The sequence below is a fragment of the Panthera leo genome, chromosome D3, assembly GCF_018350215.1.
Source record: "Panthera leo isolate Ple1 chromosome D3, P.leo_Ple1_pat1.1, whole genome shotgun sequence".
NCBI classification, from domain to species: Eukaryota; Metazoa; Chordata; class Mammalia; order Carnivora; family Felidae; genus Panthera; species Panthera leo.
In genome coordinates, this window is record NC_056690.1 from 52,350,601 (window position 1) to 52,494,779 (window position 144,179).

The window sequence follows — 144,179 nt, forward strand, 5'->3', positions numbered from 1 at the left end:
TTGCTTTGGTTTTCTTCAATATTACTTTGGCTATTCAGGGTCTTTTGTGTTTCCATACGAATTTTAGGATTGCTAGTTCTAGCTTTGAGAAGAATGCTGGTGCAATTTTGACTGGGATTGCATTGAATGTGTAGATTGCTTTGGGTAGTATTGACATTTTAACAATGTTTATTCTTCCAATCCATGAGCATGGAAAGTTTTCCCATTTCTTTGTATCTTCTTCAATTTCCTTCATAAGCTTTCTATAGTTTTCAGCATACAGATCTTTTACATCTTTGGTTAGATTTATTCCTAGGTATTTTATGATTCTGGGTGCAATTGTGAATCGGATCAGTTTCTTTACTTGTCTTTCTGTTGCTTCATTATTAGTGTATAAAATGCAACTGATTTCTGTACATTGATTTTGTATTTGCGACTTTCCTGAATTCATGTATCAGTTCTAGCAGACTGTTGGTGGAGTCTATCGGTTTTTCCATGTATAATATTGTGTCATCTACAAAAAGTGAAATAATCCAGTGAAGAAATGGGCAGAAAACATGAATAGACACTTTTCTAAAGCAGACATCCAGATGGCCAATAGGCACATGAAAAGATGCTCAACACCACTCCTCATCAGGGAAATACAAATCAAAACCACACTGAGATATCACCTCACACCAGTCAGAGTGGCTAAAATGAACAAATCAGGAGACTATAGATGCTGGTGAGGATGTGGAGAACCGGGAACCTTCTTGCACTGTTGGTGGGAATGCAACCTGGTAGAGCCACTCTGGAAAACAGTGTGGAGGTTCCTCAAAAAAATTAAAAATAGATCTACCCTATGACCCAGCAATAGCACTGCTAGGAATTTACCCAAGGGATACAGGAGAGCTGATGCATAGGGGCACTTGTACCCGAATGTTTATAGCAGCACTTTCAGCAATAGCCAAACTATGGAAAAAGCCTAAATGTCCATCAACTGATGAATGGATAAAGAAATTGTGGTTTATATACACAATGGAATACTACTTGGCAATGAGAAAGAATGAAATATGGCCTTTTGTAGCAACGTGGATAGAACTGGAGAATGTTATGCTAAGTGAAATAAGTCATACAAAGAAAGACAGATACCATATGTTTTCACTCTTATGTGGATCCTGAGAAACTTAACAGAAGAGCATGGAGGAGGGGAAGGAAAAAAATGTTGGAGAGGGAGGGAGGCAAACCATAAGAGACTCTTAAAAACAGAATAAACTGAGGGTTGATGGGGGTGGGAGGGAGGGGAAAGTGGGTGATAGGCATTGAGGAGGGCACCTGTTGGGATGAGCACTGGGTTTTGTATGGAAACCAAATTTCATATTTTTTAAAAAAGGCACAGATTAAAAGAAAAAAAAGTGAAAATTGATTTAAAGCCTTTGACTAATGACCCCATCTTCTTCCCTTACACTTACTGCTTTTTCCTCCTCCCTTTTTAGGTTAGAAACAAAACTTGCTAGAGGAAGAAGTGCTCTATATCTGAGTACACAAGGTATACAAATCATATCTAATCCTGGTCTGATGGTCCTTAATTCAGGATAATTTTGTTTCATTAACAAGCTGCAAATTCAATTAAACTTTCCCCTCTTTATAGGTGTGGTATTAAAAATAAGGATACTTTGTAAATTCTAAGTTATTAGAAACATGAACAAAATCAAGCAGTTCTTTCTAAGGCCTCAGACATTAATTAAATTCACCAGCCATTGACTAAGCTCTTTACTGTTTATAAAAGTAAGATTTATTTTGCCTGCAATATATGCCAGGTACTTTTTAAAGTGTGTAAGTGTATTTATCCAATTATTAACTCTACTTCTCAAATGAGAAAACTGGAACACATAGAGATAAGTTGTACAAGTTCCTAATACTACTAAGAGGCAGAATCAATAACTGAATATAGTAATTTGTCTTTAAAGCCATGCCATTAAACACCATTCTATCCTGTATATCTAATGATCTGTATCTCCATTTGAAATCAGTAGGAAGTACCCAAATGTTATTTCAAATAAGACACAATGATGAACCACAGAATGAATATCCATGCATTCATTCACATATTTATGTATTATTATTCTCACATATTGAAGACATGGGTTTTTAGAGTTTTTCCAAATCTACACAGTGACTTTTAACCAAAGAAAATAAGAACTTACCAAAACCCTTATACCAACTTATACCATAAATTGCATCTGCTGAAGTGGAGAGTTAGAATATATCAGCATTTTTTTTCATTCATCTGATATGTCCCCACCCCTTACATTCAGAATCATCTACTTTCTAGTTTAATTCTGTATATATAAGTATTACAGAAACATAATCTGTGGGATTTCCACAGAAACCTTTACACACCATGTTTAGAATTCCCCAAAGTTATATTTTCCATCCTTTGTATTTTCTAAGAGAAAAATAGGTTTTAATATCACAAAATAAAAAAGTATTTATCTTACTGTATGTACAATCAATGCATGCATTTATTGTTCTCTATAAAAGCACTCATTTGAAACCAAATACAATGCAGTTTTCAAACATTCAAAACTATATTTAAACAACATATTACTAAAGCCTTTTCAATAAAATGTGTGTTGAAAAAAAATAAAAGCTAGTTACCAGAACCCAGAAGTTACTTCATTCCTGTGAAAAATCCCCCTTTATATGGATGCAAAATAAAACTGGTTTTTCCAGAATAACCACTCATGCAAGAAAAGAAAAAAAGAGGCCAGCAAAAAATTTAAAATAATGATAAACAGAAGAATTTACAAAAAATAAAAAATATGCCCACTTATGTTTTAAATTGATGCTTAAGTTGCTTTGCATTTTCTAAATGCTACAGGATATCTTGATTAAAATTTACTCTCCAGAATGTGTTCTGGAAACTCAAGGATAATAAAGCTTTATTTAGTATTAAGATTTGTACTTCTCAGAATAATTTAAAAAAAAAACAAAAATGAAACAGCCCCTAAAAGAGCTTACTGTCTACTTGAATTTATGCTAAGCCATTAATTTATTCTGGTACTTGATAAAGGATGCACCATATAAAATCTTCTTGTCATTACTTCTTATCACTCTTTGTCATTTTCCTAGAAAATATCTCATTTGGAATAGCACACTAACGTTTAATTCTACCAAATCTTATATGTGAGGAAAAGTCAGTCATAAACATTTTTTAGTAATCTATTCTCTCCAATTTTTGCATATGTTTTTCTTCTTTTCCTTTTGTTTTCTCTTATATCTAACCAAAGTTGTGCTATCCACAAAGTTATATGTTCTCTCTTGAAATATTAGTATTTACCTAAGGTGCCACTTGGAGGTTCAGTTCCAAACTTTCACTATTTCTAAAGATAAACTTAATCATCTTAATAATTGTAATGGTAAGATAAATGGGAAGCCTAAGAATCCAATTTAATAATTATTTAAAATTATAAACTTATAAGTTTTCTCAAAAACCAGAGCAATGATACCCATAGCGTTAGGTGAAACCCATCTGCTATTATTAGTTATTGAATATGTTTGTTATTTACTGATAAGAAAGTTTAATACACTGTAGTTCTGAAATTCTATAGTTCAACTCCTAAAAAATACAAGTATTTTACTTTGTACCAGCTTCCCCTCTCTGTTTCATTTCTAGAATTTAATCTTTCACAAATGAAATATTCGGAATTTGATATATAAAGGTATTATTGTTTCTTTTTGCCACACTAAGCAAAAAGTGTTATATTTAATATATGAAGACAATACAAAATTAAAAAGTAGTGTTTTTGTTGTGTTTGGCACTATTTAATTTTCATCAAAATAAAAACACATTGGATTTTTCTGTAAGTACAATTTTGAATCTAGTTACTGGAGGATTAAAAAGGCAGCAATTAATTCGTCCAATTTTAAAGCTTCGGAAAGACATGTGAGAAATTTCGCTGGGTACTTTGTTATATTTGGGTCTTGAAGGACCACTATGATACATATGTAAAGGAAAAAACTGAGCTCTTTTTAAAAATTTTTTTTTTTTAACGTTTATTTATTTTTGAGACAGAGAGAGACAAAGCATGAATGGGGGAGGGTCAGAGAGAGGGAGACACAGAATCTGAAACAGGCTCCAGGCTCTGAGCTGTCAGCACGGAGCCCGACGCGGGGCTCAAACTCACGGACCGCGAGATCATGACTTGAGCCGAAGTCAGCCACTTAACCGACTGAGCCACCCAGGCGCCCCAAAACTGAGCTCTTAAACCAAGAGCAGTAACAAAAGTATGTGACACAGATAGGGTCTAGTTTGAGAAAAGAATACACACACACACACACACACACACACACACACACACAAACACACACACATATACTATTAACAAGATTTGACTGTTAAATGTAATGTGAGAAGGAAAAGCAAGTTACAAAAATGACTCCCATTTCTTTCTTTTAGGCGAGTTGGAATATTACAGTATCACCAATTTAAAAAGAAGACAAAACTGGGAAAAAAGCAGTTGAGGTAAAGATGATCAGGAAGCATTTTGGCATCCTAAATTTGAAGGGCCAACTGGCAATAGTGTATACAGGAAACAAACACTTAGAGATAGAAGACTTTAATTATTAAGAACATGGACATTGGGGTAGAATTGGGTTAAACTTCTATGTCTTTTTTATACTTCTGTGACCTTGGGCAGATTTTTCAATCATTTAGGACCTTAGTTTCATCATCTGTAAAATACAGGTACTGATTATACATCCCTTAAGGAGTTGTTCTCCAGAAAAAATGAGATAATCCACATAAAGCACTTCATTCAGTATCTTTACCTAGTAAGTGCTTAATGATCATTACCTAAGGAAGCTACCATGAGGAGTATGAAATTGAAATACACATTTTGGAAATTTAACAAAGAAATTGCAGACATAACCATGAAGTCAGATGAGATAATCTACAGAAAATGCATAAAATAAGAAATGGAGGTGAGTTTCACCTTAAAAAATAATTAAGTTTAATTCAGAATTCAGCCAATAAGATAATTAAAAGGAGACTCTTCTAGAGTCTTCTAGATAAACACTCCGGTTAACTTTTCCCAAACTAATATATAAGTTTAATTCATCAAACAGATTGCAAAAGTTTATCTGAATGATAAACAGTTGAAATATAAGTCTATCTTGAAAAAGAGAAAATTAGGAGGGACTTGGCTGTCAAATGTTAATGTAAAATACAAAGCTTCAAAGAAAAGGATTGGTACTTACATGAGAATAGACAGACCTATCAAAAGAAAGCCAGAAAATCAGATCCTTTCAAATCAGTGGGAAAAATAGCTCAAGGAAAATGAGTTGAATATTTGAATCAAAATCAAATCAAATTAAGTCTTTATGGCAACATACACACCCCATGCATGCATACACACACACACACACACACACACACACACACGCACGCACACACACACAGCTAATTTCTATACAGCTAACAGAATTATTATTCTTTTTTTAAATGTTTAATTATTTTTGAGAGAGCACAAGCAGGGGAGGGAGAAGATAGAGGCCAACAGAGGATCAGGCTCTGCGCTGACAGCAGTAAGCCTGAGCCCCATGTGGGGGTCCAAACTCAGGAACTGTGAGATCATGCCCTAAGCCAGAGTCTGATGCTCAACCGACTGAGCCACTGGGGTGCCCCAGCATTATTATTTTTAAAGAAATAATAAAAAGGTAGAATACCAGTAACCATTGGAAGTTTGTTTTGAGAGATCTCTTTCAGTAAGAAATTATTTCAAAGGAAGAAACCATAAAGGAAAATACAAATAAATTTGACCTCATAAACATTTTAGAAACTCTAAGGACAGAACTGAAGTAGAAATATTGTAAATAAGTGACCAAGTGTCAGTTGTTTAATATACATATTACCTATACGTGATCAGTGAGAAAAGTATTTTAAGAAGACAAAGGACACAAAGAAGCAATTCATCATATAAATGCATTAGAAATAAATGTTAGCAAAAATGGAAACTTCGTCCGGATAAATTTTTATCTCTGACTAAAACAGTGTTGGGTTTTCAAAAAATGGCCACAAGCAGTAGTAGCATATTGCTACCCTGACGTGATACGTGAACTGGTACTGTTACTGTGGGGGCCAATGGTGACATCCTATGTAAATTTTGAAGTGTTTTTCCAGCAATTAACATTTAAGAAATTATCTTAAACAAATAATGACAGACCCATGAAATAAATGTTTTAACCATACTCAAATGATTGTCTGACACGACTGTCTGATGCATCTCCCTCAAACCCTGCCCCCAAACAAAACACAACAAAAATAAAAACATGTTCCTCTAAAAAAAAAATGATTTGACTGCCAGCTCTATCCACTCCAGAAGTAGGAAAGATTGACCTAAAGAGAAGGTCATTCCCGTGCAAGTGAGTGGTTCAAAAATGAGTATTTTTACTCATTTTTTACTCTATAAGATACCTGGGAAAATTTGCAGAGGTTTCCTGGAAAACTTTTACATCTGCCAATAGAGACCATATAAGAGGTTGTATTTTTTCTTCTTCCTCTTATGTTGTCATCTTTTATTGTAAATCCTGAAATAAGAGTATTCCCACCACAACAAACCTGAGGGTAAAGAGAACATCAAAAATAGCAGAGACAAGGAAATGAAGGAATCAGGGGATATGTAGGGCCCGGCTGGGGGCTAAATAGCCATCTTTAAAATCATCACTACTTCTAGATTTCCTAAAAATGTTTTTATTGTGTAAATAAAAGATCCCATTGGTTGTAGCCCAAAGTTTCCTAATTGAATCTATAGTTCACATGTTGGGAGCTATAATCTAGTGTTTGAAGCTAAATTGCCATTGTTAGAATTATAATCCAAAAGAGTACAGTTTCACTGGACATTATAAAATTTGGATGATTGTTCAGCAAGTCCTCTTCCACCCTTCCCACATTAGGTGGGGCGTACTATTCTACCTCTGGCCTAGTAACTAGTTCTGGCCAGTGGCATGTGTTATCAGCTGTGATCTCAAGCAACAATATGTTTCTCTTTGCTTTCTTGAGCTTTTGCAAGCACCATGAGGACATGCCATGGTATCCTGTGATCCCAGGAAAATGAAAGTCATGTGAAGCAGATATAGACCAAGTTTACTGAAACTCGATCTAGAGCAGCCGGTCCTCAACCACAATACAGACATGTAAGTGAGAAATGCTCATTACGTTTCATGCTAGATTCTTGAGGTGTTTGTTATGAAACATTTGTCTTTAGCTGACTGAGATAACATGAACTCTGTTGGTTGTAGAATAATGCCACAAAATTAAAAGACAATGATGGAAATCACTCTGAGATCAACAGTATAATTTTGGGATTAGTGTGCAAAATGCAACTGGATGTGCTATTCTGAGGACCAAATATACCTCTATTAGTTACTGAAAAAACCTAAAAATTCCCCTGTAATACTGAGATTTAAAACAAATTTTGACACCATCTCCACAAATTCTTCAGAAACGAGCCTTTTTGGACAACGTGGACCATGATGTTAGACAATCATTGACCTGGGGGCCTTTGGTCCAAATTCTACAGGCACTCAGCTCCTGATATGATACTGGACATGTAAAGTTTTTGGAACATGTTACCAACACAAACACACAAAAAATGGAAAATTTCAACATTTACTATTGTATAGCCTGAAGGACAGAGAAACATTTTTAGAACACATTATAGAAACAAAGGTGGATAATATACTTCAAATGCAGAGAAATGCCATCAGCTATGTAAGGTTCAGCAGGCTGTGCCATTGACATTTTTCATGGACACAAAACCACGAGAGACCCCATTGATCACTGACCTAGAAGGGACACTCAGAAGGACAAAGCATTGTTAAGATTCATATGAGGAGTAAAATGTTCAGATTCAGCAATTTGTACAAACACCCGTTCCCCTTCCGGCAGGAGGTTGTGCGTGGCTTGCAATTTTGAGCCAAGATGGAAGAGGAAGAGGAAAATTGAATAAAGTAGAATGAATTAAGTTGATCTGTGTAAAAAAGAGCTAAGCCACAAATATCTGGGGGGAGACACAAGAGAATTTCCTCAGTCTTCTCTCTACATGATTTGATGGAGATTAGAATGAAAGTGAGGGACAAGTGAAGAGGGACAAGGCATCTTTTCCCTTACGTTTTAAAAAGCTCTTCTGTGTATTACGAATTTACTCTCCCCTTGGTATTGCAGGAAAATTTACTTTATTCTCTATTATTTTTGATGCTGAGTTGCTATTTGTTTTATTTTGATGTTAGAAATACATGCATATTGGGTTTCATAGAGACTATTTTTTAATAAACTATTTCATATTTTGCATTGTAATGTATAATTTCATTTAATGAACAAGATGGGTTAAAATACCACCAGGGTGGTGAAAGCAGGATTTGCTATACATAAGTAAGGTCATCATTAATTTGCAAAGGAGAACATAGGAAATTTCCTTACCTCTATTTCCTTTCCAGTTCAATTTTCATTCTGAATCAGATGAACTTTTGAAATCCATATTTTATCCTTATTCACTCATTTCATTCTAGATTTATCTTCCACACTTTCATATTTTTTAGTTAGTATAGAAATAAATTTAGAACAAATAGTTACAACTGCAATTCGCCTAAGATGTTTGTCATAGACATATGAAGGAAGAAAGAGGCAGACCTAAAAATTATGTTGAAAATACTTCACGGAAAAAAATTAGAAGTGAAATAATGTGTTATACTTTATAAAAGCCTTTCTCATAATGATGGCCTAGAAATGCTGATCAGGACACTGGTGGTTCTTAAATGTTGAACTCAGAGGAAGTAAACACAAAATATTTTCCTTTAAGCTATTGAATTGTAATAAAAAATTCTGAGATCTAGTGCTGTATCTGTTAATATATAATATGTACATAAATCATCATGTCAGAAATTAATGTTGCAAATAATAAGATATAAGAGAAAGACACGGCCCAGATTGAGCTGAGAAGCCAAAGCGATGGGGATGGGAGGACCAGTAGAGGAATCCAGCAATGCAGACAGCAATGAAGGGCCCCCCTCAGAACTCGTAGGTCAAAGTATGGCCTACTTAGAACGTTAATAAATTTTTTTTATCATTTTCTTAAAGAAAAAACGTGGAAGGATAGAAATTTGAGAAACTCCAGTTATTTGTTGATGAAGCTAAAACACAGTTATGTTGTTAATTAAATAATTTGCAGAATGGAGTGAGAATCAGGTCAACAAACTGTAACACTGACTGTTACAGAGAAAGGAAGATCTTTAGTCTGAACAACAGCATGAAAATCCTTGGTTCCAGATTAAACACACACACACACACACACACACACACACACACACACACACACACACTTTTTTAAAAAGCCATATACACTTGTTTAAATTCAAAAAAAGCTTTTTGATTTAGTTTTTGCTCTGTCTTGGCATCTTCTGTCCTTGATCCTAAGAGAGTTATCTCCTGAACTCTGGTCCATCATACTTTATAACTCTGCAAGTATTTATTCCAAGGAATTGTAATTAAATTACCCAGAAATGTAGCCAAGTTTCTTGTCCTCGTTATTACCTGATTTTTCTGTCCATCTGCAGTTCTGCTGGAAGATTTCATTCAGCCACATTTTTATCCAGTCACATAAATAATTCTCTTTAGATATTAGCTTAACTAAAGTCCACTTGCAATTATCAATAATTCTTTCTCAGGAAAATAGGATTAATCTATGCATAGTATTTTCTTGGTAGAATTGGTGCTTATTATAGAAAATTTAAAAAGAGTTGTCGTGATAAGTTATTGAAACTAGACTAGATTGACACTGAAAAAATCATACTGAAAACCAGATGATTCTAAAAGGCATTTTTATTCAGTTATATAATGCTACATCATTTCATTCTATATAAATTCAAAGAATAATTGAATACATGTTACTATTCCATTGAATGTACTAAAATTAAACTTAAGGAAATGTGAGGTGTAAAATGTTATAGATATTTTAGACATTGTTCCCCAAACTACCTGTGTATGGTATACATCTGTAACATAACTAACATACACAATGATACAAAAATCATGAAATTATTCATTTGGTTTTGCTTCAGTATGCACACCAAACAGTGCTAATTATAAAGGTGCATCGGTACAGGGGCACCTGGGTGGTTCATCCGGATAAACATCTGACTTCAGCTCAGATCATGATCTCAAGGTTCATGGGTTTGAGCCCCGTGTGGGGCACTGTGCTGAGAGCTCGGAGCCCGGGGCCTGCTTCAGATTCTGTGTCCCCCTCTCTCTCTGCCCCTCCCTGACTTGTGCTCTATCTCTCCCTCAAAAACAAATAGAACATTAAAAATAAAAAAAAAACTGTGTTGGTACAGATATCAATCACAGAAGATATAAAACTTCTTTGGTTCAGATTTTCAAAAAATTATTGAAATTTTGGGAATGTGTGATGAATCTATACTTCTCAACTTTTAAGCATTCAGTTTGTGGAAAATACTTATTACAGATCATAGTTTCAATGATATATATGGATTAGTTTTCTATATTCTATGGCCAGACACTGAAATCTTAAGATTATTCAAAGATATTCAGAGATTACCTGGGTGGCTCAGTCACTTAAGTGTCAGACACCTTGATTTCACAGCTCAGGTCATGATCTCAGGGTTTGTGAGATCGAGCCTCACATGGGGCTCTGCACTGACAGCATGGACCATGCTTAAGATTCTCTCTCCCTCTGTCTTTCTGCCTACCTCCTGCTTGTGTGTACACTCTCTCTCTCTCTCAAAATAAATAAATAAAACATTAAAAAAGATATTCACAAATGCATAATTCATAAAGCAAAAAAAAGTAAGACTGAAAATCCTTAAAGGCAGGGACAATAATCTCATTTAGGCATTATTCTTCCATGCACAACACAACAGCCAACACAGATAAGCACTTACTTGTGATAGGTGAAAAAATAGAATGTAATAGAAATGGAATCATGCATTCACTCAATACACACATATAAACATGACTGGAAAACAAATCAAAGCTTACTGGTTTTTACTCATGAAAGAGCATACATATCTATGCCCATACTAGTTTTGGACACCTATCTTTGGTATTTCCAATACCTGACTGTAAAGACAATATTATCACTAGTGGAAAATATGGATGTTAAATGGGGGAGGGGAAGGAAAAAAAAAGTGGTTAGAGTGGGAGAGAGCCAAAGCATAAGAGACTCTTAAAAGCTAAGAACAAACAGTGGGTTGATGGGGGGTGGGAGGGAGGGGAGGGTGGGTGATGGTTATTGAGGAGGGCACCTTTTGGGATGAGCACTGGGTGTTGTATGGAAACCAATTTGACAATAAATTTCATATATTGAAAAAAAAAGATAAAGCATTAGTTAAGAATACTACTTAAACGTTATTTTTAAACAACTAATTTAAAATAAAATTTGTTTTTTAAAACCATAAACAGTAATACACTCAGTAATTTAAATTTCAAATCTAAAATTCTATGTGTTCTACATATTTCATTGGCATACATTTAAAATGCAAAACTGCATAAAACCAGTACATTACAAGGGATATTGGAACATGAATCTAATAAATTCTTAGGCACACCACGTTTTATTGAATCTTTTCCTATATGAGATGCATTTATTTTTTTAATCCAATAACCATAGTACCTAATAATGTAATTCTAATTTTTTACTCGAGAACAGACTTTCCACAAATAATCTGAGTTTCTTACTATGACAAAAGTGTATGTCAAAGTTTTAGGATATCTTCACATATCATAATTTTGAAACAAAGTATGAGTTATATTTTGGGGATAATTTTTTTTCTGATTCCATTTAATTGCATAATTGGAATAAATCTTAAAAAATGAGTGGACATTTAAGAAAACTATATATAGCAACATTTAAATGCAGTAAAATGTGTAAAAATGTGTATTATGGCATTGATTGTTTCAGAAACAACACAGAGTTCTTTCTGATCCTGGCTTGTTTGAAACTCATTTGATCATGATTTTCCTGAGGCAATTTATAAGAGTGGTTTCACTTGCAGGCCTGTGAACAAATTATAATTCTGACTTTGTAAATCTTTGGGATAAATTTTCTCTGCATCTATTCTGGGGTTACCTCCTCACTCAATGATAACAGGAAATAATTAGCTTCACTCCACAAGCTTACACGAAAGAATTAATATATTTTATGCTTAAGTGGAAAAAATCAAAGGGATAAGTTATGAAAAATATACTCACTTAAATTATGCATCTAGAAACTAAAGTTTAGATGTAGAAATTGGTGATATGTCAAGGTTTTTACATATTTAATGTTTTTTTTTTCATTTTTATTTTTGAGAGAGAGTATGAGCGGGTGAGGGGCAGAAAGAGGGGGACAGAGGATCTGAAGTGGCCTCTGCACTGACAGCGGTGAGCCCGTGAGATCATGACCTAAGTCGAAGTTGGACACTCAACTGACTGAACCACCCACGCACCCCAAAGTTTTTACAGATTTAAAATCATTTATTGAAAACTTATTGCATTTATTATAAGACAGTTGTACAAATTAGATGCTGTTACTAGTCTGATGATCTGGGAAAATTGGTAAATCATTGCACGCTATACACTTTGCCGTTTTAAAGGGGGAAAAAATGACGGTGGCGCAAGTGATGGGACCAAAATACAATGGATGTGTTTTTAAATATGGCACCAATTACTCAAAATATTTATGTTTGCTAATTCTTACTAGATAATTTGGTCTTCTTAAAGAGGTTTTTAAATGTTTGTTCACTTATTTTGAAAAGAGAGACAGAGCGTGAGTGAGGGAGGGGCAGGGAGTGAGGGAGACACAGAATCCAAAGCAGGTCACAGGCTCTGAGCTGTCCGTGCAGAGCTACGCGGGGCTCGAATTCATGAACTGTGAGATCATGACCTGAGCTGAAGTCGGATGCTTAACCAACTGAGCCACCCAGGCACCACATCAGAAAAAAGACTATCGTTTTCCATTCTGCCTTCTTCATTTCTTTTTCCCCTCACCTTGCTGGCCTGGCATTACATCTACCAAATCAACCACTGGCAGTTAACCCTTGCCTCAGACTTTGTTTTAAGGAAGTGTAGGGTAAGACCATAGATTGCATATGAAATTACTTATGCTATTTATATCGGGAAAAGTACAATTAAATTGACCATAGTAAATAATGCATTCATATGGGATTTTCTTTAGAAATATTATCCTAAATGCACAGACTTTGATTTCCAATCAGACTTACTAGTTCAATATAACAAAAATTATCCAAAGTATTATGTCAAAAACATTCAAAGAAACTGAAATCTTGTGTCTGTATGTGTAAATAATATACATTTGTATTAATAAAATGTGATCAATAAAAGAGAGTATATATTTTATAAGGAACAAAGAAAATAGTGGGAAAAACTTACCTCAGTGGTTACAAGTAGATTCAATTTTTAAAGATTTCCTATATTACACACTTCGCAGCAACCAGAATGTAGTTCCATGATATATTAGAGGTGTGCTGAAATGAGAAGTATATCTGCCAATTGTTGATATTCTCATATACTCTGACAATGAATTCCTTCAACTTTTATTAAAAAAGTTTAGCCCATGGTATCATTCACAAAGATGACATCACACCATATCATACACTTTTTTTCCAGATTTTCCAATCATTATTTTCAATTTGTTGAATTTTAGATAGAATCATTTCACAAATGAAACAATTAGATCCAGAAGAAAATTTTACTTGGGAGTACTTAGTTTGTTGGAGTTTTCTTTTTTTTCTCAGAAGCCCTCATAAGATATGACATTACATATTAGCCAACGAATTCCATTCATTTAAAATTTCAAACGGAAACTAAATGCAGCCAATAATAATCCACATTTTATAAAATTAAATTAAAATATTAACTTTATTATTTGACTAGCAAGACTGTTGATAATTTGAAGTTTCTTTAAAAAAATTTTTTTTACATTTATTTATTTTTGAGAGACAGAGAGACAGAGCACAAATGAGGAGGGGCAGAGAGAGAAGGAGACAGAATACAAAGCAGGCTCCAGGCTCTGAGCTGTCAGCACAGAGCCCGAGGCAGGGCTCAAACCCACAAACCATGAGACCATGACCTGAGCCGTAGTTGGACGCTCAACCAACTGAGCCACCCAGATGCCCCGATAATTTGAAGTTTTAATCAAGGCTATTTAAACTATTAATGTTAACTCTATCATAACATATAGTTAAGTGTAGTATCCTCTAGGTAAATGATATACCTTAATAAATTATCTTCTTATTTTGAGAAGAAATCTCTAGAGAAAGAAATTAAAATAAGTTGTTTATTGCATACCACCATCATTCATCAATGTAAAGCCCATCATATTTTATTCTGTGTGTTTTTCTTTCTTTCTAAGTACCTATGTCCCTTCTCCTTCATTACAGTTGGGAGGTATCACAGAAATCATATCTTCCAACAACCTCATTTCAGAGAGGAGGAATCAAAAGTACAGAGACTGACATGGTCAACATCACATGCTAGTGTTGTAGATTTGGAAGTAAAACTCAAGTCACCTGAGCTGGTGTTCCTTCTATAAGTGATGTGGGAAGGTGTGGTGGCCCAGTGTTAGAGCAGGGAAATATTTTTTCACCAACATTCTTGTAACTCCTCTAGCCTCATAGTTTTCATTTGTAATATTAAGAAAGCTAAATTAGATACAATTCCCTTTCAACCTTAAAATTATATGAAACGGGAAATGACTCTGTATTACTAAGAGTTAGAGTGACGAAGGAAAAATATCAAAATTCATTTTATTTGTTTTCATTTGTTTCTTTTCTACAATGCTGATCACTTCCAATTGTCCACAAGGGTAGTCCCTTTCTAAATTGTCTAGGTAGTGACATCCAAATCAACCAACTAAATTTTTTTCCAGTAGATCATGTAAGAATAGTCTTATTATTACTTTTCAGGTCATAAGCACAAAGTCAATTATCAGTGATTTAGTGAACTGCAAAACAAAAACAAAAACAAAATTTACTATGAATCTCTTTTATCTTTAGTTTATGCATATGAGATGACATATTTGCATAAAAATCTGAAGAGTAAATCTCAATATTAACATTTAATTGGATACTCATAATTAAAATTTTAATCCTGTAGAGTAATTAAATTTTCTTCTGAAATAATTCTCAATTGATTCTTTCTGTGACCACATTGAGAAAATGCTTAGAAAGTATTAAATATTTAAAAAATTAAGTGCTAGGGGCTCCTGGGTGGTTCAGTCAGTTGAGCATCCGACTTTGGCTCAGGTCATGATCTCACAGCTAGTGAGTTCGAGCCCTGCATCAGGCTCTGTGCTGACAGCTCAGAGCCTGGAGCCTGCTTCTGCTTCTGTGTCTCCCTCTCTCTCTGCCCCTAACCCACTCGCATTCTGTCTCTGTCTCTCTCAAAAATAAATAAACATTAAAAAATTTTTTTAAATAAATAAAAAATTAAGTGTTTCTCCAAGGTTTGTCACTTTCTTATTTATTGGCTTTGCAGAGCTTAAGAGATGCACATTGCTTTAATTATTTGTTTTGCTTTCCACATAAATGCGAAGCATTAAAAATGTCTCCCAAACAACATGAAAAAAAAAAGAGATGATGTGATGGTTAATTTTATGTGTCAACTTGACTGGGTCACAGGATGCCCAGATAACTGGTCAAACATTATTCTGGGTGTGTCTGTAAAGGTGTTTTTGGATGCGAGTAATATTTTAATCAGTAGAATGACTAAAGCAGATTGCCCTCCCAAATGTGTGCTGTCATCATCCAATCAGCTGAAGGCCTAAATAGAACAAAAAAGCTAACCCTTCTGTGAGTAACATTTTCTGTCTGACTGCTTTGACCTAGGACATAGGTATTTTCCTGCCTTCAAACTTGGGATATAAACAACAGCTCTTCTTGAATCTTGAGTCTGATCACTTTCAGACTGAAACTTACACCACTGGCTCTCCTGAGCCTCCAGGTCCCACCTGCAGACCTTGGAACATCTCAGCCTCCGTAATATGTATTCAGAGATCTTGAGACGTCTCAGCCTCCATAATATGTAATACGAACATACATTCATACTCATATCAATCATATACATCTATATTCATGGTGGTTGAATATGAATTGATTCTGTATTGATTTTGTTTCTCTAAAGATCAATACAGATGGTATATCTAAGTCTTCTTGCATTTGTTAATCTTGTTATCTTTCTATATAGAGGAAAGCAAAAAAGATGGCTTAGTAAATCAAATAAAATCTTTAAGGAAGATCACTGCTCATGACTTCAGGAAGATACGAAGAGAAATGGGAAATTGAAAAGAAGAGTGTAATTTAAGAAATAAAGGACTAGGACTCAGAAAATCAGACTTGGAGTCACAGCTCTGGGGACTTGGCCAAAACTATACCCTATCAGCATCTCTTTTTATTCACTGAAGAGTATGGGATCAGTTCATCCATCTTACGCACATCATTAATTCATTTACTTATTTATTCAAGAAAGGAGATGAATGTGCATTTTAAACCCAAGTTGCCATGTAAAAGTAATGTCCGCATTGACAGAACTAAATAATGATAATGCTAATAAAAATAATTAAAGAAGTAGAAAGGAATATGAAAATCTGACTTTTCCATAAATGTGGAATGAGTACATGTATAGATCAAAGGGACAAGTGTAGGGAGAAGCCATATAAAAGTGTTAATTCTCTATACTTTTCAGAAAGAGCATTGTGAAATTGGCTTACCCTGAGATTTGAATATTGAAAGAGACCTTGCAAATTCATAAATATTTAAGTTGTGACTATGAAATCAATTATGATTTTTTCAATATCTTGATATTTTAAAAAGCTTATTTAACATCTGATGATGGCTAGTTACTGGCAGTAAATGGACTCTTCACCTCAGTCTAGATCTTTCCTGTCATTAGATGTCACTGACTTCCTTATCACAATATACATCTGAAGAAACTGGTAACAAAATACCTTCCTTAATAAATTAGCCCAGTAGTGGTAAAAGTCACCAAAAAGAATAAAGAAACACAGTTGCACCCAAGCCAAAGAGTAAAGCTTCCAAAAATAGAAATCATGACAGTTATTTAAGAGTGAACAAAGAAATAGCACTGCCAGTAGGAAAGTATAAAAGAACTTTTTTAAAAGAAAACATGGACCTAAAATGCTAAGTGAGACAGGACAATAGGAAGATGTGTACTATTTATTTGAATAGAAAATGATAAAAAGGGTTTGCAAATACATTTCTCATCTTGGTCTCTATTTTTAAAATGTCACATTTATCCTGTAAGAAAGCATAAAAGAAACCAGTGTGATTAGAAGGAAATGAGAAGAGAACCAATATTTATTGAACACCTTTCCCGTAATAAATGGTGACATATTTTATTCTTTTTAATCCTCCCGACAGTCTCACAGTAGATCAATATTTTATGGACACGAAAAGTGAGTCTATATAACTTGTCTCATCGCAGTGCTCTTTGTAAAAAAAATGTAGCCGGATTAAAATCCAGATACTCTTTACTCTGAAAGTTCCACTTTGGTGTCAAGTAAGTCTATGAAAGGAAAATCAAGTATTGCTTGCAAAAATAGCTAGACTCTTAGTTCACCGGGCACAATAAGCACATTATAGCCTTGAAGTTGTCACTGTTTTTTGATTGAAAAACCACAAGATATCATTTCATCAAAATGTATAGACACAAACAAACAAAATCTTGAAAAAAATTGATACACAAATTCTAATAAAGAAAAGCAAACCCGAAATCAGGGAGTCATTTTAAAATAGTTTAAAGATCTGTCAAAGTCAATGTGGAATTATCAGGTTTACAAAATTTATGGAGTGAGGTTAGTGATGTAGTTTAGATATATTTAGCAATAAGCAGAGTAAAGGGGTAAGGTCCACGACTTCTAGCAGTTCAGAATTTTGCTGAAGCACCTGTTTGAATTACCCATATCGATGTGTGGAATGACTCATTTAGCTTTATAAATTATTTTAGTAATGCATTTGTAGAATCATTAAAAATCCAAAAGGGTCACTTATGAGCTTCATGAATTTACTTCACTTACTGAATTTTATGACAGAAATTACATTCTATAATAGTATTGGGGGTTTTAAAGATTCATGGAATTATCAGTACTGGTCCCTTGAGGAGAATGTCAGTGGTCTAGTATAAATGAAATGTCACTGTTTAGGACTCGTGGCCTGAACCCTCAGTCAATAGCAAGGAAAGCAGCCAGATTGCTTTCCTAAGATAGGAGCCCGACATTATGGTGCTGCATAAGAGACCATTTAGATGATGAACAATAGCTAGAAAAACTATCAGGAAGAACCAGACCCATTCATTTAGCCTTACAGATATTTGTGAGTTTGCACTTAATATTGGGTACAATTTTTGAATATTACTTCTTTTCAGAGAACACCTAACAGAGGATCTGCTAATATGTACCAGGAATGTTATTTATATTATGTCATTTAGTTTCCATGGCAATCCTATCAGACAGGTATTAATTTTATTGTCATTGCTATTTAAAGGTAAGTAAACAGAGGTTCAGAGAGGTGAAGTACTTTACTGAAAATCACACGAGTTAAGAAATGCCAAAGCCTAGATTTGAATGCCTCTATATGTTCTTTCCTTCTGTTGTGCAGTCAGTATCTGTCATAGCAGGCCATGTGAAGAAGAAAGAGAAGGAGGAAAGGGGAAGAAAAGAGGTGTAAAGATAAAAGTTGAAATGGCAAATATTTATTTTTATTAATCTTGAAAGCTGTGGAGAATATGAACATAAAATTACTAACATCCATTGATTCCTGATACAGATACATTTATAAAAACATGCATTTTTGTTTTTATATTAGATAGTAAGTCAGGATGAATCCTAATTTCTGATGTGCTGTGTAATGACATTACAGAAATGATTAGAAAAAAAATGGGGTAACACCTATTTACATGGCATGCCTCCTGACTTTTTGAGGGTGACATAAATAAAATATGGACATTTTCTTAGAAGAGAATTTTTATTATCATTCAGAGATACAATGTCATATATTTGTAAAGGATTATCAAACACTATCCTGGTAATCAGGAAATTTGATGACCCCAAGATGATAGTTTAAAGAGATCCACTTTGCATTTTGAATTCATGAAAATTCATTTATTTATCCAACAATAATTTATTTGGTTTTCTACTAAATGCTAGGTAATGTGCTGGCATAAGAATTTTAGAAAAGACTTTCTTAGTGTCTATTGGGTAAAAAAAAGTCATAATGCATTTTCAGTAACACAGAATACACTAAAAAAATGTAAGATGAGCACAGAATCTAATCTTGGATGGGTAGTAATAATAATGAAACTTCATGAAGAAGCTGATATCTATACCTTGATGCTAACACAGAATACACTAAAAAAATGTAAGATGAGCACAGAATCTAATCTTGGATGGGTAGTAATAATAATGAAACTTCATGAAGAAGCTGATATCTATACCTTGATGCATTAGTTACATACTGGTTGGAAGCCTACTATGGACCAGACACTATTCTAAGAACTAGCAATAAATTAGTGAACAAGTTAACTTTTAAATCCATATCACTATCACAACATCCATATAAAGATGATGAAAGGAATTAATGAAATAAGAATAGAAATCAGCAAAATGGAAACTAAGCATTAATGAGGATAATGAACCAATACCTGGTTCTGTGAAAAGATTGATAAGTTAGAAAAGACTTGTTAAGACTGACCAAGGGTGGGGGGGGGCGGTGAAGGTGGAAAAATGCACTATGAAAAAGGAGAGATATCTATAGATACAATATTACAAAAATAATATAATAATATTATAAATATATATACATGCCCAAAACTGCAAAAATCTAAATAAAATGGATAAATTTCAATAAGGAATTTCCATTCCTTTTTGTAGTGGACCTTTATTATTCATTTTGGCTGAATAGCATCTGAATTCCCTTCCCTTTGTTCAAGATAGTCTTTACCTTATTGGTAGAAAGGCAATGGAGAGATATTCAAGTAAGACGAAAACAACATGTGCAAAGGCCCAGAGAGAGGCAAGAGACAATTACTGTTCAGAGCACTGTTCAGAGAGCATAAATAGCGTGTCTGGAGAACTGAAAGGAGAAACAGGTCCCAAATCATCAAGATTATTGTAAGCTATTTAAAGATTTTAGATTTTTTTCCTGGCATCAACAGAGAGTCACTCTCTGTTTGGGGAAATTGGATGATCATGGTGATACTGATGATCTTGATAACTTCTAACATTGTTTTAGTACTTTTTACATGCCAAGAATAGGGTACTTAGTGCTTTATGTGAACTATCTCAATTAAATCTCATAGGAACTCAGTAAGATCAATATTCCTATTATGTGAATTTTAAAAGTAAAGAAATAGGTTAGCAAATTTAAAAAGTTCAAGAAAAGAATATATAAGAAAAACAAAAACAAAAACAAAAACAAAAAAACCCAACCAGCTTCTTTCAAAAAACCTGAATGACATTTGGGTTCAAATACTAGATTAGATGTCTCTGGAATATATAACATACATAAAGAAGAGAGGGATTCTGCATCCAATGCTTAGTACTAGATGAAGCTTCAGCATCTCAAGTCTGCTTATTCTCAGTTGTGGCAGGTGACCAACAGACAGTGAGAGTGCACAAGTTTGGATTTATTACTGGAAATATATAAGACAGTCAGGGGGATCCATGAGATACGTGGGGGAGGAATTGCACAGGAAGTATTAGAAAGTATGGATTTTCAATAAAACACCAGACACCATGGAAGAATTACTTGAGACTGTGGCCCCTGCATTTTTAGTGACACTGGTCTGCACTGTTTCTGTTTGATTCTCTCTAGCAGTGCAAAGCAACCTGAGTTAAGAGCAAAGAAGGCAACACACATAGGTTGATTCAGCTGTACGTTTTGTGTTTGGTTAAGTGTTCAAGAAAATGAAATAGCTTTGTGAATCAATTACCTTTCTTTCTTCTACAGATTCTACTGAAGACCAAATTATAAATGGTTAGAAGGCGCCAGGAGGAGACTTGACCTTTCATCCCTAACAAAAAAGGAAAATAAGGTACCAATTCTACAGATGGTAGATCAGCATCATCCTGGTAAAAAAAGTAGAGGTAATTAGACTTACACATGGACATTCATCATTTGCACTTAGCATGTCTTAACATTCCTTCACAGTTTTTTTGATTTAGAATTTTTTTTTGGTAAGAGAAAAAGTATTCTAAAGTCTGAAAAATTCTTCTATAATCCCTTAATACCTACATACCTACCATCTTAGCTAATGCATGATTTAAATGGAATTAAAATATTCTAAAAAAAAAACCTTACGAATTTGGACTGAAGATCACGTATTTATGGATAACACAGTCTGTTTATTAGGCAACATAATTATGTTTAGGATGTTAGTGAATCTCTTAACTCTAGGACTTTAGGTAGACAAAAAAAACCCAAACAAACTGTGATTCACAAAATTCTAGCTAGCATGCTAAATTAATCAATCTATGACAGCATTGCCCATTGTTAATAAATATAACAAACACATTGTGATAGTCTATATGTGAAACTATTTTATAAACTAACGTTTCTTCTGAGCATTCAACATTCAAATGCACCCTTAAAATAAAAAATCTCTTGTATCTAACTCAAACTTGGTAGTCACCACTTGTGAAACTGAAATCTTATTTTTCAAAAAACATTCCAACCATTATTAAATGCAAAAAAAATGTTCACATGTAAACAGCATTTAAATGAATAAAATGGTCAATATTTGTTTTATGTCAAATAAAAATAATAGCTATTATTTTGCCAGTTTCTATATTTGGTTTGCTCCATTACCCAAGAAGAAGTTATTGAATGTTTATTCGACTAGGAACTAAAAGTAGAAGATCATAATCATCAGACTAAACTATCAAACTCAGCATTGAAAAATGAGTGCAGTCATATAAAACTGCTTTTATCTGTCTTCTTTTCTGTAAAAGTACAGAGGAATCATTTAGCGAAACAATGCTAAATTATATAAGCATTCAAATCATTTTAAAAATAGCTATTAAAGTTGTTAAAACTGCAGAGAAGCAGTTATCTGTTGATCCAAGTTATATGGTTTAGTACTTCTTACCAACCTAAGTGAATATGGAAACAAGATGCTGTATACATGACAATTATTAAAAGGAGAATTAATGAAATCACCTTCCCTCACTCTTTATCTACATACCACTCTTTACAAAGCAAGTACGTATAATTTTTCTCCCATATGTTAATTTTTGTTAATATAGTCAGACCTTAAAGTAGTTCATTACTTTGAAAATTTAAAAATATATGTCTATTTCCCTATTACCTTTCAGAAACAGGGCCTTTTTTGTCTGTCTCCCTCTGTATAATGACAAATATTCACAGGCTTAGTATTATATTTGTATTCATATCCCAACGCTCCTATGTAAACAAATCCATAACATGACGCAGATAGAGTGGCCAGGACAATCAGGGTCCACCCATTCTACTGATGAGTTAAACCTGAGCTGTTTTTGGTTTATGTTACTTTTTTTAGCTGGGGGCAGTGACCCTATAAATTGCTAACTCTCCTTGGAGTTTCCTTTAGTGTTTGCCTCCTCTAGTACTTACTCAAAACTGAAGTCAGTTACTGAATCATAGAGCAATAGAATCTGAGATGTAGAACTGTTGAGGCCTCCTCTAATGTTCTAAAGGGCGGCTCCCAAAACTATATGTGCATGTCCTAAATTTGTACCTGTGGATATTACCTTATGTGGCAAAAGAGAGGTTTATGATAAGGCTCTGGAGGGGAGGATCTTATCGGGGATCATCTAGAGGGGCCATAAATCATAAGTGTCCTTATAAGAGAGAGGCAGAAGTTCTGAGACAGACTACAGAGGACAAGGCCATGTGAAGTGGAGGCTGAGGGTGGAGTGATAGGACTGCCGATCGCTGAATGTTGAGGACTACCAACAGCCACCAGCAGCTGAGAGAGAGGCATAGGGTGTCTCTTCCCCAAGAAACTCTAGAGAAAATGAAGCAGCTGACACCTTGATTTCAGACTTCTGTCCTCTAGAACTGGAAGAAATCAGTTTCTTCTTTTAAGCTACCAATTTTGTGGTAATTTATTACAGCAACTACATGAAACAAATACACCATCTATTGCAGTCTTGTGTATCTTCAAGGGAGGGATTTTTTTGACAAATGGATGTCCAGTTTCCCCTTGCTGGTTCAAGTATAAGCTGACCTCTAGTAACGAAAGAGGATTTTCTAGTACTGCCTGGCTTAATCATCAGCATAGTCTTTTCACCAAGCTGAAATCTGCTTCCTGACTGTCCCTCTACAGACCCACTACAATTTACAGGTGACACATTAGTTCTCTGTTATAACATAGATCAACTCTCTTCTTATAAAAAATCCCTTTGCAGATCTGAAGACAGTATTAATCCCCTTTTAATCTTCCTTGCATAACCTGCAATGCTACCTATTTCCCATAATCTAGCTAAAAGCTGTCCTGTGAACCTCTCTCAATGGTCTTCTCTGGACTTCTTTCCCTGAGAGTGAAGGATACTTAATTGTGAACCTGTACGCCCCATGATACTTGACACATGAAGACACATGCAAACATGAGAATACAATATCTTGAAGTATCTGGAGGTTGCAGTGTGTGAAAATGGAGGCAAAGCAATGTTTCTAAGAATAAGAAGGAGCAGAAAGAGAGATACAAATAGAAATATATAGGTAGGGAGACCATGATAGAAATAAAAAGAGTGAGAAAGACATAACACAGCCAGTAGACCCATCAATCTCTCATTTGTGCAGAATCACTGGGTCATAATGAATAGGAATAGGGAAAACTAGAAGTGGGAAAAGATTTCCTAAGGAAAGATTGTTAGGGAGCTTTGGATAATACTAATAAATAATCATTAAAAGTTTACCAAGTACAAATCAAGCATTGTGCAAAAAACTGTAAATATAATATCTCCGTTATCATTATAGTAACTTGAAGTGAAATTTGATTTTATTATATCAAATTAAGGATTAAGAAACTATTTGAAATTATTATTACAAATTAAAAATGAAGAAAGAGATTTAAATTATTCACTGAAATCATGCTCCCTATAAATTGTGAAGCTGGCATCTGAACCCAACATTCTCTGGTTGCTAAGATGACTTCTTAAGCATTCCAGTAATGCTGCCTCCCAATCCAAATAACCATGAATCATACTATTATTACTACTGAACTGTCTTTATTACTATTTCTTCCTCCTTAAACTCTCTTTCTATCCCCATGCCTTCTCTTCTTTGAACACCAGACTAAGGTCTGCAAACTTAACTTGAAAGCTAGAAAAGAGTCCTTGAAATGTGAAATCAGAGGACTGGAACCATCAGACCAAAACTAACATTGAGCGCAATATATGAAACAAGATATGTAACCTATTTATGTGTATCTGTAGCATATCTGAAAAATATTTCCAGAAAAAACCACAGCACAATCTTGCCACACATAATTGTGTGACGTATATCTGGAAATAGATGTTTTATTAATACTGTGGTTTTCCTTACCTTAAAGCCGCATTCACTGCTATTTTCTTTGTAACCTCTTTCATTTAAATAAGATACAGGGTCTATTTTCTATATCTTTGTTTAGAGGCTACAGATATTATTACCCTTAATTACTTCCCTATGTGGCTTTAAATTGAAATTACCTCTATAATTACTTTCCCCTGAAATTTCTATGGTGAAATTCTGCAAGTAAATGTTGATGGCTTCTAAATGAAGACATTTGGTCTGTGCTGTAATCATCAAGCAGGTAAAAGATTTTATTTAGTTTTGGAAAGTTTAAACATTTCGAGTAGTCCTGTCATCTCTTTTTACTCATTTATTTATGATTCAAGAAATTAATCCTAACAAAGTCTTTGATTCTGTGTAGTATGATGCTATCACAGCAACTCTGTTGGTTTTTAATAATTGATATAAAGTTTTAAATGAAGTGTTTAATTGTGTTTGCAGATAGTTTCCTGAGCCATAAATAGCCAACTGGCGAAATCTTTTTTTATTATCATTGACATTAGGTAATCAACTTGTGCATTTTCATTGAAATGAGATCCAAGGAGCTTGGTGCCAGCAAGGTCATCACAACTCAAAAAGAACAGGAGAACATTTCAGGTCACCATGAGTCACAGAGGGCAAATAGAACTTTGCATATATCCTTACCATAGCAATGTATCCAATAATTATTTTCCCTAGAATCAGTTTCAATTCAAAACACTGCACTGATCTCTGCATGGAAATCTAATTATTCTTCCCACTCATAAAAATAGGCTACTCTTGCTATTTCTCTTGTCGCTTTCAGTTCATGCACATGAAAATAGAATTTAAATAACTGCAATGCCATTTGTTAAATGATGTCCTAGAAGAATTAGTTTTTCTTTAAAAAGTGAATACTGCAAAGTTCTCTGTACCCATTTTACTACCTAAGGAAGTTATTTGCCATTTGCTGAATCAGAGATGAGCTTTATAAAATACATAATATTTTTATTTTAATTATTACTGCATGAGTCACAGTTTTCATAAAAATCTGCCTTTAGTTTTAGCAGAATTGGCAAAGCTATATATTTTTAAATGACTGAATTTTCATTTAGAATCCTATTATTTTTACTAAAAGATGAGTGTATTATTCATCAAATAGAAAACAGAAATTTTCATATGAAGATATGTGGATTATTTTAAAAACACTGTCTCATTATTTAACATTATTTGAGATAAAGAATTAAAAGAATATATTTCAGTAGGAAGAATTAGATGATAAAATGGAGGCAGTGGTGAAGTTATGGTGCTTTGCTCTTGAATTGTCAAGACAAAAAAATTGCAAAACTTAAAGACTTTATGGGCTTATACAGAAAGCTAAAGCCTGTGCTTCTAAAATACAACAAATGTGAAACTATTTACAGAACATGATTATCTCTAATTTTATGAAAACTTCACCCTGGAAAATGGGCCCAACTTATATTTTACTTTCCAAGCACAAACTCTGGACCATGAATATTTCATAATGTTTGACTCTGGGACCATCGAAGCTATGGATTCTCATTTGTTCTGAATGTATTCAGAGTACTCACCTAGTACTAGAAGTATTGATGCTCTAAAGTGTTAAATATTATAAAGCAATGTGATTCCATATAAATATACCGGGATGATTTTCCTAGTGCTACTAGATATAGAGATCCTTTACTCATGCTTTACAAATAATAATAATAAGTGCTTATGTGACAAATTTTTACAAAACAATGGTGAAATTTTATGTTACACAGCATCAGGTCTTTCAATAGACACAGAGTTAATATGGTGATCATAGTATGTGGACTCTTCAGCATGTAATGATAAAAGAGTACTCAAGTCCTAGACTGGGCCTTGTCTGATCTATCCCAATCTACTGTCTTCTCTAGACTGAAATGGTTTACATGGAGACTGACATGTATTCCAACATAATGAAACAAATTTTAGTAAGCAGAATGGGAAGAATAATGAACTAATTTTATATTTATTAAAATATGCTTTGAACTTTATGAAATACTATTATAAATAAAAGTAAACTATGAACATATCAGGAGATCAGGTGATTTATCAATTGAGGAAATGATCTTAGTCTCAATGTTTAATTTTAAAAGATAAAATTATACAAATTTACACAATTTACTTAGAAGGCTTAGACACATTGAACATGCATGACTACATTACTAAATTAAGATAAATAATAGACATTACTTTGAAAAAAATAGTTTTTATATAGATAAACATCTCTATGCAGTCTGTAAGTAGTCTGCAACCGGGAATCACAATGAAACACAACTAGTTAAAACTCCTTAATGAATTCTAATTATAAATAACTATACTCCACAAATGGAAATGCATAGAAAGAATATGTTTTTGTCATGGACTATGGATAAGATCATAACTTTCTATTCTAATCTACTTGTAATATAAATTATTGCTAAATTGATGAAAGTGTCATATTAGCCTTCTATATATTTGGTGATATTTTTAAAAAATGTTGACTTATTTATTTTGAGAGAGAGAGAGAGAGAGAGCATGAGCAGGGAAGGGGCAGAGAGAAAGGGAGAGAGAGAATCCCAAACAGGCTCTGCTCTGTCAGTGAAGCCTGACACAGGGCTTGATCTCATGAACAGTGAGATCAGGACCTGAGCCAAAATCAAGAGTTGGATGCTTAACAGACTGAGCCACCTAGGCATCACTCAGAGATATTTTGTAACAATTCTTATTCTTCCCTTTCTTATGAATGGTAGGCTACCATAATATTCTATGAAATCACGTTTTTCCTCTGAGAAGTGTTTAACATCTGCATGGTTAGCTACATTTGGACTATTTTGAAGACCAGGTAAAATGTGATAGGTGATTTACAAATCAGAACATAAATTACAGCTTTAGAGAAACATATCATACCTTTTCTTCTTTGAAATTTATGTCCAATAATTCAAACCATTTTAACAATACTTATTGAGCAAATGTACTTTTCAGGAGTGTGAGATCCTAATGATTCATAGGAAATGATCATTGACCATCTTTTCATATGGCCCTTAGTTGTAGGAATTTTTGCCTCTGAGAGGACTGGGGCACAGATTATTCCACCATAACATCAAATTAAGAGTAGAATCAGGCTCAGCATAAGACATATAATTTCATCTACCACCCAGAAAGGCGAATGTTGTACTTATTAACTTCTTAACTGCGTCTACATTAACAGTCTAGAAGGCAACATCATTTGCATATATTTTCATTATAACATATGAAATAAAATAATGCAAAAAAAAAAGAAATAAAATTGACTAAAAAATCTTAATTCTTAGGCAATGTCAGGTTTTCCTCTGCAGTTAAATGCTTATAAGAATACCAAAGGGGAAATAATAAGCAATATTGCCATCCAATGGTGAAATTGTAACATTTAAAGTATATTAAAAATAAAGATAAAGATAGGAATATAGGACCATATCTCAAAATTACTAGAAATATCTTTCTTTTGACTACCTGCGTTTTCTGGGAAATATAAAGGGAATATCTGCATGGTATTAATATAGTAAGTGCTAATCTAAAATAAGAATTCAAGGCACCTGGGTGGTTCAGTTGGTTAAGTTTTCGACTTTGGCTCAGGTCATGATCTTATGGTTCATGAGTTTAAGCCCCACTTTGGGCTCTGTGCTAGGCTCAGCTCAGAGACTGGAGACTGCTTCAGATTCTGTGTCTCTCTCTCTCTTTGGCCCTCTCCTGCTCACACACACACACACACACACACACACACACTCTCTCTCTCTCTCTCTCTCTTTCCATCTCTCTCTCTCTGTCTCAAAAATAAATAAACATTTAAAAATGTTTTTTAAATAAAATAAAATAAGAAAAATTCACTAAGGGTGAGTTTTCACCTCTTTCCAACAAAGAACAAGAGAAGTTCCACTTCCTATCATTTAATTATCAAAGAGGTAGGAGAATAGAGTTTGAAAAACTTATTAATATCATTATTTTTATTCTTTATTTTACATTATGCTTAGCAAATATTTTCCTTTCACAGTCAGTTAAAGATATTCCTGAAATTTGTCCCCTCTTAAAAGACTTCAGAACTAATCTTTCTCTCTCCCAAACCCCCAGACACATTTGCCTACACTGTTGTTTATAATTGTTTGATTTACTTTAGAATCATTGACATATTTGTTGACACACAGCTTTAATTGGGAAAAGGACAATGTCTTAATGGCTAAGAGACCAACTGTAAATAATTGTTGAATATAGAATTGTCTTAACTTTGAATGTCTCTGGATTTATAAATTTGCATGTTCATACTGAAATAGCTGTATTTCACCAGTGATGTGCATTTTATCTCATTTGTAAAATTCAAAGAGCCACTTCAAATTTCCCAATATGTGGACATTTTTGCTAAGTTAAATGGCAAGAGGAGATTACAGTAACTAAAATTGGATTGTTATAACTGATAAATAATAAAGTGCTTGTAAAATACCTATTATTATGCCTATTATATGGAATGTACTCAATAAATAGTAGTTGGCAAAATTGTGCTGTTGCTGGTAATGACAATGATTATTCAAGCTGCTTTGGCTGGATTTTATTAATCTGATATCCCAGATATGTACATTTATAAAGAAGAAGAAGTATATTTTTATATCTCAGAGTTTAATACTACAGTAATCAACTTATATACGTATTATTATTATTAAATTACATAGTATTCATTCAATTATTCAAGAAATATTTAAAATGCATCCATTTTCTAGCTGCTAGCTGTGTTAGGTATTAGAAATGGAGGAGTAAAGCAGATAGATGTAGTCTCTGCCCAAATGAAAATAGTATCATGAATAAATGGATATTGAACAAGTAATGACAACTACGTTAAGTGCTATGAACATGGTCATTAGGTAGCAATAGGAGAAGGTCCTCCCTACAGTGAGACACTCAAAGAACATCATCTGAAGGAAGCTAAGGCCCAAGGATGAGTAGTAGTTAACTAGGTGACAGTTGGGCAAGGAAAGGGGAGTTGCAGGAAGAAGAAACTGCTGAAAAGACAGTTTGGAGGTGAGATGAATCTGGAACTTTTGAGGCATTAAGAGCTTCATTTCATTTAAGAGAGACAGAATGCAAAGTAGAATTGGAAACCTAAGCAGGATCTTTTGAACTATGTCAAGGATATTCGACTTACCTTAAAGGTTAGAAGTACTAGGCAGCACATGAATGCAAGAAAAATAAGTAAACATATTGCTTTGAGTGGGAGAAGTGTTTTTATCCATGGGTGACAAGTGTCTGTGTAGATAATCACAAAGAATCTACAAAAAAATCTCCTAGAATTAATACATGAATCAAGATGGATGGCAGAATTCAAGGTCAACTTACAAAAGTCAATCATATTCCTATACACAAAATTTATGTGGAAAGGCTAAGAAACCAAAGAGTCAACATTTTAAATAAGCACATTGGTGAAGGATTCACATTACCCAATTTCAAGGCCTATTAATATAGCTATAATAAGTCTGTTGAAACTGGACTCCCAAGTTTTGCTTTAAAGATAACCCCATTCATACTCTTCATTGGTGTGTTTCAGGTTGGTTGATCTCACTCCTGTTTCAGCAAAATGCCTTGCGATTATGTGCACAACCACACACACTGTGTTAAGTGTGATTCCCAAGAAGCCAACCCTGAGTCAAGGTCTTGTAAGTTATTTACTATGGAGGACTATCATGGAGGTTGTTAAATGGGTGGGGAAAATAAGACACAAAGAAGTAGCTCAGTCAAAGTCCTGAGGATGGTACCTTCAGAATGTTCCTGCCGTTAGGCCACAGATTGCCCCTACAGAAACCAGTGAGCTGGGCTTTTTCCCAGTTTCTCAGTTGGCTTCAAAGAGAATTTGGCTGGCACCCAATGCAAACTCTTGTTATTTCTTTTGCAATTGATTTGAAGCTTAGCGAATATCAGTTTTCCTCAAACATCTATGAGCATAGTGGAGATATTTAGAAATCAACTCAAAAGAGCAGAAGGTAGAGCCAAAAGACAGAAAGAAGCAATCCTATGAATGCGTAACCCTGAATGCAGCTTTGCCTAAAGCCAGATTCTTCCTTAATGCTTCAATTACTCCAAGTTAGTCAGACTGATATATTCTTTTCTTACCTTCTTTTTCTTTGTTCAAGCCAGTTGAATTGGGGTTTTGGTCATTCACAAAATAGTGAAAACTGATACAGGGACAAAAAGAATTCTTCTAAAAGGAAGTGATTCCAGAAAAGCATTTTAAAGGATATACGGGAGTTAACTGAATAGTTTGTTCTGACTTTTACAGGTTTCGAAGAGTGTATTAAAGAATTGCAGAACGTTGAAGAGGTATAACCATATCAGACTTACCATGATGAATTCAAGTATTTAATTTTATTAATGTTTTAGTGTTTTATTCATTTTTTGAAAGAGAGAGTGTAAGTGGGAGAGGGGCAGAGAGAGATGAGGACAGAGGATCCGATGCAGGCTCTGTGTTGACAGGGTGATGCTATCAAGCCTGATGTGGGGCTTGAACTCACGACCTGAGCTGAAGTCAGAAGCTCAACGAACTGAGCAAACCCAGATATCCCTATTTTAATGTTTAAAACAGAGAAATTCATGAAGAAAATCTTGTATATATCCATTTATCCATCTGCCAAAATTACTAGGTGTTACTATTTTGTCAATATAAGTTATCAGATAGATTTCAAATACACTTCATTCCACTTTGCAGTCAAATACTCAACCCTCCCTCCCCCCAAACAATCACTACCATAAATGTATGTACATTTCCCATTCATGAGTTTATATTACTATGTGCCACAAAGTATGTGTGTGTGTATATGTATATATATATATATATATATATATATATATATATACAGAAAGGACACATAAGAACAAAAACGGTATATATAAATATAATAAAATTATCTTGTTTTATGCTACATTTCAATTAATATATTTTCATATACTCATTTATTTAATATGAAATTCCATAGAATCTCATCATACTACCTATCTCTAACTTATTTATATTTTACAAATATATCTTTTAAATCCCTTTATCTTCAAACATTATGCATTATTTTACTAAGTATATCACTTATAATCAGTGAAAAGCTGAGTTCTTAAAAATCCAATCTAAGTCTTTTTATTCTAACAGGAGAAGTAAGTTTTATTTTTAAAAATTTAAATAGGTTGCTGATATATTAAAGTTTATTATGCCATTTTATTTTGGAATTTACTCTTACAACATTTTGTTTCTTTTTTTCTTCTTTCCTGACTGCTTTTTGGTTAGGTTTTCTTTATTTACTTTCCTCTACCCAGTAAGCTTCTATTTCTATTTCTATTATTCTAGTAAATTATATCTAAGTGGTAACATTTCTATCTCTTTCCTCCTCACTGAAAAACAAGCACTATAGGACATAAAGTATAGTCTTAGGAAATGTATTCTCATACAGATAGGGCATTTAAAATATTCCTACTCTGGGACACCTGGATGGCTCAATCAGTTGAGCGTCCAACTCTTCTTGATTTCGGCTCAGGTCATGATCCCAGGATTGTGGATAAAGCCTCGCATAGCTTTCTGTGCTGAGGCTGGAGCCTGCTTAAGATTCTCTCTCTCTCTTCCTCCACCCTTATCCTCAATTGCATTCTCTCTCTCTCTCTCTCTCTCTCAAAATAAATAAACAAACAAATAATAAATGAATAAATATTCATGCCCTGCTTGCATAAGAAAGTCATCTCTCTTCTTTACATTGACTTTTATAAGAGGGACCAGGAACCTAAATAGGAAAACAGTTGCTAATATTATGTGCGTGTCTTGGGTGTGTGGATGTAGGATAGACTCCCACATATGGAGTAACAGGTTCAAAAGAAATATGTTAAAGGTGATTAAATTTCCAAAAGACTTTTCATGACTGAAATAGTGGACACATTGGGAATATTCTCCAGTATCAACTCAGATGATCATTCTAGCTTAGCTTCTGAAGTTCCACATGGGAAAAAAAATCTTCATCTTCTTCCCATGCTTTCTTTTAGCATAAAGAGACAGAATTAGATCCATACAAGAAGCTTAGAGGGGCACCTGGGTGGCTCAGTTGGTTAAGCGTCCGACTTCAGCTCAGGTCATGATCTCACAGTTCATGAGTTTGAGCCCCGTGTAGGGCTCTGCACGGACAGCTCAGAGCCTGTGACCTGCTTCAGATTCTGTGTCTCCCTCACTCTCTGCCCCTCCCTCACTTATGCTCTGTTTCTCTCTCTATCTCTCTCTGTCTCAAAAATAAATGAACATTAAAAAATATTTAAAAGAAAAGAAAAGAAGCCTAGAAAGCCTGTGTGGGAATAATATGGTGAAGGGTTATTATCACAGATTTTGGAAATAGATCTAGTTACAATGAGGATCATCCTCTTAAGAAAGGTAAGCTCTCACCTGTTTGCCCCCAAATGACAAAGATATGTATAAATTGTGTGTTTTAAAATACAAATATAAGGTTCTAGAGGACTCTTTACCACTGTCACAGCTTTGTGGGTTTCTAACATATAGTGCTTGTGGGCTTCCGTGAACTTATTTTACCACTGAATGCTGTATGTAGAAGAGTCACACTCTCAAGTATTATGCAGGTGCCTGAATAATAGGCATCTTAATTCTACTTGGCATCAGTTAGTGTGTTTTATGACGTAGATTGTGCTTCCGTCTCAGTCATCCTGCAACCCATGTTTGCTGTTTGCTGGAAACACTGTGCCTTAGAAATATGAGGTTTTCATGGCTTTTAAAAGAGCAAAGGGAGGAGAGAACTGGCAGAACGGAAAAGTGCACTCTGATCAGATTTTAATGCATGTGCATTTGTTTCTTTGTTTGTTAGGCATTTTATCAAATGCAGAGAGGGCAAGAGGGGTTCTATGTTGTCCAGTAGAGATAGGTCATAATTCTGGGGGGAAACTATTGAAAAAGTCTAGCTTTGTCTGAAATGTTGACACAAGGAGCCCAGACATGAATGAGGCCAGAAAGAAAATATCACAGGGATCTTGACTGGGTCAATTAAAGTTTGCCTTTCACTGAGCATTCCTAGGGGCATTTAACAATGGCAAGAGTTAGGAGCACAGACCATCGTGGAAGTTTGTGGAAGGGGTCACAGTGATCATTGCCTTCTCCTGAATTATGTGCCAAAGAATGAGGGAGGAAAGAACACTCATTCTCCCACAAAGACAAAAGAGTTCCGTTTGAATCATTTAATTCTTAAACCCTCATTTGAAATCTTTCTAGGGCTTTTTTTTAACAATATAATTTGTAAATAGCCAACATATGGAAACAACTTCAGTTTCCATCAATAGAAAAGTAAATAAGGAAGATGTGGTACACACACACACACACACACACACACACACACACACACAGTGAAATATTATGCAGCCATAAAAAGAATGAGATTATGCCATTTGAGACAACATGGATGGACCTAGAAGGTATTGTGCTAAGTGAGATAAGTCAGGCTGAGAAAGACAAATACCCCATGATTTCACTCATATGTGGAATCTGAAAACACAAAACAAAATAAATGTTTAAACCAACGACGAGCAGAATCGGACCTATAAATACAGAGAACAAACTGATGGTTGTCAGATGGGAAGAGGAAGGAGGTTGGGCAAAATGAATAAAGGGGAATGGTATATATTAACTTCTAGTTGTGGAATGAATAAGTCATAGGAATAAAAGTCACAGCATAAGTAATATAGTCAATGATACTGTAATGGTGATGAATGGGGACATAAGCTATACTTATGAACATAGCATAAGGTATAAACTTATTGTATCCTTGTATTGTACAACCAAAACCAATGTAACATTGTGTGTCAACTATACTCATATATATATATATATATATATATATATATATATATATGTGTGTGTGTGTGTGTATAATATGTATTAGAATTAATTCATTCAATGACTATTTATTGAGTGCTTACTATGTGCTAAGCACTTTTTTAAAAAATGTTTATTTTTGAGAGAGAGAGAGAGAGAGAGCGCATGTGGGGGAAGGGCAAAGAGAGGGAGACAGAAGATCTGAAGCAGGGTCCACACCAACAGCAGACAGCCTGATGTGGGGCTTGAACACATGAACCACGAGATCATGACCTGAGCCGAAGTCAGGTGCTCAACTGACTGATACACCCAGCTGCCCCTGTGCTAGGCACTTTTATAAGTGCTTGAGATATATCAGTTAAAATAATTAAAAAGAGAAAAAGCTGTACCTATGTAGAACTGATATTCTAGTCGTCAGATAGTAAAAATATATTAAAAAACTAAGAAATTATCAGCCAAAACATGATGAATAAGAAAAGCACATTGCTTGTTATAAGCTGGCACATGTTGAGAAATATAACATGGTCAAGATGAGGAGATGAGTTGCAGTTTTAAGGTTGGTCAGAGTAGGCCTTAATGAGTTCAAAAAACTTTGAAGAATATAGGGAATGAGGAAAATAATAGGCCTACAAATAGCATTCCAGAAAGAGGGAATGAGAACAAGGTCCTGAGCAGTAACATGTTGTGTGTATCAATAAACAACAAGAAGGCCATGCATGCTTGAAGTCAAGTGAGTTAAAGGGACAAATACGAAAAGATGAAGTCTTAAAAGTGATGGGGACCACATGATACAGGGCTCGGTAGGCCTTTGTATGTACTTTGGTTTTTGCTCTGAGTAAAATAGAAATTGTTGGAAGATTTTCAATATATCTTTTGAATAAATAAAACATGTTTAAAAGTCCTTAGACACCCCATTCTATTAATGTTTTAATAAGACACAATTCAGTTTGCTTTTATAAGGCTGGAATATACAAAGAGAAGCTTAAACCATTTTCTATTCAATGTCAGTTCCTTCTTCTGAATAATTAATGTTTTTCAGAGTTCATGCCTAGTGAATGGTTGAGTCTTTATTCCACTCTTGCTTTAGACTCTTTCCAACTTCTGCCTAAGGTAAACTGGCATTTGAGGAGGGATCCTCCATTCTTGAATGTGCATTCAAGCACAGAAGGTACTCCATTCTCTCTTACAGAAGAGGATTCTTATTGACACTAAATTCGCCTTTTGGTAACTGAAATGGATACTTTTCTTTTAAACAGAATATAATATTGAAGTTTGTTTTTAGTAGATGAGCAATTCCATTTTCTATCACTGTGCCATTTAGAGTCTCACTGACATTAAGGTATTAGAAAATATCACTGAAATCTTGTACATGACATGGTAGGATCACTGACCCAACATGTTTTCTCTATCCTCTCCTTGTTCCCAACTACTTTTTTTCCCATTAGACCACACACACACACACACACACACACACACACACACACCCTCAATGTTGGGAATATATAGAAAGCTACTGGCTATTTTTTCATCCCTTTCCATGCCATCAAATCAATCCTTTTATTTATTTGAATGATTGTTCAGTGAAGAGCATGAATCCAAAGATGGTAGGTGGATCTTCCCACTACTGCTGAATTCAGACATACACACTGATGTAACTGTCATCCCAGTATTACCTGGTCATACTCATGATGTTGGAACACACTAATTATTTCCAGATTTTATATAAATAATTTTCTCCTATCAACCTAGAAATCTGGCTTATCTTGCTCTTTAATTCAGGCTGGTGTAAGGCACTCTTATCTGGATGGTACTTGAAATTAAGAGTGTGACATACATTCTCCCACCAGAAGCCAAAACCAATATATTCTGCACTTCTGGAAAATGTTGACGTCAATGATTTGTCTCTAGTCTAATGTCACTGAGAAGACTTCTACTGAATCTGATCAAATCTAACATAAACTGTATAGATGTGATTCATGCTGACTAACGTTGAAGTATACTTATAGTCAATGATAGGACAATAAACCTTGAAATAAATCATGTAGATAATAGAGGCTTAGTGAAGAAATGCAAATTGGCATTAAAATGTACTGATGCATCAGTTACAAATGTAGTAACAACTTCTTAAAGTTATGACAAATTTGATCCCTGGGAATAATATCAATCTATTTAAAGTAGATTCACTTATTTATAAGTAGAATGCACAGGTAATGAAATAGCTAGATTACATAATATCCTGACCACACTTTAATATGAGTTTGAGACTCAATTTTCTCTAAGATTCTTATAATAAATAATTTTACTAATGCCTCTTATTTTGCCCTTTGTTAAGCAATCTATACCCTCTTGGCATTTTCATAATAAGGTAAAGTAAAGTGTTCTATTTTTAAAAGGCATTGTTTTGGTTTTGAGAATATAGAAAATGTCAGAAAAGTAATTATAAAGTATAAAGAAAGAGTTGAGTTCCTGATAACATCAGGAAAAAAATAACTAGTGTGATTTTAAGTTACCCAGAATTTTTGCATTGACAAATTAAAATGTCGATCAAGCATTTGAAAACAAAAATAGGAATAGTAACTACAATCTTCAAGAATATCTACTCCTGAAAAACTAACAATGGTCATAAGTTGTCAGTTTGTTACAGAGTAAAATATTGCTACCACGAAGTTAACTTATTTTTCTTGCTTCTAAAAATTATTTTTCAATGTGGGGCCAAAAAAAGAAAAAACCCTCAACACTTCACAGCCTAAAGACATACTGTTTGAAATTACCTCGTGGGAAAAAAAAGGAACTGCAAAGGTGTTCTCTGAACCGATTTTGATCTCTGCAAGGATATGAACTATAATGATCAGAGGGCATTCTAAAATGCTTCAAAAATGGTTAAATCAAGGAATAACTCAGCCTGGACACCCTTTATCTTTTTAAGATTGAATGCTAGTGAGCAAGCCACAGCAATAATAGTATTCGAAGTATAAAGATGAGATATTAAGTAACTGGATGTTCTTTCAGCATAGTGTTAAGCTATTGTACATTCTTCAAGGTTTAACACACAACCCATGCCTATAGACAGCTGTACCTTCATATGATATAATTAGAAAATATCAAATGTGTCTCAATTGAATAAGGTCTATAGTTCCATATCGAATAAAAGCTATAGTTCTGAAAGACAGTATGGTCTATTTTCTAAGTAAAACAAAGAGCTCTAAATATTATTGCAAATATGTATCCTAATTTGTTGGATTTTTACGATCATTTTTGCATGAGAAACAGAAATAATGTATTATGCACCATTTAACTTTTTAAATGTAAAAGACAGAATAACATCCTACAAAGAGAATGTTTGCAATTAAAAAAAAATATAGATAGTGCACTCTACATTGAAGGGTTCAGAAAACTTTGTTATCCACATATATTTGCCACATATTTTACAAGTCCATTACTTGCAAAAGTCCATTACTTTTCTTCACATATGAAAATTCTGGATAAACCCATATATAAGAGATATATTTTAATAGTTAGAATAAATTTAATTTTCCTGTTTAAGGATTTGGTATGTACTCATCAATAAATCTTTGTGATGTTACCTTTTTGTTACAAATAATTGCTTTGAATAGCCATTATCTAAGTTGACCCCCTACATTTCCAGTATAGTTGGTTAGTTAGTATTACCATTTATATCTACCTTTCCTCAAAAGTGATTGGAGCTTTGTCACATGAGAATAAAAGTCAAAATGGCAGGAATACATTGACAGTGTTTTAACCAAGGTAGACAGCAAGTACTGGAAATATTCATTGACCCTTTAACTAAGTATGTTCTTTGCAAATTTTTATCACTTTTATTTTTTTTAAAGTTTATTTCTTTATTTTGAGAGAGAGAGAGCGTACACATGTGTGCAAACAGGGCAGGAGCAGAGAGGGAGGGAGGAAGACAGAATGCCAAGCAGGCTCTGCGTTGTCAGCACGGAGCCCAACACAGGGCTCGATCCCACAAACTGAGATCAGGACCTGAGATGAAATCAAGAATTGGATGCTCAACTGACTGAGCCACCCAGGAGCACCATCATTTTGCTTTGCTTAAAGCAGAGGATCATCCTAAACACTTGTCTTAAAAACAAGACATTGATTCTACTCACATGCTGTGAGCTATGTGCTCTTGAAAAAAAAAAAGCAAAAACTCTCATTGTTTTGTTTTGTTTTTTTGCCTCATTTTCCTCATCGGGGAAAAAGGACACTGAGCTAGCTAGATGATTTCTAAAATCGATTTAGTCTCTAAAGTGCAATGTAATAAATTCAAATACACTTACTATTCTCTTCAGTACATATTTATCCTCTAGCTGAAAAAATAAGTATATCCCAGTTTTGAATTCTACATACATTTCTGTATATCAAAAATGTGGACAATCAGAAACAACCTAGACAAAGAAAAAAATTGGAACTGTTAGATAATAGGTAACCCTAAAATAACTTGAAAAGTGTTTGGCATTTTAGAAACTATGGAATTATCATCATCTTCATCATCATCATTATTTTATTCTCAGAATTAATTGAGCATGTCACATGTTCCAGATCTCATGCTAAGATGTTTGAAGCTCTATTTTATTATTGTCTAAAAAAAGAGATTTACTACAGTCTGAAGTGTATTTATATTTTTACATTTTTAGAATATATTTGAACTAAAGTTATACCATACTAATTACATTTTAAAATTCACATTTTAACATTTTATTACTAGATATTTATGACATCTCTGGTCACATTATTACATTTTATTTATTTTCACACTAATTAAACTCTTCACAGTAAACATAATATAAATAATATTATTTGTGATTGATTTTACACACAGTCATTTAGGCCTGGTGGCTTTTAAGCATTCCTGAGAAGATTTATAAATGAAGATACCAATGAAAAAAGCAATTGGTAAATATTAATAATGTATAGAGATTTGTGAAATATTATATAGCCGTTCTTTGCCATAATTTTTGAAATTACTCTGAATTTTCTTCACCACTGCTGTCAGCACAGTGCAAATCTGCATTACTTCATATCTGTGTTTTATTAATATTCTTTTAAGTCTTCTGCCTCTGATTCTTTCCACTTCATTTCATTCAGAAAAATGTGTAGAAAAACTATACAAAATACCATACCATAGCTCCCTAATACTGAGGAGACTATGTTGTTGTTTCTCCACTTAATTAAAGGTTTCAGTTTTTTCACTAGTCTGTATAGGTCCCTCTTCTGCATCAATGTCTCAGCAGAAAGCATCTTTTAGAAAAGGCATGCTAACCATCCGTTTTCAGACTGCGAGTCCCCACCTTACCCTTCTCTAGCCAACAATCACTTATCTACAAATGGATCTACCTCAAACCCCACCTGTTGCATTAAGCCATTTCTGCAGTTTCAGATGAACTGTACCAAATGCTAATCTCTAAACTTTCATAGAACATCAAGTCATATATTATTACTTACCCATCCCTATATGTTGTCTATTTATAGCTCTAATATCCTAATTGACACATTTAGGGCCTGAAGACCCTTATAATAAGCATCTTCATATTTGAATTTGATCCTTGAATTTAGGATACAGGTTTTTAGCTTCAGGACCATGTGGGATAAAGGCTTAGGGCTATTTATTGGGATGAAGGCTTAGGGCAGAATCCTGCAATGTCTTACAGTCCAGCACCTGAATACTTCTGTCTCGCCACTCACCATACCACCCTCACCCTGCAGACACCAGCCCAAGGGATCCTTTCTCACACCGTTTTCCATCCCCATCAAGGTTTGCACATATGCTGTCACTTCGGCCTTTGTGTTCTTCTTTTTTTTATTATTATTTTTTAATGTTCATTTATTTTTTAGAGAGAGAGAGACAGAGTGTGAGCAGGGGAAGGAATCCAAAGCAGGCTCCAGGCTCTGAGCTATTAGTACAGAGCCCTATGTGGGGCTCCAACTCTCAGACCTTGAAATTAGGACCTGAGCTGAAGTGGGAGGTGTAACAAACTGAGCCACCCAGGCGCCCCTGCCTGGTGTATTCTTGCTCCTCCTTTGTCTTGTTAACATCTATTCAATACTCAGATATCAATTCAGTATCCTTTAGCTGAAAGCTTTCACTCATAACACCAGGCATGTCTTCTTTGTAGCTACCAACATGCTTGGAATTTCATATATACGTGTTTATTTGTCTTTCTTTGCTATCCAATTAGAAAACATCCATCTGATATCTCAGGCAAAGAATAGTGCCTGGAACGTAGTAGGCATTCAATACATAGTTTTAAACTAAGCCATAAATCTTCTAAAAGTCATGGTATCTAGAAATATGACAGCTATAATATCCTACATGGAAAACTCCCCAACAAGGGACATGCATCCCTATTTGACTGGTCCACGGTGCTTTACTCTTTACTTAATTTTCTTCACTAGATGAGACTATCATTAATAAAGTCAATTCTTTAAAAAAACGGAAAATAAAAGGGGCTAGCTCTAAATTCTTACTATACATCCAAAATAATTTTTATTACACAGTAACAAAGAATCTACTATGAGCCTAGATTTCCTCAACTTTAAAAGCATCATAAAAAAATAAAAATTAGGGCTCTTGGGTGGCTTAGTCAGTTGAGCATCTGACTTTGGCTCAGGTCATGACCTCATGGTTCATGAATTCAAGCCCCGCGTTGGGCTCTGTTCTGACAGCTCAGAGCCTGGAGCCTGCCTCAGATTCTGTGTTACCCTCTCTCTCTCTCTCTGCCTCTCTCTCTCTCTCTCTCTCCTTCAAAAATAAATGAACATTTAAAAAATTAAAAGCAAACATGGAGTGGCTGGGTGGCTCAGTCGGTTGGGCGTAGGACTTCAGCTCAGGTCATGATCTCACAGTTTGTGGATTTGAACCCCGCATCAGGCTCTGTGCTGACAGCTCAGAGCCTGGAGCCTGCTTCAGATTCTGTGTCTCCCTCTCTCTCTGCCCTTCCCCCGCTCACACTCTATCTATCTCTGTCTCTCAAAAATAAATAAACGTTAAAAAATAAATAAAAATTAAAAAATTAAAATCATATCAACTATATAAACCAAGTTCATATATACTTATGTAAAAATAAATAAAATATAAATGTAAACAAATATTTATATATTAAGTATATCATATGTATTTTATACAGTATAGATAATACATATACTATATATTTAACAGTATAAATGTAAAATGTTATCAGATAAATTATGCTAAAGTGACACAAAGCATTGTCCTAATTATATCCATGAAATCTTAAATAGTCTTTTGGAATTATCATTAGCTGAGAAGAATGTCAAAATTAATCTTCTTTAAAGCAAATTCTGCTGTGTAGTAAAAGGTATTATAGTGAGTTTCTGATGTGCTCAGTACTAAAACAGAAACTGATATGGCACCAGGCTAAACACTAAGACAGCAGAGATTTTTAAAATCCATTAGATTGTAATGTCATTGACAGGAGGGAACAGGTATTTTATTCCCCTTGTAACCCTCTGTCTTTCACTATATAGGACAGGATTTTGCACAGAGTGAATGGTCAATAACTTATTGTCGTGGTGACTGCTAGATAATGAGTCATGAAGAATAGCTAAATTAGACTCGGGAAAAATCCACAAAGCTGAAACAATCATGTGTGTTGCAATGAACATCAAGAGACTAGTCAAAGGATGGCAGTGACAGAATAAGATTTGTACACCTGGTAAAAGTGTTGCTGAGCAGCTATTCAAGAAGTAACAGACTGACTTAATGTGATGTTAAGTGCGAATTCAGGAATATAAAGTAGAAAACTCATGATCTGTTATCACAGATTTCAAAGCAATAATTACAGCTAGAAGAAAAGAAATCCCACTAGGTACCTCCGAAATTACACCGTCAGAGGACTTTGTTATCTTCACCTTTGTACTCGTATGTTTTAAATAACATTTTTAGAGAGTTACGTTGAATACTTCTTGTAGAGCAGCTATTACAGGAAGTATTTATATAGCCAAGTAAACGTGGAATCCAGATATGTTTTCCGTCAAAATCAAGCAGCATAGTAATTGTGTTTGTATCTTTCAAACCCAAGTGGTGTTTTTCATTTTAATCCCCTAGGCATTTCATGGTATATGTATATGCTTAACAATAATGTCATCACTCCATGTGAAATGGCAATGATTTGAAAATATTAATATGTTCTTGGTATATTACTTAAGGTGATCTTTAAATGTATCTGTGTCTCTTTAGGCAATCCTGGACAGAAAACTGTAAAGGAATCTAATTTGGGGGTTGCCATTCCGTAAACCTGGAACTCAGTCAAGCAGTCATGCCCAATTGAACCTGGTGGAGATGTATGGCAGGGGAAAAGCCCTAAGTTATAGATGCTTCTATTAGCCAGCTAGGGAAGTCTCTCAGCCAGACTAGATAGTAAGTTCTACCATCCAGATAGCTTTAGCCTTACATGTAGGAAAGCAAGCAGTGCCCAGAGGAAAGAAATGGGGTTGAAAGGGGTGGAGGAGGCTGTGTGATCTCATAGTGGCTCCTTTCCCTGTTCAGTTAGAGGACACAGCGGGGGTGGATGTGGAAGGAAAGGGGAGGGCACCAATTCACTTACTTGGTTCATCCTGGCAAAACCTGAGTGTCCTAAAGAAAATATATCTGATTAAATTAAGTTGAAGTTATCAGAAATAATTGAATTTTTTTCCGCTATCAAACAGGTAGGAGCTAATGAGGAAGACCAGAAAATTTTTCATAACATAAAGCTACTATAGTACTGTCCATATCTGAACATTACAGTTGGACTCCTACCTTCTCCCTTTAACCTGAAATTCATTTGATATATGCTATCATTCTATACAGAATAGAGAAAGACTTGTAAAAATATGTGTTTCCAGGTTAACTGGGTTATGAAGAAATAAAGAAGATAACCAGAAGTATCTTTACAAAGTGTTGACATTCCAGAAAAAAAAACAAAACAAAGCAGAATAAACAAAACCAAAACATTTCCCACAACATTGGTATCAAACAAAATGAATAAATAAAATGACTGATTACTGAACAATTTTTCCAATTTTTTCTTTTATATGTATGTTTTCATATTCTAAAAGGAATTCATAATTATAGTTTAAAAATTTGGAAAATTGAGACAGTAGTAAAAATGGAATTAAAAGTATCCATAATACCAACACAGCTATAATCATCATAAACACATTTTTGCATCACTTTATAGTAGTTTCCAATATATATTTAGGATCATATTGCATACATACTTATAGATTATTTTTATAATCTTAAAATTAACCATTATTAAAATTATGCAATAACATTTTTTAAATGCATAACAATATGTTCTTTGCATGTAGCAGGATTTATTTATATACTCTCATAATTTAGACATAATATTCCATTCTATGGCTGTTATATTCAGTGAGGGCATTATCTGTCTGGCAAAATACATACCCTTATTTCTATAAATTTATTTTTTCCCAAATATTCATGAACAAAAAAGTTGAGAAAATATTAAATTGCAAAATTTTGTGTAGGTCAACATTGTAAATTTATATTCCCTTTATCTTGCTTACCAACCATCCTCTTTCGACTCACTTCTCACCTCCTATTCAACTGTAAACTTGATAATTTTTTAATCCACGTGTCAATGGGCAGTTCTCTCTGTGCTACCACACTTGACTCAAAATGAATCTTCCCCAAATTGTATTAAAACATTCTGTGCCTACTCTTCCTCCCTATGACATAGACATCTTGACTCCTCAGATGCTCTAAACTTACGAAAATCTGCAGAGTCACTTGAGTCGATGGGATTGTAGCATGGGTACAGCAATTGGTAGTTAGGACATTTGTTTAGGTATTCTGAGCCTTTCCCCATGTCTACTAATGTTCATTATATGGTTACACATAATCTACCTTTGCATCAATTAATAATGTGTGTCCTTCTATTTTCAGCCATATTTCACAAATTAAATCGTTAGAATCATATTATAACTTACGGAGCATTCCTTTTGATTGTTAATTAACTTGAGCACTTAGAATATCAAACTTCTCCACTGTTAAATTGAAAGATTGTCCTATGGTTCTCACATGATGGCTAGTAATGTAACTAAATGAAGGTATTTGACAGGGAGAGGAGATTTCTAATTTCTAATGACTTCCAGCTCAGGATGAGAAAATATGGCTCTGTTTGGCATGCTTTATTATTTGTGTGTTGGAGTCGTGTGATCAAACAAGCAGCCAATCTCTTGGTATTAAGATGAATTGTTGAGAGCTAGTTGTGTGTATTTTGCTGTATATTTAATGTGGTGTGGTCAAATATGCCAAATCAGTTATTATTTACTGTTAATACACTAAATACTATCTTCTGTTCATGCTTCTTCTTGACGTTATGTTACCATCATTAAATGTAAGACCATCTGATGGGGTTTGGTTTTGAGTACACCACAATTAGAAATCCCACTTGATACAGGATCTGCACAGAGCTAATACTGTGCTGAAAATCAATATTACAAATTTCAGTTGTAATTCCTTCGTGGTTTCTATAATATTTAGTGAGGATTTATTCTAAAATGAATAAAGACTATTTTGGGTAAGTAGAGAGCAGAGGGAAAGAGCAATCAAATGGCAGACTAAATGAAACTCAATTGTAATAAACAAATGCTGAATACAATCATTCCACTCAAGTTTACTTTCTTTTTCTTTGTGTTTATCAAAATGCATATTGCAGTCAGTAAACCAACAATTACTTAAAATAATTTATTATAAATAGTCATAGGAAAGCCAAGCTCTTCGGATAGCTTTCTGACATACTGGAGTAGCAAAAGTGCAAAAAAATACACTATAAACCAGAACAAGCTGAGAGTTGAAAGCCTCCTGCCTTATTTCTTTTTTCCATAGGCATTTTGCATTTAAGCAGTTAGAAATTTTTAAGTAGATCAGAGTATTAGATTTCTTAAGCATTACAACTTATTTTGAGAAAAGCTATTTATTGAATACCTATGACATGCTAGACACCGACCAACCAAAGTAATGAAACTCATGTTCTTTTGCTATATAAAATTAAAATCTCTACATATTTGCATTCTAGTACTTGAAAAAGTCTTGGATATTTTTATGATTATTTTATGGATTCAAATCTGGCATCTCTACTAAATTCAATTGCAATGAACTTAGTTTTTTGAGCAAGAACTATAAGGAAATAATTATGCTGTTGAAAGGAATATGATAAAAAATGATCTCTTCCCTATTTCTCTACATTTTGAGAAATTATTAATAAAGCATCATATAGTTAAGATAAATGGGAGCTCTTAATTCAAGTAAAGATCCTCTTTCATAAATAAATGCTTTGAAGTAGTTTTGAATGATGTCATGTAAAATGGAGAACATTTTGAAGGGCAATGTGGAGGAGAGGATGAGAGCTTTCCGGGTAGATTGCACACGAAGCAGCATGTTGTTTGATTTTATCTATTTATCTGTATATCTATAAATCTACATATGCATGTAGCTCTACTATTGAGTTAAAGAGAGAAATAAATCTGATATTAGAGGGAACTATAGGGAATATTCCATGACATTGACAAGAGTTGATAATTTCACATATATTTAGGTAGAAAATAGATTGTTATAGTATGCTTTGGAACAGAATGATAATATGGGGGGTATTATAATCTAGGAGTGTAGTGTGGCTCTCCATAAATTTGATCATGATATTTATTAATGAAAGTATTTTACTTTAAATCCCTTATATAAGCCCTTTTCATAAATAATCCCCTTATTTCTGAAAAAGTTATTTTACGAAATGCTACCTATTCTATCTACAAAGCACTCTGATATTTTCTATTCTGTTCACTTACACTGCATAAATGTTAGTCTGCCTTCGTTACATCTATTTCATAATGTGTCTCTGGAGTTTGAAAAATATTGCCGTAGCAATAGCAACTATTGTTGATATATAGGAAAGATTAACTTGAAGAGAAGCTAACCTAGGAAGATTAGCTATGGAATAATAAAGACCTGAATTAGATTGTGGTGCACTTTAATGTTACGAGGGAAATCATGAAATACAAGAGAAAATATAAACATTAGGGAAGATATTAACGTCTAAAACACCAGAGATAGTTAATAGAAATAAATGGATTTGCTTGTGTGTGTGTGTGTGTGTGTGTGTGTGAGTGCACGCACGTGTGTCTATTTGTCTGTCTCTCCCATCTGTCTCTCTCGTCAGAATATAGGTTTCACTGAGGTAGAGACTTTATGATTCTTGTTCACTGCTGTGTCCCCAATCACTACAAAGCTATCAGGTATATAGTTAGTGCAGAAATAATATTTGTTGAATGAACAAAACAACCAAGTAAGATAACTAAAATATTAAAATAGCAAACATCAGCCTAAAAATTCTCTTTACATTCATCAAGTCAAAGCGTTTTATATGGTTTTTTTTTCTGTTTTATGTGTTCTTCTATGAAAAACTTTATAACATATTGATTTCATTCTACTAAATAAAAGCAGAATTCATTATCAACTGTGATGACAATATGATATTTGAAAAATACAAGCTCTTTTGTGATGACATAATTAACCTCAGAGACTCCACATGTGATCATACAGGATAATCAAGGGATTGTCTTGAGAAAAATAAAATATATTTATAAAGAGGCAGAAACATTATCTTATTTATTTTACTATCCTCCAAACCCAGCAATGTGACTGTCACACAATAAGGACTAAATAAATACTTCAAATATGCAAGACTAATCTTTTACTTACTTGTTTTCTTATCGAACATATCATATATGTCTATTGCAGAGGATTAAAAACACAAATTAACAAAAAGAGTAAAACAAGTATCACTTTACAGCCAGAGATAACTGCTAATACTTGTGTATCTATGTTTACATATATGCATACACACACAATACACATACACATGCAAGTGTATTTTAGTTTTATTTATTTTTAAAAACACAGAACCATTATTGCGCATATTTTATAACCTTGTTTAAAGTTGCTTAACCTCATCAACATTATCCATTTCATGGGGTTATTATGGGGAGAAAATGAGAAAAATGCATGTATGGCACTTAATACGGTGCCTAGCACATAAAAAGAAATCAACAAATGTTAACAACTACCATTGAAATCCTACTGTTTTATAATCTATTTCATATTCACTTAACAATATATAATAAACACTTTCGTGCCATTAAATATTATTCTACAATGTTATTTTAATAGCTTCAGCATATTCCATTATATACGATTGTATTTTCACCCATCCTATTTTCTTGGACATTTAGATTGTCCCTTTCACTATTAAATCCTTGCTTCGAAGAACACCCTAATAGATACATATTTGCATACATGAAGCTTATTTGCTTAAAATATAGTTTCAGATTTTTAAAAAAATTATTTATTTATTTTGAGAGAGAGAGAGAGAGAGAATCAGCAGAGGAGGGGCAGAGAGAGAAGGGGACAGAGCATCCAAAGCTGGCTCAATGCCAACAGCAGAGAGCCCAATGGGGGCTTGAACTCATGAACCTTAAGATAATGACTTGGGCCGAAGTCAGATGCTTAAGGGACTAAGCCACCTGGGCACTCCAAGATTTTTTTAATTTAAAAAAGAAGTTATACACACAGCTTTAAAAGACATATGGTATTGCAGTCTTATGTTGTTACTAAAAATTACTAATAATAGAAATATAAGTAATATTTTTATTATAAAATAGCAAGCTTATGTCTTATTTCTGCTGTTCTCAGTTCTTAGTTCTTAAAACCATAGGCAATTATGTTTATACCTATTGGTACCATATTCTAAATAATTTTTCCTTCTCATTCTCTCTCTGTCTCTCTCACTCTCTCTCTTTTTTTTTTTTTTTACTAGGAATCAATTGACTTCCTAGAAGGGAAACTAAGAAATCTCCCTTCAGCACATTTCTTACCATCATTTTTGATAAACCAATATTTAGTGTTTTCAATGTAACTTTTATTCACAATGGAGCCCCATGAAGTACATAAAGATGTATTTCTTCTTTACAATATTTTTTAATATTCTCTGGAGTTTATGTATGCCTAATTGCATCATTTTTTTTGTTTCCATAGATCACTTGCCAATTATTTTCCAAACTCTCTGGCAAAGTTGAAATTTTATTTTTAAACTTCAGTTATCGCCTGCTTTATTTTCTACTCAGAAACATTTTCTGGGGCACCTGGGTGGCTCAGTCAGTTGAGCCACTCACTTAGGTTCCACTCATGAACTCACAGTTGCTGGGTTCCAGCCTCTCAACTGGGCCCGGTATCTTCCAGTACTGACATTGTATGTTATTTATTTTCATTTTTTTTTAAAGTTTATTTATTTTGAGAGAGAGAGAGAGAGCATGTGTGTGAAAGAAAATGGGGAGAGGCAGAGAGAGAATCCCAAAGAGTCTCCACATTCAGCATGGAGCACAACTTGGGGCTCAATATCACAACCTCAAGACCATGACCTGAACCAAGAGCAAGAATTGGACGCTTAACCTACTAAGCCACCCAGGCTCCCCTGACATAGTAGTGCTTTAATCTTTCCAAATAAACCTCCCAATTTCCGTTTGGATGAAAGAGCACAGGTAAGGAAGATTTATATAGCAAGAGGCATCTTGACATCCACCGTAAAGTTTTTAACCAGTCCACCATTTATCAGCCCCTGCTGTCCCTCTCCTTCACGGGTACCTGTGATGTCAGCTTCATGAGACGTCATTCACATCTCTGGAGGAAACTGAGTTCGCTTTTATTGCCTTATTCTTCCACAAGCTTCTACTACCTTCAATATCCTAGGTTTTTCTTTTTTTTTTTTTTTTTCTTTTTCTTTTTCTTTTTATTTTTTTTTATTTTTTAATATATGAAATTTACTGTCAAATTGGTTTCCATACAACACCCAGTGCTCATCCCAAAAGGTGCCCTCCTCAATACCCATCACCCACCCTGCCCTCCCTCCCACCCCCCATCAACCCTCAGTTTGTTCTCAGTTTTTAACAGTCTCTTATGCTTTGGCTCTCTCCCACTCTAACCTCTTTTTTTTTTTTTTTCCTTCCCCTCCCCCATGGGTTTCTGTTATGTTTCTCAGGATCCACATAAGAGTGAAACCATATGGTATCTGTCTTTCTCTGTATGGCTTATTTCACTTAGCATCACACTCTCCAGTTCCATCCATGTTGCTACAAAAGGCCATATTTCATTTTTTCTCATTGCCACGTAGTATTCCATTGTGTATATAAACCACAATTTCTTTATCCATTCATCAGTTGATGGACATTTAGGCTCTTTCCATAATTTGGCTATTGTTGAGAGTGCCGCTATAAACATTGGGGTACAGGTGCCCCTATGCATCAGTACTCCTGTATCCCTTGGATAAATTCCTAGCAGTGCTATTGCTGGGTCATAGGGTAGGTCTATTTTTAATTTTCTGAGGAACCTCCACACTGCTTTCCAGAGCGGCTGCACCAATTTGCATTCCCACCAACAGTGCAAGAGGGTTCCTGTTTCTCCACATCCTCTCCAGCATCTATAGTCTCCTGATTTGTTCATTTTGGCCACTCTGACTGGCGTGAGGTGGTATCTGAGTGTGGTTTTGATTTGTATTTCCCTGATAAGGAGCGACGTTGAACATCTTTTCATGTGCCTGTTGGCCATCCGGATGTCTTCTTTAGAGAAGTGTCTATTCATGTGTTCTCCCCATTTCTTCACTGGGTTATTTGTTTTTCGGGTGTGGAGTTTGATGAGCTCTTTATAGATTTTGGATACTAGCCCTTTGTCCGATGTGTCATTTGCAAATATCTTTTCCCATTCCGTTGGTTGCCTTTTAGTTTTGTTGGTTGTTTCCTTTGCTGTGCAGAAGCTTTTTATCTTCATAAGGTCCCAGTAATTCACTTTTGCTTTTAATTCCCTTGCCTTTGGGGATGTGCCAAGTAAGAGATTGCTACGGCTGAGGTCAGAGAGGTCTTTTCCTGCTTTCTCCTCTAAGGTTTTGATGGTTTCCTGTCTCACATTCAGGTCCTTTATCCATTTTGAGTTTATTTTTGTGAATGGTGTGAGAAAGTGGTCTAGTTTCAACCTTCTGCATGTTGCTGTCCAGTTCTCCCAGCACCATTTGTTAAAGAGACTGTCTTTTTTCCATTGGATGTTCTTTCCTGCTTTGTCAAAGATGAGTTGGCCATACGTTTGTGGGTCTAGTTCTGGGGTTTCTATTCTATTCCATTGGTCTATGTGTCTGTTTTTATGCCAATACCATGCTGTCTTGATGATGACAGCTTTGTAGTAGAGGCTAAAGTCTGGGATTGTGATGCCTCCTGCTTTGGTCTCCTTCTTCAAAATTACTTTGGCTATTCGGGGCCTTTTGTGGTTCCATATGAATTTTAGGATTGCTTGTTCTAGTTTCGAGAAGAATGCTGGTGCAATTTTGATTGGGATTGCATTGAATGTGTAGATAGCTTTGGGTAGTATTGACATTTTGACAATATTTATTCTTCCAATCCATGAGCAGGGAATGTCTTTCCATTTCTTTATATCTTCTTCAATTACCTGCATAAGCTTTCTATAGTTTTCAGCATACAGATCTTTTACATCTTTGGTTAGATTTATTCCTAGGTATTTTATGCTTCTTGGTGCAATTGTGAATGGGATCAGTTTCTTCATTTGTCTTTCTGTTGCTTCATTGTTAGTGTATAAGAATGCAACTGATTTCTGCACATTGATTTTGTATCCTGCAACTTTGCTGAATTCATGTATCAGTTCTAGCAGACTTTTGGTGGAGTCTATCGGATTTTCCATGTATAATATCATGTCATCTGCAAAAAGCGAAAGCTTGACTTCATCTTTGCCAATTTTGATGCCTTTGATTTCCTTTTGTTGTCTGATTGCTGATGCTAGAACTTCCAGCACTATATTAAATAGCAGCGGTGACAGTGGGCATTTCCTGATCTCAGGGAAAAAGCTCTCAGTTTTTCCCCGTTGAGGATGATGTTAGCTGTGGGCTTTTCATAAATGGCCTTTATGATCTTTAAGTATGTTCCTTCTATCCCGACTTTCTCAAGGGTTTTTATTAAGAAAGGGTGCTGGATTTTGTCAAAGGCCTTTTCTGCATCGATTGACAGGATCATATGGTTCTTCTCTTTTTTGTTGTTAATGTGATGTATCACGTTGATCGATTTGCGAATGCTGAACCAGCCCTGCATCCCAGGAATGAATCCCACTTGATCATGGTGAATAATTCTTTTTATATGCTGTTGAATTCGATTTGCTAGTATCTTATTAAGAATTTTTGCATCCATATTCATCAGGGATATTGGCCTGTAGTTCTCTTTTTTTACTGGGTCTCTGTCTGGTTTAGGAATCAAAGTAATACTGGCTTCATAGAATGAGTCTGGAAGTTTTCCTTCCCTTTCTATTTCTTGGAATAGCTTGAGAAGGATAGGTATTATCTCTGCTTTAAATGTCTGGTAGAACTCCCCTGGGAAGCCATTTGGTCCTGGACTCTTATTTGTTGGGAGATTTTTGATAACCGATTCAATTTCTTCGCTGGTTATGGGTCTGTTCAAGCTTTCTATTTCCTCCTGATTGAGTTTTGGAAGAGTGTGGGTGTTTAGAAATTTGTCCATTTCTTCCAGGTTGTCCAATTTGCTGGCATATAATTTTTCATAGTATTCCCTGATAATTGTTTGTATCTCTGAGGGATTGGTTGTAATCATTCCATTTTCATTCATGATTTTATCTATTTGGGTCATCTCCCTTTTCTTTTTGAGAAGCCTGGCTAGAGGTTTGTCAATTTTGTTTATTTTTTCAAAAAACCAACTCTTGGTTTCGTTGATCTGCTCTACAGTTTTTTTAGATTCTATATTGTTTATTTCTGCTCTGATCTTTATGATTTCTCTTCTTCTGCTGGGTTTAGGCTGCCTTTGCTGTTCTGCTTCTATTTCCTTTAGGTGTGCTGTTAGATTTTGTATTTGGGATTTTTCTTGTTTCTTGAGATAGGCCTGGATTGCAATGTATTTTCCTCTCAGGACTGCCTTCGCTGCATCCCAAAGCGTTTGGATTGTTGTATTTTCATTTTCGTTTGTTTCCATATATGTTTTAATTTCTTCTCTAATTGCCTGGTTGACCCACTCATTCGTTAGTAGGGTGTTCTTTAACCTCCATGCTTTTGGAGGTTTTCCAGACTTTTTCCTGTGGTTGATTTCAAGCTTCATAGCATTGTGGTCTGAAAGTATGCATGGTATAATTTCAATTCTTGTAAACTTATGAAGGGCTGTTTTGTGACCCAGTATATGATCTATCTTGGAGAATGTTCCATGTGCACTCGAGAAGAAAGTATATTCTGTTGCTTTGGGATGCAGAGTTCTAAATATATCTGTCAAGTCCATCTGATCCAATGTATCATTCAGGGCCCTTGTTTCTTTATTGACTGTGTGTCTAGATGATCTATCCATTTCTGTAAGTGGGGTGTTAAAGTCCCCTGCAATGACCACATTCTTATCAATAAGGTTGCTTATGTTTATGAGTAATTGTTTTATATATCTGGGGGCTCGGGTATTTGGCGCATAGACATTTATAATAGTTAGCTCTTCCTGGTGGATAGACCCTGTGATTATTATATAATGCCCTTCTTCATCTCTTGTTACAGCCTTTAATTTAAAGTCTAGTTTGTCTGATATAAGTATGGCTACTCCAGCTTTCTTTTGGCTTCCAGGAGCATGATAAATAGTTCTCCATCCCCTCACTCTCAATCTAAAGGTGTCCTCAGATCTAAAATGAGTCTCTTGTAGACAGCAAATAGATGGGTCTTGTTTTTTTATCCATTCTGATACCCTATGTCTTTTAGTTGGCGCATTTAATCCATTTACATTCAGTGTTATTATAGAAAGATATGGGTTTAGAGTCATTGTGATGTCTGTATGTTTTATGCTTGTAGTGATGTCTCTGGTACTTTGTCTCACAGGATCCCCCTTAGGATCTCTTGTAGGGCTGGTTTCGTGGTGACAAATTCCTTCAGTTTTTGTTTGTTTGGGAAGACCTTTATCTCTCCTTCTATTCTAAATGACAGACTTGCTGGATAAAGGATTCTCGGCTGCATATTTTTTCTGTTTAGCACACTGTAGATATCGTGCCAAGCCTTTCTGGCCTGCCAAGTTTCAAAGGAGAGATCAGTCACGAGTCTTATAGGTCTCCCTTTATATGTGAGGGCACGTTTATCCCTTGCTGCTTTCAGAATTTTCTCTTTATCCTTGTATTTTGCCAGTTTCACTATGATATGTCGTGCAGAAGATCGATTCAAGTTACGTCTGAAGGGAGTTCTCTGTGCCTCTTGGATTTCAATGCCTTTTTCCTTCCCCAGTTCAGGGAAGTTCTCAGCTATAATTTGTTCAAGTACCCCTTCAGCACCCTTCCCTCTCTCTTCCTCCTCTGGGATACCAATTATGCGTATATTATTTTTTTTTAGTGTATCACTTAGTTCTCTAATTTTCCCCTCATACTCCTGGATTTTTTTATCTCTCTTTCTTTCAGCTTCCTCTTTCTCCATAACTTTATCTTCTAGTTCACCTATTCTCTCCTCTGCCTCTTCAAGCCGAGCCATCGTGGATTCCATTTTGTTTTGCAATTCGTTTAAAGCGTTTTTCAACTCCTCGTGACTGTTCCTTAGTCCCTCGATCTTTGTGGCAAGAGATTCTCTGCTGTCCTGTATACTGTTTTCAAGCCCAGCGATTAATTTTATGACTATTATTCTAAATTCACTTTCTGTTATATTATTTAAATCCTTTTTGATCAGTTCATTAGCTGTTGTTATTTCCTGGAGATTCTTCTGAGGGGAATTCTTCCGTTTGGTCATTTTGGAGAGTCCCTGGCGTGGTGAGGACCTGCAGTGCACTTCCCCTGTGCTGTGGTGTATAACTGGAGTTAGTGGGCGGGGCCGCAGTCCGACCTGATGTCTGCCCCCAGCCCACTGCTGGGGCCACAGTCAGACTGGTGTGTGCCTTCTCTTCCCCTCTCCTAGGGGCGGGATTCACTGTGGGGTGGCGTGTCCCGTCTGGGCTACTTGCACACTGCCAGGCTTGTGTTGCTGGGGATCTGGCGTATTAGCTGGGGTGGGTAGGCAAGGTGCACGGGGGCTGGAGGGGCAGGCTTAGCTTGCTTCTCCTTAGGTGATCCACTTCAGGAGGAGCCCTGTGGCAGCGGGAGGGAGTCAGATCCGCTGCCGGAGGTTTGGCTCCGCAGAAGCACAGAGTTGGGTGTTTGCGCGGAGCGAGCAAGTTCCCTGGCAGGAACTGGTTCCCTTTGGGATTTTGGCTGGGGGATGGGCGGGGGAGATGGCGCTGGTGAGCGCCTTTGTTCCCCGCCAAGCTGAGCTCTGCCGTCCGGGGGCTCAGCAGCTCTCCCTCCCTTTGTCCTCCAGCCTTCCCGCTTTCCGAGCGGAGCTGTTAACTTCTGACCTCCCAGACGCTATGTCGCGCTTGCTGTCGGAACACAGTCCGTCCGGCCCCTCCGCTTTTGCCAGCCAGACTCGGGGGCTCTGCTTGGCCGGCGAGCCGCCCCTCCGCCCCGGCTCCCTCCCGCCAGTCCGTGGAGCGCGCACCGCCTCGCCGCCCTTCCTACCCTCTTCCGTGGGCCTCTGGTCTGCGCTTGACTCCGGAGACTCCCTTCTGCTAATCCTCTGGCGGTTTTCTGGGTTCTTTAGGCAGGTGTAGGTGGAATCTAAGTGATCGGCAGGACGCGCTGTGAGCCCCGCGTCCTCCTACGCCGCCATCTCGGCAAACACCTATCCTAGGTTTTTCTTACCACTTGGATTAAGTGCCAGGTTTTCTTTGCCATTTTGGATGTTGACCCCAAGACATTCCATTTTCACATATAATTACCTGCATGCAGGACATGTAAGGTAATCACTACTTAAAACAAGTTTCTCTGCCTTGCAAGAAATGCACTAAGGACTTGAGAAATGGCATTAAGCGCTCCCCAGACAAGCCAATGGGATGTGAATTCCATGAAAGATGAAGGTGATGCTGTTCATTTTCATAATGACTTCAATACCACATGCAATGCCCTGGGCATAAATACACACACCATGCCTATAGCACAAGTAGAATACTTAGAAGAATGCACGACCAGCATCATTTTCAGAGGAGGTGAGTAAATAAGATCATTCCATAATACGACATTTTTTCCCTGGTATTACATTTCTATGCATGTAAGGTTGCAACCTTCAAAAGAATGTCCACAGGAAAGCATGGTTGCCTGCAGTTCTAAAATGTACAAACACTTTAGGGCTATTAAGAATTGGATTCCAGTGAAATGAACTGAAGGGAAACCCACAAAGTTTCCACTTCATATCCTGCTTAACTTCAGTTATTTTTCCCAACTGGTGTAAAAACTGCCTTGAACTTCCAAATATTTTCTCCTGAGAGTTAGAAGTTCTTGCACTTACAGTGTAAGAAAACTCACTCAAATACCATCTAGAAAGAAAACAGAACAAAAATAAGTACCCACAGAGATAAGGACCAAAATCTTCCAGTAGCCTAAAGATGATGTATGAGTTTACATAATGACTTATTTATTTATTTCAATTTTGAAAAAAAAATGTTATTTACCTTGCTTCACCTACAAGCTCACCTACAAGCTTTGAACAGACCACGTGTTTATCCCAAAATATTTATTAGTTTGCCACATGAACTGTTCTTTTTGGGGATAAAATAATCTGATAGATCTTACATTCTAGTAAGCAGATAAAAACAAACAGCATAAGGTACTAGTAATCCTGTGAAGAAAATAAAACATGATGACGTAGCAGAGACTTAGAGAGCTAATGTAGATTGGATGGTCAAAGAAAGTCTCCTATCGGTGTCTGGGTGGCTCAGTCAGTTAAGCGTCCAACTCTTTATTTCGGTTCAGGTCATGATCTCCCGGTTCATGAGATCGAGCCACGTATTGGGCTCTGCACTGACAGTGTGGAGCCTGCTTGGGATTCTCTTTCTCCCTTTCTCCTTGTTTACCCCTCTCAAAATTAAAAAAAAAAAAAAAGGAAAGGAAAGTCCCTTGAGAAAGTGACATTTGAGCTGAAATTTGAATGATGAAGAGAAGCCTAGGTGTAAAAATCTTCATGATCAGAAACGCAAAGAAGGAGACCAGGTAGCATAAGGTGTGTGTGTCTGTTGGGAGAAGAGGTGTAAATGAGCAGAGGATGTTAGAGCAGAAAATAAAATGCAACTACCAAAGAAAGAAAGAAATCAAGAGAGATGACAGACTGGGATGGAATAGGGCAGGAACCAAAGAGAATCAGTGAAAATATGTGGTCATAGAGAATCTGTGAAAAGGATTTATGTTTATTTATTTATTTTTGTGTTCCTTGCTTTTTCTATTTTTACTTTGTTAAATCCGATTATTTTTGTAATCGCCTGTTCTATAACCACTTTGCAGCAATTTTATGTGCAAGGTCCTGTGTGGATTTATTCTAATTTGACCAGATTGTACTGGGAAGACTGCAAAATGCTGCGAGATCCCAGAACCAGTTTTATCCCTCCTGTGGGCATTGGCCAACATGACAATTCTTAAGCTTCAGTCACACCTATTTTTTCCCCTTTCTGCCTCCCAAGTCCCTCAGCTGTAGGAATTACAATCCTTGTCTGTTTCGACCTGCAAATCCTTTCTAATTTTTTGCTGGCTTTGTGCTCAGGAGAGGATGTAACACTGCTATACCCTCCTATTACAAGAGAGGTTACAGGAGAATGATATACTCCAGAGGACAAATGCACAAACCAAGAAAACAGAGTCCTTGTATATGGATCCTGAGTCTAATCAAATTTTGGTACTATCCGTCCCTAACCTTTTCTCTGATGACTGAATTTTGCACAGGTTAACCCGCTGTTCCCTGGCCTTTTTTTTTATGTCTTTGCTTTCTGCAGCATAATTACTGACTTTTTCAGATCTTTATTTGGACATAATTACATTTTTTAATCATTTCTATGTGATTTTAAAAAGTATACTTGTTTATTCTACACATCTTAAAAGAACCACTTGTTACTGAAGTGGCCAGTATGTTCTGGAAAATTACAGAGTTTTTATATTCATCACTTAAATTTCCCAATATGTAATTGGATAACATGTTCTGTACCCCACACACCCCAAGTGAAAGGGGGGCAGTGGTTGACATTTCATTTATCAGGTGTTATCTTCTGTTATTAAACAGAGTAGAATAAAATTCCTTCTCTTTGCATTTAACCTCAGTACTTTATATCTTTTTTAAAGCAGTCTTAATTAAATCTAAGAATCCTCTGCAAGTTAAGTGAATGAAAGGCTTCCTTGTTCCATACAAATACTTACTCATTAAAAGTGAAAAAAATAAGATGATAAAATTTTCTCAGTGATATTTATTTTTTATAAAACAACAAATTAGAATTCTGCAGATATAATGTCTCATTTAACATTCTGTCTATTTAGAAAAATTCAATATTGTCATTAATTGTATTTGACAGTTGAAAAAATAGTCCTCTGAGACAGTGTATATTAAGACACTGCTAAGTTTCATATCTATGAATTTTCATTAGATTTTCTTACTGTTACATTTAAATAATAATTTCATGGTGGCAATAATGATAATAGAAAAGGAATAAAATTTGAGGAACATAAAATTATAAATAAAACTTCATACATAAAACTGCATATATTTCATTTCACATACATATTTATGATAAATAGCTATTTTCTCAAAGTATTAAATTTTTCTCAAGATAGGCAAAGTTAAATTGCGTTAAAATGTTAATAGAATCACAGTTGTCTATTACAAAATGCTACATTTTACAATAAAATGTCCAATGACTTAAATGGATTCAAAGATAGTCATTGAGTAAAATCCAAATAACTTGCAACTTCTTGTTTTTATTAGATATACTCCACAGTTTCTAGAACATGGAAATTTTTTTTTAATTTTAATATTTATTTATTTTTGTGAGAGAGAGAGAGACAGATACAGAGACAGAGCACGAGTGGAGGAGGGGCAGAGAGAGAGGGAGACACAGAATCCAAAGCAGGCTCCAGGCTCGGAGCTGTCAGCACATACCCTGATGGGGGGCTTGAACTCACGAACCATGATATCATGACCTGAGTTGAAGTTGGATGCATGACTGATTGAGCTACCCAGGTGCCCCTATAACACGGAAATATCTTTAAAAGATTATGCTTAGAACTCTGATATTATCACATATTGTCAAACTTAATCATTTCCCCAAATGAAAATTATATCAGCAACTCCCACTTTTCAGATTTTCAATACCACTTTTTAAAAAAGATATAAAATAAGATAACAGAGGGGACTAAACCTAGGCTTTATTTCTGCTGAAAGAAGGATGAATTTGGGCAATTAACATGTAAATAAAGAATAGATATGATGAAATTATAATTCAAAAATTCCCTCTTAGTAAGCCCCTAGCATAGCAATGTTTTTAATCAAAACATATAATAGAAAGTCCCATTTTCTTCTTCCCCATACATTTACCCTCTTTTATAAAAATACAGTCTCCATAGTTACTTCTTGATATTCTGCACAGCCAATCCATCATAGTACATTGCAAAGCATCCTGTGCATTTACAACGATGTAACTTAAGTGTCTATAAAAAAGGAATATTTTTATTCATCTTTCAAGATATTATAATTCCTTATACTTAACTATGTCATGAAGACTAAAATGGAGCATTCAAATATGCTAACGAAAGGTTTGACTTCTTAATAACCTTAATAATAAAATCTCTTGCCTCACAAATATCCAAGGTTTGCCAAATTTCTGAAAGCATAGGGAGATTTTCTGGAATGGTGCATGAGAACTCACTGGCATCAGCATGCCAGATTTTTTCTCTCTTTGGAGAGTGATGGAGTCTACAGGCTGGGATTATACTTGGGCAAGTTATGCCATGAACCATGACCCTTTGCAAGATGTCTTTTTTCTTTCCCTTTTTTAATTTTTTAAAATGTTTTTTTAATTCATTTTTGAGAGACAGAAAGATACAGCACACTAAGGGGGGTGGGTGTAGAGAGAGAGAGGGAGACACAGAATCTGAAGCAGGCTGCAGGCTCTGAGCTGTCAGCACAGAGCCCGACGTGGGGCTCGAACCCACGAATCGTGAGATCATGATGTGAGCCGAATTTGGATGCTTAACTGACTGAGCCACCCAGGCACCCCAAGATGTATTTTTTTCTATCATCAGTGTGGAAAATATATCATACAACAGCTCGGGCGACTTTGTTGAAGTTCTCTGATGCAGCTATGCTGTGCTTAAAGATTCTATGCAATAAATCTCTTATTACATGATTATAAATCCATCATTAATTAATGGGTTACTAAGGTATGAGATTAATTTACTGAAATTAAGAAGTATTTTTTCCCCAACATTCCAAATACGGTAGAGGAAGAGTTCTGACTAGATGTCAGAGAGGCCCTGGGATCACAGAGTGAATGTGAGAATGTATCTATAGAAGTTGTATTGCATGGTATGGGTGACACCCTCTTCCATTTTCATGTTTTGCCAAATGTGATGACTTCACAGCATCTCAGGAATCGAGTTGCCAAAATATTTGAAAACTCCCTACTTTAGGCAGAAGGACAGGGGACAGCGTAGGTAAAAGTACATTGGAAAATTTAATATATGATAAATGAAATTTATTGTATTGTGATCTGTTTCATTATTAGCAGAGGATAAAACATGGTCTTGCCCAGAGGTAGTACAGGGATCCTCTATCTTTTGGTAGCTAGGGTAGCTAACTATGGAACTATGGAACTAAGGAGACAAGGAAAAATTCTTTCATTTCTTCAAGCCACTGCTGGAGATTAGAGCAGCCAAGGTTTTCTCAAGTCAGCAATGAGACATTTGCCCCAATCAGATGTGATTCTGTCATTAGATATGACAGAAAAGTAGAAAGAGTGGAGAAAAAAGTCAAACAAAAGTCAAACAACACAAAGCTCAGACACATAACAAACTGCCAGTTCAACACTTAAGGATCTACTTCTCATCCTCCCTCATAATTTCTCTCACCGAGTGTCTCTGGTTCAGTAAATTGTAGTTTGTATAGTGCTCTGGGGATTTATTAAACGGCTCTGATGAACATTACCTCAGAAACAGACCCTCACGAAATCAATTCTATGATACCTCAGTATTAATTAAATCCTTCATTTCTTCAAAATTGCAGATCTTGCCACCCACTCAAGTGCTTTCAGAAGAATATGGATATGGCTTAAATCAACGTCAGGGTTTGCATTCTGAGCCCTAAATCTAGAATTCAACCCTAAACTGTCTGCAAACCACTTAGCATTATATGTGGTCTTAGGACGTAACAATACTGACAGAATGATTGACCCGCAGTTTTTCAACATAGTAAAGCAGTAAAAGCATAGATCCAATAGACAGATCTTAAATTTTCACATCAGTCTCTGCATATATAAAATAACCATCTCATTGAAGCCCTCCGTGCTCTGGAATTTAGGAGCACTTTGTTAAAGAAAATGTTTTTTGTTTAGTTTCCATCAAAATTAGGGACTTCTATTGTAAAACGTATACCAAAACCACATTCCTATACAGACGAGAGAATGGAGGAAGATATTTGAAAATATTCCTTATATAACTGAGATAAGACTCCCAGTTGCCCTCCTTGCTTATGTTGTGACAAAATCAGACACGGATCTGCCAGATTCCTATTCTTTGCCTCATAAACGACTAGCAGAACTATTTACACATGCTGACCAATCTGGACAAAATATCAGGCTTTACAAAATTTAGTCTTACCTCTCTTCCACCTGGCCCCTGATCATTCTACCACCCTCAACCTGTGCCAAGATAAAGCCCCTCCTTTAGGTAGCCTCCTGAGAATTGATTGGCTCCAGGAGAAACATTTCCTGATCATCTGTCCCACTCTTTTATAGCTGGCTCTTTCCAGACTTGTTTATTCCTTTCTAAAGAACATTCCTTTCTACCCAAACTTTGAGTTCCCCTCCCCTCATTGCAATGATCCCCTTCTTCTTATTACACTAATTCTTTCAAATAAAGTCTGCTACCTAAGTTTAGATTTGTTTTAATTTGATAAAACATACATCAGATCATATTACACCATTGCTCAAAATTCTCCCATGGCTCCCATTCATGGGGATGAATGAATTAATAATAATAATAATAATGAATAATATAATGGAATATTAGTCATCCCAAAGAATGACATCTTGCCATTTGCAATGACATGGATGGAACTAGAGTGTATTATGCTAAGCAAAACCAATCAGTCAGAGAAAGACAAATATCATATGATTTCACTCATATGTGGAATTTAAGAAACAAGTCAGATGAACATAGGGAACGAGGGGTAAAAGAGAGGAAGGGAAACCATAAAAGACCCTTAATTGTAGAAGACAAACCAAGGGTTGCTGGAGGGAGGTGGGTGGAGGATGAACTAAATGGATGATGGGTATCAAGGAGGGCACTTGCGATGAAGACTGGATTCAGCATAATCACTAAATTCTACTCCAAAAACCAATATTAGACAATATATTAACTAACTAGAATTTAAATAAAATTTGAAACAATAAAGAAAAAAGAAAAACATTATGGTTTCCAGGATTGAAGGCCATCTTGGGGATGGCTTTTTTTAAGCCCAAGGATCCCCCACATTAACATGCAATACACCCAAAAGAAGTAAAGTTGAGCCCACTGCATTTGACACACAATTAAAGAGGCCAGGTCATCCAACCAAGACCCTATGTGAGCTCTGGATACTTTTCTTCCACCATCACAAACAAATGTACTCAGGGAAACAAAACAATTCATAAATGCCAACAAAACTAAACTAAACTAAACTAAACAAACAAAAGTCAAGGATCATTCACCTGAACCTGTGATCTTTGAACCAGTCTATACATCCCTAACCCCATGCTTCCCAAATTTCCAACAGACATATAGACACAAGTAGTATCAGATTCTCAAATTCCTCAAGCACTCTTTCATAAAATGGCTCTGCCTTAGAATAGCTTATAGTCTAGATATCGGGTTAGTTTTCTTTTCCTCTTCAGCTTCACCCCACCAACAACAAATTATCACAAATCTTATTGCAGTGCTTTGTCCTGGGGCTTAAGGTCCCCTAGGGTGTCAAGTAGTCATTGTAATAATTGACACTAGTGAGAATTCCTAATCAAGGATCCATAAACTCTATCTTTAGCCCAAGATTTTGGAGACAATTTGTAGAAAATGCATACGATAAAAAATATCAAAAATTATTTTATTGGGTTAAAGAAGGTGGCTTTAGGTGAAAGAATAGCAGATAAAATCAAAACTTATTTAATGAGCTCATTAAATTCTTTCAAATACACTTTTATAAAATTGAGAAAGGGTCTGAATCTAAGGACCAGATAACACATATTCTTGCAAACCAAATGGTTTCAAATTCTTTGCTTCCCAAACATTGAAGGTAGGAGACTTATGGTTCTACCAAGATAGAGCACTTCTATTTCTTCCAGGTTCTCTTACTGAAAAATAAAAAAAAACTCTGGAAATCATACATCAAACAAGCATAGGAAGCCCCTGGAAGGTGAAGAGTAGATGGACTGCTTAAGGTCCTCGGAACCTGAGCTGACACCTGTGAGTCCCTGGGGTTTCCTCATTGCTTCCTGTATGTGTTAGACAGGGCACCGCAGAAGCTTCCAGCCTAGCACTACCACCAGGCCCAGACCAAAAAAGCTCCAAGGAAAACCTATTCCTATTTCCCCCTGTCAGAGGAATAGGAAAAGGGTAGACTTACAGCAAAACATTTCTAGCAATACTCACCTTACCCCATTAATGGAAAACCCCACCACCACAATCATGCTTTCAGTTGGGCAATGCAGGGAGTTGATTTTCCACCCCCATCTCTGACTCCTTACCCCACCTCTCCCACAGATTTTGGGAGAGGCAGAGCACAAAGCTGAACTTCCATCTTCTCTCTGACAGAAACAGGCAGTGCTCAGAGTTTCATCCCAGGGTATATCAGTGGCATCCATCAGCAGAAGAAACAAAACTTGCTAAGATGGCACAAGTAAGGCTGCTAGTCACCAATATGCTTCACCATGTCCCCAGTGTCAGCAGGTATGGTGGAGCCTCCAACTCTACCTGGTGTTCATGAGACTGAGCAAGGTGCTACAAGCTGGTGCTAGTATGCACTCCCTCTCCTGCCACCCTGATGTCAGTGAGGGCCATGAGGGCAATGGGCCTCCATATCCCCCTGGCATTACCTAGGTGGAGGAGGCAGGAGATGAGACTGAGTGGCACCGTGCTTTTACCTTCCCTCTCACCTGATGTCAACAGACCCCAGCCCTTCCTGTTCATCCCATAGCAACAAAGCAATAAGAGTTTCCTGTTTGCTTATACTTACCTGTCACTTCGAGGATCAGTTGATCTTGAGCCACTCCCAGGAAACAATGAGATGGTACAGGTCAGAGAGAGGACCTAAATTTCCAAGCCACCCTTCTGCAACAAGGCAGCATGAGTCAGTGAGCTGAACATACATGCCCATCCAGATATTATGCTACACTTTAAAGTGGGACCACATTGTGAAAAAAAGGATTGAGTAGAATCTAGCCTCATAATATAATGTCAAAAACCCCCTGGAAACAATGGAAAAATCACTCCTCAACCCAAGAACCAGGAAAATCACAACACGAATGAGAAAAGATGGTCAACAGAGGCTAACATCAGTATGAATCAGATGTTGAAATTAACTGACAAGGATTTTAAAGCACCCATCATTAAAATGTTTCAACAAGCAATTAAAAATTCTCTGGAAACAAAGGTATTGAAGAAAAATCTAATCTAGCTGTCAGCTGATAAATTATTAAAATTAATTGTTTATGTTAGATCATTATATGATTTTGGCATGTAGATCATTATATGATTTTTGGATGGAGTTCAAATAATTAAGTTACACTTCTATAATAAAATTTCTTCCATTCCCATTTATTTGTTTATGTGAACAGATTTTCTCAGAGCTTACACATTTGGGAAAAAGGACTAGAATTGTTGCAAAACCATTTCTCATTTATGCATTGAAAAATGTTTATTCTCATATAATTAAAGTAATAGGAGGAAAGCCTCTTACATCTTATTAGAAGGTCAAATCCCAGAAATATTTATTGCTTATGTTTAATAACCATTTATCAAACTTTGTAATATATTGTATTGTTTTGATCAGTTGTATACTAATATAGTTTGTAATGAAAATTCAAACCAAAATAACATAGAGGCATAGAGATTATTTCAATGTTCAACATACTGTTATAAAAAAGTATGATAGAGTTAAAAGATAAATTAATTTCAAATTTACTAATATTATATATTACTTTGACATCAAGTTTAAAAAATATGAAGAAAAGGATAACTTTTCAAAAATTTTAGAAGAACATGGGCATAAATTTCATGAGCACTGGCCCTTACTTCGTGAAAGAAAAGGGAAGGCTTAGAAACTGTTACACACAGGAAACATGGGCATGATGGGTGCATCTTGTGTCCACCTACCTCATGGAGGGAAGGAAATAAGGAAGAAAGAAATACACAGGAAGGGAGCAAGGAAGGAAAATAATTTCAAATCATGTATATAGTGTGAAACAGGTGCCAAGCGTTATTCTAGGATAGCATAAAATCAGTCATCAGCATAAGCCTATTAGATAGGTTCCATTACAATCATCATTTCAAACGTTAGAAAACTGGGCATAGTGTTAATTTGTATGACTTTAGTAGTGGAGATGGTTTCAAACTTAGGATATTTGCTTCTAAAATCTGTGCTCTGAATCAGCGTTGTATGCACGGGGATTCAGAGCAAGAAAAACAACAGAGATTACATACTAGTGGGGAATACATAATAAGCAGATAAATGTCGTATATGATGGCAGGTAATGATAAGTGCTAGAAAGAAAAATAAAGTAGAAGATTGTGTTACAGAATAAGGAGCTGGAAGAAAGTGATATTTCTGATGATGGATCAGAAAAAAGCATTTTTTAGTTTTAAACCAGAAGGAAGTGATATCTCAAGGAAGCCTTGTGAAGATTCTATAGAGAAAACTATTTTTAAATGTTTGTAATCCTTTCAAAAACTTTAAAACACAGTGCAGGAAAAATAAATTATATCACAGGTATTCCATTTTGGGCTTCTGTTCTGGGAATCTTACTTTCATTTCAAGCCTTTAATCAAGCTATTGCTTTTGAAGCAATCCAATGATCTCCCAAACATTTGGTGGACGCAATAGTCTTCATCTTATTATGTTTACATATCAACAATGTAGACTATATATTTTATTATACCTCATTTAATTGGAAAAGAAGCAGAGAGGAGAGAAACAGCTTTGATAATCATTTAGAAACATAACCCTAAGAAGTCAACCCTAAATTCAGAATTACCATTTTTCTATTAATCATTTTAATCATTTTACAATGAAATTCTGAAAATAGACCTCACAATATACCTGATGGATAAAATAAGTGTATTAGTAGGCATAATTTTGTGCCTATGTGTTGTTTGTTTTCTTTGGATGTTTTGTTTTTCCTGAGTTTCTGTAATATTAAACTATTTTTAAAAGACTAATTTGTAATTTTGTATGTTTGGAAGTTAGTAAGTTTTGAATTCCTGGACTGTTGAAAATACATTCATCAATATTATTCATAATAAAAACAGAAAAATGAGTCAAAAAACACTTATATAGTATTTTTTTCTGTGAATATATGGTATAATTAAAAAAAGGACTATATACAGTTAGAGAAAGATAAATATCACATGACTTCACACATAAGAGGACTTTAAGATACAAAACAGATGAATGTAAGGAAAGGGAAACAAAAATAATATAAAAACATGGAGGGGGATGAAACATAAGAGACTCTTAAATATGGAGAACAAACTGAGGGTTACTGGAGTGGTTGGGAGGGGTGGTGATGAGCTAAATGGGTAAAGGGCATTAAGGAATCTAGTCCTGAAATCATTGTACTATATGGTACTTTGAATGTAAATTTAAAAAAATAAATTAAAAACTAATAAAATAAAATAAAATAAAATAAATGACTATATGCAATTCATTCTTGTTTACTGTTACTGAAACATAAATGATAATATAGCTTAATCTATAATTGACTTTGTCTATGTTTTACTATAAAGGCTTGAAGGAGTGGGATACAAAATACTAAAATTGAGGGCTTCCAAAACAATGAAAAAATCACAGTTGCAGAATTATTTTTGTTTATTTGTTTTATATTTTTGGATATCTTTACTTTCCCATTTCATTTAAAAACTTTAAAAACAACAATAAGAGTATTAGCAGCTAACATCAGTCTAAGAACTCATCACTTGTTAATTTATTCCCTACATATGCTTTATTTTACACACATAGGTTGGACAGGAATGAATAAAAAGTGAATAGTTTCTACCCATATAAGGAGGGTTGTATATGCTAGACATCTTGCTTAAAGACATCTTTATCTTAAAGAGGTCATTGTTTTCAAAGATCTGAGCTCCTTGAGGGCAATAAATCAAGCTTTCTCAAAGGAGGGACAGAAGCACACATTTAGCATAAAAGAATGTGAACGCTTTGAGGGGGAATTCACTGGAGACTGAGAAGGACAGAGGCATCAGTTTCCCAGGTGACCAAACCTGGGAACCCTTTGAAGATTTGCAACAGAAGTGGAAAGTTTGTCCTTACAGTTTCACATGGCTGAGCGCGTTTGTCCTTGTGAGTAATTTTAGAATTATTTTGGTAGGAGTAGTCAGTCGATATTTCTTTTCAGTGAGTTTTGGAATTTTCAAAAAACTATTCTTTAGATGTTACTTCTTTTAATTGAGTCTCCTTATTTTTAAATGTGTCTTTTAAACATTTGTCCTAGGGCCAATTTTAGTGTCTTGACCTCATGATGTGAGATAATTCTCGATTTGTTTTTCGTTGTTCTATTGATTCACATTTTGATGCGATCTTCATTTAGAATGCGCTGTGTTGAAGACTTTTGATTTTTCCTTTTTTAAAATGAGTTGTGAAGTCATCAAAGTTACAGTTTATTTGGGGTCTTAGATTTGTGCTTTAAAGAACATCCTCAGAGTTACAAAGCTAATGCTGACTCAGCTCTTTAGTTTGTAAAGGCATGTAATTTCTTGCAAAGTTTGGAAAGGCATGTCAGGAGAGATGCTGGATTATCTCCAGTCTTGAATTTGCTTGTTTAAAAAGATCTTGATTTGTACTTCCTTAAGGACACTTTCGGACTTTATTCAAATTCATGCTGATAAACATTATCAGAAAAGGGTAATTGCTATGAAAGAGGCATAACACGTATCTGCATTGACAGCTCAGTAGTGGATATATGATAGCAAAATAACCTAACAATTTCAGTGACTGGGATTTATTTCCAAGTGCATCAGTCTTAAAATTTATTTTGTTTGTGTTGCGAATAAAAAACAAATCCACAGAGCAAGTTCAGAGTTATCTTGAGATATAATTATACAAAAATGAGAAATTTGGACATAATGTTAAGTAACTGACTAAAGTCACATGGTTAAGCACACCAAATACTATCTCAGACCCTCGTCTTCTCATGCTCTTTACAGAATGATTCATTTGCCTCCTTACCAATACTTCATCATAATTGTGAAAGTATGATTGTGAACATTTGCTTCAACGTAGAGATGACAAAATAAAAATGTTGCAATACTGATCCCTGAATTTGTCTTATAGTTTTCACATGTAAACCACTATCGTCCAAGGATTACAAAACAAGATAAAACCCGAAGTCTCGGTTTCTATCTTTCAAGCGTGTTTTGACAATTATTGAAAAATACATTAAAATATCATAAAAAGTGAAGTTGGTTTTACATGTGGTAGTTTGACTAAATTACCCTCCCAAGATGCCAACATCCTAATCCTTGGACCCTATGACTGTGTTCATTTATTTGGCAAAAGGGACTTTGTAGATGTGAATGTGTTAAGGATTTTGAGATGGAAAGATTATACTGGATGATCTAAGTGGGCCCAGTGATGTAATCACAGGGTCCTTTTAGTACTCTTCCTCTTACAGAAGAGGCAAAGATGATGTAATGATTGGAGCAGAGGTTGGACTGATGCGTTTTTCTTATGAACAAAGGGGTCACAAAACAAGGAATATAGGTAGCCAATAGAAAGCAAGGAAACAAATTCTTTTATCAAAGCCTCTACTTGGAAACAGCCATGACAAATCCCTGACATTAGCCTAGGGAAAATGATTTCAGACCTCCTCACTCTATGACAGTAAAAGAATACGTTTATATTGTTTTAAGCTACTTAGTTTGTTGTAATTTGTTACAGCAACAAAACGAAACTGACACGGCATATTATAGCAATTTCAAAAGTAAAATATCATTTGACAGTGGCGAAGGGAGAGGTTGGTTCATTTGTGAAGGTCCTAGGAATACAAATTAGAGGATACAGAGAAGTGTGGCTTCCATGGGAGATACATCATGTGCCCTTATCGTTGAATTCTGAAACTTAAGTAAAATGATAGTAAAGGAATAAGAAAAAGGATTAGTGTAAAACCAAAAGGACAAAAAGGAATAAGGGAGCAGATGGCAGAGGAGAAGTATAAATAATGTGGAAAATGAAAAGCCAAAGATGGGTGATACTGGATTTAGCAACCTGGGAAAGTTAAAATGAAAGATAGGGGTGTCCATTCCCAGCCATAGATGAGTACCAGTGTCTGGGAGTGACTTCCCATCTTAAAGAACAAGGAAACCCAACAGAATGTAGGAAAGAACTATCTTCAGATATTACGCAACAGGCAGCACGGGATGGCAAAAGTTCTGTCTTTGAGAAGATGCTGTTTTCAGGTCATAACACATTATAAAGCTGATAGAAGTACCTCTGTAGTTCCCCCGCCAGTACTTTGGTCTATAACGTCTCCTCCATTAGACAGTAAACATCTGAGGGATTTTTTGTTGTTTATCTTTGTAAGCCTAAGAGGATATCTATATAACATAATTACTAAATGCATTTTTCTCCAATTTTTAACTTGTGGTTGAATATACATAACAGAAAATTTACCAACATAATCATTTTTAAGTGTATGGTCCAGTGGCATTAAACACATTCATAACGTTGTGTGATCATCTCTGCCATCCATCTCCAGAACGTTTTATATCTTGTAAAAATGAAACTGTATTTGTTAAACAGTAACTCTTTCTTTACCACTTTCTCACAGCTCCTTGCAACCACAATTCTGTTTTCTATCTATATGATTTTGACTATGTACTTTATATAAGTAGAGTAATACAATATTTACCTTTTTGTGACTGCCTTATTCACTTAGCATAATATCCTCAAGGTTCAGTCTTGTGGTAGTATATATCAGAATTTCCTTCCTTTTTTTTAAAAAAAAAAATATTTATTTGAGAGAAAGAAAGGAAGGAAGAAAGAAAGAGAGAGAGAAAGAGCATGAGTTGGGGAGGAGCAGAGAGAGAGAGAAAATCCCAAGCAGGCTCCACACTGTCAGTGCCGAGCCCAATGTGGGGCTCGATCTGACCAACCGTGAGATCATAAATTGAGCAGAAATCAAGAGTCAGACACTCATTTGGCTGAGCCACCCAGGCGCCCCAGAATTTCCTTCCTATCTAAGACTGAATCATATTTCATTGTATGTATGTAACACATTTTACTTATTCAATCATCGGTTCTTGTAATGCTTTCACATTTTAGCAATTGTAAATAATGCTACTATTGCTGCTATGAACCCAGGTATAGCTCTTTCTGATTCTGTTTTCAATTCTTTTGAGTATATACCCAGAAGTAGAATTGCGGGATAAGATGGTAATTTTTTTTTTTTAATTTTGGAGGAGCTGCCAGACTGGTTTCCACAGTAGCTGTACCACTTCACGTTCCCACCAACAGTATATAAGGGTTCTCACCAACCCTTGATATTTTCCGTTTTTTGATAATGTTAAAATAAGAAAATAAATGGAAGCCAATCTTGAAAATATCCTGAGCAGACAAAACTAGTTTGGTCATACAAATAAAGCTTAACTTACCTTATTTTGCAAGGTTAACTTGACCTGGGTCATTTCCTGCTTATGCCTCTGAAAATCATAAGCAAAACTTAAGCTGTTTTCCAAAATTGATATGAGGCAACCATTAACTATTTCCCTATCATTTAAGAAAACCCTCATCTTATAACCAATCACTGTTAAGAATAAGTCTTCACAGCTCTTTCACCGCATAAGCTGCTTTATAGCAATATATCCTTGAGCCTCATTCCATGTTTTGTTTGAATGCTCCCAGTATGAAAAGTGTCTTTTTGGTGTGTGCATAACAAATGTTTAACAATTACTACTTTAGTAATTTATTGGTTTTACTTCTGTTATTTACGAACTTGGGAAAATGGTAACCATCCTATTGATGTGAGGTAGCATTTTATTATAGTTTTGATTTGCATTTCCATAATGATTAGCATTATTGAGCATCTTTTAATGTGCTTAGCCATTTTTATATTTTCTTTGGAGAAATGTCTATTCATGCCCTTTGCCCATTCTTGAATAGGATTTTGGGGGGTTTTGTTGTTTTTGTTTTTTGTTTTTTTTAATTTTGTTTTTGTTTTTATTTTTGTTTGCATTGAGTTAGTCAATATGCTTTTAACAAATAAATAAAGACAGGAAAGAATCCCTAAAAATTTGAAAGTGTGCTAGGAAGACTGGTTAAAATTTAAACATTTTCCTGTGATATTTGGTTTGTAGTCTTAAATGCTGAATCAAAGTTTTCCCTGGAAGAAAAGGGGACATTTGGGAACAAGAGACAAGAATAGCATTCTAGAAGAATAGTAAGTTTTAATGAAACTTCCAAATTTCCTAGTCTAGCTAGAATCAGGGCAAGAAACCTCTAGATATCTACTTATCTTAAAAGCTCATGGGGCGCCTGGGTGGCGCAGTCGGTTAAGCGTCCGACTTCAGCCAGGTCACGATCTCGCGGTCCGTGAGTTCGAGCCCCGCGTCAGGCTCTGGGCTGATGGCTTGGAGCCTGTTTCCGGTTCTGTGTCTCCCTCTCTCTCTGCCCCTCCCCCGTTCATGCTCTGTTTCTCTCTGTCCCAAAAATAAATAAAAAAAAAAACAAAAAAAAAAAACTCATATTTTTAGTACAACTAATAGTTTACAGTTTGGCTATGAGTAATCCAACTAGATGTGTCTGTTTTACTGGTAAGGGACCTATATATTTTTTTATTTACATTATCCATTTCATTGACTATATTATATGTACGTAATATAAATGGTTTCGTATGTAAATAGGACTAGGTAACCCCTTCTATTAGCCTTGCATATAATTTGCATTGACAATTATCTTTTTATGACTAAAAATACATACTTTTGCATGAGTTGAATAAATGGAAGAAAAGGAAAGCCTTCTTTTTAGAGAGGGTTTATAGCTAAAAGTTAAAGAATGTGGCTTATCTTCCTCCTTATTTTGTGTATTAAGATAAAGTACCCCCTTTCAGTTGGATAAACCGTTAAGATTATTTTCTTTTTTTTTACTTAAATTTAATTAAATCTGAATTAGTCCTCATTTGTCTAGGTAACTGAATATTATAGTCATGTGAGAAGGTGTCTGTTTATTGTAGGATAGAGGTGTGAGGAAGGAGGGAGGGAAAGTAGTACTCGGGCACATTTTGTGGATCTGTCAATTATAATTTCCATTAGGATGCTCTTTTTGCTCTATTATTAGAAGCATGGTGATAGCATGTTTTTACTCTCTTCCCCAAACTAGGCTACCAGACCTTGACTACCACGTCTAAAGAAGTGTTATTTAACAGATTAATTATGACCGTCAGGGATGCCTAGGTGGCTCAGTCAGTTAAGCGTCCGACTTTGGCTCAAGTCATGATCTCGGTTCATGAATTCGAGGCCCACGTCGGGCTCTGTGCTGACAGCTCAGAGCCTGCAGTCTGCTTCAGATTCTGTGTCTCCTTATCTCTCTGCCCCTCCCCCATTCACACTCTCTTCTTTTCTCTCTCAAAAATAAATGAACATTAAAAAAATCTTATAAAAACTTATGGCCATCAGTGCAATCACCATCTTCAGTGCCCAAGCTATGTCTAGAGACCTACATATAAATTAGATACCAATATCCATTCTCTTTCATCCCTTCCAATAACAGGCATATTCCTTACCCATGGAACATATTCATCCTTTTGTTACTCTTATGCATTATGTAATATATATTATGTATTAGTTCTCCAGAGTAAGAGAACCAACAGGAGATGATAGATAATGGATGAGAGAGAAAGAGAATAGGTAGATAGATAGTATAAGGAATTGGCTTAAAACTTACAGAGGTTGGTAAGTTCAAAATCTGCAGAGTGTGCTGGTGGTAAGGGATACCCACTGAGAGCCAGTGTTCCAGGTCAAAGGCTACCAGGCATGAACAGCTAGTGCTGCAGATGAAATCAGAAGGCTGGAGAACTCTCTTTTATTCAGATAAGAGTTGGTCTTTATATTTTATTCAGACCTTCAATTGGTTGGATGAAGTCCAACCATATTATGGAGAGCATTCTACCTTACTGATTAAAATGTAAATTTAATCTAAGAGTAAGGTCTTCCAATTCAAATGTTAACCACATCTAAAAACACCCTAGCAGAAAAACCCAGAAGAATGTTTGACTGAACACCCCTGGCCCAGTCATGTTGACACATAAAATTAACTGTCACATCTTATAAACACAAAAACTACTTCCTCACCTGAGAACTATTTGTAGGTTTCTTGATGACCCAATTTTTGAGCAGTAAAACCCACAAAGTATTGTCTACTCTCCTGTGACAAGGAATCTTAAGGCTCAAAACTTGAAGTCCTGGCTATCTTTTCCTGAAGAGACAAAAGAAGAGAAAAATAATGGTTGTGAATACAAAGGGCACAAAAGATAATCATAATCCTAATATTCATAATAGTAATTTCCTTTCTTTTTTTATTCTTTACTAAATGGGCATTCATTCATCTGCAAGTTAGTTGAATTAACTTTATACAAATTGAATTACACTTGATATAATTTTTGAATCTTGCTTTTTTTCATTCAATGTTGTTTGTAAAATCACCTATTCTTATTTTGTTTCACTATAATGCATTTGTGTTTGTAGTATTTTTAATTTTCCATTATATGAATGTGCTACAGTTCATTATCCCTTTCACAGCTGATGGACACTTGGCTGGTGTCTGGTTTTGAGTATTGAGAACAACATTGCTATGAACATTCTTTTATATCTCTCCCAGCATTCTTATGCACACACATCTTTATCATATATAAGATTGAAATTGATGGGGCTATGGTATCTGTATATCCAACTTTACTAGATAATGACAAACTATTTATTAAAATAGTGTACCAGTTTACACTCTCACCAGCTCTGAGCGTTCCGATTGCAATGTTGCTTGCCAACAGTATTTCTATTAACATTTTAATTTTGTCTATTTTGTAGTATATCATCAAGGCTTTAATTCTCTCTCTTATTCCCCATGTGGTTGGCCATGAAGACTTTCTCTCTTATGGCATGTCTATACAAGTCTTTTGACCATTCTCCTTTTTTCTTTTTCCAGTTTTATTGAGATATAATTGAAATTGGCCATTTTTTTACTAGTTTATTTTGTTATTGAGTTTTAGGAATTCTGTGCGTGTTTTAGATTTAGTCCTTTGTTTTTCTCTCTCTCTCTTTTTTAACAGCTTTGTCTTTGTTTTCTTGTGCTTCACTACTTCTATCTAAAGTTTGATTTTATTTATTTCAGTAAACCGTTAGGTATCTTTAAATAGAATCTCACATATGTGTTAGAATCAGATTTTCTCTCTCAAATATCTTTTTTCCTTATAATTTCTCTCCTTGCCTGTTGGAACTGTTTTAAGATTGTGTTACTGAATTTCTGCTACCAGAAATGATGACAGACCGTTTACATCTGCTGTATACACCTCCTGCTCCTGCCGGATCTCACTAATGATATTTTTGGTGAGTGCTGGTATGGTCACTGCCCTACAAACTTATTTGTAGAAAATCTTTGGGACTAAGATAAAGAATCTTCATCGAGAGAAGATTTGAGTTTGATTCTTCTGTGTGACTGTGCACAAAATCAATTGAGAGCCACCTCAACCCAAGTATGGCTTTAAGACACCTGGATTATCCAGGCTATAGATATCTGTTGGATGGCTGGTGGGCCAGATGTAGTCACAACTGCTCAGGGACTTTGTTTTCTACCTTTACTATAGTTTTTCTGGTTCAGTTAATGCCAATGAAAACCAGCAGGCAAAGCAGCATTGACAAAAAATTCTTCTGTTGCAGCCAAAGTGCATGGTAGCAGGGGTTCATCAGCTTCATACTTACCCTAAGTGAACCTAGCTTCATGGCACATGCTAGCTTCAGCATTCTCGAATCACGCGCCCACAATTTCTGTTAAACTTCTCTTCTGTATTAACAGTGGGCCTTGATTTTTATTTTTTCAGTTAGTGAAACACACACACTTGCCCTTTACCAGTGAACACTGTCGGGACAAAGGTGACGGAGGTGCCTGATATTTTACTAACGTTGATGGATTTAGGCCAGCCCCAGCCCAGGCCCGGAAATTCCCTAATAGCTTGTCAGCTCTTCAACACGATTAATTTGATATTTAAAGAAAAATATATTTTTTTCTCAGCATTTTTAGGTGTTTTTGGGGGAAGAGTTAGATTAATCGATTCAGCCTACTATAATAATTCTGTCATTTGTTTCTATATTAAGTTTGCCTACAAAAATAGAAAATTGAATAGATCTTTATACACAAAGTTGAGATTCAAATGAATAGAGGATATCTATTTATGTATCTTTTTTTTTTACTCATTTTTCCCCAGCTCTTGCCATTTCGTTTATATTTGTAATATAGTATTTTTGTTGTTGTTAATTCTATTACTTATGTTGTGCCTTTATTCTCGTGACTTATTCATGTCATAGCTGGAGACCTGTATCCTCCAGTATTTTTTTTCTTCGTGCCAGCAAATACTACTTGCAAAGAAATACTAGAGCCACACCTCATCTGTCTGGTTTTATTGGAAGTCTACCTTATGTAGAGCCCTTTTGCTGAAATCTCAGTTTCACTCAGCCTGTCCCTCTTACCCACCTCCTTAGCAAGCCAGTGCTCATGCCAGCTTATGGAAAAGATTCTTGCCTCTAAATTGTGTTCTCTGGAAATGATCTGTTACTTAGGAACAAAACAGTCTTTGGCCATCGATGATAGAGAGGGACTAGGCTGACTTGGCTTTTGGTGAGAAATGAGGAGTATTTTCCAGTTTGGATGCCAGATGATATTTTTGCAACCCAATTGCCCAGAAAGCACTTATTTTATTGTCATTACTTAAGCAATATCTTCACCTGTTCTCCTATACCTAACACAAGCTTTTCTTCACTGCTACTATGCCATGTCATCAGTTGGACTCCATACGCCATTACTGGAATCATAATAGCATTCCTAGTATACTCTTACTGTACTTACTAGAGAATAATTCAGTGTTTGGTTTTATTTTTTTAAGGTTATCTGGAGTTTTCATCTGAAAGTTTAAAGAATATTAAGAAAAAGTTTGTTCTTACTAGAGTTAACTGTGACATGTTTTCAAATATAATTAATCTACATATTCATTTGGTGTAAAAAGCTGACGTTCTCAATTCATGCACACGCTGCTAACATCCACAGATACCCTTGAGTATCGACACCCTCCTAGTATATTTATGTTTATTGAATGAAATAGATGTTCTGCAGAGTCTTTCGCCAGTCACTGTGATCTACCGGTATATTTCCCATTATAAGAAATAATCTCCTTATTGATCTCTTTGGTTTTGCTGTTTTATTGCTTGAGGAAGGAATCATTCTAAAATTGAACCAGGGCTATATAAATTGTCTTTCTTTATCATATTCCACTTCTGATAGGCTAATACTTTCTTCATTACTCTTCCCTTTAACAATAATTATTAAAAATAATACACACACACACACACACACACACACACACACACACACATCCTCTGTTCAACCTTTGATGTCTTTATGACAGTGAAATGACTCCAAGAGAGAAGCACATCACTTAGCAGTATTCCAAAGTGACATAGTGCTCTCCAGAAAACTCTGCTTGATGAAGGCATGACAGCTTTTCTGCCCCATAATGTCTGTTGACTATAAAAGAGATACAGTATATCTGGAGAAGAGCAGTATAAAATAATTGGCTCCGGGCCAACCTAAGCTGCTTCATGCCATCAACCTCTTCACATTTGGATCCAAATTAAAATCTAATTTAGAGGGAGCTTAAATTAAAAAAGCACACTTAATTCCTTCAATTTGCAGAACTATTCCATTCCATTAGGCAACTAATTTCTACCTGTCAGATTTGGAATGAAAGTGGTCTCTCTCAGGAGGAAACTTTTCACTTGTAGTAATTAGGTATGGGGAGTCCGTGATGATGCCTGCGCTTTGATAGCTGCATGTGTTTAACTCCCCAAGCTTAGGGACCCTTGGGTAAACTCAATTGAAGTGTCAGCTTCAATACTTCCCTGATAGGAAAGCTGAAATGAGGTTACATATTTCATAATTAAATAACACAACTACTTTAATTTTTATTAGGGAATCATGAAAGGTTACCTTATATAAAATCCAAGAGCATGAATTCCTTTGTTGATCTATGATTCTAATAAGCTCCTAAAGAAAATCTGAAAGGGTCTTGATTACAATTAGATAAGAGCCGGGAGAATGAATGTGCTCAACAATATCAAAGTAATGACTGAACTTAACCAGTGAGATGAACTGTAAGTGCTACGTCAAGCTCCTCTCTTTGATACTATTATTCCTTTGTGCAAGGTGGCATGTTAGAGTGTGGAAGCCCGAGGCTGGTAGACAGAAGACTTGAGCCCCAAGCCTTGCCACTCACTCTCTGTGAAACACTGGCCAGAACCCTTGACCTCACTTAGCTTCATTAGTTTGTCATCTACAAAGTGATTTTTTTCTCAAATTCATCAGGGACTTAACGTTTAATAAATGTATGTGGTTGAATGCTTCTTCCCAAAGGCATTTATTGTATTCAGTGAAGAATATAAAAGTTCTTGCTACTTTAAAGCTGCATTTTACCATAAGCTATTTTTATCCAAACTGAATCAATGTAGAAAAACTCTTCTGTTTTTATTCAATCTTCATTATAAAGCATTTCTTTTCTTTCTTTCTTCCTCTTTTCCTCCTTTTCTGCTTCCTTCCATCATTTCTTCTTTCTTTCTTTCTTTCTTTCTTTCTTTCTTTCTTTCTTTCTTCTTTTTTTCTCTCTCTTTCCTTATTCTGATACAGGTGCATGTAAGATATGGGAATTGTCAAGAAAAAATAAGAAAACGACCCTCAGTGAAATATTACAGGGAGTTTAAATATTCACATTTTCAGTTAACAGAAAATATTATTCCAAAAAGAAAGTATGTTAAATGATGTTTAAATTCAAGCTGGTTACTGTTTTAGATTAAATATGTCTTAAAATACATGTGGGTGTGTGGATATGAGTACTTTACCTTGAAGAATTTATAAATATTAGGACCAACACCCATAAAATGGGGGCAGGAGGTAAAATTGTAGATTTAATGGACAGGGACATTTTTATATGCAACCTAAATGTGCTAATAATTTCAAAATGTAAGTTTAAAATATTTGAAAATATAGGGACACTGGGGTGGCTCAGTCAGTTAAGCATACAACTTTGGCTGTCATGATCTCATGGTTCGTGAGTTCAGGTCCCGTGTTGGGCTCTGTGCTGACAGCTCAGAGCCTGGAGCCTGCTTCAGATTCTGTGTCTCCCTCTCTCTCTCCCCCTCCCCCACTTGCACTCTGGCTCTCTCTAAAATAAATAAATAAATGAAAAAATAAAATAAAATAAAATAAAATAAAATAAAATATCTGAATATGTATATCAGAGTAAAATGCATAAAATTTTGCAAACTTTAAAGTATTAAAAAGTTTTCACATGTCAAGTGTGGTAGATTTTGTTTTCAGCAGCTTCATGTCTTAACTGATTATCTGAAAGAAGATGAAAAATGACTAACAATGTTCATGCAGAGCTCTTTCATTTCCAAATTACTTTCACAAAATTAATTCAGAAGTAAAAATCTATATTAAAAATATAAACAACCTGGAAGATCAATGATAACCTCTGAATAAGGGGTAGGAAGTAAGACTTGTCTTTGGGCTTTTTTATAGCATTAAATGTATTTATTTTATATCTCCCAAGAAGATATAAAAAATGGCTGATAAGAAATGAAAAGATGCTCAACACCAGTAATCAGTAGGGAAATGCAGATCAAAACTACAGTGAGATACCACCTCCATACATAGGATGGCTACTATCAAAAATCACAAAACAGTAAGTTTTGGTAGACTGGAAAATTGGACACTGTTGTGGGGAACATACCAAAAAAAAAAAAAAAAAGAATTGAAAGCAGGATCTGGAAGATGTATTTGTGTACCCGCGTTCATAGCAGCATTATTCACAATAGCTAAAACATGGAAGCAACCTCAAGTATCAATTGATGGATGATTGAATAGGTAAAATGTGGTATATACATAAAATTGAATACTATTTGGTCTTCAAAAGGAAAGAAATACCTATACATGCTATAACAAAAATGAATCTTGAGGACATTATGCTAAGTAAAATGAGACAGTCACACAAAAAAACACCAAATGATGCCACTTATATTAAGTACTTGGAGTAGCCAAAATCATTGAGCTAAGTAGTAGAATAATGGTTGCCAATGTCTAGGGGAGGGAAGAATAAAGGAGTTATTTTTTCAAGGGTATAGATTCAGTTTTACAAGATAAAGAGAGTTCTGGAGATAGAGGGGGTAATGGTTGCACATTATTAATACATTTAATACCACTGAATGTACACTTAGAAATGGTTAAGATGGTAAAAAATGTTTGGCACAGAAATGATATAGTATTATACATAGATTTTTCAAACTAATCCATAACAAAAAGAAAGAAAAAAGACATATGTGGATATCCATTCTATCCCAGGAAAACTACACTCTCCATTAGAAACCCAAAAGAGTGGGGCACCTGGGTGGCTCAGTCGGTTAGGCAGCCGACTTCGGCTCAGGTCATGATCTCGCGGTCCGTGAGTTCGAGCCCCGCTTCGGGCTCTGTGCTGACAGCTCAGAGCCTGGAGCCTGCTTCATATTCTGTGTCTCCCTCTCTCTGACCCTCCCCTGTTCATGCTCTGTCTCTCCCTGTCTCGAAAATAAATAAATAAAAAAAATTTAAAAAAATAAAAAAAATAAAAACCCAAAAGGGTCTATATAAAATGTTTATTATGTAGAAAAAGGAATTCCAGTTTATGTAATAGATATTTTTCTAGCAATCAGAATGAACACAGGTGAAAGAGAGGGAGAGAGGGAAGGAGAGTCGGAGGGAAGGAGGGATTTTCATAGTAGGGCACGTACCAAAAGCAACAGATTCATACAGCTAGTAGTTATTGCATCTTTTGAGAAAGCAGCCTATGAACTTAAAAATCATAAAATATTCACAATAGTTGACATTGTATTTTCATGTCTCCAAATCTATTTTGAGGGAAAACATCCTAAACATGTACAAAATTTTCAGCACAACTAATATCCACTAAAGTGAAATTTATCTCACCAAATAACCGTATGTTATCTAACATAACAGCATGATTTTTACAATTACAAGATATTGTTAATTGAATTTTTAATATCACTAGAAGCTGATTAATAAATAAAATATTTTTAAAAAGCAAAAAAGGTATAACATGAGCTAGCATACTCACTGAGATTCTGAAGGTAGATATATCAAAATGCTCAGTGATTTTCCCAGGGTGTGGAATCATGGATTTTTGGCCTTTATACATTGGTATGTTTTCCAAAGTATCAATGAAAGAATCTCAAATTTTTTAAGCTGAAGCAATACATGCCCCAAACTAACATATTTATAAATGTGACTCAGTTACTTGACTTGTGTTACATTTATAAGCATAGGAATTTGAAGATACCAAATTTTGAATAAAACATGTGCACATATATGTACACTTGCCATGTATAATTATTTCCATTTATATTCAATATAGCATTTTTCTAACATTAAACAGATCATTTACTATGAGAAACTTTATTTAAAAATATAAATTAAGACACAATTTTGTTGGGGCGCCTGGGTGGCTCAGTCGGTTGAGCGCCGACTTCGGCTCAGGTCACGATCTCGCGGTCCGTGAGTTCAAGCCCCACATCGGGCCCCTGTGCTGACAGCTCAGAGCCCGGAGCCTGTTTCAGATTCTGTGTCTCCCTCTCTCTGACCCTTCCCCATTCATGCTCTGTCTCTCTCTGTCTCAAAAATAAATAAACGTTAAAAAAAAAAATTAAAAAAAAAAGACACAATTTTGTTATTGTTAAGAGAGCAATGCAAACAGCTATGGATATTTTGAGATGATCCCAGCTTCCAACAGCCTTGAGGGGTTTTCTTGCATTCTGGCTTTGGTGATCATTCAGTGGAAAATTGATATGTTGCATAGATCAGAATAAGATCAAATAGGAAAAATAACAAAATACTCCAAATCATCAAAAACAAATCAGAAAATGTCTTTCAAAATAAAATATACAATTCTACCAGTACCCATGCACTAATAGTGTTTTAAATCACCTATACATAACATTTTTGACATTATTAAAAATAGTAAAATAGAAAAAGAAAACAGAACAGCAAAAAGCATTTGTTAACTAAAAAGTATAAGAAAATATAAAATTATTATCTTTAAAGTTTATTTTATTTATTTTGAGAGAGAAAGAGAGTGTGTGAACATGTGCATGAACAGGGAGGGAGGGGCAGAGAGAAAGGGAGAAAGAGAATCCCAAGCATCCTCTGCACTGTCAGTGATGGTCAGTGATGCAACGATGATGTCAGCCCTGATGGCGGGCTCAAACTCACGACCAGTGAGATCATGGCCAAAGCCAAAATTAAGAGTAGGACGTTCAACTGACTGAGCCACCCAGGTACCCCTATAAAATTATTTTTAATAGGAGAATTCACTAATATCTTGAAAATCAAATTACGTAAAGCAGATTCTTTTTCAGCACCGATTTCATCAATTTGAGAGACAATTATAATTAAACTGCTCTCTCTGCCTACTGAAAGACACATTTCCATAGAATGTCATACTCACTTTTTAATTGGCCTTAACAATAGTGAAATACCAAAGATTATATCAAATCTTTAAAAATAAGCGTAAACAGCCAAACTCACAACCTTAGTTTAGTTTAATATGTGAATAATCAATAACCTTAATGAAGAGAATGTGTAAATATATTCTACGATCACAGCTACTCATTCTTTTGCATTTGTGAAATTTTTTCCCATATAAAATATTCACAAACATAGTGGCAATGTGGACAAAAGGGAAACTTTGTTACTAGGATGCATTTCTATTGTTCAATAAGAATGTACACACAAAAGAAAATAATTAGTATTTCTATTTTGTTTTTTTTTAACCTAATAAATTCCTCAGATAAATTTTTCAATTATTCTTAATATAAATACATTTCTGGGGGCACCTGACCTTGAACTCAGATATCTATTTCTTTCTCCTAAATTTTTTCAAATAGCCCAACTATGACTATACTTCAGTTTTACCATTTAAGTGTATCTACATATTTTAATCTGTATTTGTCAAATTGGAGGACGATGATTGAAGTCAAAACGTATTTTAAAACAATTTAAAGTAGTATTAAGATTTACTGCTAATACCTCCATAAGCCTGTGTAAAAAAAAAAGCAGACTTAAAAAATATTTTAATAAGTATTGTTTTCCTAGGGCATTTTTGCCTCTTTACTGTTTTAAAATCCAGATCAATTTTCTGTAGGAAGGAAAATTGTCAGAATGACTTTATTAAAAATATGTTTATATAGCATCCTATGGCTTATAAATTTGGGAAATTTTAAAAAGAAGAAAAGCTAAAATTTTAATTCTGTATTGCATGTATTAAATTGTGGGTTTTTTGTAAATTTGTAATGATTGATCCCTGAATTCTGCAGTTTGTCTCCCTGACTGTTGAAGTTTCAAAATTATCATTTTGCTTCTCAGGGTCTCAGCTGATTTTTCCAGAACTAGCAAAACCCCATGGGGGAAAATACAACTCCAAGGCAAGGCCTCTTTTCCTAGATTTCTTTCTGTTTTAGGATCTTGCATTTGTAAAACACTGTCGAGATTTTCTATGTGATCTCAGGAGAAGAGTTGGTCTACCTTTTGTTTCTATCATTTCCAGAAAGAGGAGCCAACGTAATATTTGCTAAAACTTCATTTTCTTATATTATATGTTTAATCAAAAACTAAGATAAGTTGCCTTTCTGCAAAAGAGTAGTGTTCAAACCGGCTAACAATTTTTGAGTTCGCAGTTCTCTAAAACTATCTACTTGTCTTCAAAAGGTCAGCCAATGTACCCAGCAGAACTTGGTAAGTAGATTAAATTTTGAGCTGTAGCATAGCCTCTGTAATATTGAAAACAGTGAGCATACGGAGGTTCTGTGCTAATAGGAACTCTATCTAGTCACAGCTAAGTTTTAGAGGCTGATGCTTGATTTTACTCTCAGATCATTAAAGAAAGTTCACTGGAGAGTGTCTCTTAGCCTTCAAAGATGAAAAACTGACTCCATTCTTAAAGGAGTCATTTCTTTCCCGAATAATTTTATATAGAGAGTATCTCACTTTGTCTTGATCCTTAAGTCAAATCCCCATTGGAACTGATGGGATCATCGGCTGAAACTGAGGATTTTTTTGGAAAAAACGGACTCACAATTAACAGTGATTAATGTTTTGTTATGTGTTTCATACTTAAAAATCAAACTATCATCATCATTCTTATATAAAACTCTTTCATATATGAACAAGTTATAAATAAGCTTAATTCTGGCTTTTTGAGTAGTAAATTTGGCTCAGCAGATGAAGAAATTTGCTGAAAGAAATGAACAGTTGGTTGAAGAGCACAGTCTTACATGTTCAACCTAATTAATGTATTAAAAGAAAAACAATCTCATATTTCCTGACTGTGACTTCTTCCTATTTATTAAATTATGCCATCTGTTACTTGACTTGCAGCTACAGCATGTGATAAATTAGAGTCTCTATCCATGACCAGGCCAGTGATACCAGTTAGGAAGGTGACAGCAACAGCAGTAAGAAAAGTAGTACAAACAGGTTGGTTTCCACCCTCACTTCCCTCTCCAATTGTCTGTCTCTATTTAATATTTCTCAGGAGGGCATGTGAATGTATATGTGATATGATTGCATGTGTTTGACAGAACAGATTCTATGAGAGACTTAGGGAAGGACTTTTAAATCCAGAATCGTTGGTCTAACAGAACAGAGTCAAGCTGATAGGACTGAGTCATCTTTGTTGCCTTTTTGTAGATTTCGCAGAGTTTCTTGGATCATATATTCTATACACCTATACATACACATACACATACACATACATATACACACATACATATGGACTATATATTCCTTTTCACTCTTGTCCTTCTACTTGGCTTCCTGAAAACTGCACAGCGTGTCCAATCCATGCTCATGCCTAGCCTTGTGGACTTAAGTGCTCACGATACAGAATGCAAATGCTTAATCCTCCAGCTAGTTCCAATAAAGATTGGTCTAGCAGATGCTTAAATAAATTTAAAAATAAAAGATAATGAGCAATCATGAAATACCACAGCTTTGCAATAAAATAGAGTTTATTTTTGCATGGAATTTCTGTCAATATCAAGAGTCACAAACTAATGGACAAATAGGCCAAGAAAAATCTGCTTCCTTTTATAGAAAGCAAAACCTACCGATTAGGTTGAAAATAGTCACTCAGTTCATTTGTTGAGCACCTACAAAACATAGACCCAAAAACAGAATATGATTTGAATGCTAAAATACCCATTCTCAGTCACATGCTTCACCCTATGTTTGGCTTCAGGTTAGAGCTATAGCTACAAGAAAATGGGAGGAAAAAGTCAATTTTTCCCTTTTCACACTGTCGAATAGTAACCGTTTTGTTGAACATTTGGGACTATATAGATTTTACAGTAGCAAATGGTCAAATCTGTGTTGCTATAGCTAACACAAATCTTTTTAATAATTTAATATTATTTAATAATTTAATATTATGTATTGAATGAACAAATATGTTCATGACATTTCATTAAGGATGTTATCAGTTTGATTATTATGAGATTTCTGTGACATTTTCCAAGGTATGATATCCGTTTGTTTGTCATCAGTCAAACTGATTTAGAATTTAGTTGATTTTACTTAATGGATTATTTTAATTTAAAAAAAGCTCAGTGTCAAATCAAAAACCATAAAAATAAATTTTCAGGATTTTTAATGAATCTGACAGCTCAGTCATGTTATTATATTTGAATGGTTTTCACAAAAAGGTAACCCTTCCTTCTCCATCCATCCAAAGTGGAAGGAAATGGGCCTGCCAAAGAAATGGCCCCAGAATTACTCCTGACCCATGGATACATTAAAGCCACTGACATGCACTTTAAAAGATCTTTTAAGGTGAAACCATTTGGTTAGCATTTTGCACTGCTTCCATTTATCCATTCCTATATGACTTCCATCTCCCTTCTCATTCCTTCCCCCAACCCTCTTGATTTAGAAGTGTTTGGAGTCCTGCAGAAAGCTATTGAAGTCTCCTCAGAATCTCTTGTGTTGTGATTTTGAATGCCCCGGGAGCTTTAAACATTCTCAATGCCCATGTTGTGCCCCAGGCTAATTAAAAACCTCTTGGGTGACACAGACGTCAGTACCTTTTTGAACGTGCTCCAGGTTATTCCAATATCCTGCCGAGGTTAAAATCCACTGTCCTAAAGCAATAGTTTATGCAAATAAAGTAAGAAACTGGTTATTTTCAATCCCACTTTCAGAGATTCCTTATCTGAAGGGTAGGGGGAGGCACAGGGATCTGAATTTTTAAAAATAATCCCGAAGTTCTTTCGATATAAGTGAGACGCGATCCACATACAGACAGTGTCACGTGGGTATTGTACTGAATCTACGTTTTTAATTTATTGGTTATCCCTCTCATTTGTGACTTTGTCACAAGTCTTCTGTCCGTTGACATTTTTATGCATATAAACTTATTTACTTCTAGCACATAAAATCCTTTCTTCCATAACTCTCTTACATATTGCTCTATTTCTCTCTTAAGAAGAGTTTTAAAACAGAAGTCTTAATCACGTATCTGTTCTTGCCTACGCTATTCATTCTTCCACCCAGGACCAGCTTGACGGACACGCAGCCTGCATAGGCATAATTCGTCGCAAGTTTGGAAGGGCCTTGCACCTGGGTTAGTGCCTTGCTCAAGGAAAATTCTTAATGGTCTTTAAACAAGGGAACTTGCATTTTTATTTTGCACTGGGCCCTGAAAATTATGTAGTCAGTTCTTCTTTTCTCACTACCTTACCCTTGTAAAAAAAATCACTGATTTTCAAATAATGAGCCTTTTAAAGTCCTGGTTTCTTATTTTGACTCATTTGTAGCATTTAATAATGTTTATCATTTTGTCTTTGAAATGCTTTTGTATCTTCCTTTACTCTGCTTTCTTTTCATTTTCCTGTACCTGAGTTACCTCAGCCTCTCTTCCAGGCCTTTCTTCCTCCAGAAGCCTCGTGCATACTATTTCCCTTTCATCATTTCATTCTTGGTTCTCTGTTTTTGGACATTTTCACTCTTCACTTGCTCCATAACTGATTTCACCAACACCTACAAGTATTTATCACAAATTGCCAAAATGGCATCTTTTATCGAGAGTCTATACCTGAATATTCCACAGAAGCTAATTATTCAAAAAGAAAAAAAAAATAACAGATCTTTAATCTTTTTCTAAGTCTACTCTGATTGTCTAATAATTATCTGAATTATGAATTCATTGTCCTCTTTGTTATCCAAGTAAAAACTTGGAATCAACCTCAGCTCTCCAAGTCAAGTCTATGTTATATTTGTAATACTTCCTGAAAGTCATCTATCTTGCCCATTCCCATCATCATGATTACATTTAGACTTTTATAATTTCTGATCCACAACTGCAATATGGTCATAAGTATTTTCTTTGCTTTGAACCCTTCAATCCCCTATTTCCAATGCTACCAGAGAGATCTTTCAAATATACAAATCAAACCATGCAATTCTTATAATTTAATCCTGAAATAGTCTGTGATCACTGCTCTCAACACCAACAAATGAAATACTTTCTTTTCATAGAAAATGTCTTGTAAAAACCATTTATTAACATTAAGGAAAATTCATAAAAAATTATATACCTACTCCAACAATTGTAAAAAGCAGTATAATGTCCTTTTGGAAATATATATCCTTTTGAGAAATAAAATAAAAGTCATTTTATTAAAAGTATATTTATTTCAGGGGTGCCTGGGTGGCTCAGTCAGTTGAGCATTGGACTTCAGCTCAGATCATGACTTCATGGTTCATGGGTTCGAGCCCTGGGTCAGGCTCTGTGCTGACAGCTCAGAACCTGGAGCCTGCTTAAATTCTGTGTTTCTCTCTCTCTATTCCTCTTCCTCTCACGCTCTCTGTTTCTCTCTCTCTCTCTCTCTCAAAATAAATAAACATTTTAAACATTTTTTAAAAGTATATTTATTTCAGTATTTACATATTTGAGAATGACTGCTTTGGAAAACATACTGAAATAATCAAAGATTTATAGTTATCTATGGAATTATAATGAATATTGCTAATACTTATTAGTCTTTTTTTATTTTGTTTTTTATTGATGTATAGTTGACATACAATGTTATATTAGTTGCAGGTATACAACATAGTGACAGAACAATTCTAGATTTGCTAATTAATTCATGAGCAATGCTACTGTTATGAACATTGATGAAATTTTGCAAAATAGTAGGAATTTTTTAAATTTTTTTTTAAGTTTGTGTATTTATTTTGAGAGAGACAGGGGCAGCACAAGTTGGGGAGGTCAGTTTCTTGGGCAAGTGTAGACACTCATATCTCAGGGAATATATATTTATGCAGGTATCTCACAGCAAAAAATCAATTCTAGGATGAGACACTTTCTCACACATACACATTTTAATTCTGTGTCTAAACTAAGGACTTGGATGTCCTTTGAGAAATTCTTCTCTTCCTTAGCTGCTAAAATTATTAAAAATATTGGAATAAACATCCTTATAAGCCTGTAGCATGTATTTTTGTTTTAGTAGCACTCTGTAACCATGATTTGAAGCAGTCAAAAATGGGTACAGATTCAACTGAATAATCAAGAATCATTCCTATAATAAATTGTTGGGGCACCTGGGTGGCTCAGTAGGTCAAGCATTGACTTCAGCTCAGGTCATGATCTCATGGTTCCTGAGTTCAAGCCCGGCATGGGACTCTCTGCTGTCAGCTCAGAGCCTGCTTTGGATTCTCCATGTCCGTCTTTCTGCCCCTCCCTCACTCTCCTCTATCTCTCCTCAAAAATAAATAAACTTAAAAAAAAATTGTCAGGCCATGCTGATATTTTCTCTCTCCTTCTAAATTTTTTAGTTAAATACAGAAACATTGCAACTATAAATAAAAATTATTTTGAGGGGTGACTGGGTGAGTAGGTTAAGTGTCCGACTTTGGCTCAAGTCACAATCTCAGTTTGTGAGTTTGAGCCTTGCATCAGGCTCTGTGCTGACAGCTCAGAGCCTGGAGGCTGCTTCGGATTCTGTGTCTCCCTTTTGTCTCTGCCCCTCCCCTGCTCATGCTCTGTCTCTCTCTCGCTCTCAAAAATAAACAAACATTAAAAAAAAAATTTAAAGCAGGTGGGGGAAATTTTTGTTTTAAATTATTTTGAGTATTTTAAGTTACCACAGTCAAATCCATGATTTTGAAAATAGCCACTTTAAGAGACAGGCAGATATTCTAATATGTAACAATGAACTTCTACTCCCACCTTCTTCTATGTTCCTTCTTATCTCATTGCTGAGAAGTTTAGGAACTTGATACGTTTTCCAGACTTCCTTGTAGCTATGATTCTGAATGTGAAGTTGTTTCTGCTAATGAATCTCACCCAAATGAGATTTCAAAGGAGAAAGGAAGGAGCAGGTTATCTTCCTTTGCCTGTGTTACTGACTAGAAACAGGTTGTGACAGATGCTAGTATTTTGGTGGCCATTTCCCCGATTCCAGTATTGAGTTGCCAGTCTTCCAGGTATGAGGAAGTCGGGATGGTATTGCCGGGAAAAATCACGGAGGGAGAAACTTTCTGAACTCAGGATCACAGCTATTAGTTTAAGGTTTAGCCTTAAATTCAATATAGGCTTGGACTCCCGCTTTTCTCTCTTCTAGTCCTTCCAACTTTTTTATAGTATGATCTCTTTTTTTCCACATTAGAGTCCATTCTGACTGAAATAAACCATAGTCCAGGTCACTTGCCATATGTCAGAATTTAACATTAAAAAGATTGACAGGTGATTGTGTCACCTGGTCTGGCATCCTGAAGAGGGGTACACTTGGAGCCAGGTAAGGATGAACACATATACAGAATAGAATTCATGATTCTCCCTGTTGTTATTTCTTCTTATAGAATAAAAGAGCATCCTCGTCAAAAGATGCTTTGGACTTAGGTATAATTCATTCAGACCTTAGGTGCCTCCTTTAAAGAAGCTCCTTAGAAATGGAGATTTTCATCATCCTCAAACCTGTGAGGCATGTCCTACAGAGGGAAGAAGTGCCCTCAGTGTTAAAAGAAGTGGCAATCCCTTTCCCTGGGAGTAAGTGTCTTGTGCCCAGCTGTCTCATTACCAAGCAACCGAAAGAAGTCCCTGGAGTCAATTACTGGACAATCATGATTGTCTTCATAAACACCTAGAATGTTGACTCTCCCCTAGAGGGATTCATTCAGCCACAACTTCCAGGAAGTATATTAATAAATCGTTTATGTTATAGGAAAATAGTTTAAAAGGAACTTCAGGCTTAATTATTAGGAAATTCATATGATATGAAAGTTGTAGTATCTAAGCATCATAATTAAAACTCTTCAGAGTGGGATATGAGAGGCTTAAATTGGAACAAAAGTGACATGTCTATTGCTGATTTTCATTCCTCAAATAAAGCTTTTTATCACTTAGATATTATTAGTCACTGCTAAATTAGAAATCCATGCATAAACCTGTAATAATCATTTCCATCAGAAAAGTTATTTGGATTTCTCAGTGATGTATTTTTATGGTCATTTTTATCTGATAAGTCAGTGTTTCACAGAGAGACTGCATGAAAAAAGAATCTTACAACTGAGGTTTTCAACCAAGGTTTCTTCCCACATATATAAATATGAATGATGTAAAAATTCATTATCCAGGAAAATTAAAAATAAAGTTTCTGTAGTGACAAACTTGAGACCTTGATCTGTAGAAATGGCCACAAAATTGGAGATGGGAAGATTGACAAATCTAGTAAGCAATGGTGAAATAAAAACTAAAACAAAACAAAAACACTAGCAGCATGACCAGCATATGTATACACTGCTTAGGTGAAAAATACCCAGTTTGGCAGCAATGAAATGTTCTGTGCCTCTGCTGCCTTCCCGTCATGAATCTTCCATTATTTTCACAAGCTACATTAGGCTGCTTCAAGATGACTGACATTTACAGCCACTCCATGCTACTGATTGTACTCCTGGCGTGGAATGAGTAGACCCCCCCCCCCCAAGAAAATATAGTTATTTTCTCCTCTAATTTTGTCATGAGACTCCATATCCACCGTAGGAAAAATAAAACCAGATAATAAGAAAATATTAAAAGCTCCCAATACTGCAATTCAAGATCCTGTCTGATTTAGGTTTATGTAAATTTATATCACTTATATAATTGATGTCTCTTTAAAATTTAGTCTATTGTACAATTGCCATTTTCGGATAAAAATACGTTGAATTGTAAAACAAAAAAAAAAAATTCCCATAGTAATAAAGATAGTCTATATGTGTTTTCTTTTAATTTTTTTATGGTTGTTTAATTTTGAGAGTGAGAGAAAGAGTGTGAGCAGGGGAGGGGCAGAAAGAGAGACACAGAATCTGAAGCAGGCTCCAGGCTGAGCTGTTAGCACAGAGCCTGACGTGGGCTCCAACTCATGAACCGTGAGATCATGACCTGAGTGGAAGTTGGATGCTTAACCAACTGAGCCACCCAGGTGCCCCAATAAAGATAGTCTATATTATGTTTGTAAAAATGTGGTGCTATATTGCATTTATTATAGAGAAAACAACCATTTGGGGCATTTTATTTATTTATTTGATGTTCTGCCATTTTAAACAGTATTGCGATAAATAGTTTGGTATGTATACATTTAGCTACATTTCTATTACTTTTCTTAGAATGAATTCCTAGAAGTTAAAACATTCTATCAATTTAAATCGACATTTAAATATGTTTCTCTAGGGGCGCCTGGGTGGCGCAGTCGGTTAAGCGTCCGACTTCAGCCAGGTCACGATCTCGTGGTCCGTGAGTTCGAGCCCCGCGATGATCTCGCGGTCCGTGAGTTCGAGCCCCGCGTCAGGCTCTGGGCTGATGGCTCGGAGCCTGGAGCCTGTTTCCGATTCTGTGTCTCCCTCTCTCTCTGACCCTCCCCCGTTCATGCTCTGTCTCTCTCTGTCCCAAAAATAAAAAAATAAAAAAATAAAAAAAAACGTTGAAAAAAAAAAATATGTTTCTCTAATGTGCCATTTTCAGACACTAATGGAACTATGAATTTGATACAGAAAATGTACATTTGCACACAAATTTCTGTGCAGTTTGGAGGACACATGTCTCTTCAGAAAGCCCATTTACAGACATTCATCCAAGGAATTATTTAGCTCACATTAAGGACACTTATTCTATATTATAATTCCATATTTATAAAAATACATTCATACAAATATCAGGAAAAAGAGATCCTAAAAAGTTACTGATGCTTTTGTTGGTGAGATGGTGATAGAGGTAAAGGTAATGTTCTATTGTTTTGTTTGAGCACCTTATAAAAAACATGTTCTACTTTTATAATCAGTAAAGAAAAACTATTTTTGAGAATTTTTATTGGAGGAGCAAACAGACCTTCACTTGTACTTCATATCTTATTCAACTTATGATTGTGTTCTTACCAATTCACAGCCAAGATTATTGAAAGTTTCTTTCATACTAGTGTTTCTACTTAAAGCCTAATTACTTTTTAATTGACTGCTATCAGAACTTTCTTCCTGGTAGTCTCCTGAAAGTGTTCCTAGAAAGTAAGCCATGACTTCCAATTCCTTAAGTCCAATACATGGGCTTTTTGGTTGCCAGTAATGGTGGAGTAACTAATCATGGACTAACTCCTCTGCCAAATACAATTATAGACCAAAAAATGAGAAACATCTGTTGAAGGCACTTGTGAGTCCAAATCAAGAGCCAAGCCTTAGGAGTAATGATTAAGTCCCAGGAATAAGGTTTAACAAAGCCCATAGGTAAGCATCTGCAAGTTCAAGATGACACTAAGATAATTTATCTGTTGCTAGGACAAAACACAAAGCTCTTTAGAGAAAGATAACAAAATCCAGGGCCCTACAGTATATCATTCACAATGTCCAGTATATAATTAAAAACTTCCTAGACCTACAAAGAAACAGAAAACTTATGACCTACAGCCAAGAGGAAAATCAATCAATAGACATTGATACTCAGACCACTTGGATGTTGGAATTAGCAAAACACCATGGGGGAAGAACCGTAGTAAATATTAAAGAATCTACAGGAAGTAATAAGCATATTGAGTAAAGAAGAATTTCAAGAGAGATATGGAAACTTTAAAAAAGAAATAGATGGACATCCCAAAACAAAATACTAGTCAATATTTGAAAACAAAATATGTATTACTTGGTATAAGAAAAAAAGATGGGTTAATTCAAAGGAAAATCAGCAAACATCATTAAAACTAAATATAATTCAGTTATATCAAAAATTTCCAAGTTTACTTAAAAGTAGCCCTTATGTCCAGACAACTCAACAAACCCCAATAAGTACAAACAAAAACACTCTAGGGATATTATGTATCCATCAAAAATACATATCTCAAGTGAAATAAAGACATTTCAGAAAAAACAAAAGCTGACAGAATTTTTCAAGAGCAAATTTTCACTATAAAGTATAAAGATGGACACATAGATAACAGATTTGGTCACTCTGAAGAAAATAGTACCAGATACAAAAATTTGGTCCATAAATAGAAATGAACATTGTTGGAAAAGATAAATGTATATAATTACAAAATACTCATTTATATTTTTTAATGTTTTGAAAATCAACTGACTGCTTAAAACAGAAAAGTGATGGGGTGCCTGGGGGCCTCAGTCGGTTAAGTGTCTGACTTTGGCTCAAGTCATGATCTCGTGGGTCTGGCTTTGGCTCAGGTCATGATCTGGCGGTTCATGCATTAGAGCCCCACGTCAGACTCTGTGCTGACAGCTCAGAGCCTGGAGCCTGCTTTGGATTCTGTGTCTCCCTCTCTCTCCGTCCCTCCCCTGCTCATGCTCTGTCTCTCTCTCTCTCTCAAAACTGAATAACTTAAAAAAAAATTTAAAACAGAAAAGTGATAATCATGGGGCTAATATCATAAATAAAAATAAAACATATGGCAACAATAGCGCAAATGGTACAAATAGATGTACATAGAATTAACTTGATATAAGGTTTATTTAATTAAAGTGATATATTATTCAAGGTGGATTATAATAATTAAAGATGAATATGATAATCCCTAGAAAAATCAATAAAATATAATTGAAAAATAAAATAAAATGCCAATAGACAAGATAGAATGAAATGTTTTAAAATATTCAACTAATCCAGGGGTGCCTGGGTGGCTCAGTTGGTTAAGCATCTGACTTCGGCTCAGGTCATGATCTCACAGTTCATGGGTTCAAGCCCCACATCAGGCTCTGTCCTGACAGCTCAGAGCCTGTACCCTGCTTTAGATTCTGTATCTCCCTCTCTCTCTCACTCTCTGCCCCTCCCCTGCTTGTGCTCTGTCTCTGTCTCAAAAATAAATAAACACTAAAAAAATTTTTTAAACAAATAAAATATTCAACTAATCCAAACAGAAACACAGAAGGAAAAACAGAATAGTGGGATCAACCAGAAAACAAATAGCAAGATGGTTGAATAATGCTCAAGCATCTCCATCATTACAGTATATATAAATAGATTACAAGTTTGAATTAAAAATCAGAAATTGTGAGCCTGGAGAAAAATAAGCAAGACCCAACAATATGCTGTTTATCAGATATGCTTGAAATATAAATCCAATAAATGTTTTTTAATTCTCATCTTACCTAACTGAATTATAGATTTTGAGAACTAATTTTTTCATAGGGATCATTTCTAGCCACCTAAATAATTTTTGTCATAGTGATTATTAGTAGTAATAGCAATAGCTAAAATTTATGAAATGCTTACAATATACTTCTGATGTATTAGCTTGAAATGTACTACACTGAAGGGGAGGAAAAAAGTACGATGACTGAAGGGGAGAAAAAAAACAGCTGTTACTCAAAACCACCAGGAGTGTGTTGGGCCCAAGTTAAAACACAACACAACACAACACAACACAACACAACACAACTTCTATATCCTGGCAGTGGTTGTCCAGATTAAAAAACAAACAGGAGGGCCTGGGTGGCTCAGTAGGTTAAGCTTCCAGCTTCCACTTAGGTCATGATCTCAGGCCTGATGGGTTAAAGCCAAAGGTCAGACTCTGTGCTGACAGCTGGGAGCCTGGAGCCTGCTTCAGATTCTGTCTCCATCTCTCTCTGCCACTCCCTCACTTGCGCTCTCTCTTTCAAATATAAATAAACATTAAAAAAATTGAAGCGACAACAACAAAACCTAAAAAAACTCTTTATTGGGACGAGTATTGACTTCTGGCATTGTTGACCCTGGATGACCTTCTGCAGCCCACTTCCTCATATGTCAGGCTTTTACTTCTTGCACCCTTCCTGTCTATCTTTTACGGTCCTAGTTTATTTATTGAGGAATGATATATTTGCGAAACACATGTTATGGCCTAATTAAATTATTTTCTTTGGTAAAATTTATCTTTTTTAAAATTGTATTTTAATTCCAGTGTGGTCAACATACAGTGTTACATTAGTTTCAGGTGTACAATGTGGTGATTCAACAGTCCCATGTATTACGCAGTGCTCATCATGATTAAGTGTACTCTTAACCCCCTTTACCTATTTCACCCATTCTCCCACCCACCTCCCCTCTGGTAACCATCAGCTTGTTCTCTATAGTTGAGAGTCTGTTTTTTGGTTTGTCTCTCTCTCTCTCTCTCTCTCTCTCTCTCTGTATCTTTTCCTTTGTTCATTTGTTTTGTTTTTTAAATTCCACATGTGAGTGAAATTATATGGTATTTGTGTTTCTCTGACTGGCTTATTTTGGGTAAAGTTTATCTTACATGCTCATCATGATAATATAAGGTTGCACTATAACCTGGGGTTGCCTTTTCTGTATTTCCCGTTAGATGATAAGCCACAGAAAGCAGTGAATATTAATATTTGTATCATCTCCCTTTTTTTCACGACTGTGCTCCCCTGCCAACAAAGACGGAAATCTTTATATTCTTGTTTTGAACCCTATGATTTTATAATGGAAAACTAGGGCAAGGGATAGGGAAAAGCACATGCTGAAAAGCAGATGTAGTGATTTACAGCACGAAGTAAGTTTGAATTTGGCCAGGGAACTAAGAACTGTGCATCCTGGAAGGGCTGAGAGAGGAAAGCAAGAGAAAGCATCTGTAAATTATGACTGAGAGAGGCTGTGTGCTGGAGTAGAGAGGTCTGCAGAAGTAGACTCTGTTTATAACAAAGGACAGGGGAGCAGGTAGACAGAAAGGGTATAAGACATTCAGAAATGCATTCTAATGAATCTCCTGTCCTCTCACTGATATTACAGAGGCTACTGTAGGTATATGCTGTCTATTTGAATCAACACTCGTTCCCAGTGGGTCAAATCAATTCTAATTTTCACTTACTCTGTATTTGGGGGGAGGGGATAATTTTCATAGACTGCTTTCCAAGAAATTAATAATTTGGTAAATATAAACTTTTTAACTTTGGTTGGGACCTCTTTTGAAATGAATATATGTATTTTACATAAAAACAAATAGACGCTCAACATAAAACTTCTTGCCAATGTAGAAATTCTTTCTATATTGTGTAACCAACTCTCTGCTCTCAAGGAGTTCTTAATACTTGGGTCTGAATTCTATGGGTATTTAAACTTTAATTGATGAATGTACGTATTTCACCTAAATTTTCATTTTCTGGCTATGGCTCGCACTAAAAGACATTAGAGTTAATCATTGCTAAGTCCCTGGTCTCAATTGTTTTATCATACCTTTTAATTTTTCAGAAGATTAAAATAGCAAGAGCCCCTTGGAGATTCCTGTATCTAGTTTGGCAGGTGGGTAAATGGTGCTCTGGAGTGATATTCTTTCTTACAGACGAAATTGCTTCTATCATCTAAGCACCTGATAGATATCTGGACTCACGGTTTCAAACGATGGTTTCTGTGATATCTATAAAAAGCTCAGAAGGTATCCCCTGGTGGTTCCCTACCCTATGGAGAAGAAAACAGTGGGTGGAGAACGATGTCATTTTTCTTTTAAATTGTCCTCTATATCCCAGTATAATCAGATCTCATGATTTTAACAAGTGCAAAATATCTTCCCTAATGCATTTTACTTGGTCTCCCTCCAACCAGAAAGGCAATCTTGAAGTTACTCAAGATGTAATGATATCAGAATAAAACATAATCTTATTACTCATTTTCTCTTGATATTTTCAATAATTTCTTTTCAGTTAAAATTGGCGCTATGTTTAAAATAATAAAATATGTTATAGAAATAATACTGTTTCGATCAAAGCAACAACTTTCAAATTCATTAGTATAGAGAACTGTTATTTAAATTCTAAATTTCATTTTCTCATATTTTATAAATGTAAGTTAGCCACATTTCTTGAATCAAATCAATTGGTATAGAGTAAAATATTTAGTATTTTTAGCTTTTAGACAAATGGCCTAATAACAAAAATTGGTTAATTTATTTCCCTTTTTCTCCAGTATTAACCTCCAGTGGGAGATTTGCATGCATTTTAACTTATCTTAAATTTATGCAGAAATAGATTAGCATTTCCTAGCAATCATTTGTTTTGCATTTTTGCTCTCAGTCATGTTTTAAACCACCTGCTGTATTTGCCTTATGTTCAAAATATGCTGTTGACAGTTACTAATAATGCTGATTAAATTTGCGTATGATGACAGGCAAAACACTAAGTAAAAACAAAACAATAAATCCTGCATTTGTTTTCTCTGTTTCAGTGGTGGCCTGAAAGAAACATCTGATTTTCAAGAGCATTGATTTATTACCATTTAGCAAGTCTTATTGAACTGATATATAGATAGTATGTGAAAGTGAATATAATTACACAATTTTCAAGTATTAGTCTATTTTGTAAAGTTAAAAATATGCATGCTGTCTAAAATAAATATCTTTAGGTTCTTTTTACATTTTCAGAAGTCATTAGAATTTGCCACTAAGACATACTATCATTAGTAAATGAAAATTTCCAAGCTGACGGCAAGCATCTTTTCTGAAGGCAAAAATTGTCAAGGCAACCGTAGATTTTCCATTTTGTGTGTGTTTCTACTTTATTCTTCTTGATGTACATCTAATAAAAGCAGCACAAAGCAAATACTTTTCAAAGTTAAAAGTCGGTGATTAAGACCTGACACAAGGGACGTTTGTTATACTTTATACGTCTGTATTGGATAGTAGCAAAAATGATGGATGTGGTAGGTAATTGTCCATGAAACCCATGTATTTTGACCTGAAGAATTAGCCCTGCTTTCACAAACCTTCACGGTGAATTGTGGATATCTCTGATGTTTCCATTTATTTAAGAGAAAAATATATGGATACTCATGATCCCATATCCCTTGCCACATGATTGCTTCTTGGATGCTTTTAACTTAGGGATTAATTCTTTGAATTTATTGAGGCAAAAGCAATATAAGCAAATTAGATTCAATTTATCTCTGTAAATAATGTAGAAATTATAAATTATTATGCAACATGTTCATCTATAAATGCCAAAAATATATTTTTCATTTTATATTTAACATATGGAACTAGTTTTTGTCCCTCTATGTTATCCTGATATATATCCCTATAAAGGTTTTAAAATATTTTTTAAGTTTATTTATTTATTTTGAGAGAGAATGAGAGAGACAGTGAGCACAAGCAGAGGAGAGGCAGAGAGAAGGAGAAACAGAATCCCAAGCAGGCTCTGCACTATCAGCACAGAGCCCCACGCGGAGCTTGAACTCAGGAACTACGAGATTGTGACCTGAGCTGAGATCAAGAGTTGGATGCCTAACCAATTGCACCACCCAGGCACCCTATAGAGTTTTGTATTAAGGCTGGGCATAAACATATTAAAATTAAGGACATTAAAAGTAAAGAAAATTAAGTTCTATTCAACATGATGCTTTCTAACCTTTGAGAGCCCTATGTGCCAGACTTTGTGCTAATACTTTCTATCAAAATTTATTTAATTATCATATGTGTGTGAGGTAGATGATATTATTTATTCCCACTTTGCAGGTAAAGAAACCAAGGCACAAAGATTTATTTATTTATTTATTTTGTAAAAAGTAAAATGTGCTGAGTTGGCATAAGAAGAAAATTACAGTCAAATGATTTCAGAGTCGATGCTCTAACCACCCTACTACCCTACCTATTTTACTGCCAAAGAGAAGAGGGTTACTTGGAAACATTCATTAAAACTCTGATAGAGCCACTGTAGTAGTTCATTGGCTTAAACCTTTCACTTCTTTTACACATGACATAAGGAGGAGAGGAAGCAGAATCTGCAAGAAGAGAAGCTATATACGTGCCCTGGAGCCAAAGACTCTGGCTTAAAGCATTTGACTGTTAGCTCTGTAATATTTAACTTTTCTGAAACTCAGTTGTTACATCTGCTTATGGGGAAAATAATATCCATCCACAGATTTTTTTTCAGCAATGATAGTAAGGGACAGATAACAATAACATAATATTTTGAAGGTGCTGAGAGAAAATAGTTATGAAATATAAAAGTATAATATGACAATATTTATTGTCATAATAGAAAATAAAAATGGAGGCACCTCGGTGGTTCGGTTGGCTAAGCATACCACTTCAGCTCAGGTCATGATCTCATGGCTCATGAGTTCCAGTCCCACTTCAGGATTCTCTCTTTTTCCCTGTCTCTCTGCCCTTCACTCATTCATGCTGTCTTTCTCTCTGAAAAATAAATTAAAAATAAAATAAAATAAAAGTGAAATATGACAAACAACTAAACTTCTAACAAATAATGCAGCTAAGGTAAAGTTATTGCTGCGGACCCACAATAATGCATAGAATTTACCACTCACGAATCCTTGGAGAAATTCTGAAGAATGCATTTCAGAAAGAAGGAAATGAGGGCCATACAGAAGGAACGGCATGCAAATAGGAATGGCATACAAGAATTTTAACCCTGAGTCAGGCACCTTCTTCACTGAGCTTAAGATCTAGCAAGGAGGTAGACCTTAAATAATTCATTATAATTCTCCTGGGTAGGAAAATTGCTGAAATAGAAGTAGCATTCTTCTTTCTAAATGCTTAGGAGACAATGGAAACTAATATATGTCTTTTGGGTATAATTTAAAGGCCATTAAAACATTTGCACATTGAGTGTACCTGGGGTGCCTGGGTGACTCAGTGGGTTAAGCATCCAACTCTTGGTTTTGGTTCAAGTCATGATCTCATGGTTTGGTCTGTGAGTTCAAGACCCACATGGGGCTCCTCACTGACAGCACAGAGCCTGTTCAAATTCTCTCTCTCTCCCTCTCTCTTTGCCCCTTCCCTGTTCATGCGCATGTGTGCACGCATGCTCTCCCTCTCTCTCTCTCTTTCTCTCAAAATAAATAGATAAACTTAAAAAAGAAAACATTTGAATGCTGAGATGGGTACTCTTTCACCACCAACTTCAACTCCTATCACTAGCCTTCAACTCCTCTCCTTCCATAGGTTCTGTCTTCCCTGGTATTTTCTCAAACACACCACACTGTTGCTTTCAATTTTACTCATATTTCTCCGGGAGACCCACACTTTCACCTACTTAATTCATTTACCTCCTTCAGATTCAGTTCTACAGTCACCTCCTCCTGTTTATTCCTTTTATTCCTTTCCTGTTTATTCCTTCCCTGTCCTAACCCACTCCTTTCCAAGTTTATTCAGTTAAGTTAGACACTCCTCTGGTGTCCTCAGAGTTTGCTCTATATAACAGCTTCTTATGTTTTCACAAATTGTATTAAACATACCTGTTTATACATTAGTATTCCTAACTAGATGTTAAAGCACCCTAGGGAAGATAATACAATATTGATAGTTTTTTTTTCAGTGATCACTCTTGGCCCCATTGGGAGAACATTGTCCTAGATGACTACCCATAATTTAAGACAAAATATCATTGGTTCTGGAGAAAACAACAAAAATGATGAAATTACCCAGATGGTATGTTGTGTTATATATCAATAACAACTACCTGAAAATACTTAACCAATAATTTAGTAAGTTGAAGGGGAAAGTGCAAAAGCAGTAATCTGTAAACATTGCTGAAGAGTCTGACATAATTCCTAAAGTTCCTAAAGATCTGTCTGCTGACAAAGTCCTTAAGATTTATAGTAGAGATTGTTTTAATTTTAATTTTTGATTTCAATTTCAAAGTTATAGAGAAGTTCTTAGCATAGTAGAAAGTACTGCCTTTTACCCTTCATCTAGATTCACCAATTGTGAGAGTTTTGTCATATTTTGTTTTTCTGTATCTCTAAATTATTATTATTAGTCCATTATTTTTACTGAACGATTTGGGAGTAACCAGAATATGTACCTCTTAATAATGAAAACATTCACTCATCTACCATCAGTATGATTATCAAATTCATGAAATTTCAATGTATACACATTATTATCTAGTACCTAGCTCATATTAAATTTGGCAGATTATCTAATAATTTCTCTATGTATTATCTTTCTGCAAACTAGAATCCAAAACAGGATCATCCATTGCATTTAATTGTCATCTCTTTTGTCTTCTTTAAACAGGAAACAGTCTTTGGTCTCTTACGACATTTCTGTTTTTGAAGATACTGATTTGTTCTTTTGGAGACCTGGGCTGTCTGGTGTTTATTCATGATTACATTCAGGTTACATATGCCTTTTTGGCAGAAGTTTGACATGAGAGGTGTTACATTCTCAGAGTATCACATTAGCAGGCACATTTTGTCAGTTTTTTCAATATTGGTGATGTTAATTTTGCTAACTTGTGAAGTTGATGACTGCCAGGTTTCTAAGTCTTAAAGTTACCACCTTCCATTGACAATATGGGAGAAAAATGGCTTAGTAAATGTTGGATTCTCCACCAAATTTTCACCCAATAATTTTAGCATCTATTAATACTTAGCTAAGTTAATTGTAAGTATAATATTTTCAAAATATTCTTTTTAAAGTTTATTTATTTATTTTGATAAACAGGGTGGGGGAGAGGGGCAGAGAGAGAGGGAGAGAATCCCAAGCAGGCTCCACACTGTCAGCCAGAGTCCTATGCAGGGATCCATCTCAGGAACCGTGAGATCATTACCTGAGCTGAAATCAAGAGCCAGATGCTTAACAGACTGAGCCACCCAGGCGCCCTCAAAAGATATTTTATCACTATTTCATTCTTCCTACATTTAGAGATTGTCATTCCACTTTAGGAAAGAGCTTTCCTATATTTTCTATTAATTAAGTAATTCATTTATTTATATTCTTATTTGTCTTATAAGTTTGAGCCCATTGATTCTTATTTTTGTCCTTGGGTTTTCATTGTATTCTTAAGGCACTCATCTGTTTCTTGGAGCCCTGGTTTATATATTTTTCTTTCTTTTTCTTTCTTTCTTTCTTTCTTTCTTTCTTTCTTTCTTTCACAGAGAGAGAGAGACAGACAGAGCACGAGCAGAGGAGGGGCAGAGAGAGAGGGAGACACAGAATCTGAAGCAGGCTCCAGGCTCTGAGCTGTCAGCACAGAGCCCGACACGGGGCTTGAACCCATGTATCGTGAGATCATGACCTGAGCCAAAGTCTGACACTTAACCAACTGAGACACCCAGGCACCCCTAATCTGTTTCTTTCTGTATCCATATCAACCATGCTGGCTTTGCAGATGTGTTATTATTTGCATCATAAATTTTCTGATTGCGATGTTCACTAGATTTTTGTTTTTTTAGGTTTTTAGTTTGTTTTTGCAAATTTGGGGAATTTTATTCCAATTTTTAAAAAATTTCAACATCAAAAAATCCTATTGAAATTGGGTAAAGATTATATTGAATTTATGAATCAAAATAATGATACTTTAAGGATATTAATTTTTTTCCATCATGAGTAAGTACTAATAACTCTCAGTATTCATGAATTGAAAGATTTAACATTAAAAGATGTTAACTCTAATGAAATTAGCATAAAAATTGAAAGCAGTATTTATCAAATAACCAGCTTTTGGGCAGAAATGTCATAAAGTGATTCTAAAATTTATATGTAATATAGAAAAATAACAAGGAAAGCAAAGGCACATTTTTCAAAGAAGAAGAACAAAGTCAGAGGTAGATTCTATCAGATAAAAGGATGTATTATAACGGTGAATTAATTAAGATAGTGCAGTTTTAGGGTAAGGGGAATATTAAATAAACCAATGAAACAGAACAGAGACAGACAGACAGATATAATATGGTCTCCTGATTTATGACAAATAATACACTGAAGTGAAGTTAAAAGGCTAATATTTTCAATAAATTCTGCAGGGCCAATATTGGGTAAAATAAAAATAATATTGATTTCTGTTTTATATGATACACAATAATCTATTCCTAATAAGATTTGGGGAAAAATAAAAAAACATTTCCATGAACATGTGGTAAGACAACATGTATTAAATAAGACACAATAGTACGAGTCATAACAAAAAAAGAAAATTTATAGTTTATAAGGATATGAACTATTTCTTTAAATTTATTTATTTATTTTGAGAGAGACAGAGACAGCAGAGTGGGGAAGGCGCATAGAGAGAGGGAGAAAGAGAATCCCATGCAGGCTCTGGGCTGCCAGCACAGAGCCCGACCTGGGTTTTGAACTCACGAAGATGTGAGATCATGACCTGAGCTGAAACCAAAAGTCAGGGGCTTAACTGACAGAGACACCCAGACACCCCAACATATGAACTATATTTATAGAGAGGCAAAATTAAGACAATGAGAAGATAAGCTGCAGAGTCGGATGTGTACATAAATTCTTTTGAATCAATCAGAAAAGGGGAAAATTAAATGGAAAATTGGGAAAAAAAGGGCTTGAGCTCTTAAAAACAAGAATCTCCAAATGCCCACTACCAATTAGAAAGAGGCTTGAATTCACTGATCAGCAGAGAAATACATTCAAATATAGTACAACTACATACCACCAAATTTTCTAAGGTGAAAAGACAGAAAAATGAAGCATTAACATAGCTGTGGAGTTTCTGGAATTGTCTGCAAATATTTTAATAGAAAACTGTTTGCTGATATAGAATAAAGCCATCTGTGACCATCAACAACTCTACTTCTAGATATAACCCCCCAAATATCTGTGCATATTTTCACCATAAGTCATATACAAGAATCTTCATAGAACTATTCCTGGGGCGTCTGGGTGGCTCAGTCGATTAAGCACCGACTCTCGGTTTCAGATCAGGTCATGATCTCACGGTTCGTGGGTTCAAGCCCCGCATCAGGCTCTGCACTGACAGGCTCTGCACTCACTGTGCAGAGCCTACTTGGGATTCTCTCTCATTCCCTCTCTGTCTGCCCATCCTCTGCTTACTCTTTCTCTCTCTCTCTCTTTCAAAAAAAAATAAACTTAAAAAAGGAAAAAAAGAAAAATAATATTTAATAACTATTCCTAAAACCACCCCAAATTCCATCCATGAAAAAGTAAATTTTTGATACATTCAAATGGTGGAGTACAATATATTAATGTGGATAAAAAAACAAAACGGTAGTCAGCAACATGAATGAATCTCAAAAACAATATTCAGTAAGAAAAGTTACTAAAAAGGAGTATACACTTTGTGATTCTGTAAAGTTAAAGAACAGACAAAATGCATCGAGGGCATTAAGAGCCCAAAGACTGGTTATCTCTGTGGTGGAGAATCGAGACACTGGATTGGGACATGAGACATGTCTGCTTCTTTCTCTAGGTGCATCTTACACAGGTATGTTCACATTGTGGACATTCTTTTGCACTCTTTGAAAAATATTTTTATTAAGTTTATTTATTTATTTTGAGAGAAAGAGCACACCGGGTAGGGGCAGAGAGAGGGAAGAGAGAGAATCCCAAGCAGGCTCCACACTGTCAGCTCAGGGCCCAGCGCAGGGCTTGAACACACGAACCATGAGATCACTACCTGAGCCAAAATCAAGAGTTAGATGCTGAATCGACCAAGCCACCCAGGCGCTCCTGCACTCTTTTTAGATCTTGGCACTTTCCTCAATGTGTGTTTGTATTACACACATGGGAGAGTCTTGGCAGGAAACAAAGAGTACATCAATTATTTTAACAGAAATACTTCACTATAACCCCTTGTTCACTACTTATTGGTAACCTAAAAAATGCAAAATGAGGAATCACATCACAGAATCTCTGCACTTGGTAGAGGGGGCTGGGGAGTGGTGACTCAACAACAGATGTGGACGTGACTTGACAACAAATGTACTTGGTGCTGGAGTCTCTAGGGGTCATGATGCAGCTGGTTTTCTAAGTGTTGCAAAAGCCCAGCATCACTAACTGGGGTACAGGATATTGAGTTTAAGCAGAGAAGCAATAGCTTAATAACTGCCAAAATATAATACTGCAACAAAAATCATCCTCCCCCAAGAAAGAAAAAAAAAAGGCACTATTCCAGTATTAGAACAAATAATAAAAAAAATTATATTATGTCCATAATTTTAATTCAGATAAGAAAACTCAGAAGACAGAAAATAAAGAACTCCTACATCATACATTAATAAGTTATGGTGTTATAATCAAAATAAGCAAGACTAAACTTTATGTGATAAACTAAAGAACAAATACAAACCTTGCCATTAGTATCTCCAAGGCCTAATTTTCCTAAAATATAAATGGCTGCTTTTATCAATATGAAAAAGACCAGTGATCCAATAGGAAAACATGGGCAAATTATTTGAACTTGCAGTTCACAAAAAAGAATAAACATATTTCTCTTAAATATATGCACAATTCCAATTTCATTTAAGATGAAAGTTCAATGAAATTTAAAACCACATTACAATTTTATCAGACTGTTAAAGTTTGACCAAATACTAGGTTGAATAAAGATATAGAGAAATAGCAATTATATATTCCTGGTGGGAGCATAATTGCGTTCTTTCTAAAAATAATAAATATTCAAGCCATTTGACAATTTTCTCTTCCAGGAGCGTATCTATAGAGAAAAATCAAACCTACACATGTCATATTTAAAAGTGATTTATCTTATCAGAAAAAGAAAATGTTTTAATGTCTGTTAAGGAAAATATTCATTATTGTTAAGAAAAACGTGATGCTAAGTGAAATAGGTCATACAGAGAAAGACAGATACCATATGTTTTCACTCTTATGTGGATCCTGAGAAACTTAACAGAAGACCATAGCGGAGGGGAAGGGAAAAAAAAAGTTAGAGAGGGAGGGAGCCAAATCATAAGAGACTCTTAAAAACTGAGAATAAACTGAGGGTTGATGGGGGGGTGGGAGGGAGGGGAAAGTGGGTGATGAGCATTGAGGAGGGCACCTGTTTGGATGAGCTGGGTGTTGTATGGAAACCAATTTGACAATAAATTTCATAAAAAAAAAAAAAAAAAAAAAAGGAAATACATTTGGGATGCCTGACTGGTTCAGTTGGTGAAGCATGCAACTCTTGATCTTGGAGTCATGAGTTCGAGCCACACATTAGGTGTAGAGAGTACTTAAAAATAAATAAATAAAACCACATTAAAAATTTGAATTTGTATAGGGGCACCTGGGTGGCTCAGTTGGTTGGGCGTCCAACTTCAGCTCAGTCATGATCTCCTGGTGCGTGAATTCAAGCCCCGCGTGGGGCTCTGTGCTGACAGCTCACTCTCCCACTTGCATTCTGTCTCTCCTTCAAAAATAAAATAAAAACGTAAAAAAAAATGTGTATTTGTATATAATATCACTTAAATTATATACAAAGAAACCTGATACTCTCCTTGTGGGCAGAGTAAGCGGTTGGATTGGAGACAAGAGATATTTCACTGTCTACCTTTCACACTATGTTCACAAATAAATACAAATATTTCACATTGATAATATCCATAGAATGACGATACTTCTAGTGTTCTCACAGGGTCACTTATATGATTAGAGTCATTTCCATTAATTTCTCCCATCCATGCTTTATTCATTCAGGAAAGTAAGAAAGATATGGGAAATAGAATGACATTATTCTTCAGAAACAAATATTAATGTCAAGCCATTATACTGTAAAACAGTGATTAACATAATTGTGCTGATTTAAAATAGCATAATACTTCTCTATGGCTAAATACCACACATTTATGCTAATGGTAAATATTTATTAGATTTCCAAAATCTGACTGTGTTATTACTGTGCTGGTGTATTACATACTATTGACCTTGGTTCCACATTTCTATTTTTACTTGAAAATTTGATTTTGGAGTATTAACATTCTTATGTATGTGAATAATAAAAATAATGATAATAAATATGACAGTAGTAATTTGAAGCCCTGAGAGATTTGTTGAGCCCTGAAAAGAATATCACATTTTTCAAGCCAGTTAGGTTTAGCACAGTTCATATTCAAATCTATAAACCACCCTTTTATTCTCCTAATGGCAAATAGAATTGTTATAATTAAGTTAATGATCAGATTTGTAGCTACTTCAACCATCTGTGAATGAGCCACAAACCTGGAAATGAGCCCCTAGTAGAGATTTATCACATTTTGCTACACAGGGGAGTCTCACATCAACCTACCACTTCAAATACTTATGCATAACAATAGTTAAAATAGTTATTACTCCTAAGTCCTTATCACATTACAAACAGTGCACTATGAATGTTATACACAAGCAGCATAGCCCATTAGATGACCTAGAAATCACTTTCTGGATTGCCTGGTGATGAGTGGTTGGAAAATGGGTCTCGGCTTCCCAGAGGAGAGGCAATTCCTGATCTCAGCTTTGAAGGAGAAGGAGCCCAGTTTTCAGTCTCCAGGGACTACAGCCAGCTCTCCTAACCTTCCCCAAAGAGTTCCTTTCCAAGGTTTTGTTACCATAACAATCTACCATAACAGTTGTCAGTGAGTCCTACAAGTCCACTCACCTGCTCTTTCCATTAAAACCAAAACACAAGAAATCAACACAAAAAACAACAACAGAGAGGCATTTCTCTGCTGGAGTCATTCAACCAAATCCCAGCCTTACTATGTGGTCAGCTCTGCCTTAGACCTAGCACATCTCTCCAAAGGATGCCAAGACCAGCAGAACTTGTTTTGTTCGATGAGTTCCTGCTCCAATGCTGGTGTTTATTCAGAACCTCTTTCATGACACATTATCTCATATAATCGTCATCACAGTGATATATACAATGATAATAGCTATTATAATTCTCATTTCACAAATGAGAAAAGTGAGCCTTAACAAAAAACAATATGTTATCCAAGCTCACATAACTGGCTAACTTTAAAGTCCATATTTGAACTGAGTCCATAATTACAGAGTCCATACATCAGAGCTTGAATACTTAAATAACTTTGCACAACTGTTTATGTATTTTCATTGTTGCTGTTTGTTACAAATTGTCACTAGATCCATACAAAGCCAGGTGATAAGGAGATTCTAAGATACCTACCAAAAATACATTTTTTTGAAATGGAAATATATATCATACAGCTTTATTACATGCTGACTCTTTTAAATGCACTTGTTTAATCATCATAAACTTTTCGTGGAGTATACAGAAAAGCTATCACAGGCTCTTCCACAGATAGGGGATGTAGCCAGAATCCTTTACCAAGCTCATTTTGCCTCTTTCTATGGAATGTCAAGGCATGTTTACCTTATATATTTGGGGTATTTAGTAAATTGTTCTCCTGAAATCACAGATCATTGCTTTCCTAGATAGTCTCCAGATCATGACATCTAGTATTATACTCCCAAACAAAGCTGAAACTTTTCCCAACATCTGTAATGTCTGTGTTCTCCATACACAATCCTCACCTACCCAGCACTCGCTCCCTCATCCCTTGAAACTCTATCCATCCTTGGCAGAAGAGGATCATAAAAGTATATATTTCTGGAAGTAAACACTTTTTTTTCTGAATCTGTGAAGTTAGTAAATCTTGATAGTTTTGCATATAATTTTCCTGAATAGTAAAAAGTTTTACACTATCACTGGTTCAGAATAACTCTTGATCTTATAGATAATGACAAAGGATTGCTTCATCATGGAAAAGCAAGCACAGTCACAAAACAATCTAAATGTTCTATTTAAATTTTGTACATGTAGAATGTATTTTCTTAACTTATCACAACATCCTGTCTCACATTGTGATAGTGACCAAATAAAGAGACACTATTTTACTCATTGGAAATCTTACCCAAATGACTAGTTCCCCCCAGATATTAGGCTTTCTTTTCAATTTGATCATTGCTTGAGAAAACTCAGCTCTCTGCCTTCAAAATCTCTAACCTAAACTGGAAGAATATAAATATATTCAAATAACATAAAGTGATATAGAAATTTCTCTTAATAAATGATTTAAAAGTTTATAACTATTCAGTTATAATCATTTTCAATATAATTATATGAACCACTTTAAACTGCAATTCATTTTTTGAATCATCTACAATTTGTACATTAAATTTAGTGTATCAAAGTATAGATTTTTAGCTAAAAAACAAACTATTGTCCTGAAAGAAAATTAGAGCATGCAACAAGAATATAACAAAACAGGAGATTTGAAAACGATGTGTTGCTGTCTACTACCCAAATAAGAAGACTTATACTATAGGTATAGGAGACCACATTTCATCTAGACTTCATTAAAATTAAAAACTTCTGCTCTTCAAAAGACAATGTCAAAAGTGTGAGAAGACAAGCCACAGTCTGGGAGAACTATTTTTGCGAAAGACACATCTGATAAAGAATTGCTATCCAAGATTTCTTACAGCTCAACAATAAGGAAACAAAACCCAATTAAAAAATGGGCCAAAGGACTCAACAGAAGCTCATCAAAGAAGATATATAGGTGGCAAATAAATATATGAAAAAGATACTCTGTATCATGTCTCATGAGGGAAATGAAAGTTACAACAATGAAATACGACTATACATCTATTAGAATGGCAAAATCCGAAACAGTGACGCTGCGAAACATGGTAGGATGTAGAGCAACTCTCACACGTTGCTGGGGAAGGAATGCAAAATGGTACAGGTTACACTGGAAGGCAGTTTGGAGGTTTCTCACAAAACTGCACATATTTTTCCAGCAATCTCACTCCTTTTTATTTACTCAATGGACTAAAAACTACATCCACACGAAAACTTATACACAGATGTTTGTAGACGCTTTGTTCGTAATTGCCAAAACTTAGAAGCAAGCAATCATGCCTTCCGTAGGTGAATAGATGCACTAGGGTTGATCCAGACAATGGAATATTGTTATTCAATGCTAAAAAATGGAGCTCTCAAGCCATGAAAAGACATGAAGAAATTTAAGTGCATATTACTAAGTGAAAGACGCAAATCTGAAAAGACTACATATTGTATAATTCTAAATATATGACATTCTGGGAAAGGCTAAACCATGGAAAGAATAAACAGATGAGTGGTTGCCAGGAGGTAGGGTGGGGAGGAGTGAATAAGCAGCACCTACAGGATTTGGGGGACAGTGAACATACCCTGTATGAAACCATAATGATGGATGCATGCCAGTATACATTGAATGTACAACCACAACAGGGAACTCCAAAGTAAACTATGGACTTTGAGTGATTATGATGTCTTAATGTACTTTCATAAATTGTAATAAATGTACCACTCTGGTTGGGGTTGGTAATGGAGGAGGCTATGCTTGTGTGGGGGCAGAAGGTATATAGAAAATCTTTGTACCTTCCCCTCAATTTTGCGGTGAACCTAATACTGCTTTTATTTATTTATTTTTTTAACATTTATTTATTTTTGAGACAGAGACAGAGCATGAATGGGGGAGGGGCAGAGAGAGAGGGAGACACAGAATCCAAAGCAGGCTCCAGGCTCTGAGCCATCAGCCCAGAGCCCGACGCAGGGCTCGAACTCACGGACGACGAGATCGTGACCTGAGCGGAAGTCGGACACTTAACTGACTGAGCCACCCAGGCGCCCCCCTAATACTGCTTTTAAAATAATAAAGTCTTAAGGAAAAATATACTTAAGATGTGGGAAAAATTCTAAAATTGTCTCATAAGGAAATACATTTGCATAGCTGTGTGTATAAAAATATAGAAAGGCATAACTTAAAATCACAAAATTAGAAAAAAAAAACCCAGTTAATGTTAACCTAAGATTTATTAAACAAATTATAATACAATATTTCCATGAAATACTATCCAGTCATTAAAGATAATAATATAGATGTGTATATTTGTAATACATAAAGTGATGTTAATGTTATTTTTTCAAAGAATAGTTGATACATAGAGACAACACTGAGAAGGTTATACAGCAAGAAATGGGATTACAGATTTATTTTGCATTTTAATTTGGGTGCATAATAGTTTTTTCCATTTATCCTTCAAAGAACAAATATATTTTGTATAATTAAGTAAAAGTGGTTTGTTTTTTGTTTTTTGAGAGAGCACGTGAAAGTGAGAGTGGGGGAGGGCGGAGGAAGAGGGAGAGAGAGAATCTTAAGCAGGCTCTATGCCCAGCATAGAGCCCTACATGGGGCTTGATCACACAATTGTGAGATCATAACCTGTGCCAAACTTAAGAGTCAGATGCTTAACTGACTAAGGCACCCCAAGTATAATTTTTTAAAAAGTGAACATAAGAAATCATATGTGGCAAAAATAACTTTTTAAAATTACTTTTGGTAAATGCTAATAATGTATTTTCATCTCATATCTGAGACTCCCAAGGCTATTTATTATATTTACGTTAACCAATTTGGATGTCATAATTGAAATCAGATTCATTGGTCTTGATATTTTATTTTAACATTTTATTGATAAAGTGATAGGGAAATATATTACTTTTTATTAAATGTTTATACAATACAAAACACAAAACCACATATAACCCTCTTTGATCAATGTCATATTATTTTCTGGGAGTCTAGAGGTGCCTAACTTCCATCATACATAACTATTAATCCTGAAAAAATTTCCATAGTTAAATTTTATTTCAAAGATCATTCACAATTATTTAAATGCGTATATGAAATGGTATAGTTGAGGTTTGAAACAATATATTCACTAAATAATATATTACCTTGAAACAACCAATGTTTTGTTGTTTTCCTTTAATTATCACTGGGAAAAAAATTACGGTTTTGGAATAGAAACATTTTATTATTAAGAGTATTATAATCATCTCTTGTTTCAGTATGAGTGCAGAAGCAAACCAAAACAGAATTGAGTGGAACAATAAACAGCTACTCCTACCCATCAGATAGAAGTTTTCTGCATAAATTCAAATTCTTTCAAGAAAATAGAACAATGTTTTTCATAATAATTATGGTTAAAGTGTATCGCTACCATTTAGAGTTGGTTGAGATACTGTTTTAATATTTTTACTTTAACAACAACAACAAAAAATTAAAAATAAGAATATCTTCACCAGTGGCACCTGGGTGGCTCAGTCGGTTAAGCATCTGACTCTTGGTTTCTGCTCAGGTCATGATCTCACAGTTCATGGGTTCATGCCTTGCATCAGACTCTGCACCGACAGCGTGGATCCCCCTTGGGATTTTTTCTCTCTCCCTCTTTCTCTGACCCTCCTCTGCTCTCTCTCTCAAAATAAATAAATAAACTTTTTTTTTTAAAGAATGTCTTCACCATATAATATGAATTGGTGAATAATGGCAGGTTTTATTTTATACAGTACTAAATAAAGTCAGACTGGTAGTATAGACATACAACTCATCCAAGGACAAATGATCAAGAATAACTTTTGTTATTTTTCCATTGATATAAGAAAAGTGAGAAGGAAAATATGACAATAGATACTGTACAACTCATTTAGAATTTTTATTCAATTGTCAATGTCTAATTTCTTTTTTGGAATTCATCTGAAGTGTTTAGTTTGGTTGATATCTGTTATTGACGGATGTATTAAGCCTGTGACAGAGATTCCCAGAAGTGAGTAAGACACAGCTGCTGCTATAAATATAATCAATTAGGGGAGATGGACCTGTTATCAAATAAATTACAAGAGTATGAAGTATAGCAATAGAAGCAGAGTGGAATGACCTGTTTCCATTATTTTGGTTTTCTTTGACCGAATTGTGTAGTTTAGTGGTTTTCAAAATCTAACATGCCATGGAAAAACCTGGAGTGTTTGTTATAGCACAAGTTGTGGGGGATTACCTTCAGAGTTTTTGATCCTGTAGGCCTAGGGTGAGGTCTGAGACTGCATATTTGTTACATGTTTCCAGATGATGCTTTAGGTACTAACTGGGATCATACTTGGTGAACTAGTTTTTGAGTCTTTAACCCAACCATTCCCAATTTATAATACATCTATGCTATATAATATAACCACACTCAGCTGATCTATAAAATAACCTTAAAGATTCTTTCTTTTTTTTTTTTTTCTCTCTTACTTCTCCTTCTATTCTTTCATTTGTAAAGAACATTTATACATTGTTCTGGAACATTACATTTTAACACCAGCTAGGATAGTTAATGGAAAGCTATTCCAATTTCCCTGCCTTCCTTCTTATGATTTACACAAAAGTGGAGGGAACTCCATTCAAATTAATACATAAAAACTTGAATCTGCATTTTAATCTAACAAGTTTTAATCAGCTCCTATGATAATAACATCAACATTAGTAAAATAGAGAATTTTCTTAGCAAAATAGAGAATTTTCTTGATTTAAATGAAAGTGGAAACAAAAGTAAATTCAATAAAATCAGGCTTGTATACATATTTTTAATCTTTCTCCTAAATCACATTGTCAGTTTTTCAGATAATTATAAGAAGTTCAGGGAACAACAGACTTAGAGAGATGTAACACAGTAAATAGAGTCTAGGACAAGATTTTTACAAATGAAATTCTAATCGACCTTAAATTTTTAATTAATTATGCATTAAAAACATTTATTCTGTAGATGTCCTGGAGCTGGCTTCTGATTGCAAGTAACAGAACCTCCTGTGGCTAACTTAAGCAAAAAGGAACATAGAGGAAGGATATCTGAGAGTTCTGAGTCTACAAAGTGTAGGCAAGATGGGAGCTCCTGACCAGTGGGCTCCAGACAGAACTTCTGCCACCGTCCCCCACATACTAGCCCTGGGCGGCCAGACTCAGACCGCTCCATAGCCCTGTTGGGTACTGACTACCCACGGTGGGTTTGCTTCACTCTAGAAGAATCCAAGTCCTTGTGAAAGGATTCAGTTGGCCACTCCCTTGTCATACCTGAACAGACTAGAGGCCAATGAAACAGAGGGAGCATCTGACCTTCTTGGGCTACTGGAAAGAGCCCATCATACCTCTCATTTATGTGATTCCTTTGAAACCAAAAAGTGTTGGACGCCTTATAGTCAAAATGATACATTTTGGGGGTGCCTGGATGGCTCAGTTAGTTGAGCTTAAGCTCAGGTCATGATCTCACGGTTCATGGGTTCAAGCCCTGTGCTGGGCTCTGTGCTAAAAGCTCAGAGCCTGGAGCCTGCTTTGGATTCTGTGTCTCCCTCTCTTTCTGCCCCCTCCCCAATCATGCTCTGTCTTTCTCTTTCTCAAAAATAAATAATAAACATTAAAAAAATGTTTAAAACTCTTAAAAATGATAAATTTCTACTATATAAATTTCTACCCTTGTGGGTAATAGAAAAAAAAGTCCTGCTATTATCTTTTCTCCTCATGTGTTCATATTTAATCACTCATTTCCCTTACTCTCATAGCATTTCAGAGCTTACTAAATTCATAAAAAAATTTACATATGATGTCCTCACTTGGTTTCACACCATCAGGGTCAGAAATTCAGAAGAGGTACTATTTTTTATCACTTATTATTTACCTACTTTTTGAAGACTTAGGAAATCAAACCTCAGAGAAGATATGCAGCTTCTTCATAAACACATATATAAAGTTTCAAACAGAACTAGGCAGCACCTTTTGGCTTTCTTTCATGCAAAGTGGTAGATGTTTGGTTTTTAAAAAAATCACATGCTTATTTCTTTTAGTAATGGCAGTGTATCTGTCAGGATGTTTTTAATTGCAAATTACATAAAATGCAACTACAATTAGCTTACACAGTGTAAATATTTATTATATCACAGAACAACTCTGAAATTGGGCTTGCTTCAGGTTGGATAATATACCAAGTTAAGAGTATCAGATCCTTTTCTCTTCCAATGCTCTCAGGTTCTCTTCATGGCTGCCTCTTCACTTATGGCACTCACAACCCCCTCCACCTACATGCAGGAAGTTGCAGGACTTGACTTATAAATCCTTTAATTGGCTTGGCTTATAAATCGTTTAATTATCAGAACTTCCCCACAGCTCCACAGCACTCTTCCCCTTAAAAACACAATACCAATAGGCTACAGAACTTCTAAGCCAATTATTTTTGTTTGAGGATATTGAAATATGTTTTCTTCTTTCAAGGCATATCTTGTAGGGATGCCTGGGTAGCTCAGTCAGTTGAGCATCAGAGTCTTGATTTCCCCTCAGCTAATGATCTCAGCGTCTTGGGATCAAGGTTCTGGTTGAGGGTGGAGGCTCTGGGTTGAGCATGGAGCCTGCTTAAGATTCTGTCATCCACCCCCCCCCCCTCCTTCCTCCCCCTCTCCCTTGCCACTCGTGGGCACACTCTCTTTCCTCTAAGGTAAAAAAAAAAAAATCTTGTAAATGTCTTGTTAATTAGAAATTTAGCTACATTTTTTTTCATTGTGGACTTTGTATTGCAGTTATTATAAAATTGTTCAAGCCAGTAGACGATCACAGCATTCAAGGCCATGTGCCATAAAATGTCATCAGAGTCAGGTACACAGTATCTGTATATGAAATTGACAGGACGTGAAAGTTGTCCAATAGTGAGTGAAGATTTAACCCATTTTGTCATGTTGTTTGTTTGTTTGTTTTTATAATTTTTTTTAACGTTTATTTATTTTTGAGACAGAGAGAGACAGAGCATGAAGAGGGGAGGGGCAGAGAGAGAGGGAGACACAGAATTGGAAGCAGGCTCCAGGCTCTGAGCCATCAGCCCAAAGCCCGACGCGGGGCTTGAACTCACAGACCGCGAGATGGTGACCTGAGCTGAAGTCGGATGCTTAACCGACTGAGCCACCCAGGCGCCCCTGTTTGTTTGTTTTTAAGAGAGAGAGAGACAGAGCACCAGCAGGGGAGGGGCAGAAAGAGAGGGAGACACAGACTCTGAAGCAGGCTTTAGGCTCTGAGCTGTCAGCACAGAGCCTGATGAGGGGTTCAAACCCACGAGGCCATGAGATCATGAACTAAGCTGAAGTCGAACACTCAACTGACTGAGCCATCCAGGCGCCCCAACGCATTGCATCATGTTAGACGTGCCATCAGTTATTTTAATTTTTTTAATTTTGTTTTTAATAGTATGAGTGTTCCCCTGTCTGACATTTACAATTATGATTAGGAATGCTGACAGTTGTTTGATATTGATAGTGACTCACTATTGAAAGGATACTTTCCTAACACTTTCTTTCAAATTTCTAGATTGACTTAATTGACCAGGACATTGAAATAGTAAGGCAAAGACTTTTTAAAAATTGTCCATTTGAAACTTCTTTTGTATGAAAATCAGTTTGGGAGGTAGGAGGTATTGAGGGGGAAGAGAGAAAGTAGTTGTTTGAATGTTTGTTTTGAAAATATCAAAAATCATGTTTACTTATAAAATAATACGCAGAGGTATAGAATTACAGCTCTAGTTATAAATAAGTCTTCTGAAATCCAGCATGCTAGGCTACCTCAAAAACATGAGAAGAGAAATATTGGAGTAATTGTCTATTTCAGTTACCTTAGGAAAAAGCTCTAATAAACAGAGTGGACTGCTTCTAAGTTTACACTGCATTTTTTTCTATCATGGATACAAAATTTTCTTCCAAATCCTACTCATTAATGGGAAGAGATGAGACTGGTAAATGTAACAGTTATAGAATCATTTAAATATGCAAGCCATGTTGTTTTTAGGAAATGTATTCATCTATTTATTAAAGTTATACATTTTGTAGTATATTAAACATGCTTTTAAGCTGAAAAGTGATAACATGGGCCCAGTTTTTGTTTGCGGTGTATACACGTATAAATAATTTTTACCCACTACTCAGATTTTTCTCCAACCTTTGGCCCAGTGCTCCATTTTGTGAATTTGTAAAATGCAGCTCAAGGAAAAAGTGCCCTTAATGGATTCATGTTCAAGCACAACCTGAAGCCTTGTTATTCCACTTTTTTTTTTTCTTGTGTCAATGATGGCAAAGAGCTAACCAAAGAAAAAGAGGCAGATGCTTCATTTTGGTAGATAAAAAATCATCTATTCATCCAATAAGCATTTATTGAGTACATTCTATGTGTAAGGAAATAAGAGTCTTTGTAGTTCTGGCTGTTGTCAAATGCCTCACAGTTTTGAAAGCAGCTGAAGAGCTATGCATCAAAGTTTGAACAGAGACTGCAGCATTATTGTGCCCATTCTTGACCAACTCAGCATGACTTTGACTCTCCCACATTCACAGTCATCCACTTCCTGGATAGATAATTAATACGTCAGAAGCCATGGGTCCCAATAGAATTCATGGGCTATATTAGCTTAGTCCTGGCATTTAAAATGTGTTTTCTAAGGGTGCCTGGGTGGCTCAGTCGGTTAAGCCTCCAAATCTTGATTTCCATTCAGCTTTTGATCTTGGGGTCATTGGAAGGAACCCGATGTCGAGCCCTGTGGTGGACTCTGCAGTGAGTGTGGAACCTGGTTGGGATTCTCTCTCTCTCTCTCTCTCTCTCTCTCTCTCTCTGTCTCACTCTGTCTGTCCCCTGCTTTCTCATGTGAGCATGTTCACTCTCTCAAATCAATAAATACATATATAAAACATGTTTTCTATCCCTTTAATGTCAATTTTTCTTTGCTCTTAAATTGTAGTCATGTGTTCTGTAAACAAAATTAAAAAAATTTAATTTTGATCAATCAGAAATGCATTAGCTTTCACATTTCTGTTGTTATTTGGATACCATTTTTTTTGTGCTTCCTTTGGTGGGGGGTTTGTTTTTTCTTCTTAATAGAGTTCACTCAAATCAGGAAGCAGTCGTTATTCTTTTTTTGTTCTATCATTTACACATAATTTTTCCAGGATTTTAATGAGTACATGCATATTTGACTGAATAAGTCCACACTTAATCAGCATGTCTCTTTTTATCTTCTCGTAACTAAGAAGTGTCTTGCATTCTAATGCCAAATACTCTTCTCCTCTCTTAACATACAGTTAAGTTAACATACAGTTCTCCTCTCTTAACATACAGTTAACAAGCAGTTGTGTTTGTTTCTCTGAAAATGTGGGGTTTTTTCCCCCACCTTTAGTTTTGAATAATAATTTAAATAAATAAATAAATAATCTACATTGAGAATTATCTTTCTCAGTGTTTTGAAGATATTGTTGTAGTGTCTTCTTTTTTTTTTCCTGTTTCAGAGGCTGCAGTCAGTGTAATTTTCCTCTATTTGAGAACAATCTTTAAGAAACATTGTCTCTGTGGTTCTAGAGTTATAATACCCAGCCTGGGTATGACTTTATTATAATTTTCGCAACTTACCGTGCTCGCTTCAGCAGCACATATACTAAAAATATGATTCTTGGAACATATGAATCTGAAAAATCCTCATTTATAATCTCTTAATAGTCTCTCTCCCTCATTTCCTTTATTCTACATTTCTGGAATTTTTTTATTAGTATATGTTGAACTTCTTCATCCTAGTCCTTATGTTCTTAGTCTATTTTTTATGTCCTTCCATGTCATTATCTTTCCACATGGACTTTTGGTAAACATCTTTTTATTTTTCCCAGTTTATCAATTCTTTTTGCAGTTGTCTCAGATCTGCTGTTTAACCCTTTTTCCCACTGAGTTTTCATTTCAATAATGCCATTTTTTTATTCCTAGAACATCCATTTTGTTATTTTGCAAAACTGCACATCTGGTTTCATTATGCCTTGCTATTTTCTCATGTTTTTAATGGTTTTTAATTTTAGACTCAGTATCAGAGAAAGGGTTTTATAATCTAAAATTTCCTGGCATATAATCTTATGTTTGTAGTGTCTATTAGTTCTTAGTCATTGAGGATTGCTTCCTTATATCTTAAGGAATTTTAGTTAGGGTAGGGAACCCACAGCAGAGCATTAATTCATTGAAACGCTGCAGGGCTTGAGTTCAGCATGGATTGGTCCAAAGAGATCTTGTTGTTGTTGTTTTTTTTCCTATGGGGCACCCAGAGTCATAACAACTGTGAGCTAAAAGTTCTGTGAACACGTTTCAGTATGTGGATTGCTAGATGAAATGAGAAATCTAAATTTGAACTTCAAATTAATGTGAGGGAAAAGCTGCTGGCTGTGAACTATCAAGGAGTCTTTCCCCCCCATTAAGAAATCACATTAAACATCTTAAGTATCATTTTCATACATTGAGCCAAAGGAAGAATGTTTTGATTCTCTCATTTTTATTGGTGGTTTATCACTTTAGTGATCAAATATTTTAGTGTTTTCTCACATCTAAATACCACGTTTTGACACACAGGGTCTCAAACCTTATCTCTACCATGAATTAGTTTTACCAGGCAACACTAACCAACACCAACCAGTGGATGAGACTCGCAATCCCTCCAGGTGTGGCCATAGTTCCAGTTAAACTGCTTGCCATATGTCTCTTCATGTTTTAATTCTCTCCTTAGTTGCACCTGGTAATTATTTTATTTTATAAAAATTTTATTTTATAAAAAGCAAATATATATACACATATATGTGTATATATATGTGTGTATATATATATATATATATATATATATATATATATATAAAACCATGCTTTTTACAGTCTATTCCATACTTATCAGTTACATAGATAAAATGTTTTAGTTTTTTTAAGATGCTCATCGCCATTGGAAGCATTGGTAATATGAACTGTACCACGTTGGTGTGGGAAGAAGTTAAATCGATTATTTACTTTGTGCTTTCCAACTCATGGAAAGTTATCTTCTAGATTTGAATGAGCCTAAACACACCAACTTTCCTGGGCAATAGCTCACTTTTTATACCAGCCTCTCATGTAGTCCACACCAACAGTTTTTGCTAAATATCTTTATATTTATCTGAAAAGAATGACAGTCTTTAAAAAATTTTACTGTCTATGATTTTAGTGACAGCAAGCAGTAATGAGATCAGATATCATGTAGAGCTTATGTTTTTCAAAACATAAATGCAACAGCTCATTTAGCAATGTGCTTTAAAATGTGATCGTAAATCATTAAAATTGAACAATAGTTGTCAGGAAAAATGAAAAATGTGCATTTTGCGATGTATTATTTTTTTCACCTCAAATGTTTACAAAATATTCACAGTTTGGGGAATTTTTAACAAATGATAGGACATTTCTAAACTGTGAGAGCAAGTGCATTGTCATTGACTTCAGTGATGGGAAGGAATTGAAATGATTTTTGAAGACAAGTCTTGAGAAAAACAATTCAAATTCTGAAAGGGCCAGACTAAGGAGTATTTTTATTCTAGGTAAGAAGGAATATATTATTCACAAAAGTGTTTTCTCAAATAAACCTTTTTTTCCACTATTTTTAAGAAAAAAAAATGATGCCAGCACCTTTTAAAAATATTACTTCCCTTAATTATACTTGTGTCCTTATTTTATCTAAAATATTATAGCTCATTTTACACTGAAAAAAGAGGCTTATTCTGAGCTAAGTCTTTCAAAGATTTGCAACATTATTATATAATTAAGAATAAAATATTCTTTGAAGTCAATACAATCTTTTCCTCAGCAATTTGAAGTTTCTGTCAACGTATATTGCTAGACATCTGCCTTTATCCCAGTACAGAGATAAAAGACTTTAAATTAAAACAATAATAAGCCCAAGATCTTTGGTTTAGAGTTCTCTCAAAATCTGAAAATTTAGAAAGCAATGATCTTGGCTAATATAAGCCATAATTCTTATCAATAACAGTATGTTTTTTCTCACGCCATCCCAAATTATTTCTTTATAACAAAGTGGAGCTATTATCATTTACAAAACACCTTATTATACATGAGTTATTTAGTATTTATAACTATATGAAGCTAGCTCGAATAACTTTTTAATGAAGTGTTCTCAAACCTTTTAAAATTCCTCTGTGCTAAAATTACTTATTTTACCATTTTAACCACATGTCTAAAAATGGCAAAATTTACTAAAATATTTATCAAAACAAAACAAAACAAAACAAATACACCTGTTGCCCTGCCTAGGTTTCTTTCTCTGGGATTGTGCACAATTTTCTGGCTGCTGGTAGGAGGATTGCTTTTCACCAATGAAAGCAGCCTCATCCGAGGAGTTATGTCCCCACAGAATGATGGGCTAGCCAAGCAGTGCAAACCCTTGTCTCAAGGAAGCTATGTTCTGCTACAGCTCTTGGTCTGGATCTTCCCTGGGGTCAGGCTGAAGCTGATCTCTCTGCTTAACTTTCTTTCCCTACCCTATTTTGCTTCCCCTCATTTCTATTTCCTCTATGTTCCTGTTTTTATTTGCTTATTTTGTCTTTTTAATTTCTCTGACTTCCTCAAATATCCTTGAGGGTCCGTTAATTTTTAAGAGGGAGCCTGTAAAATACCATTTTTGTCTCCATATGTTTGGTTAGGTTTTGTTGACTAGGGAGGGGAGTTTTTTTCCTTGGCCTTAGAATGTATACATCTTTTTTCTCTGGCCACCATTTTTCCAGAGAAGAAATCTCTAATGTACTGCCTGGGCATTTTAGATTGGTTTCCAGCATTCTAGAAACTAAGAGAGGGAAGAAAGTGTTTGAAGTGTCTATATTTACTATATAGACTTTCATTTAAGTTTCTTTATTTTTAGTCCATGGCCTCAGTCCTTCCTTCAACTTTTCAACACATGGAGTGTTTTTATTTCAAAGAATGAAACTTTCAACTTGAGGTGGTAGGGGAGTCTTGATTGAATTGTTTTTCTCTGCAGGAGTGAGGATAGAGCCATTAACTAATCCCAAAACAAGATTCCAACAACTGTCCTTTCCACATCCTGCCTCTTCCGCATCTTCTATGGTATCACATACCTCAAATTCCTAAGAAACTGAAGGACCCTGGGATGAGTTGATTTCTTGCTGCATATGCCTCTGCACACAGAGTTCATGTTTCATCCACTAGGTAATAGTCACCTTCACTAATTTAACAGGTATGTATTAACCAACTATTATTAACCACGCACCATGTGAACTTTGGAATACACTATGGGACACAAACAAAAATTGCCCTCACCATGAAGCCTGTATTTTATGATGAATATAAAGATAGCCAAGTAAATAAAGATACAGTATTTCACAACATGCAAGTGTTATAAAGAAAATTGAAGCAGGAAATGGGGATGGAAAGGGCTGGAACAAGTCAATTGCAATTTTTAACAGTTCAGAGAAGATGTGCAATGATGAAAATAGACTGTGGGTGGAAAAGGAAGAAACAAAGAGATCTGTTAAGAGACAAGTTTAATAATTTAGGAAAGAGAGGCTGGAGTCTTTAAAAAGATGACAGGGGCTTGGCAGTGGTGACTGGGAAAAATGATGGTGGCTTGGTATAAGTGGAGATAAAGATAAGTAATTATGTTTTGTATGGATGTGAGGGTAGATCCAACAGAATCTTAGATCAGAGGTAGGAGGGAGGAGAAATAGAAACGTGAAGGGTTAACCCTAAGGATATTTATATGTTGTTGAAATAAATTTCCAGGCCTAAAATGGAAACTCTCCTGCCAAGGGCACCATGATAGCAAAATCTTAGATAGCTTTTGCATCCTTGTAAAAGTTCTACTTGACCAGAAATGCAGTACATAAAGTTAGCCAATGGCAGCCACCTCTGAGCTTTATATTCATTTCCTTGTTTCTTGATCTTTCTAAATATAGTCAGATATGCAATCCCAGCCAGTTAACTCAGGCTGAGTACTTCCTCCTTGTTTCATGCTTGCCTCTTTCTATAAAAGCTTGCAGTCCTCTTCCCTACTTTGTTGTTCTCCAAACTCTTGAGAGTAAAGACTACCTGCTTAATGAAATGTTCAATAAAGTTTGGTTGTATCCCCTAACTTGTTGTCTTTAATATTATATATATATGATGTATATACATGAGGTTCACGGATGGATGTAGGAGTCTGAAGTTCAGGAAAGAGATCTGCACTAAATGCATGAATTTGGGAATAGTTGGGATAGAAATGAGATTTGTGTGAGGCTCTATGATGATATCATTGGATAACATTTTAGATAAAAAATGAAAGGAAAGCAAAGACTTAGCCCTGGGTCATACTTACTTTAAGTGACTGAAGAGAAAAAAGGAACCATCCAGTGAAACAGAGTAAAAAATACACAATGGGGTAGGAGGAAATCCAAGAAAGGATGGTGTCCTTGAGCCATGGGAAGAAAGTATGCCAGGGAAAAGGGAGTGATCAACCTTTGTCGATTGCTATTAAGAAAGTCTGAGGACTGAGAATTACTCGTTGAATTAAAAGCATAGAGGTAATCAATAATCTTGACAAGAGCACTTTTGGTGGGTGGTGGAGTGAGATTCTGATTGGATTAAATGAGAAAAGGAAAAGACAAATTGGATACAGTGCCTATAGACAGCTTTCTGGCAGTTCAAAGTTTAAAAATAAAGCAAATAAAGAGTAATGTTCAGCGGAGGCAGTGGCATCCAGAGACTGTTGCTGTTTATTAATGTTATTGAACTCAAGTTCAGCTGCCCGTCACCTAAAAGTTCATTACTGAAGAGACGAGTTTTAATTGGGAAGGAACATGAACTTTTTTCAGGAGACCAGCAACCTGGGGAGAAGGCAGGCTCTGGCACAAAAACCAACTTCGAGGTTCCTGCCTGACTCAGGAATTTGTTTTTCACTCTTATTATTTATTTATTTATCTATCTACCTATCTATCTAATTGGTACTTTTTAAAATGTTTTTGTTTGGTTTTTGTTTCAACTTTTTATTTAAATTTTAATTGGTTAACATATTGGTTTCAGGAGTAGAATTTAGTGATTCATCTCTTACATATGTATGACATCCAGCGCTCATCACGAGTGTTCTCCTTAATACTTATCATCCATATAACGCATCCCCTACCAACCTCCCCCCATCAGCCCTTAGTTTGTTCTCTATTGTTAAGAGTTTCTTATGGTTTGCCTCCCTCTCTTTCTTTCTTCCCCGTCCCCCTGTGTCCATCTGTTTTGTTTCTTAAATTCTACATGAGTGAAATCATATGGTGTTTGTCTTTGACTGACTTGTTTCGCTTAGCATAATATACTCTAGCTCCATCCACATCATTGCAAATGACAAGATTTCATTCTTTTTGATGGCTGAGTAATATTCCATTGTGTATATATACTACACCTTCTTTATCTAGTAGTCAATGGACATTTGGGCTCTTTCCATAATTTGGCTAGTAGTGATAATGCTGCCATAAACATTGGGTATATGTGTCCTTTCCAACCAGTATTATTGTATCCTTTGGGTATATACCTAGTAGTGCAATTGATGGATCCTTGTAGTTGTATTTTTAACTTTTTGAGGAACCTACATACTGTTTTCCAGAGTGGCTGCACAGTTTGCATTCCCACCAAAGAGCAAAAGTGTTCCCCTTCTCCACATCCTAACCAAAATGTGTTGTTGCCTGAGTTGTTAATTTTAGCCATTCTGACAGGTGTGTGGTGGTATCTCATTGTGGTTTTAATTTGTGTTTCCCTGATGATGAGTGTTGTTGAGCATCTTTTCATGTGTCTGTTAGCCATCTGGATGTCTTTTTTGGAATGTCTATTCATGTCTTCTTCCCACTTCTTTTTATTTCAAATATGTGTGTGTGTGTGTGTGTGTGTGTGTGTGTGTGTGTGTGTGTAGATAGATAGATAGATAGATAGATATATTAGAGAGAGAGAGAAAAAGAGAGCACTAGTGGGGAAGAGGAGCAGAAGGAGAAAGAGGAGAATCATAAGCAGGCTCCACCCCCAGCACAGAGTCTGACAAGGGGCTCAATCTCCCAACCTTGGAATTATGACCTGAGCTGAAATCAAGAGTCAGATGCTCGATCGAATGAACCATGCAGGCTCCATCTTCTTCCCATTTCTTAACTGAATTATTTGTTTTTCGGGGGTATTCAGTTTGACAACTTCTTACATTTTGGATATTAACTCTTTATCAGATATGTCATTTGCAAATGTGTTCTCCCATTCTGTAGGTTGCCTTTTTAGTTTTTATTTTGTTTATTGTTTCCTTTGCAGTGCAGGAGTTTTTATCTTGCTGAAGTCCCAATAGTTCACTTTGCTTTTGTTTCCCTTGCCTCTGGTGACATGTCTAGTAAGAAGTTGGTACAGCCGAGGTCAAACAGGTTGTTGCCTGTGTTCTCCTGTAGGATTTTGATGCTTTCCTGTCTCACATTTAGGTATTTATCCATTTTGAATTTATATTTGTGCATGGTGCAAGAAAGTGGCCCACGTTCATTTTTCTGCATGTCACTGCCCAGTTTTCCCAACACCATTTGTTGAAGAGACTGTCTTTTTTCCATTGGATATTTTTTCCTGCTTTGTTGAAGATGAGTTGACCATATAGTTGTGGGTCCATTTCTGGGTTTTCTACTGTGTTCCACTGATCTATGTGTCTGTTTTTGTGGGCATGAACCAGGGATTTTTAAAGGGGTTGAGGCTAGTTAATCAGGAAAGCGAGTGCAGCTGTCTGCACCATTTCTGGCAATAATGCCAGCTACAATAGTTATCTCAGTGCTCGGTGCTTGTGCCAGGGGGTCCAGTTCTTGTTCTGAGATGTGCAGAAGTACTCTGTTCTTTCTGCAAAGGAGAGCAAGTTCTTTCTACAGATACACAAAGGGGGGGTCCATAAAATCACTTATGTAACCTAAAAGACAGAAAAACGTTTTGCTAAAAAAAAAATTGCTAAACAATCAGAAAGCTGAGCCGGTTCTGATTCTTTACTCCTCAAAGCCAGTGGTCTGCAAATCTCAAAGAAAGTAAATTAGTTCTGCTACAAATCAAAGGCCTTAGTTCAGCAAGTGAGACGTGTGTTAACTGGAGGCAAGTTAACCCTTGCCCGGCTAGAGTGCCATTACATTAATAAGAAGTAGTAACAGATTCTTTGGGTGCTAATGTGGATGGGAATCGGACACCAATACAGAGTTATAAATAACGTGCGGGCAAGTGTTCAAGTGGGGAAGTTGTATGAGTCAAGTTTCCTGAATAGGCTAGAAGAAATGGAATACAGTGCAGCAATGAATCATTGTAGATAAAAACATGAAAAGTCAATGCTATTCACGTGGAAAGGGAGTATAATTGTCCCAAGAAAATATGCCCAATAGCCCATAAATATTTATAGATTTTATCTTTGATTAAGGTATGACTTCAATTTTTACTTTAAATACTCCATTTTTGCTTTTATTTGTTATACCAACCATGAATAACTCTAATAATACATTAAATTTTTTAAATGTGCCCATTTTAAAATTAAGAATCTTTCATTTCTCACCCATAGACTTTGAGTGTTTTGAAAGCAGAGTTTTTTGCTAGCAGACTGTCTGGTATTTAGAAATTACTCAACAGATGTCTTATGAAAAACAAAAAGAATACTAATTTATGATAACATGGTACATTTTTTTTATAACATAGTGAAATCGAGCCTGTTCATTCATGTTGTAGGAGATTTTCCTTTAAGACATATGGTTACATTTTCTTCTTTATCCATGTGTTGCATATACTAGTAGTGAATTGGTTCATGATTTTTTTTTCAGGAGTTCTTATCATGGTCTAACTTGAGAACCAGTTAGAGTGAATAGACCCCCTCTTTCAAAATGTTTTCTGGTGTAGGCATGTGCTATTTGATCACACATCTTTTTAAAAAAAATTTTAAATGTTTATTTATTTTCAATATATAGAAAGAGAGAGAGAGGGAGAGCTAGGGAGGGGCAGAGAGAAGAGGGAGACACAATCTGAAGCAGGCTCCAGGCTCCAAGCTGTCAACACAGAGCTGAACGCAAGGCTCGAACCCACAACTGGTGAAATCATGACCTAAGCCAAAGTTGGACGCTTAACCGACTGAGCCACCCAGGCACCCCTGATCCAGTATATTTTAACTGATTTTATTCTTCTTTGTTATATATAATTAAAATTTATATTCGTTTTAGTAAAATTATTTATTACATTAGCATAAAATGCATTCTATATGTATATGGATATACATATAATGTATAAATAAACAATACAAGGTTTTAAATAAAAGTCTATACTTCAATAAAGGAGCACATAAATGTGTATTTTTTAGCAATATAATAAAGATGCCCTGGCAACCATATTTTATAGGTTAAAATGCATATAGTAATTGCTTACTATAGCAAGGAAAACAAGCTTTCATTTTTTATCTAGTGACTTCCAAGAAGTATTTCCCATTTTCAAGAATAATGTTCTTATGATAAAAGTCTTCATGTGTTCAGGAATGTGTTTACATTTTGGTAAGGAAGAAAAATTCATGAATAAAACACAAAGATAACTACAAGGAAATGACTTGTGTAGTATGTCAGTATAAGAATAAAGGCTGGACAAATGAAAAACCTATCTTAAAACCACATATACTCAAAAATACACAAAATACTGAACTAAGAAGAAACATGAAAAGCAGGTAAATGATAAAACTGCCATTTTCTACTTCACAAAGAGAAATGGCTGCCTTCTATTCGTCTTGGCCAATTATTCCCATTATAGTTTCCAGATTAGTCTGCTCTTTTTCATCTTAAGCCATTGAAAAGAATCTATAACCTACTAGTTGTCTTTATGAGAGTTGAAGTTTGTTTACATTAAAGAAAGTTTTCTGAGACTGTTTTTGTTGTCGTTAAAGCTTGTCTACTCCGCTTCACTTTTTTAAAGGAAAACTATCATATATTTTATGGCATTTCGAACAACTTTATTTACCATTATATTATATGGCAGCAGCATTATCTGGCAAGTCAATGTACATTTATCAAGCCTCTACTCAATACATTATTCCAAGCATGCTTTTGAAATGTGTACTGACATTGACACTGACATTTTCTATTATCAGCAAGCGGGTTATTTTAATTCAAAATGACATAATCAATTGGAGGAGAAACTCTTTCCCAGAGAAAATAAGTTACTCTTTTTCTAGTAGAGTGTGTTTTTGCATATCTTAGAAGTTTAAGTGTATTCTGATAGTTTATATTCAGGTTTGATTAGCCTTAATTTTTAAGATTCTACTGAAGGTTAAGTTTTCTAGAACAGCTCTGTGGTAAAACTTAACATGCAAGACATTTATTAGCCAGTGACCTTGGTTGAAATCAACCCTGGGGGAAGGGAGAGAAAGGAAGCAGGAGTGGGCAAGAGAATAAGTTCAGCTGTGATGGAGGCCTAGGATCAGCTTTGCTTGAACCCAGTGAGAGCTGCTGGATGCTAAGTCACCCACCTGGTTTGTCCCAAGTGGCCAAGATATCATACCTCACTGTCATCAGACAGCGACTATAGACATCCTTGAAAGGGCATGTCTTCTCAGAATGGATCAGTCACTGAGGCTATCATTCCCAGCAATTGGTCATTGATCCTTCCATGAAGCAGGATTTGGGCAGCACATTGCTGTGTCTGCTACGGATTCCACATATTTTTAGCTGGCAATGTACTTAAATCATGTAGAATCCGTGGTCTAGAAAGTTATGCATTTTTCATGGTATAAATTTAGGGGATATATTTTAGAGAATTAAGTATTAGGGACTTAACTGAAGAAACAGAGATAAATATGTATTATAATTAATACAGCCAGGCACTCTCAGTATTTGCATTCCAAATTACATGTGAAGCATTTGAAAATGTCTTTTGTAGTCATTGCAGCCTAATTTAACAAACTATGGGAGGAGTCGGTGTATTGCTTGTAATTGATCTGGGTAATAAAGAACTTTACCAACATCCTAGCACGAGCTTCCATCTTCCCCAATCGTAAGGACGAAAGCATAACTTCATGTACTACTTGTAGCTTCTTAGTCCAGGATAGTGTTGGGCATGCATTTGTAATGTAATTTCATTCCCCTTCACCAAATACAACATAAGACAGTTCCTAACACTTAGTGTCATAGAATTTAAGTATAAAGGCCATTTAGTTCTGGCTACTTCAGTCTTGTCTTTTCACTTCTATAGGTACCCAGTACACTGCTACCTCTGGCCACAGACATCTCCTGGTGGTGATTATGAAAGTGTTTCTCTTTCCTTCACCCAGAATTCCTTCCATAGAGCGAGTTTATTTTTCTTTCCAGTGCACTTTCCCACCCAAAATGATTACTGTTACATTACTTCTACTTTACCTCCCTTTTTGTCCTTCTCCATTTCTATTAATGCATAGACCCATACATGTGACACAGGTAATAATAACGTAAACCTAAAAACCAGCGATATGATATACGACATAGCTTACCATCTTAGTTCTCGAAAATGTATTTATTTTCAAAGGAGGGGGGCAATATAAAATAAAACTTTAACTTTGGAGATCTCAATTGTCTTTGTTGCCATTACAAATTATGAGTTGGCTTATCTGAAAGGTTTCACGATCTCTAAAACTTTTGATGGGACTATTAAATTTGAAAGGCTAGAATTGAAAGACAAATTAAGCTTAAAAAGCTTTCTGAAAGAGAAGATTCTGGCAAGATACCAAGAGGCTTCTTTCATAATTCCAGAGTGTTCCACCTATGAGACTTAGTAATGAGAGTGAACTTCTCCCCATGTTGTGCTGCACACTTCAATTAAGTTAGTAATGAGATCAGATCACGATTTCAAAACCTTCTGATAAGTTTAAATGTTATGTATATGTTTAACTTCAGTTAAATAAAAGTTTATGAATATTTATTAGAAATCAATAAATAGACTAGGGGACTAATTGAAAGCATAATTTCTTAGATACCAGAGGGTGTTGCTTTTAAAACATGACTACACATTTGCTGAGAATCATCTTAATGCAGGTAGGGCCCCTTCTCCTTATATCTTACAGTGGGTTTGTAATTGCTTTGACAAAAAGAATATGGCAGAAGTGACTCTGAGATTTCAAGGCTAAGTTCACGTGTCCTTCGCTTTGTTCTGTGGAACACTTGCTCTTGGGCTACAGGGACAAGACTTAAGACGTGTGATTGTCATACTTTGAGGAAGCCTGAGCCATGCGGAAAAGACTCAGGTGGGAGCCCGGGTCAGCAGACTCATCTGAACCCAAGCTTTGAGGCACTTGATCCATGTGCCAAAGAAACATGCACGTAACATAGCCTCCATATGATTCCAGTTCCTGGTGCTTCGAGTCATCCCTCCGGAGCTGAGATTTTCAAGCAGAGGCCCCAGACCTGGAGATAAATCATCCTTACCACACATATTCAGACTCCTGACCCACAGTTCTCTGAGCACGGTAGAAAGGTTGTGGTTTAATACAGGTGATTGTTACCTGGAATGTTCAGGTACTGTAACTGTATAAACAATCTTATCCCAATAATAAAAGAAAGAAGAAAATACTTCACAAATTTCCAGCATAACTCTCTAAGATGTTCACAGAGTCAGACCCTCAGCAAGTGTCAGAAATTTTTGTATGCAAATCAATGTTCCAATTTATAAACTACTTTTGCTTTTAAAATTTATGTATTGGGGCACCTGGGTGGCTCAGTTGGTGGGTGTCCAACTTCGGCTCAGGTCATGATCTCACAGGTTCGTGAGTTTGTAACAATCTCATGGTTCATGAGTTTGATCCCCACGTTGGGCTCTGTGCTGACAGCTTAGGGCCTGGAGCCTGCTTCGGATTCTCTGCCTCCCTCTTTCTCTGCCCATCCCTTGCTCATGCTTTCTCTCTCTCTCTTTCTTTCTCTCTCAAATATAAATAAACATTAAAAATTAAATTAAATTTATGTGCCAAGTTTAACTTGAAGCAAAAAAAACCTTTCTATTTGTTTAAATTATTTTTGTCTATTAAACACGAACAAAATGATTTTCATATATGTACAATGAAAATTTGGTAGAAAAATATAAACCTTTTGTTGGCAGTGATTTAACCAAGATTGCTTGATAACTTTTTTCAGAAGTACTGAGATGTATGTTTCCCAGAAGGATAAGATAGCCACTTCACAAATTGATTCTGGGTATGTTGCACAGGCATTTCAATAAGCTTTATATTTGAACCAAAATGGACACTTAGTAAAACTATTTTCAGGGTAAAATGTTCAATAGCTTTTCCTATTCTTCTAAATAAAAACATTTCAACTTGTTTTTTTTTTTTAAAGTCCTTCCTGATTTAGCATTTTTTTTTTTTAGACTTCTCCTCAGACTTATAGTATCCTGGCTAATCAGCAAAATTCCTGTAAGTACTTATCTAAGAAGAGAGAGGGAACAAAAGACTATAAAATTGCTACATACATTCAAGCTTTTAGTGATTTGGAAATCTTATTAAAAATTTACTGAGAGTTCCAAGTATTTATAAGCCTGAAGTAACAGCAATCTACTGATATGTTCTCTGTTCAACTCTCAAATTGCATTAGCTTTGGCCTCTATTAGCAGTGTGTATCATGAAGTGCCATGGGTTATGTGTAATATTATGGACAGACCCATGTGTTACCAGAGCTGGAATTGAACTTGATGGCCTAGTTCAAACCACCAATTTAATTCCAGAATTGAACTGCTTCAATGACTATGTTACTGCCTCAACTATCTTAAAGAGAAGTTGCTTACATCATTTTTACCAGATCAGGTTTCAGCAAAGTCTCAACCAAGCTCATCAGTCAAGTAAAATTTTGATTCCTACTAGAGGGAATCTGGCAGATTCTAGAATAACTACAGCACAGCCAGAATATTGATAACTCATTTTCCCATAGTTTTTGAAATAAGTATCAGAAGAACTTGCAAGATATTAAATATAAAGAAACCTCCGTATCTATGCTGAAAGGACCCATGTAATAGTATTATACAGAGATTTATTCTCTTTTATGGTTATTTGTATTTCTTTGTGAGTAGTTGACAATCTCTACTCTATTCTGACATCATAGAAATTCCTTCATCTAAATCTTATCACTAAGAAATGGATATGGACCACAAAGCCAATCTTTACTAGTCCATTTTATTTCCCTTCTTAAATCTCTAGGTTAGTAAAATTTTTAAGGAGAGGTTTGGCATGAAAATGCAAGCAGCCCTGAAGGTAAAATGTTATATAGTACCATGAAGAGAAAATAAAAAATGGTTCTGATGGGACATCTCAGAAATCTGAGACATAAAGCAAACATACATTCCCCTTTTCAGATTTTATTGATATTCTGTACCTAAGTGCCCCATAATGCTATACAGGAGTCCTTTATGGATTACAGAGTATTAGGGGCCAGTCCTTCAGAGACAGAGTCATGAGTGGAGTTCATTACAGCATCTGAGGATATCATATTTTATCAGCCACAACAACTTGAAGTGCTTAGCCAAAAAAAAAAAAAAAAAAAAAAAAGACATGGTATTATTCCCTGGAACTTGTCATTAATAGGGTAAATGAGTAAACAAATATCATTATATCAAACATGAGAAACAGAGATGATACAAAATGCAACTATGTTGGATGCCAGAAAATCAGTAGGTCCAAATGTGCATTCTACTGTTGGACAGTTATGCTTCCCTATTAAAAACTCATAGTTTGGGGCGTCTGGGTGGCTCAGTTGGTTAAGCAGCCAACTTCGGCTCAGATCATGATCTTGCTGTCTGTGCGTTCCAGCACCGCATGAGGCTCCGTGCTGATAGCTCACGGCCTGGAGCCTGCTTCGAATTCTGTGTCTCCCTCTCTCTGCTCTTCCCCTGCTTGTTCTCTCTCTCTCTCTCTCTCTGTCTCTCTCTCTCTCAAAAATAAGCATTAAAAAAAAAAAGCACGTAGTTTTTAAGAAGGTACATAGAATTTGCCTCTTTGTCATTTTAATAAATATCAATCAAATGACTAAATCTCCACTCTTCATGTCCTGAGTATAAATGCACAAGATGTCTTCATTCCATACCCAGTGGAGTTATGTGTTTGAATGAGAGCTCAAACTTTGACAATAATAACAAGTAAAAGTTAGAAAGCATCTAATACTTCCGTACTAGCAAATCTAAAGACAAGTCAATGTTTTTAAAAGGCTATTCTAAAATCTTTTTTTTCAAATAAAGAACATATTTACCTAAATAACCCTTGTAACTGTAGCCTGTCAATAAATAGTCTTTACCTGCATGTAAAGAAAAGTAGTATTATTTCAATACAACTTTTTTGGCAATACCATTGTCTATATACATATTTATCATATGCTATGAAATATATAGTGAGTACAGATTATTAATGAATTTTATAATTGTGATCTCAAGTCATATATATGATAGAAACAACCTATAGATGATGTTTAAAGGGAACACACAGGGGCGCCTGGGTGGCTTGGTCGGTTAAGCGTCCGACTTCAGCTCAGGTCATGATCTCACAGTCCGGGAGTTCGAGCCCCGCGTCAGGCTCTGTGCTGACAGCTCAGAGCCTGGAGCCTGTTTCAGATTCTGTGTCTCCCTCTCTCTCTGCCCCTCCCCTGTTCATGCTCTGTCTCTCTCTGTCTCAAAAATAAATAAACGTTAAAAAAAAAATTAAAAAAAAAAAAAGGAACACACAGACTCTTTACACTGTGGAAATTCAGTAGTAAAGACAAACGGCATTCTTCCTTATGGGGAGTTTATAATTTAGTAAGGGAAGGAACACCTTAAGGAAGTAAAACTTTAAATATTGAAAACTTTAAATAGGTAAACAGAAAATCAGTTCTTTCAAATATAATATGCTTTATTTAAAAAAACCCACAATACTCTGATCTTCTATAATACAGCAACAGGATGGAAAGGAGCTAAAGACGTGTGGTGAGTCTTCTCTGAAAGGTATTATTTGAGCCTTAACCTAAATAGTGAATAGGGTCACTGTTTCAAAGATCCTGCATAAAAAAACTCCAGGGGGAGGTGTGAGCAAGTGCAAAGATACTGAGGTAGCTGAAATGGGTAAGTGGGAGCTAGAAATGAAGAAAAACAGAACTGACTGTGGTTAAAAGATTAGTGAGTCTTTTTTTTTTTTTTAAGTGCTCTTTGAGAAGCAATTTCTAGCAAAGAGGCTTAAAGATTCTTGATCTCTCATAGCTTAGTGATTAAAGGGGCATACTGCCTTATTTTATAATCACAGATTTGTGGTCTGTGACATCTGGGTTATACAGGATATGTGGGTGAACACATTTATTTAGTTTGGGACAGTGTAATAGCAGTCCAGCACTGAGATATGTGGGGTAATTTCCTTTAAAAGGTGCTGTCTTTGAAACAGTTTTATGAACTACAGATTTAAACACACAAGTGAATCAGTGTGTCTTATTCACGATCCATTCACTCGTTTATTCAATAAGTCATTTCACAAACAGCTATGGTACACCTGCCTATTTGCCAGACCCCCTTCTGCCCTCCAGTAGAACATGCAAAGAGCCCACTGCCAGGAGAATTTTGGACGCATCATATTTAGAAGGAAATCCTGTATCGGTCAAGTGAAGACCAGAATTGTATCACGGAGACTTATTCATGAAATGATCACAATGGGTAACTGATAAACGGCAGGATTGAAATCCCAATCTTTGTCTAGATAATCTCTCTTTATTCTTCTCTTTCATTCATTCTTTCTTATTGGATTCTTGATGTTTGTTTGCTGCTTTTTCTATTTTTGTTTTGTTTTTATTTGATTGTTCTCAGGTTCTTTCACCATTTTTCCTGTAACTGTCTTCCTTTATATAAGTTGTCCTCTCATCAAAATCTCTCCCTGTGAACCATAAGGGGTGATAATGTTTCTTATAAGGACTCTGATTGATAGACTGATCAAAACCCTGAGATGTCAAGATGTCAAAAGGAACACCCACATGGGGCAGAGTCACAGACAAAAACAGTGGGGCAGGAGCTAAGATCTTCCATGAATAAAGTTGTGGGACCAGGATGTAGGCTGATGATGGGGATTTTGTCAGATGTTAAAGGATCTAAGATTTTTGGAAAGAGAAATGAGGAGAAACAACTTGAAAGTGACAATGGGGAACGAGGAGAGCATCTATTCCATTTCCTGACCCTGTGTTACTTAAGAAGCATGCAGACAAGGAAGTTTGCTCAAGAAACAGCCAGATTTATGTTAGGGCTGGAAGTGACTAGAAAAGCAATTGGAGAAAATGAGACACCAGAAACATATATCCTACTTTATATATAAGGTTCCTAGGATTCAGGAAGAGGCAGGAAGGAATATTTGGCTGTTATTGAAATAGACAAAGATATTCAAAGGTTGTGAAATTCGAAAACTGAGGAAAGGCACGTTTGTGGAAAGGATTACATAAAGGCTGGGGCAGGCATTTTGGAGATACTAACAGTAACACCATTGCAGATTTCTATGAATAATTCAAAGGAAGAGATAAGACAAGGGGAAACTTTTAGCACTTGGCATAACTTAAGCATTTAAGTAGCAGTTGCCTTTCAAGTATAGGACTGAAAGAAAAAAAAAAAGACCTGAGTTTAGAAATTCTGGGAGAAATCAGAATATCTGTATTCTGTGGTCAACATGGATATATATGATATTTTCTTAAACACCACAGAGGACACTTTCAGTCTCTAAAAGCTCATTCTCTTCTTCCATCTTAGTGAAGATCTGGATTCAAGACTGTTCAGCTGGTCTACATTTACCAGCTCCCAGGGCAATCAGGTGTGGCCATGTGATGGAGTTCAAAACAATGGGTGTGAGAACAATTCTAAAATTTTTAGTATCTTAATGCATTTCTGAAGTTTCTTTACAAAGTGTAAACCACTATGAACCAGTATTTTCTTTTTTCTACATTTTATACAAATATGGCATACTGTATCCCTTTGCATCTTGTGTGTGTGTGTGTGTGTGTGTATGTATGTGCGTGATTTAACATATGCCTTACACGTATTCTACAGAACAAAGAAAACATAATCATTATTTGGCTTTTTGTAGTGCATGGTATTATATTTTATGGATTTACTATATTATACCCTCACACCCAGCTTTAATGGAGATCTAGATTTATTCATTAATGCAGCACACATTTATTAAGTGCCTACTACGTACTAGGATTATTTCAGACCTTTATCCGTGTACAAAACTGGTAAAGATTAAAACCTTCATGGACTTTACATTCTAGATGCAAGAGGCAGATAATATGGAAACAGTGTTCCAATCAAAAGGAAAGAACTTATTCCAGCACATGCCTGACATGTTGGCAGAACAGCAAGAAAGTCCATGTGCCTGGAGCCTAGTAGGTCAAAGGACAACAGTAGATGATGAAATAAAGATCAAAGAGCAGCCACTGACAGTACTTGGGTATAGTCTTTGAGTGAAATGCAGATCCATTTTACGTTTTGAGCAGTGAGTTGATTTGACTCACATTTTTTATCACTGGCAATATTGCAATAAATAAACTTGTGCATATTCCATTTACATATGCACAAATGTCTTCATGGGATAATTTCCAGATTAGGATTATAGGAAAAAAGATATACACTTTTACAAATATGAAAGATATTGCCCAGAATGTCACCCAGTGGAGGTTGAATCATTGCCTACTGCCCCCAGCAATAAATGAGTATCCGTTTCTATTTTATATTTATCTCTGTTCCCTTTTGCTGGTATTCATGTATGTGTGTTATCATTACTTTTTTTTTTAAACATGAAACAGCTTACTTTTTCCTTTTTCTATTTTCTGTGTTTGTTGGTATTTGAAAAAACTCATGAGAAAATAGGGAAGTTTCCTGGATAAAAGGTACAGTTTGATATTCTAGAAGAATGTGAGTTAATAAATAGTGTTAGGTCCCAAAGAGTTTGGATAAGACAAGGCTTAAAACATAGGAACAGATATAGGTTTGCCTTTGGTGAAAGAACTTCATGTTAATGAAAGAAACAGGTATGTATAGATGCAGATAAGTTTGCTGGCTTGTGGAGAGCTGGAATTGGACGTTACTTCTCAGAAAGGTTTATTTCCTTTGTGAAATAGGGGGTTTGATCATCTATTGGGAATAAAGGGAATCATGGAAGAAAAGAAAGGAAGTACAGAAGATAAAATATTTCTTGTCAGAATGAGAAAGAACATTGCCTCGTGAAACATAATTCAGTTGAAATCACTGTTAGAACACTGATCAAACAGGCAACCATGAATGCGTAGTGTCACCAGTTGGCTCAGGTGTGTGATTTTCTCCACAGTCTCAAAAGTCTATGTACAGACAAAGCGAACACAGGCAGCAAGATTTCCCCAAGGCTGGATGCTTGTAGGGCAAGTGGATGAAAAGACATCAGGTCAAGGTTGTTTAGAGATTCTTCAGGAAGAACTTAAAGTATTCAGCTATGAAACTGAAGCTAGAAAGTAAGAAAATGCATTATAAAAGCTTTAGAGAAAATTCTAGTTTCCTCCTTCCATGTACCCCTACATATCATGGCTTGTATCATGCTATATATCATCATAGCACAGCCTCTGCTCTATTAGATAAAACATTTTGACTGACATCCTTAATTAACAAAACTCATGGAAGGCAACCAGAAGTTCATTTCCCCATCGCACACATACTTTTTAAATCTTTTCATGAAGAGTAGTCTGCCTTATGCCACATGATGACACCAGGCAGTCCCTCAACATTGTGGATCACTATGAGATTTTTCTTATTTTAAGCTTTTTTAACTCTCATTTTAAGTTGCAAATGCTTAACAGTATGAAGATTCCCACCCCCCCCCCCCACCAAGATGTGGTTTAATATGTGTGAAGTGATTGTTGATTTTCTTTTTTCATGCTTATTTCCCTTTTACTACAAAATGCCATTTTCACATCTTGGTAAGAGCCTGGGGAGGGAGCAGTGGTAAGGGTACAAGAAAGTTCTTTATTGATTGCTATTTTTAAATCGCATTTGTGACCTCAGGGTCTGATCAAAACTTAAATTTCACTTTCTCCCCTGGGGCATTTATTCCTATGGTCTTCAGAGAATTTAACAATGCTGTTGGTCTTTCATGGCTATTATTCCAGAACAGGATGTATGTGGTTTTTGATGCTTATTTGTTTGTGATTGCCCTTCATACTCAGGATCAGATGATCAACAGTCAGCCTCCAGCTTCTCTTCTGTTAAGACCTGAAAGACTTAAATGATTCCCATGTAGCTCTTATATTCAGTGGAAGTTCAGTTACTTCCCAAAAAAGCCTTGTCCTCGCCCCCCCTTTCTCTCTATCTCTTTGTCTATATCTTTCCTGCTGCCTCAGGCCAATGGAAACAGCCTCTTGTCTTCAGACTCCTCAGCTACATGTCAGATATGAGTATGCTCTCCAAAATCCAAAGGATATATATTAAGCTCTTTTATTTATCCCATGGAAGCTGGACCTCTTATCTTGAAGAGAAAAAGAACATCTTACTTATTCCCCTTGTTTTTGTTAGAAGTTTGAAAGGGCAGGCAAGTGTTAGAGAACAAATTTCTTCAGACAATCCTCTTTACAAATTGTGCTTCTTCCTCGTTTCTAGTATTTTATATAGGTGTGGCTGGGCCATTCCTAGGCTGTGTGGGTCCTTGAGTCAATAGTTTCTGTGGGGATTTTGTCTATAAAACCATTTGATTATAAATATATATGTATATATGTGGATATATATCTCTCTCTCACATGTGTCCATGTGATATATAATCATTCATGAATGAAGATTTAGAATAATTTAGAAGATTTAGAATATCTCTTTCTGTATTTAAGAAATATAAGAAAGAGAACTTATATTTTTGTTAATTGTCCAATCACAGCATGTGAATACTAAATATAGTATTCAGGCCCCATTTTTTCTTCTTCAGATCTTCCAGTTCAGACATTATCTTTTCACATCATTCTTTTGTCAAACACACCATTCCTGGTTAATTTCATATCTTCCATCCAAAGAAAAAGGTAGCAATACCGTTATTTCACAGAATGCTCTGATCTTTGAAAAATGTTCATTTAAAATCAATATCTATCTTCTTACTTCAAAATTTCCCTAATACCATGTATTTAATCCTAGTTTTATCATTTATACATCACGATGTATTATCCATCCTGCTGCCCATGGATACTAGACCTGGACACCAGAGAGGAACTTTAAAGAGTTTGAGGATGGCATTCCCAAGTGTTGAGACCCTGTATTGTTCCCTGGGACTTCTATAAACAATGTACCACAAAATGTGTCATTTAAAATATCAGAAATGTGGGGTGCCTGGGTGCCTCAGTCAGTTGAGTGTCGGGCTTCGGCTCAGGTCACGATCTCACAGTTGACCCATGCAAGCCCCGCACCCAGCTCTGTGCTGACAGCTCAGAGCCTGGAGTCTGCTTTGGATTCTGTCTCCCTCTCTCTGCCCCTCCCCCACTCATGCTGTGTCTCTCTCTGTCTCGAAACATAAAATAAACATTAAAAAAAAAATTTAAATATCAGAAATGTATTCTACCAGTTCTACAACCTAGAAGCCTGAAATCAATGTGTCAGCAGGGGCATGCTCCCTGTGAAGGCTCTAGCTTGGAAATTTTGCTTCTTCTAGCTTACAGTCATTGCTGGTAATCCTTGATGTTCCCTGTCTGGTAGATACCTTACCCAAGTCTCTGCCTGTGTCTTCACATGGCCTTCTCTGTCTCTGTGCCCCAATCTGCTTCTTGTTGTAAGAACACCAGATATATTGCATTTGGGAGCCACCCTATTTCAGTATGACCTCACCTTTAACTTGATTACATTAGCAAAGACCTTATTTATGAATAATATTGCATCCTGAGGTTCTGGATAGATGAATTTAGGGGTGAGGACACTATTCAAACCAGTGCAATCTCTAAGGCACAGAGACCTAGATAAAGACCCAATCTGCCAGGATCTAAGGACAGCAAAGGGACATGAGACAATGAGTTGCAAAAGGAATTTGAAGTATTTCCTTATAAGATCAGCCTAATGGGGGCACCTGGGTGGCTCGGTCAGTTAAGCATCTAGCTCTTGATTTCAGCTCAGGTCATGATCTCAGGGTTCCTGGGATTGAGCCCCACGTCGGGCTTTGCACTAACAGTGCTGTCAATGCAGAGCCTGCTTGGGTTCTCTCTCTGCCCCTCCCTCTTGTGCTGTCTCTCAAAAATAAATAAAACATTAAAAAAATAATAATAAAATAAAATAAAATCAGCCTGATGTGATCTGACGCATATTCATTTTGAAGTTGCAATCCATTTTACCTCGTTGCTGCACTCAAAACATCCAATTTAATATTGTGTTATAAGCATGTATGTCCAGCCAAAATGAACTTGCAATCATGTCAAGAAAAAAGTGTCTATATAAAATAACTAGGAAGTAAATATTTAAGCTACAATAAATAACACAGTCAAGTAACATCAAAAATGTTGTAACAACAGCATATGAAAATATACAGCTCAGGGTAGTGGTTGATGGTTTCACAATGGCAAATACGAAAAACCTCTGAATTATGTATTTTAAAAGGGTGAATTTTATGATGCATGAATCTCATCTCAATGAAACTGTTCCCCAAAATGGTACAAGAATCATTCTGAGATGAGGTTAATTGAAGCCCACTTTTTGGAGTAAATCCACTTTAAGATGTCTTCAAGAAACTGAAAAGTATAAATTGAAATTTGTAAATTAGTTTTTTAAATATCTATAACCTAAGGGGTGCATGTGTGTGTGTGCATGTGCATATGCTGTGTGTGTGTGTGTGTGTGTGTGTGTGTGTGTGCGTGTGTGAAATTCCTTTTTAGAAATAAGGCTCACATTTGATTTCATTAAAATACTAACATAAACTGTTGTCAATTAATTAAAATGACAACCTCAAGTTATAGATATCTTAGACTGAAGGGAGACCACAAATCTGCAAATTATCCAGTCTAATTCTTCACAGGACATTGGACTGAAACCATATTTTGCTTCCATTGAAAAAGGATATTGCTGGGGCACGTGGGTGGCTCAACCCCTCAAGCCTCTAACTTGATTTTGGCTCAGGTCATGACCTCACAGTTCTTGAGTTTAAGCCCTGTGTTGGGCTCTGCACTGTCAGTCCCTGGGATTCTCTCTCTGTCTCTCTCTCTCTCCCTCTATCTGTCTCTCTCTCTCTCTCCCTCTATCTCCCTCTCTCCCCTCGTCTCCTGCTGTGCACGTGTGCAGATGCCTGGACATGGACTCTCTTGCTCTCTCTCTCTCAAAATAAATGAATAAACTTTAAAAAAACAACAACATATTGCTATCTAGTTGAGGAGAGATTCAGGCAGTGAAGGAAGGGCATTGTTATTAGGTTGTAATCTTATTTAACATCTCTATTAATCATTGAGTGGGGAAAGAGATGCAAGCTAAGGAAACAAATCACAATAGATTGTCAAGTGTTTTAACACCAATTAGTACAGACATGATAAAAAGGGACCTTCAGTGATTAAAGGGCAGCTACAAATTGAGATCCAACTCAGAAAGTATAATATGGTTGGCAAGTAGCCCTTGGGAATAAAAACAAAAATGTGTAATTGTTTTTAAGGTCATCATTCCAAAGATACATGAAGGATATTCAGTGAAAGTGAAAAAACAAAATCCTTACTTTTGCAATAAAGATTTTAATGTCAGTTTTTGTATTTTAATTTGGTTTCACTTTAAGTTTTTAAGTAGGACATCTTTGCTTTTAGATAGCTTTTGAAATTCATGGACAAAAATTTGCCTCTGGATTCATATTTTTTTTCTTGCCATAGACTCAAAATTTGCCATAGAGGATGATAGGGAAAAAGAATGAAAAGGCAAAGAGAAGAAAAGAAAAGAAAAGAAAAGAAAAGAAAAGAAAGAGAAAGAAAAAAAGAAAAGAAAAGAAAGAGAAAGAAAAGAAAGAAAAATTTAAGAGGATTACAAGCAAGTTACCTTCATTGACCCTTGTACAGAAATTAAAATAAAAATTTATAAATATTCAATAAAATATTTGGAGTCAGTTTGTCCTACAATGGGTTAAGATAAGTGTTTGTTTGTGTTTACTAGAGATACCTCAGGAAATGAGCTTTCATTAGTTTACTAAACAATTTTTAATGGTTTGCAAACTACTCAGGATAGATCTAGATTTGAAATTTTAATACAACATCCTCAGTTAACAAAAAACCGATGCTAAGTATTTGACATAGAGAGCATAATAAATGTAAGCCAAAACAGGAATATTTGAGCAAACAGTACCTTGCAGATGTAAAAAATGTCAACAGGACTGCAGTGGAGTCACTTATGCTAAGCCCCATGGTCTCCAAACTAAGACTTAATTTAATTTACAGTTTCAGAAATGGAACCTTAAACCACTGAGTTAGGAGATACCTAATCAAACCTAGTGAGGTAATATGTCTGATACACCCTGAATGCCCTAAAAGAAAGTGATCTTACCAGGACTAATCCACTTTTTGTTAAGTATAACCTCCTAGTCTGGTTCTCTTCTGCCTATAAAAGTCTTTTATTTTGTACAGTTCAAAGACTCTTTTCTAACTGCTAAGATGGGATGTTGCCAGATTCATAAATCCTTATATATAAAGTCAATAAGATCTTTAAAATTTACTCAGTTTAATTTTTTTTTAACATTTATTTATTTTTGAGACAGAGAGAGACAGAGCATGAACAGGGGAGGGGCAGAAAGAGAGGGAGACACAGAATCGGAAGCAGGCTCCAGGCTCTGAGCCATCAGCCCAGAGCCTGACGCGGGGCTCGAACTCACAGAGCGCGAGATCGTGACCTGAGCTGAAGTCGGACGCTCAACCAACTGAGCCACCCAGGCGCCCCTCAGTTTAATTTTTTTTTAAATTAAAATTTAAAAAAACTCCAACAGTATGTGAAGAAAGAATGAATACCTTTTCAGGTAATCATTTCAATGTGATTTTAATTATTTGCTTTAGGAAGGGCTTCAAATATTAAGCTTTATACTTTTATCATATATTTTGTCATAAACATATAAAGAAAAAGAATTAATTTCAAGACAGAACTTAACATTTGCATGCTAAAAACCTATCTCTATAGTTAACAATTTCATGCTTTACATGTCTGAGATGATAAGCCTCAAGAATAAGTTTTAAATATACAATAGTAAAACTTATCACATATATGATATGGGCCATTTTTCCACATCTGAATATCTTAAATTTGGTAGTCATGGAAAACTAGCATCCTTATAAAAATTATAAAGTAATTATTTCATCTTCAGAGTATAGACATCTTTTAGAAAATTTAAAATAATGTTTTATAGGAAAAAATTACAAACAATAAAGAATAAAATATTTTTATCCTAATCAATCTCAATAACATTCATATTTTACTGCTTAGCACAAAACATTGATTACTTTTATTTTTATTTTTAAAAATTTTTAATATTTATTCATTTTTGGGAGACAGAGAGACAGAGTGAAAGCAGGGGAGGGGCAGAGAAAGAGACACACATACGAAATCCGAAGCAGACTCCAGGCTCCGAGCTGTCAGCACAGAGCCCGATGCAGGGCTCAAACCCATGAAACGCAGATCACGATCTGGGTTGAAGTCTGACACTCAACCGACTGAGCCACCGAGGCACCCCTTGTTTACTTTTAAAAGTGAGAATAATTTCACTGGAGTCAAAATTACTCCAGTAAAATGTTCAAATAATTGAAAGAGAAGATATTTTGAACTGTCTTACAGGAATCAGTTAAATTACTGACTTTGATAATTTAGAAAAACACAAAAGTACAGTGAGTGTATGTTGTAAAATTGAGTAACAGCTGCATCCAAAATCAGTCCACAGTGGCCCTGATTTACATCAGCTTCTGTATCCCCTGCATGTCTGTACTGTGTATGGTCCTCACTTTGAAGCTAATGACAGCATGAGAGCAAAGAAGAGATAAAATGAGAATAAGAAGCAGTGAATTTTTCAAAGACAACAGCAGATGGGTAATCTGTATTTAGAGTCATTCACCCAAAAATACGCCTGGCTATACAATGAATTTTATCAACTGAAATTATTTTTGAATAATAATTTAGCTTTGGATAACATCTATTCTGCACTTTGGGAAGTTTAAAACTTAACTTGTACTTTTGCTCTAAGAATGGATCCCTTAGACAATATCAATTATATCTTAAGAAGAAAAGAAGAAGAAGAATGGCCAGGAAACAAAGCAAAACAAAAAGAATGGACCATAGGCAGACAGAATTATGCTTTGGCCCTAAATTCTCATTTTGTCCCACTCATTCTATTTCCCCATGCATGCATTCAGTTTTGTCCAGAATGACATCAAAATGTGTCCTCTCTTCATATTTTTCCCTTAAATTGTACGTTTATTGTAACTCATTCTAGAATATGACATCCCTTCAGTTTCACGTGAGGTAAGATAAATATTAATCTCATCTCACCCCCTTAGCACAATTTGGCATAAATCCAAGCGCCTCTTGGCTTTATATATAAAATGAGGGCCTGTGGTTCCTTTTAGGCTCCTAAAAATGCAGAGTGGGGGTCTCACAATGGAAGTGGAGTGCTTATTAGCATGGAGATAAGGCATATTCGAGCCCAAAACTATTGCCATCTTCCTGGTGCAAATTCATTGTTTTTTCATGGATCCCAAAAACTTTAGAAAGATTTGAGATTAGGACAAGCTTTCTGGAGTCACTGAAGACTGAACTTTTGTCAATTTGTGCCCATCCTAATTCAAACACCAGAACTCTCACATAACCCCAGGTAGAGAGGTCACAACTGCTAGCAATCTTCCTGGCTTCTGTAAACAGATCATCTGTGTGTACTACCCTATGAAGGGTTCTAAGCACCTTAATTCTTTATTTTTTTCTTCCAAGTTTTTATTTAAATTCCAGTTAGTTCACATACAGCATAATATTAGTTTCAGGTGCAGGATCCCGTGATTCATCACCTACACACAACACCCAGTGCTCACCACAGTAAGCACCCTCCCCAGTTACCCATCACCCATTCAACCCATTGTGCCCTGGCCACCTCCTCTCCACCCCAGCTTATTCTCCATAGTCAAGAGTCCATTCCGTGGTTTGCCTCTCTCTCTTTCTCTCTTTTTTCCCCCCACTATGTTCATCTGTTTTTATCCCTAAATTCCACATATGGTATCTGTCTTTC

The 144,179-nt window shown here is 35.5% G+C and overlaps 1 long non-coding RNA gene across 3 annotated transcripts; it reads left to right on the plus strand.

Annotated features, from left to right (window-relative positions):
• The first annotated feature begins 21,014 nt into the window (after positions 1–21,014).
• LOC122203714 lies at positions 21,015–96,938 on the plus strand. 3 transcript variants are annotated; one of them, XR_006195311.1, is made up of 5 exons: positions 21,015–21,082; positions 30,131–30,239; positions 30,860–30,900; positions 95,852–95,902; positions 96,821–96,938. It is a non-coding gene; the product is annotated as an uncharacterized LOC122203714 (long non-coding RNA). The 3 variants fall into 3 exon arrangements; XR_006195313.1 differs by lacking the exon at positions 21,015–21,082 and adding an exon at positions 23,085–23,371; XR_006195312.1 differs by lacking the exon at positions 21,015–21,082 and adding an exon at positions 24,202–24,820.
• Positions 96,939–144,179: the final 47,241 nt, after the last annotated feature.